Source organism: Gouania willdenowi, chromosome 16, assembly GCF_900634775.1.
Source record: "Gouania willdenowi chromosome 16, fGouWil2.1, whole genome shotgun sequence".
In the NCBI taxonomy this organism is placed as follows: domain Eukaryota; kingdom Metazoa; phylum Chordata; class Actinopteri; order Blenniiformes; family Gobiesocidae; genus Gouania; species Gouania willdenowi.
In genome coordinates this window covers 7,566,770-7,705,809 of record NC_041059.1, presented here as the reverse complement: position 1 = coordinate 7,705,809, position 139,040 = coordinate 7,566,770, and the positions used below count along the sequence as shown (strand labels likewise).

Sequence of the window (139,040 nt, the reverse complement as noted above, 5' to 3'; positions counted from 1 at the left end):
GTACTTGTAAAGGTGAAATTTATATTTTTGATATCGCAATATATCACGAAGTACATCGTATTGTTTAGTATCGGGATATATTGTATCGTGACATGGAAATCGTGTATTGTATCATCAAATTCATGGCAATGCACACCCCTAAGCATTCCCTATATCTACATTTAGCATTCAGGAAAAAAATGCAAATAAATGGTGTTTAAGTTTTATTCTATAATGGAGGTTTTTGAGGAACATTTTTAATTGGTTTAAGATTTAAGGATTTTTTTTGCGTGTAGCAGAGTGAATTACTTCTATAAAACTAAAGCTTAATGCTTCATTCACAGATATTCACTACCAAGTATGTTCAAGGAAACAAAGTTATTTATGAGTAACATAAGTCAAGACATTTTTTTGTCAACACATTTTCTCAATGTATAGAGTCTTTGTTGCTCATCCAGAGCTTTGTAGAGAGGCGGGTCACACCAACCGAAAACATGATGGGTTCCACTGTGACTCATCGCTGTCTCACTCACTGATACTAATGATGAACAAACACCTGTCATATGCCACACATTAGCAGCAACATCCATTAGGTCTTTAGTTTATAGATTGAGGGACTTTCTACAATGACTAACTCTGTGACTCACACTAATCACAGTGGTTCAGGACCCAAAAATGGGTCACAGACTCAACCTTTGGTAAAATAAAACTTAAAGCTAGTGAGTAATTATGTGATTATTCAGTTTGTTATTTTTCTTTAATCACAGTAGTTCTCAACCTTGGGGTCAGGACCCCATTTGGGGTCGTGAGACACTGGCAGGGGGTTGCTAGAGTCCCTCAAGGATCTAAGAATATTTTTTGTACAATTTGAGCCCGTTTTTGCTTATTTTTACCCTTTTTCTGCCACTCCACCAAACTTGCCATATTTTAGCCCATTTTCATCACTTTTTCTTGCCATGTTTTTTCTCCTTTTAATGTATTTTTGCCACGTTACTCCCATTACTACAACTTATCCATCTTATTTCAATGCCTTTTCTGCACAGTTTTTTCACTTTCAGGCCACTTGAACCCTTTCCACCACTTTTCCCACCCAATGTCGCATATTTTGACCCATTATTATCACTTTTAACCTCTTTTCAACATATTTCATGCTTGTTCTTTTGCCAATTTAACCACATTCACGATTTGTCATGCCCATTATTTGCCAGTTTAAACTAATTGGTCCAATATTGACACTTTGAAGTTTTTTTTACCGCTTTTTCTGTCCATTTTTGGCCACTCTAATTTGCATCTTTTAACTAATTTCTGTGGTTTTTAAAATCCAATTTCATCACCTTTTCCACAATTTTTTTTGTCACTTTTAAAACATTTTATTTCTGATTAAAACAAGGATTTAGATCTTTAAGATGAATATACCATGGCACAAATAATAATTAACTTCCTGGATAACAGTGGATATTATTCAGATAAATAAATAAATGTGGTTATTACAGATTCATGGAACAACGGACCATCATTTTGCTGACTTTATGGATGGGCCCAAAAAAACTCTCCCCTTTAGTCCCCCTGATAGATGGCCTGTCCATACATGGCTCTTCTACAATGTCTGTGTTCAACCACCTTCAGGTACAGTGGGGGTCCCCGCTCTCTGGGACCTTTATTTTGGGGGTCGTGGGCTGAAAATGTTGAGAACCACTGTTCATCAGCTGTTCATAAGCGTAGCAGTGTTACATTTAGGTTGAACAATGTTTATGGTTTGCAGCTCAAAAAGTTGGATTTTTTGTTGTTTTTTTTAATGTGTTTATTTACATCTGATATATGTAAATAATTTGCTATTTTTCTTTCCCAGACTCTGCCATGGGCATCTCAGTCCAGTGTCCGACCAAGAAGTACGTTGTCATCCTATTTCAGCCGTTCACCCTCACCTGCAACTACCAGACGACTGCCACTCAGCCTCCCGTGGTCACATGGAAATACAAATCCTACTGCCGGGACCCGATCCAGGCTGCGATGAATCCCAGCAGCGCGGAGAACATTCTGGCTCAAAATAACCCCAACTATGACCCCAACATAGAGTGTGCCGACAGCCAGAGGACGGTGCGCATCGTCGCCTCCAAGCAGGGCAACGCTGTCACACTGGGCTCAGAGTACCAGGGCCGCAAGATCACCATCTTAAACAGTGAGTCTATGAAATCCCTAACAGAGCAGCATCACAGACTTAGTAAAAACTCTTGATTTGATTGAGTAAAATTGACATAACAGAAAGTTATTTGCAAACATCAAACCTATTCTGCTAATATCAGCATAAAGGGCCCATGTTAAACTAAATCAACTTTTCTGTGCTTTAAACATCATAAAGTGCTATTAGGGATTCATACACATACTCAGTGTTTTTTTCCATTGATTCCCTCAGTCGTTAGTTAGAGGGTGATTTGCTCCTTTCTTACTGCAGAAAGTGACTTTTCAGAGGCTAAAACTCTGGAAAACAGGTGAGTTTGAGAAAATAAACCTCAAATACTATGTTTTTGGGGTTCTTGGAACAAATGGAGATGGGTGAAAAATAGCATGAAATGGGACCTTTAAATGCCAGCTTAAAGCTAATATTCGGAGGATGAAGAGAGAGAGTGAGAAAATTCAAAGCTTATTGACTGGGCGATCGTGGCGCAATTTTCTATTTTCTGGTATATACCCATTTTTTTAATCAGCTTTCCTTAGTTTGACGATAATACTGACCATGACATACTTCTGAAATGTTCTAAAATCATGCCAAAAATGCACAATTGGGATTAACTCAATTAAATCTTCTAAATAATTGTATGTTTCTCTTTAAATATGGCATGATTGAGCAGATAAGTTTTCTAATAGGATTTCATAGTGTGAGATTTTGTTATATTTGACAAATTCGTGTGTTTAGCTCTTCCAAACACTTGCCACACGGTAAACAACCAGATGGTGGAGAAATTATGGTGAAAATGCAAGATATTCTTCCAAAGCACGTAACTGAGGATTTAGGTTTATCATGTAGGTATTTTTATTTTAGGACTTGACTTCTGTGATTTTCATCTCTTTTCCATAAATGCATCCCTGTGAATAATTGGCTTGTTTGACAGTTGGGAAGGTGTTGCATGTGTATGTGTTTAAAATTAGGATAATGTTCTCATCTCAGTTACACACTTTAGCACTGTGGTTCCCAACCTTTTTTGAATTGTGACCCTATTTTTATATCACAAATTTATGGCAACCCCAAATAATTTTTACTTTTAGATCATGTTTTTTATACTATGCAACAAATACAAAGTAGCCAGGATTAGTGCACCAAGTGACAAATGCACCAGCTCGGATATTTTTATGCTGTATTTTTTTGCTTTTTCTCCTTTTGTTTATAATGCATTTTATTACTAGACTACTAACTAGATTTATATTTGAGAAATTGAAAGTATAGAATGCCGTTGTTTGAGATTGTGTTTTAATTTAAAAAAGAATAATAATAAAAATAATATATATATTTACTCAGTAATTATTGTTTAACACATTCCGTGTGCCGCCATTTAAATTTCAGGTGACCCCACATGAGGTCACGAGTCCAAGGTTGAAAAGCAATGCTTTATCATGATGCATGTACAGTTGTCCCTCACTATAACGCGGTTCACCTTTCACGTCAGTTTTTTTACAGAGTATGAACGTGCATTGTGTTCTGCGTCCTGATTGGCTAAGGGAGAACCTGCGCATTGTGTTCTGCTTGTGGCTGCTGCGTTCGCACTGGATGCATCACGAAATGTTCGTATGTCCAGATAACATACAAAGTCAATAAATACACACATCCCAGATGTGAAATCTTTCCTGTGCGGCGGTACGGTCCGCAAGTCAAGAGCGTTGGCCGTGCGAGCGTGCTCTCTATTTTTCATCATATTCTCACATTCGCAGGAGTTGAAAATATTGAACTCCTGCGACTGTTTTGCATGACGAAAGCCAATCGGAGTCTTTTTTGACAATGACGTCAGGCCATCAACACGGACACCGGCCTGTTCACCCATTCAACCATGGCGTAGGAGCTGTGTATGACCACCTGGAGCTGTATGACACAGCCTTTAAAACCGGGACTGGACTAGGAAGGATTTGGCGTGGAGGAGATTCAGTGAGGAGATGCTGGTAGCAGGTAAAAGTTCTCTCTGTAGCACTGAGCTAGAATAGCATTAGCCGCTAATCACACCAGCTTTTTTCACTGGTGGTTTATGTTTATGAGAAAAGAAAAAGGAGTGCAGCTCCTCACTTCAGCAAGCAGTGAAACTTACTGAGTTGGATGTGTCGCTGGTGGTCGGTGCTTCGCTTATGTTTGCAAGTTTTCTCCCCGACAAAACCCATAATGTCGATGTCTGTCTGAGAAAAGTGTATAAAGTGTGTGGGGAGGGGTTTTACAGCCTTAAAACATGTATAATAATTGTAAAAAAATAAAGCTGACTACTTCGCAGATTTCGCCTATTGCGGGTTATTTTTGGAACTTAACCCCCTCAGTAAATGAGGAACTACTGTACATTTATTTCAGTGGCTTCTGTTGTTCTTTCATTTAAAAAAGGAAGTATTCTATTTCCTCTTTGTGGCTTTTAAATGCCACAGTGTACATTTATTGTAAATTTTAAAGAAAATTAACACACATCTAGTTAGGTTGTCACAGTTTCTCCTGCCTTTAACATTCAGATGATCTTTTTACGAATAAAATAGAAATGTCCTTGGAGATATCAGGAGGCATCACAGTTGCAACAAACACACAAATGGTCAGACGGACTCAGAGATATACAGTTAGAAAAGCTGCGGTGTAGAGCTGTTTGTGTTAGAGCCATCTGCATTATTATGTTTTGACTGCTTTGTGTTTATTGAATTGTGTACGTGTGACATTTCATAGTGCCCCTCATGGTCGGGATACGCTGTAGTTGCGCTGTGTATCACCACACACACACGTGCACTGTGTGGGTCAATAGAAAGTGCTTGCTTGTATATTTCTGTTAGAAAACCATTGCTACGTTGATCTGGGCAGCCTTATTGTTGTATTTCAGTATTAATAGATAAATATTTTGTGTTGTTTATGCACAGATGCAGACCTGAACATTGCACAGACTGCATGGGGAGACAGTGGAGTCTACGTCTGTTCTGTCATTTCTTCTCAAGATCTCACGGGGAACGGTGAAGACTACACAGAGGTGATTGTGCTCGGTAAGACCCAAAAACTTTTACCTCTTTTTAAATAAATGCAAGTTTTGTGAAATGCTTCCTTCTTTCTTTCTTTCTTTCATTTCCCTCCCAATACGTTCACATGATAACACATGAAACCTTCTCACTCAGTTGAAAATTATCTGACTAATGCAAATTACGACAGGTTTATAATAAAATAATAATACTTACGCTGAATGAAGGCAGATTATGAGCTTTGCGTCATTAGTTATAGGCGATAAAGGTAGCTACCACTTTAAAGTAATTGTGGCTTTATCTTTCTTTCACAGAGAGAAAGTCAAATGCTACTGACCTCCTGCCTGGCATTGATTTACTGGTTATGGAAGGTAGTACAAGCCCTTTGATAAAAGCTCAGCCGCAGCCAGTAGAAAAGGGGGAACAGGTTTAAAAAGGCACAATTAGCATAAAATAAAGAAATTAATAAATAAAGGCAAGCCCGTTAATATTCCAAACCCTATGTAACAATTGTACAATATTAATTAAAACATATAAATTGGTGTCTGAGAAAATAAAAATAATGGCGAAATGTATGATGCAAACTTTAGCCTCCTTATTTTTGTGCATTTAAATATAACTAATTATTATAGAAATGTCCTGGCATAGTTAAATGAATCCTGTTTGTACTGTAATGAATGGAATTTGTTTGAACCCTAATGGGACTACCTAGTAAAAAAAGAAAAAAAAAAGCAACAACTTCTAAAATGTAATTTTAGTATAAAGTTTAACAATAATTGTCTAACTACTATTGTAATTTTTTTCTCGATTGTTTACTAATCCATAACATGCAAGTCAAATGATATGGGACGTTGTGTTTTGTAGTGGTTAAATTACACAATATGTTTTGATGTCTACTTTTGAATTTTTTTGATTAAAGTTCTTTAAAAACTGTGATTGGCAGTGATTCAATTTTTTTATTACAAATTAACAAGAGGCCATTGCTATTAGGCTGTACCCAATACGCAGTGTAAAAAAAATTTAACAGAATTTTAGATGCAACAACCTATAAACCTCTATTCATATTTTCCCGCCTGCATTTTACATTTTTCCACCTCCTTTTACTTGCTATCCATTACTGTAACTTCAGATTTGTGCAAAATAAATTAATGTTATTCTGAACAGTATCTGCACAAATTCAATGTTTTGCTAATTTTACACCATTGTAAGCTGATTGTTTTGAACACTCAGTTTTTTTGTCTAAGCAGCTTGAACTGAGCATCAGAATGAATTTGTGCCAAGGTAAACTGAACAGACCGGTTTGATGCAGTCTTTAGAAAACCACACAAACTAGTAGCTAACATGCACTGTCAGTGTAAGGACTGAACAACAAACATGAAATTTGAGCATTACCGGTATGTCGTTGGCTTAACTTTGTGAACAAAAATAAAGAAAAAAAAGCTTTGTTTTTCTTTATCATTTTCTTTGTAGTGTAACTTCTATATTTTTACAGTTGTAAATGTTGTTAATGGTTAAAGACTGAGGTTAATTTTGGTTTGTGTCACTTGTTTGAACAGAGACAGGTTGCCTAAGTTCTTCTTCTGTTTGAATTTAAATATTCTGTTGTCTCGTGCTGCCTCACATAGACTGGCTCCTAGTTGTGGTGGTGGTTTTGGGATTCCTCCTGCTGTTGATGCTGATTGGGATCTGCTGGTGCCAGTGCTGTCCACACACCTGCTGCTGCTACATCAGCTGCCCCTGCTGCCCAGACCGCTGCTGCTGTCCACGAGCGTGTACGTACACAATAAGAACTGTTTACATTTTCTTTTCCCCAAAGGGAAAAAATGTAAAACTGATGTTTTAAAGAAAAGCAATGGAATTTTAAGTGTATACAAAAGTTTATTATTAGAATTACACAAAGCATGAGTTACCAATGCTGTCAGTGTAATGTATTGTTTTAAAATTTAACAAACTTCAAGAATTCGAGGATACTCAAAGCACGTACAGAGACCATATTAATTCGCATCAGTCACTCTCATCAGTCATACATGTGGTGGTAAGCTACAATGTAGCTACAGCTGCCCTGGGGCATACTGACAGAAGCGTGGCTGCCATTTCACACCTATGGCCCCTCTGACCACCACCAATATTCATGCACAATTCATATGAGGCAATGTGGGTAAAGTGACTTGCCCAAGGACACAGCGACAATGGATGGAGCAGGATTCAACCCCCAACTTTTTGGTTATTGGACGACCCACTGAGCCTCTGTCGTCCATTAATATGTCATGGTTTCATTTATTCAGACAACTTTTTTCCAGGATTTTAGGGAATTTTCAGCAAATTTAACATTTTATTCAAAAAGAACACAACTTCCTGGAATTATGATGTGGAAGTCAAGAAAACTTCAAAGGGATCAGCAGACACCTCTGAAGAAGACTGGCAGTTGACAGCTGAAAGATGAAAATTCAAATTAAATCAAATTACATTTCCTAAAAAAAGTTGTCTGAATAAATGAAACCATAACATATTATCTTAGAATTTACATTTTCTTTTATCAAAGTTTAATGCCATTTAATTTATATAGCTGCTAATTAGCTGTCGTTTATTCCAGTGTACGAGGCCGGAAAAGCAGTGAAGAAAGGCGTGGCCAATCAATATGCTGCCAATCTGTATGCACGGAGCATGTACCCTGAGACAGTGTACGGTGGCTCGGCTCATCCTAATATACCGATGCTCCCCCTGCCCAACGGTGGAGGACCCCCGCCTCATCCTAACAATGGATACGGCCGAGACTATGACGCCGCCAGCTCAGGTTAGCAGTAATTAAACTCTTTGTGTGTAAGTAAATATATTTTAAAATGATTTTTATATTCATTGGTTTGACTTGTCGTGTGTGCAGTGGGTCAGGGCTCCCACGTACCTTTGCTGAAAGATCAAGATGGTGGAGACCCATGTAAGTATATGAATATCCTACTAATCGTAACACAGTAAGGTTGAAACCTGCATTTAGAAATTAAAAAAGACACTCTCCCTTAATGATTTAGTTAATTTTCTGTGTTTTTGTTTGCGTCCGTAGCTCGCAGTGGGTATAGGATCCAGGTGGATGCTAATGGAAATGCCACACGTGCAATTTACTACATGGAGAGAGAGCTGGCAAACATGGATCCATCCAGACCTGCAAACTACCAACGCTGTGAGTAATGGACCACTGACATCAGTGCCTCAAACTCATTTTATACTAAAATGCTCATCTGCCACATGTCGACTCTAAATGAGTTGGTGGTTTCTGTGTGAAAACAGTAAAAATATTTTTACTAAAATACCTTAAAAAATATTATTTTTAGTGATGTGCTTTTTGCTTGGGTTAAAAGTATGTTTATAAAGTTTGTGATTACCGAAATTTAAATGTACATAGACAAATTCATAAATAATCTTATTGTAATGAAATGTGATTTTCTGATCTGAAGGGCACATTATCAACATTCATGTCAGCTTTAGAATAATGAGCCATCTCAGCATAATGCAGGAAAGAATACATGGTTTGTGTGGTTTTTGGAGTCATTGTGTGCATTTTTTTAGTGTCCTTTTGGCTTTTTTTTTTAGTAGTTTTTGTTGTCCTTTTGTGTATATTTCTGTCATTTTGTTTGTTTTTGTTGTCATTTTGTGTGTTTTTGTGATCCTTTTGTGTATTTTATAGTCATTCTGATTATGATGAGGCTTTTTCCTAAATGGCTCCCAATGCTAAGTATCTCAAGCACATCTTGATCTTTATGTATTAGAAATGAACGTTATTTAATTCTTAATTTGTGGTATATATGGGCCCATTGTAGACACTAACGGGTGAACAGAGGTCAGGATAGACGCACTTCGTGATGCACAGGCAGCAAACATTTTAATCCTACCATCTGTAGTTCCTGAATCTCTTCTGTCCTGTGTTTCCTCCTCTAGTGGATGCTATGAGTGAGGTCAGTTCTCTCCATGACGGCTTAGACCCAAGAGGCCGTGGCGGCGGTCGCTCCCAGCCGCCTCCGCTGCCAACACTTTATGACCGGGACGAAGCAATGAGCACCATCAGCAGTGTTTCCCAGCAAGGCCGCCACCATGACGACTACCCACGGCGAGGTGGGGGTTACGTGGATAATCGTAACCGAGCTCGCTCCATGGATAACCTGGATGACATTGGACGTCGACACCAAAGGGACGATTACCGCCGCCCAGACGGTCCCAGAGGGAGGAGAGGGTGAGTCTCCCCCCAACATTACAACACATAAGTAATGTTTGGTTTCACTACTGATTACATTACATGTTTTCAATAGTTTTGGGTCTAGGGATGTAAGGATTTATCCTAAATCTTCTAAAAATCGATGCAAATAAAGGGGATTAAAATCAATACAGCATGAAATTCAAGCTCCAAGGTAAGCTGCGTTTAGAGTAAAAGAATAAACAACCTCACCTTTTTTTTCAATGCTTATAATTTTTTTTTCATTGTTCTTTTAATGTTTTTAAATATGTATATATAGAACATTATTTTTTGAGCTAATATATTTTCTTCTTATAACCTTCTTACAAACCGTTTGAACTCATAAACCAAAATATACTTTATATTTGTATTGCTATTGTATATATACTATACTTTATGTTAGTGTTTAACTTTGCATGCTGATAAATGAAGAAATGTGTAGTATATTTTGGTTTATGAGTTCAAACGGTTTCTAAGAAGCTTATAAGAAGAAAATATAATAGTTTAAAAAAATTCTTGACAATTTAAGTAAAATAAAAATAGTATTTATTTTAACTAATTCCCAAAATATGATCTCTATGTAATTAAAGTGAAAGGAGTAAAGTGCATTACATTCCAATCTCTGGTTTAAATTTTCACTTATTTTTTTAATCAGAATTCAAATCAAACCATAGACCCAATAACGGTAATCAAATCATTGATTGAGTGTATCCTTGCAACTCTATTTGGGCCTTATTTTAACACACAAAGATCAAAAATTGCTTATTCCTCCTCATTGTTAATCACATTTTGCAATTTGGCGGTTACAGATGTTTGTTATTTACAATTAAAATGGGATTTAATCTGTCAACGTGAATGGGCATCTTTACTGTAGCTCGTCTTTGCCATATTTATCTTTTCTTAATTAATTATCCTCACATTTATGATCATCTGATGTGAAATCGTACTGTGTGGTGTCTCTGAAGCTCTGACGACGGCTGGAGCAGCAGCGCTCGCAGTGGGTACAGCCGAGACGTTGATGAGCCCAGGCGACGCGATTACTCCCCCGACGATCGCCGCAGAGAAGACCACGGCGGCCTCCAAGGGCGCCGCAGTCGCAGCCGTGACGACCTGATGGACATGGAGAGGGATCGGCGATATGGGGGCGGAGCAAGAGGAGGCCGAGACGATTACGACGACGGTTTCCTACGTGAAGCCCTGGAGAAGAAGAAGATGGGCGAGGCCCAAAGGGCACGCAGCAGAGAGCGACTGGACAGCGAGAGTGACCGCTCAGATCGTGGGAGGGGGCCACGCGGGCCACCGCCCCTTCCTATGAGTCCACCGTCTGGATATCCTGGTCGCCGTGACGATTTCCCACCCCCTCTGCCACCCCCGTACAGTGAAGATGAAAGTGTGTCGTCATCTAAGAAAAGCAACCTTCGCAAGGTGAGTCGTTAATTTCTGTTTTTACTCAAATTTCCTGAAATGGATCCTCCACTGTTTTTACAAATGTGTCCTAAAACCTTTGAAATGTCATTATTAGAAGATCTATGGCTCACAAAACATATTTTCACCGTATTAATTTTATTACCTTTACAGTTTTAGAATTGTAGTGAAACATTCAGCCTGATTTTTAGATCATTTAGCAGCTTTTAGATCATTTAACAGCTTTTTTGGTCAAAATGACAGCTTTGTGCTGCGTTTGGTTGTAAATGTCAAAGATATCGATATAAACATAAGAAACAAGAGGTTCACATCTATATATTTAACATTTACTGATTATCTAGAACAGGGGTGTCAAACTAATTTTAGTTCAGGCACCAAATACAGAGCAGTTAGATCTCAAGTGTGCCACAGATTGTATAAGGGAAAACAAGTAATGTGCTCAAGTTTGCACTTCTACATATACATAAAATAGAAAATATGTAAGAAACCGACCATATCCAAGCAAAAAGTGATATATACAAACAGGATCTTTATTTAAAATTCCTCGATTTTGTGACCAATTTCTGTTTAATTAAGAGAAATGTGTCATAGTTTGAAAAAAATTTAAGGATTTTCTAAGAATAAAATGTTAACATTCAAAATTACTACAATCATGTCATATAAGGACCGGAAAAACTGTGAGAATCTGTAAATATTGTTCGGGTTCTCCTCGGGTTCTTTCTCCTACGGGCCGAATATGATACACCAAAGGGCCGGATTTGGCCCCTGGGCCTTGAGTTTGATTTAGAGCAACTGAAAAAGCTACTAATTGATGTAAAAATCTGCTGAATGACATAAAAAAAATTGCTAAAAAATTTAAAAAGCTGCTTAAATGATCTTAAAAGCAGATGTAAACAGCTGCTAAAAAACATTAACAGCTACTAAATGATGTTCCAGATGGAGGAACACAGGTTCTAAAACTGTAAAGTAGTCCCGTTTTTAAAAGGTAATAAAATGTGGTGCATAATAATATAAAAGTTTTTGGCCACATTTATGAAAACAGTGGAGGATCCATTTAAATACCATCAAAGCATTTTAGCGCTGAACCTGCAACCTTTTCTTGGTCTCACAGAATGGAGCGGTGAGTCGGGAAAGCCTGGTGGTCTAAAACCCCCGAGATCTGAACAGTTAAGTCCAGTTAGCCCAGTCCAGTACACTGTGGTTCTGTATATATTGGTCTCCAAGCAGATTCACTCTGCTTTTTTATCAATAGTTTAACCATTGTTTAAGGAGTTTAAGTTGTGATGAATTGTTTTGTTTTTGTGTTTTTCTATGAGGGATCAAATATTTGTAAATAGAAATTGTGGCTGCCACAAGTGCCTTAAACTGTACAGAATTCAGTTGTCGACTCCTTAACTAACATGTGTGCATGTTTCTAAGGTTTTAGTTGCTTTATTGTTTAGATTTGTTGGGATATCTGAGAGTTTTCAAACAATTTGTAAATTTTTAAAAGAAACTTTTAGCATCGCTTTTACCTTTTAGTCACATTGATGCTCTTATTGTTTCATATACGAGAACAAAGTGATATTGACCAGATTATCTTCCTGACTTTACAATCTTTTATTCTGTTTTACTATTTTAGCTTTCACAATGTTGTCCTTCTGACCAGTAACACCTGCTGAAAAATCTTCCTGTTTGTACTGTGACAAACATCATTTTACATTAAAATTCTTTTTTTGCAAAACAGTGTCTTTGTGTTGTGATGTTTAGCCACTAGATGGTGCCATCCTGTCAGTCTGGGTCAGTTATATCTGATGTATACAGTAGCTATTATTCATTGGGTCTTATACTACTTATAACACAGGAAACAGACATCATCGTCAAACCTCCACATTCTATCCCCTCAATTATGTTTTAATTCAATTTAACAAATTCTTTTCTTTTTTATTGCAACAAAACATAAAAATATCAACAGTGGACAGATGTATTAACAGAGATTAATACATTTCAGAGGCATGCCAGGGAAAACCCTCAAGGGGTTTGAAAAAGACGGCTCCCAATATAACATTTAAACTTTAAAGAGAAATAAAATCAAGACAAAATAAAGGAACATTAAGACGGCTCGTTTCTGAAATGGTCCAAAAAAAAAAAAAAAAAAGAACAGAACAAAAAGCAACCATTGGTTGGTTGTTTATTAAGGAGTGGGTTTTTAAATGAGCACAGATTAGAAAAAAAATATATATTTATTTATTATTATTATTCTAAAATATTTTCAGCAATATTTTAGTTATTCCAAGGATGGATTATATTTTGACAAATAGTAATATGTTTAAATCAGGGTGTTCTAAGCCATCACCTTAAGAAAAATTAAAAAGTCCAGACCTTATTTTGGTTAAATCTGAATTGTTCCTGTGTATCATTGGTAGAAACTACAGAATAAACTGTCATAATCCATACATAACTTTAAAAAATGATAATTCTCCATCATCTGACTGTGTTTTATAATGTTCTCTGCATTCACTCAATCTAGTGAATACTTTTACAAAAGTATGTTTGGTATCTTTGTTAATACTCCTTAGAACAAAACTCATGACCAGTTGTAACCAGAAATACATTTTTTTCCGCCTTATCTTACAGTAGGAAAATGAACACGCATTTAAAAAAAATCAATATAATTTATCTAGTCATGATCAAATCAATTCAGTTGTAATAGACCAGTGGTTCCCAATCTTTCCACAGTCTTGTACCCCTTTCAGACATTTAACCTGATTCCATGTACCCCCTAATGCAGCACACTTCATTTAAAAAAACCTAATAATTTAATGCAGGGTTTTTCAACCTTGGTGTCGTGACCTCATGTTGGGTCGCCTGGAATTCAAATGGGGTCCTGAAATGTCTAGTAAACAACTGTATTCTACAGTTCAAATAAAGTGCAGTATAAAAATATCTGAGCCGTATTTTTTGTGCACTAATTCTGGCAACAACAAATGTGATCAAAAGCTCATTCTAAGAAAGAAAAAAGTCTGTGTGATTTTAAAATGGGGTCACGACCTAAAAAAGTTGGGAACCAATGATGTAATATCATACAATGTAGCCCTGCTCAGAATTTTACCTATCCTGTTGAGGAACAATGTATAATAATAATAAAAATAATAAGCTGTGTAACCATGGTAATTTGTGGCAATGCATGGAGGCTCCTGACTTCTGGTCAATTTATATTCTAGTTTCCAAATTTTATTTTATTTTTTTATTAATGTAAGGCAAGGCAAATTTATTTGTATAGCGCATTTAATACACAAGGCAACTCAAATGTGCTTTAAATGATTTAAAAAGTGCAACGGAAAACATTCAACAGCTTAAAATCAATAAGAACATTAAAGTCTGCAACAAAACATTTAAAATCATCAGTAAAAAACATTTAAAGTCATCAACCACAACATGACCAAAATGTTTATAATGTACCCCCATGACAATTTATTACCCCTGAGGGTACCCGTACCCCACTTTGAGAACCTAGGTAGTCGAGTACCATGTTTACTTATAATGAAGAAAAAAGTCCATTATGCAGACCTTCTGTCTGCTTATTTGAATGTTGGCTTATTTACATTTGTCAGATCATTGATTTAATCCTCTTTCTGTTCCGTTGGCCTAATTCATTCTTTCTACTTTACACATATCCTGTCCTTAACCACTGATTTTATGACTGAATTGCAATCATTTTGTAGCGTTTGTACACAAACGCTACAAAATCCAGTTAAATAAATAAAACTGAACTTCCCAAGAAAGCTGGATCTCTCCCCAATCACAGGTTTTTGTGCCAAACAGCCAATCTGCTGACACAGAGAGAGCCGTGCAGAGCGGAGAGGAGAGGAAAGGAGGAGGGAGATCTGTGGGCAAACGTTGAAAGAAAAGACGACTGAGCTCCTCACTGGTTTCTGATCAGCTGATGAGGTAGGAGCTTTGATACTTCATTATCTGACAACAACAGTTTCATTTCATCTCCAACCAAACTGCTAGTTTTTTCTTCTCTACATCTGGTTTTCTGTGATTTTCTTTTTTTGGTATTGACATCAAAATATCTTGGCTAATCTGTTTTGTAATATGGAGAAAAATTATCCATGATTCCTACTTTGAATATCCTTTTGCTTATGCTTGGTTATGTAGAAACATGGTGTATTACTGTCTTTGTCATGTGTTGTGTGATAAATATGTTGCATTCATGACGTTGCGTATTAACAGCAGTGCAGTGAATCCGATGACTCGTGAAAGTTGGCACTGGCTCCAGCTCGTCCTGAGTTGTGCACAGAGGGATTTAGTAGAGAAAATGAATGGTCTGATACACAATAATAAAAATAATAATTAAAATAAAGGAATCACTGAGACAATGTATCAAACAACCTACAACTTTTAATTCATCCAGGAATTTGGAGAACTTTGCCATTATTTGATGTTTTCAGCTTCACATATGAGGACTGATAATGTTGATAATAAGTACTGAGATGATCATTCGTCCCATTCTTTTCATTCACCAGTTCATTGCAGATTTATTCCATTGGTGAGTTCAAAGATTTACCTCTTTACACCTGTGTTTTTGGATTAGATACAGGAAGTGGAAAACTGACTTTTATGTTCAGGGAGAAAATGACGACTAGCACAGAATGACCAGAGCTCCAACCCACAATGGGTAGATGACGTGTCAAACTCGTGGCCCGGGGGCCAAATACGGCCTTTTGGAGCATCCAGTTGGGCCCGTGGGAGAAAGTAGAAATGACAGAGAAACCATGAATCATTGTGTAAATGAAACTCACAGTTTTCCCAGTTCTTATATTGCATGATTGCAGTCATTTTAAACAGTTAAAAAACTTAAAATCCTTACATTTTTCTCAAATTATTCCATAATATTTCCCTAAATTAAATAGAATTTGGCCAAAAAAATCTTGAAAATTTAAAGTGAAGACCGTGTTCGGACTGAAATCTATCAGTTATTGTTGGTTTCTTACATTTAGAGCCGAGATTCGCTTTTTAGCTGATATCGGGCCGATATCAATATCAGATCGGGACACCGCTAACAATAATGTTGAAATGACTTGTTTTCCCACATAAACTCTGTGGCCTGCTTGAGATCAAAGCAGACGTATTTGGCCCCTGAACTAAAATCAAACCCACAATGGTTAAACAGTGAGGCTGCCATGCTTTCTTTCCTCTGCCTTTGTGCAGCAGATGTATTTGCTAAAGTAAAGTTTACTGCATGATTGTCATTTTAATGGACCACGCACTTCAGTTTAAAAAAATTACTTGTGAAAAAATAATAAACAATAAATAATTATAGGACACAGAGGCAAACTACATTGGCCTCATGTAAAGGATTTTCAATATCTGAGTGGTGAAATAACCCAAAGTTGAGGTCCAAAATAAAAAAAATGAAGAAGTCGCATAAAGAAAAATTGTTTTATATCCCAAGAAAGAGTATCCTTTATACTATAAATTAAAACAGATTGATTTATTACATTATTATATTTTTTTGGGGATTTCATGTGACTGTCACCCAAGAACCAATGCATATACTGTATGTTACTAATCATTAGTGATGTGAACAGTCTTTGTTCATAGCTCAAAGCTGATCAAATTACAGGGAGCTGAGACATATGTATAGTTGTTTACTGAAGGCCCAAATATGTTCCAGACCCAAACCAAGACAAACTGTTTTCCAATTTTGAGGGGCTGGCATGTCCACCAGATAAGATGTATAGCAGATCATTTAGTATATTCTGAGAGAGTAGGTGGAGCTGTATTAGTACACCAAATGTCAGATTCCTATGTTATGTCATTTTTGAGATTTTAGAAGCTGAAAATGGAAGAAAAATAAGGACGGAATAAGGACTCACTAAATTGTCCATAACTCAAAAAGTATTCATCCAATCACACTAAGCATGTACAGTGTGTCCGACTGAATTATTAAGGAACAATCGGTAAAAATGTCAGAATTTTTTCAGACCGAAGTGTGTGGTATGTCGTGAAAATGACATGGAATGACCTATTTAGCATCTCCTATGTATTTCATTAGAAATTGGAACGAGAAGAAACAATTGCATCAATATTGCAGTTATATCAGTGACAGTACAAGAGAAAAGAAAAGTGTAATTTTCTCTTTTAAATCTTGGCCGACTCGTAATACTCGTGTGCAGTGAAGTGAACTGAGGAACAATTGATCCATTCTGAGTCAGTGTGTCTCCCCTTCACCCATCTCTGTCCAGTACGATCCCTGAAGCTCTAAGCTCCGCCCCCACACCCTCCATCAACACGGCCTCCTCTGTAGCACCACTAGAACGTGGGAGCATGTTGCAGGGGATCCTGTGGGTGTTCGTGTACAGTAAATACATGTAATGTGTCCACAGTGAGCAGCAGCAAGAAGGACATTTTCCATTGGTGTCATTTTTGCATTATTTATGTCCAGTGGGAAGAAATTGATCAACCCTGAGGAAATCTAGATTAAGTTGGCTTGTTTAGCAGGAATCTGGAGGAAGTGTCAAACCATGACACAGCAGATAAATCTGCCCACCCTGGCCCATCCTGGCTGCTCAGTTTAATTGTGAGATAATAAAATCAAATGCACATTTCTGTGTCATATCCTGTTATTTCAAAGTGTGCAGGCGGCTTTTAGTTTTCATAGGTGAATCGTTTCTTATTCATGCTGGTTTTGACCTTCAATTCATCATTTTAAAGCAAAAGACTCTTTTAGATGTTAGTTCTAAAGCAGTCTTTCAAATCCTGCTCTATTTTATATCAGCTATAAACAGATGAGCTAAACTACAGTTTAGTTCCTGCAGCATGTACTAGTCTAATTAGAAAATAAAAACATCATCAGGAGAATCCATTTTAAGGGATGTCCCAGTGCAACTTTTTCCACTTCTGATACGATACCAATATTACAGCCTCAAGTAGTGGCCGATCAAATGTGATATCAGCTTTTATATTGTAGCGTGGATTGTTAGAAAAGGCTCGATCAAGTGATATTTCAGAGAACACAAGAGAGAACCAGTTGGTAGGAGAAAAAATGGAACCATTTGTTTTTAACCAATGGGTTACATACATTTTAACCGTAAACATAAGAATATTCTACAATCAAAAATTAGAAGACCATTAAAATTAACCTCAATAAAAACAACTAAAAACGTAATTTTGAAACAGATTTTAGACGCAGACCAATTTTTTTTTTTTTTTTGGCTGATATTGGACTGATATCATTATCAGATCAGGAAACCTATATCCATTATACTGCTAGTGGCACAGTCCAACGGTCAATTGAGAGACTATAAATGTGTTTACACCATCACACCTACAGTTGCTCATATCATCCGTGATCAGTCGTTTGAACATAGCCACGCTTTTTACTTGCTTCATTACTTCTTCAATCTCCACTCAGATTGCGCGATTAAGTTGCTGGAATTGCGTGAGTCGCATTTCTTGAAGGGAGGTTGCTTACGTTGATTTTGAATGTAATCTAGTCGCCACAGTTGCTTTAGTCGCCTCCCTTCAAGCGACGCGACTCGTGCGATTCCAGCGACTCAATCTCTGGAAGTCGCTCAAAGTTGAACATTTTGAACTTTTCAAGCGACTTCGAGCGATGCTGTGTTGTGACATCCAATCAGCAATGAGTTTCTCCCATCACTGGGGCAGATGAAGCGAGCATAAAGCGCGACTATGTTCAAGCGACTCATCACGGGTGATTTAAGCCAGTGGTTCTCAACTGGTCTCACCTTGGGACCCAAATTTTATCATGGTCATTAAATTGTGACCCAGTTTTTTTTAGAATTCAACCAACCAAATTAATTCTTTCTAAGATAGCTGTTGAAAACACATGTATATAATGTACATTAATATATATATATATATATATATTTTCCTGTTTAACATACATTTCACAGCATGCCTGTCAAAAGAAAAGTTTATTTCAAAATAAAAGTCCAACATGAGCGATACTCAGTATTCATTTATTTTTGACCAGCTGTCCGCGACCCACCCAGTACAGGTCCCGACCCACCAGTTGAGAATCACTGATTTAAGCAACTATAGTCGCAGAAGTTGCGCTTGGTGTACTACAGTATATGCTTACAACACCCATTGTTTTTATTGCTATTCCAATTAATAGAAGATTGCTTTAAAAAAAAAAAAACACCATACAAGTGCTTTTCTGAACAAAATCAGTCCTTGGATAATCCACTGGTATAGAACAAATGGGGAGAAGCAGCCATTGTTGCTGTAGAAACGTTAACGTGATGTGAGTAAACAAACAGGGTTTTGTAGCATTTCAGAACTAAGAATTATGACTAATAACTTTAATTAATTGGTGATAATGATTATCAGTTTGAGTCACATAGGGGTAATGCTTGTGTGGACAGTGTTCATCATATTCTAGTGATTCTGAGGAGGAAAATGCCACCAGACATGTGCGTGAGCCTGATCTCACTGCTGGCAAAGCGATGTCCAAGCATCACTAAGGGTGCTGGTGGAGCCCGTGAGGGAGGCAGTATGGCACTGATGGATCCGTTACTACCTGTGGCTACTTGACAAGCACGATGAAACTCCAGCATCACACATGATCGTTGATAATCTGAGATGCTGAGAACACATAATCTCCTGCCTCTGCTCGATAAAGGCCTAATAAAACATTCCTAAGGCAACAAAGCGCCACGAACGAGAAGCTACGGGTGGAAAACGAGGCAGAGACAAATGAGCGAGGTCTGAGAAAAAGGGGATTGTTGTGATTAAAAGACAATTATGCGTGCACACATCGACTTCCCATGCAGTGTTGTGCGGTGTCAGGCTCGAGCTGAGCTGAGCTGTTCTGTCCCAGAACGCCATGGGAGACAATGGCTTCTGTGTCAGGAGGAGGCAGCTTTGTTAGCACATCTCAGAGTTTTATGCCACGCTCATAAAACCCCACCGAGGGCTGAGAATGGATTGGGTTGTGATGCGTTAGGGTAGGTTTGGACGTTAGCTGGGATTAGCTTTAGCTTTAAGTTAGAAAACTAACTTCAGCTCTTTATGATGGAACATCTCATCTGATGGGACACATTTTAAAGGTGGAACCTATGGAGAGAGGCAGAGGGCGTGAAAATGAGCTTTTACAAACGATGCATCGAAAACAGAGTTTTTGTCACAGTGGGGGCCACAAAAATGGGATTGTCTGACCAGAGCAGGGGTGGGAACCAGTCACTGCTTCTCAAGTCATGTGACTAAAGTCCAGAGTCAATGAAATCAAGTCCAAGTCAAGACAAAAGTCCTCAACTTTAATTTACAAGTCTTAACAAGTCATGAGTACATAATGTAGCACAGCTAGTGCCATTTTGAAGATCAAGTTTATTCAACTGATATAAACGATGAATTACTTGAACAGAGTACCGTAGATACTGTATATTTGTCAAATAATAGTGATATAATCTGACATAATGCTTTTACAAACAAATCCAATCAGCATCTTTTTAGATTCATACAAACAAACAATAATTATACTGGGAAGTAGAACGAGGCATGGTCTTTCCAAACCAATTATTAATCACGTGTCATCTTTAAATCCAAAGGTTTTCACTCTTGGAATCATTTCAAATTTATTTCTATAGCACATTTCATACATAAGGGAATTCAATGTGCTTTATATGATTAAAAAGTGCAAAAGAAAACAATGAACAGTTAAAAATCAATAAGAACATTGAAATCAGCAGTAAAAACTAGGGATGTGAATCTTAGAGTCACGATTCAATTCAAAATTGATTCTCGATTCAAAAATTGCTACAATGCATAGTGTGTTAAAGCAAAATATGGCATCAAAACAATACAGTTTGTATAAGATCATTTTAAATAAACTGATTCCAATGATGTAATCACACAAAGGCAAACTTAAGACAAAAGGTGACATTTATTGATGCTGAACAAATAAAAACTTGCTTACTGTACAAGAAATAACTTGCATAAATGCTTTTGTCCTGTACTTTGTCTGTTTTTTGTTGTTGTTTTTGTGTTTCTACTTGTATTGTTTGACTTGTAATTAAAAAAAATAATAAAACAAATAAAAATTCAAAAAAATTATACATTTTAGACATTTATGAATCGATTCAGAATTGTGGATGATTGGAATCGCGATTCTTTTGTGAATTGATTTTTTTTACCCCCACCCCTCGTAAAAACATGTCAAATATACAATATTATTCCAAGTCTCGTCCAAGTCATGTACCTCGTGTCCACACCTCTGGATCAGGGGCCACATTTATCAACTTTCATGTCAGCATTTTAAACAATGACCAATCTGAGCATTACGACAGGAAATAACAAAGGGTTATTGTTGTTTATTGGACTTGTTTTGTGTATTTCCATAGTCATTTTGTGTATTTTGCTGACACTTTGGTTTTGTGTATTTTTGTTATCTTTTTGTGTGCTTTTATGTCATTTTGAATATTTTTCGGAGTCATTTTGTGTATTGGCGCACACTGGCTTAATGGTTTGTACGTCAACACTGAGCATAAAGGTCCTGGGTTCAAACCCGGGGGGGGGGCGGACACGTGGTTTCTTTCTGTGTGGACTTTGCATGTTCTCCCTGTGCTTACGTGGGTTTCCTCAGGGTAGTCCGGCTTCCTCCCACAATTCAAAAACACATGACTGTTAGGTTGACTGGAGTCTCTAAATTGACCATAGGAGTGAATGTCAGTGGTTGTGTGTCTGTGTGTTGCCCTGCAATGGACTGGTGCCCTGTTCAGGGTGTACCCCCGCCTAGCTCCCAATGAGAGCTGGTGACAGGTACCAGCAGACCCTGAAAAACAGGAACAAACAGGTCATAAAATGAATGATGGAATTTGTGTATTTGTTATGTAATCATCTATTTTCTTAAGTAATTATTTTGTCAATCATTTTGTATATTTTCTGTTATTTCTATATATTTTATGAATAATTTTGTATATTCTTGTCATTTTGTGTACGTTTATGTTTGACCCCGCACAAAATTAGATGTCTGAGCAAAAGCATGCAGGACAGGGGCCCTCCAGGACCAGAGTGTGATCCTTGTCCACCTCTCCTCCTCCCTCATCGCCCCCTCCCTACGTCACTTCCTGCCCTCATTAAAAAAGTGATGAAATTCTGTCCCGTTCTACTGAGTGTAAATTATTCGCTGGACAGTCAGGCATCTGAATTTAAAAAAGCCACACTGGTACTTGTCGAGTCGAGGGGAAACAGTGAGGCCCTTTGTGGCCCCCTGTGCGTTTATGAATGGTTTGCCCTCGGGGGCAAAGCTCCAGAACAATGCTGCTACACTGAAGCACTCATTTTCATATGGGAGGAGGTTTATTGGCCACTGTTGGGGCTTGGTACAGAAAGTGGTGAGAGATCTTTCTGCTGTGAGCGTCACATCGAAGGCTTTCTGCTGCTGTCAGGACACGAGCTGCTCACAGGTCGACACATGGTCAGCACAGGTGAGACGCTGCACCTCTGCCTCCATTTCTACACTTTTAAACTATTGACAATGACACTTTTCAGCTATAGCTAGGGTTAGGTAAATGTCATGGCCTCACAGCTCAGTGTTCAAGTGTGTCTAAAACAGAGATGGCCAACTTTTATTAGTCTGATCAGAGGGCCACATTATCAACTTTCATGTCATTATTTAGAATAATGACCAATCTGAGCATAAATACAGGACCAAACAAAGGGTCTGTGTGTATTTCTGTTGATTTGTGTGTTTTTCTGTCCTTTTGTATAGTTGTTTTGTGTATTTTTCTGTAATTCTGTATGTTTTTTGGAGTCGCTTTGATTATTTTTGATGTCATTATGTACATTTTGTGATCATTTAGTGTATTTTTGTTAAGCTTTTGAATGTTTTTCTGTAATTTTGGCGTCTTTCTGTGTATTTTCGTCGTCAATTTGTATATTTTCCTGAAACATTTTTACTCTTTTTGTGTATTTTTGTTACGCTTTTGTGTGTTTTTCTGTCATTTTGAATATTTTTTTGGAGTCCTTTAGTGTATTTTTTAATATAACTGTATGTTTTTTTTAAAGTAAGTTTTGTGTACTTTGGTTATGATTTTGTGCTTTAGGAAATCATTTTGTGTATTTTTGTCGTTGTTTTGTGTATTTCAGTCATTTTGTTCATTTTATAGATTAATTTGACAAAGTTTTCTAAAACCATGTGGAGGTGCTGCCTGGCTTCTAGATCTCTTTCTCTCATCACATTTAAAACATGTTGAAGCAGGAAACATTTAAACACATACAGTACAGACTGTGTAACTATTACATTATAGTTTGTTTATAATGTCTTCTGCTCAATAATGAATAAACATCTCTAAAAAATAAATACTAAGAGAGTAACTAATGATAGCTAAAAGCTCCTTCCAGCATCCAAAAAGCAGCGGCTCGTGTCCCTTAATTCTACCTGGAGGAGGGCCTGGTTACCATGGTGATCCCTGTCGTGGACTGAACCATTTCCTCTGAACTGAAGGGGGCGCTGTGCCCCGTACAGTTCGCGCAAGATTAATTTTGTCCTTTTTTTTTTCAATAATATGTTAAGCTTTGATTTATTTAAACAACTTTTTTCCAAGAAATTTACTTTGTTTTCCTGACATTTTTCGACTGTCAACTGCCAGTCTTCCTCAGAGGCATCTGCTGATCACTTTGATGTTTCCAGCAAGTTCTTTTTGAATAGTATGTTATGGTTTATTTTATTCAGACAACTATTTTTCAGTTGACAGTTGAAGCATGTCATATATTTCCTGAAAAACAGTTACACTTAATAAATTATCTTTCAAATTTTAAACACTTGTATCTTTACCGTTGCTTACATTACGTTCTGTTACAACTGCTTTGAACCACGGCATTAAAACTCTTTTTGGGATAAAAACAAACACACTCACAAGTAAACATTAGATAAACACAGAGTTGTATATAATCACAAATTATGTAAAGTTTGGCCTGTTTAAGTGTATGGTAGCATACTAATATAACTTTTTACTCAAATACGTATTAAATTAAATTAATTAGTGTCATGCACGGTTAATCCACAGCATGGAGGGAATAAAAAAGAGCACGATATATATATATATATATATATATATATATATATATATATAAAATATGGTCTACAAACTGAAAAATTAAAAGACCCACACCTATTGATACAATGGTTTTTACTTTATTGATGCTCAGTTGAGATTATAGACTCATGAACTCAAGCTTTTCTTACTTTACTTTGTTGAAGAGCAATTTATTCAGTGGGAAAAGTTCTCCTGCTCACACAGTGACTTGCAGAAACTAACAATCATCAAAAATATACATTAAATGATCCATTATGTTCTGTAAAACCAGGAACCGCCTCTAAAAGTCTCAACCATGAAGTACCTTGCCTTCTTTTTTGGAAGGTTTGATTTCTTTCAGGAAGTTGTACAGTATGTTTTAGTTGTTTTTTTTACTTGTTGCATTTATTTAAACAGTAGCTGTTAGACTTTATCTTTAGTTTTATTAATACAATAGGCGCTGATCATGCTTCATGTTTGGTACTTGGCAGTAACTTGACTTCCTGTATATGTAGTAAAGCCTGATATTTATTTATTATATTTATTTGATACTATTACACTTAAGACCGTTAACGATGAGGGACCGAAGCTCATTTCAGACTCTTTTTTTTAAAATTCTGTCAGCATTCTCTGCAATGATTTGGACAGACGGTGTGACTTGATGCTGGCATATCTCTGTGTTTATGTTTGTGTGTCTGTGAGTGCGTGCGTGGTGCTTTGGGCTCAGCTCGCCATGTGAGGGAGGGGATGGGGATAGGATAGGATGGGGGTGGGGGGGAGTCATGTTTTAAGACCATCTGCTCCTCTGAGTATTTCAGAGGGAGCCTTCGCTAGTGGTGGATCAACGATGCACGTCACGGGCAAACAGCAAAGCCCAAGCTGTGAGCAGGCCTGTTCCGGACAAAATTCCTCCAGTTTCTGCCCCTGCACAATGGGCAGTGTTCTGTGTACAAGGTTCCCATTATTTCCCCCTCTCTGCACAAGGGCCATGGTGATGCTCATGCATGTGTGTGTGTTTGTGTGTGTGTGTGCATACAGTGATAACAGTAAAAATGTTCTTTTTGGCACAGTAAATGCTGTTTGATTCATGTAAAATGATGGAAAAGTCTTTATTAAGCCATGACTGACAGATGACAGAAATTCCACCCAGGAATTTTGTGTTCAGACCAGCCCACTAAATGTAGAAACTGTTATTAAGTCAGTGATGCTCAACTCTTGGCACTTTGTCTTAATTCTAAAAATTATTCCCCCGGAAAACCTTATAGGGGAAATTTTTTAATTTTTAATTTTAATTTTAATTTTTTTAAATTTTTTTCCATTTTGTAACTTCCTTTGTTCAATTGTTGACACTTTTTTCAGACTTTAGCTACCTTTTGCCAGTAAATATCCTTTTTTTTTATCCCTTTTTGCAAGTTCTTTTTGACACTTTTATGTAATTTTTGTTGTTTATTTATTTGTTTCATTTCTTTCCTACATTTTGCCTCTTTCTGTTCCACATTTTTGCCCTTTTTCATTTTTGTTAGACACATTTTGCTCATTTAAGCTACCCTTTGCCATTACTACCACCTGGTTCCTCTTACTTTGCTCATTTTTTGGCCACTCTTGACTGCTTTCGGCCCATTTTAGTCACTTTTCACTCACTGGCTTGTCAAAAAAAAAAAAAAAAACACGCAGCAGACCGGACTGGGCCACTTTGGGGTCGACAGCCCACCAGGATGATGCCCGGTATGCCAGATGGCCAGTCCACTCTTGATGGAGGTTAGGTTACTTAAACACAGGCTTGACTCAGCTGATACTTGCTTCAAAACTGCATAATGACTGCTAGCAATGAGCTAAAACCCACCTGTTAAGTGCCTTAAATGTGACATCACAGCTGTTTACCCACCTCAATGTACTTTTTTCCCGCCCACAAATTGGAAAACTGCCCAATCTGGCAACACAGCTTCAACACTCAGACAAAAATGGCGTGTTGATTTAAAAATATCTCTAATCAACCTGACATTCTTGTTTGTAGTTGAGGTATCTTGGATTGGTTGGATTCCCAGTAGGGGAGGGACGATACACTGAGTTCATGATACGATACGATAAGATGATAATGGGTTCGCGATAATGATATGATTCCCTCTTGGGACATTTTAAAATCCAGATTTTTTTGTTGCATGTTACCCCACTTTTAATAATTTATTTTCAATGATTTCCAAGGTGTGGGCTGCAGCTCCCTGAAGGACATTAGTGGCTTTGCAAAAAATAAAAGAAAATATTCAGTAATTAGTTTTTTTATTGAGTTTTGAGTTGCGATGTATTAAAAAGACAGACATAAATGGTTTTTATCACACTGTGATAAGCTTCTGTGACATGTTAAATCTAGTTCACATATCTTAAGTCGGTCTGTTTTTGGGTCGGTCCCTGACATAGATGTTGGTAATTTAGTTACTGAGTAACGTGTTTCCCTATCATGACCACTTTTTTCAGGAAGGACTAAGTAATCTAACGCGTTATTTTTTCCAAAACAGTAATCAGATTACGGTTACTGATCAAATCACTGTAAGTTACTATTTATGTCATTTTCCTTACATATGCGACAGCTCACGAATTACAAACTCAGACAAGATATGTCAGGTAAAAAAAAATTGTCTATTTCATATTTCATATTTTTTAAAGTATTAATGTTAAATTAAGTCAAGAGACTGTATTTATTTATTTTTTTTATAAAAACATACAATTATTCAAGTTGGTAAGGAGATACATCGTTGACTAATGTTAAAAATACACTTCCATTAAAGAGAGTTTTGGCAAAACCAGTTGAGGGATGTTGTGGTCACTGCAGCTGCTGAATGTAACTAATAAATTAACTTATGATCTAACTTAGTTGTTTTTTAGAATTTAGCAGTTTCATTTTAAAGAAGTAATCAGTTATTATTAGTACGATTATTTTTGCACGGTAACTGTGGCAACACTGGCACTTCATGAACTTGATGTTTTTGAAGGTTTTTTTCCCTTCTTTCAGTTAAAAATTGGTAAACAACATATTTTCTTGTTAATTTTCTTTTTCTTAAATGTCCAGTATTATGCTATTTTTCACCAATCTCCATTTGTTCTAAGAACCCCAACAACATAATATTTGAGGTTTATTTTCCCAAACTCACCTGTTTTCCTGAGTTTTAGCCTCTGAAAAGGAACTTTCTGAGCAGTTCTAAAAACGGGTTGGGGCCTACTTATGCATATTCATGAGTGGGCGTGTCTATAGATGCTGACTCCACACAACAGCTGATCGCTAGCTATTTTTTTTTGCTATCCACACACTCTTGTTATTGTTTTCAGCCAAAAAACTGCACATTATAGTAAAACACATGGCTATTTACACGGATATTTTGATTGTGAGTCAGAAAAACACTGTTTCAGGGTGTGTATGCGGCAGCAGCAGCGGAGTCAATCAGCTGTTTCAGCTACGTGGCTTTCTTGTCATCCTCTCCACTACTTATTACAGGAATAGTCCATTCAAGGTGATAGTCCACTGTTTTGTCCAACCGCTGCTTCACATTGTGTCACAAACACGTCAGATCACCTCAAAGGCGAAACAAGTCGGCATAACAGGTACTAAAAATGGAATGGCTCCCTGGGCTCTACACCGTGGCTGCCCACTGCTCCTCAGGGAGGGGTGAAATGCCGAGAACACATTTTGTGTATGTAACTTTACATATATGACAGTATAGTATAATATGTATTCTATATTAAACCGGTGTTTTGTTTACCTGTGAGGTAGTTTGAGAGGTAGGAGCTCACATTCTCATAAGGTAGGAGGAGCCAAGATTGTCAGGAGGAGGAGTTTCCGCTACGTGACGTCAAGCAGCGAGAAAAATCAAACTCCAGCGTTTAAAGCTGACTTTTTACAAAATGTGGAATAACAAGGGAGGGAGGAAACAGAACTTTTTCCGCTTTGACCCTCTGAATGAGGCTAAAGGAATGTACTGTATATCACTGTAGCAAAACCATTGTAGAGTGATTTTTTCATAATTCTGCCCCCTTAAAGAGAGTGTTGGTAAAACTGGTTGAGGGATGTTGTTGGCAGCTGCTGAATGTAACTAAAGTAACTTGTGATCTAACGTAGTTATTTTTTAGAATTTATGTAGAAGTTTCTTTTGAAAGAAGTAATCAATAATTATTAGATTACTTTTGCAAGGTAACTGTAGCAACACTGGTCCTTAATGAACTTGATGTTTTTGAAGGTTTTTTTTAAAATTTTTTTTACCTTCCCTCAGTTAGAACATTGGTAAACAATATATTTATACGTTAATTTTCTTTGTTTTTCTGCTTGATACAAACATGTTTGATTTGGAGTTAAAATGCCACACAAACACTGTTTTCTGCCTCGTAGAGTGTGAGCTCATTGGGTTTCTTTTAACAGCCTGATCATGAATCCAGTCTAAAGTCTAAAGACAATGACTTCAGTCTCAGGAGGACAATGAGTTTTGCTCAGCTTACAGCAGCTCACAGAGGACGCTGACGAAGGTTGCATAGTTGCACACCCCACACTGAGGGGTGTGTTAGCATGCCTTATGTCCTGTGTGTGTGTGTGTGTGTGTGTTGTGTGTGGCTCCTGAGCTTCTACTGCTCCCTGGCCAGGGGCCAAATGACTCGTAGATGCAGTGACTCACATTGACACCAGGAGTTTAAAACAATGCTCTGCCATTTAAGAGACAACGTTTGCTTCTGTTGGAGATCTGAGTAAACTTTGAGTGAATCCACGCTCAGGCTTCACGCCCACAAACATTCCTCAACAGGGAGAATATCAGATCATCACACTGTTTGAAAGGCTCGAGGTTCATGCCCTGAGGACATGATTATCATCATCTCTTCAATTCTAATGTATTCTTACACGGACACAGACTGAAAACGCTTTTTAAGTGTTTGTAATTGTTGTAGTTAAATATGTTTTCAGACCAACAAGAGCCGCTCAGAGCCAAACATCTTTGGCAGTTATCTGGATGAGTGATCTAGATCAGTGTTTCTCAAATGGGGCTACACGTTGGCATTACAGGGGGTACTTGAGAAAGGGAGAGTGGAAAATTAACAGTATTTGTATTTTTAGCAGGATGACATCAAAACGAACAGATTGTGACAGATTTGAACCAATGATTGACCAAACGCCAAGGCGTCTCTAATTCGGGTACGTGTACCCCTAGGGGTACGCAATGGCACTATAGAGGGTACTTGAAAGGGAGGGAGAGTGGAAAATGATCAAATAAAGTATTAGTCTTGGTCCCACACCAGGTGTGATATGACCAGAAATTATAAAAACTATAGAACTAAATCTATTCAGGAGGCACACCTTGTGTGGGACCAAGACTGACACTTTATTTGATCATTTTCCTCTCTCTCTCTCTCTCTCTCTCTCTCTCTCTCTCTCAAGTACCCTTTATAATGCGTACCACGTAACACATACCCCTATTTGAGAAGCCTTGGTGTTTGGTCTATCTTTGGTTCAAATCTATCACAATCTGTTAGTATTGATGTAATCCTGCTAAAAATACTTTATTTGCTCCGTGTTGGTAGTTTTGATATACAGTTTGTCAAATCTTGAACCCAGTCTTTTCACGAGTTCTTCTCTCCTCCTACTCTCCATATGTAGCACAGCCTCACTCAAAGTGACACTGAGTCATCCCCCACGTCTTCAGCTGTTCCCCTATGTGTGCACCAGAACGATCAAGAAGTTCAGCTAATGTCAACTGGGTGGTAACTTTGGACTTTGAAGTTCACTTAGTGCAGGGGAAGGAATGCAGTGTAGGCCAGGGAGCCGCCGGACAAATGCCTGCACACATCCAGTCTGTTCAGAATCTGCCCACGAAATCATGTAAACCAGAACATTCAGAATGCTTTCTTTCTTTCTTTCTTTCTTTCTTTCTTTCTTTCTTTCTTTCTTTCTTTCTTTCTCCTTGTCTCATCTCATCTGATCTTCCCCTTCCCACAGCAGAGTCCAGGATTCAGAGAAGGACGAGACAAGCAAAGCCGGCAAGAAGAGACGGAGTGGTCCGAGGCAGCAGGAGCCTGGTGCTGAGGCTGGAATGAGGCAAGTGTTTGCTGGCTGTGTAAAGTGTGTGTGCACGTACGCCGTGCACTCTCTGCCAACTGTTTGTCTGACCCATCAATGAGGCTGTTGTTGTTGTTGTTGCTGGGGTGTGTGGTGTGTCTACTCCTCTATTCTCTACATTTATTACATCTATTACTGATGCTGTTGCTTCACACACACACACACACACACACACACACACACACACACACACACACACACACACACACACACACACACACACACACACACACACACACACGTTCTACGTTTTTAGGCCAGGCTACCGTACTCAAAACACCACTCACTTTGTTCTTGCTCTTCTTGTTGTTATGTACGCTAGTTAAAATTGCTATTCCTCTGTTATTCGTGAACAGATTGGGCTGAAATTTGGTAGCTCTAATCTATGGATGTGTACGCATCGATGCTCGTAGCTTGATTTTTAATTTGGGGCCCAGAGGCGCCCAAAGGGTCCCCAAAAGGAAAAAAAAAGAAAGTAAAATTCTCATTTGTTTGCGAGTCAGATATTACGACGGTTGTACCCTGTACATGTCACAGGGGCGCCAGGGGGCCTGTGGGGGCCCCATTTTTCAAATGACTACTCCTCTGTTAGTTCTCGTTAAATCGAAATGCAGTTTGGTATGAATACTCGACCCCATTTCCGGTAATTTCCAAATTTATGGAAACATAGTCGTGTGATTTATTGTTTCAAAGGTAATTCAACATAGATTACGATTATGCCTCGCACAATTCGATTCAGAGCCTATTTGGCGCGGAGACGTTCCTCGGGCCCGGCCGTAGTTCATCCAAACTTTATATCCATGATTGCCTGATCCTGGTTTGCAAAATCAAACACATGCACCAAAAAAACTCCACTGCTTTCCACCAGCACGGCTAATATTGGTCATGGATTCTCGGGGGATGTTGACACGCGTTAATCACAAAAACTCAGAAGCACAATCCACTCTGATGATTTACCATCTGCACTCACTGGCTGCTGCAGAATGAAGCTGATATTCACATTCACTGCTCTAACGTCTGTATTCATATTCACCCATTTTATGTCCCAGTCACAGCCAGTATTTTAAAACCCATTTGAACAACTGCGTCATTAATGAAAAAATAAAGTAGCATGTTATGATTTGTTTCAGACGTGGACAAATCTGTTGGTACCATTTCATCAAGGAAAAAACTCCCAAAAAACTCTCTGATAGAAGTGATAATTAACAAATAGTAATTTATGGAACACCGTCTCATGAAAATCAGATTACCATTACAGACTGGTTCAACAACTGCTAACTCTTATATAAATACATGAATTTAGATGTAATAGTCCAATTCAAAACTGACAAAACTGAGCATATCCTGAACTACCGGCTGCTCAACTTTAAATTAAAAACCTATTCCGGTATATATGGATTACTTTATCCCAAAGCATATTTTTATTGCACAATGATAAAACTCTGTGGATGATTGTCAATAGAATTATTTCCAAAAACAGTGTAATACCAGTAGTCTGACTTTATGGGGAATTGAGATGCTGTATTATTATTATTTTTTTTTCTAGGGTCAGGAAATTACGGAAAAAAGTGAAAAATTCAAAAAAGAAAATGTATTTCTGCACCAGTGTTAGTTTTGTCGACGATAAATTAACCAAAAATGTTATGTTAACAACCCATTATTCCAAGAGTAATTTGTGACGAGAATTGTTAATTTAAGAAATACTGAAAACAAAATTAAAACTGACAAAAAAGATGGTTGAAATTTGGATTTCAACCATCCTCCATGCCTGGATTGTTTTTCTTTTTAACCAAATAAAATAAGTTAAAAGAAAATGAACTCAAATTGAAAATCTCAGAATTTGAGTTTTTTTCTTGCAACTTGTAATGTTCAAATATACATTAAAAAAAAAAAAAGAAATTGTTAAGTTTGTCCATAGTTAAAGTCATGCTTATTTTTTGGACTGACTTTTTTTGTTTTGTTTTTACTTTCTGAAAAATATCGTGAGCCCTGTATCGTCTATCATATTGTGTCATTGTAAACTCAGAGTATAGCCCCAGCACTACTAAACACATAAGGTAGCTTACAATAGATTTTTAACTACCATGACAAACATCATTTTGCAAAATCTATTACAATATAACAAAACTTTCAAATTACTCAAAAAGACTAAAATGAGACTAAAATATTTTCACATTCTAAATTTGAACTAAAACAGAACAAAACCAAAAGTTTAAAATGTGACTTTAACTAAATCCAGTCTTTCGTGAGTGACTAAGACAAAATGAAATGAAAGATTTTTGTTTAAATTAAGATGCACGCAGACTACAGTGTGTACCACAGCACACTGAGTGGCCTATCACAGCGCTGTGTGATGTGTGATGTCACTGCAACACAAAGCTGACGTCATGAGAGTGTTTACTGCATAGATGTCATATAATAAAGGCTTTATTATATGATACCTATGGTTTACTGTATGTGCCTGTTTTACAGAGAACAAGGTGAACAAATGGTCTGGGTGTGAGTGAACACCATCTATTGGAGCTGCTGATAAACTATCCTGTGGATCCTTTGTTTCCCAACAGCTCCAAGGTAAAGAAAAATACCGCTAATGAGTAGTAATACAACTCTAATTCAGAATATAATAATAATAATAATAATTATTATATATATATATATATATATATATATATATATATATATAAATATATAGTTTTAGCAGTGAAAAGCAAGTCTGAATAGATGACTCTTAGCAACCATATGCTCCAAATTAATGAATTATTTAAAGTCAATTCAATGTGTTATATCAGAGGCTCAAATTGTTTTTTATTTATTTTAGATTTTAATTTTTTTCTACTTTTTAAAATAAATGAAACTGTAAAATAAACCAAAGGGTTGAAATTAGTTCCCATAGTTATTTTGTTGGATATAGCACTATACATGTAAAAAACCCAAAAAACAATAATTGTATAATGATAATAAACATACAGTCCTTAACAAATGTTTTCAAATGAATACTTTAGCTGCCCTAAATAAATGGATTTGGTAAAAAACATAATAATAATAATAATAATAATAATAATAATAATAATAATAATAATAATAATAATAATAATAATAATAATAACACACTTTAGTATAAAAACAACTGTAAAAACGGCTTGAACTTGTTTTTTTCTTTCTTTTTGATGACAGGCTTTTTAGAAAATCACATCACACAGAGTACTGAAATATATTTATATAGTAATTTTTTTTTTTTTGGTGTGTCCATCTGTATTTGTCAGTCTGTGCTGTTTGTCACTCTTTGCTTTGAGATGTAACTGACAGGTTCTTGTCTCTCGTCCAGAGGTCTATGGTTGAGCGCTGAACAGAAACCATGTGGTGTTTGGAGCTGCTTTTACCTCTGCTGTTAATCATCCACGGTACTAAAGTCACTGTTCCACATTTATATTTAGTGGTAGACACAGACTGCTGAGATGAAAAGCTCTTATATTCTTATCATTTCTTGTATATTTTTCTACTATTGGGGTCTGAATGGGTGATTTATTTGCTGCTAAAAAGTACTTTTTACTTTAAAAAAAAAAAAAATCATTTTTTTATTATTATTATTAAGTGCAACACTGACTTTTATCCTTATCTTCAGATACAGTTGCTTTTGATGTTCACCCACAAAAATATCCAGAACTGATACATAAATAACGCCACTTAAAGACTGAAACATTTAGATGAAAATGTGATTAGAAAAATAATTTAGTGTGACAAATATGGAAAAATGAAGTCATCTGCCATTAGCTTGAATAAGGTGTCATCAAGGCTGTCATTAAGTGTTGTTCGCTAAATTATGACACCTTTGGAGCTATGTTGGCATTTTTTGGGTTAGGTTGATGGATCTAGTGGTGTTAGGTTAAGGTAACGAAGGGTTAAGGTTAGGGTAACAAAGGGATAAGGGTAACAAAGGATTTGGGTTAGGGTAACAAAGGGTTAGGGTAACAAAGGGTTAGGGTAACAAAGGGTTAGGGTAACAAAGGGTTAGGGTAACAAAGGGTTAAGGGTAACGAAGGGTTAAGGTTAGGGTAACAAAAGGATAAGGGTAACGAAGGATTAGGGTTAGGGTAACAAAGGGTTTGGGTAACAAAGGGTTAAGGGTAACGAAGGGTTAAGGTTAGGGTAACAAAATGATAAGGGTAACGAAGGATTAGGGTAACAAAGGGTTAAGGTTAGGGTAACAAAAGGATAAGGGTAACAAAGGATTAGGGTAACAAAGGGTTAAGGTTAGGGTCACAAAGGGTTAGGGTAACAAAGGGTTAGGGTGAGGGTGATAAATAATAATAATGACAGTGTAATGTCAGCCTTTATGTATAAAACTTCATGTAAAGTGTTACCAAGTATAGACTAGAAAACCATTTTGCCTAACAATGAAACTCCTTTAAAAGTCTCTCTCTCCTTTCCCAGATGCCCGATGTCAATGGAATGTTTGGGTACCTCGGGATATCTCAGGCATGACTAACTCCTGTGTGGTTATCCCATGCACGTTCATGTATCCGTCTGCCGTCAAGCCATACCGTGGGATTCATGGTATCTGGTACTATGGCCAGCCCTATCCTCAACTCTTCCCTCCCGTAGTCTTCAAATCCCGAACGGACGTGGTGCACGAGAGCTACAAGGGCCGCACTAAGCTGCTGGGGGACCTGTATCAGAGGAACTGTACTCTGCAAATCAGCAACGTGGGTGCAGAGCACTCAGGGAGATACTACTTTCGCGCAGACCTCGGGGGAGCCAACATGTATACGTTCCCGGACTTTGCCGAGCTCAAAGTTCTTGGTAAGTGACTGTTCGCACAGACAGAATGCTTGATTTTTAGCTAATGTTAGAGCACGTGTGTCAAACTCAAGGCCCATGGCCAAATCCGGCCCTTTAGAACAGTGTTTCTCAAATGGGGGTCCGTGTAACCCTAGGTGTATGCGATGGGACTACACGGGGTACTTGAGAGAGGAAAATTAACAAATGAAAGCATTAAAAATATGGAGTTTTATAATGTTTATTTTTAGTTCAAAATGATAACCATGCTAGATATTACCAGCAACTCACAAAACAACAACAGAAACACGCAAAAAAAGAGAAAAATATACTGAACAATGAAAAGAACAGGCAAACAACAACAGAATATACAAAATGACACAGAAAACAGACGAACTGAGAGAAAAATACTTACTATTACCAGCAACACACAAAACAACAACAAAGACACACTAAACAAGAAAAAAATACACAAGATCACTACAAAACGACATAAGAAACAACCAAAAAACACACACACACAGAGAATAATTTAAATAATACCTACAACATACAAAAACAACAACAAAAACACACATAATAAGAGAAAAATATACTGAATGATAAAAAGAACAGGCAAAAAACAACAAAACACACAAAATGATCTTGATTAGAACATGAACTGAAAATACAAGGGTCAGTCTTGGTTCCACATGAGGAGGAAGATGTTGAATTTGCTCTTTTTCCCACCTGAAATCTGTGGCCTACTTAAGCTCAAACTGCTCCATATTTGGCCCCTGAACTAAAATGAGTTTGAGACCCCTGTGATAGAGTAAATGATCTTTATCCGCTTTTCATTCACAGATCAACCAAACATTGACGTCCCAGAGGAGATTGTCAGTGACGAAAGCCTGGAACTAACGTGCTACGCTCCGGACAACTGCCCCGACATGACCCCGGAGATCCAGTGGATGTACACGGACTACCTGCCCGACCCCGAGTTCAGCACGGACTATCTAGAAGAGAGCAACACTGCGGTTCTTTCCAACACCCTCACCTTCACACCACGACCCATGCACAACGGGCAGCTGCTCGGCTGTAGGGTCTACTACCCCAACACCACGCTGGTCTACGAGAGGCTCATCTCTCTAGATATCAAATGTGAGCATTGAGAAGAATTCCAATCAAGATAACAAAGGCACAAATCTAACACTGTGGAATAATTACCTGTATTTGGATTTGAATGTAATGTTAATTTTAAAGACCAGATAAAAATGTGTTATGGAGCATTCACACAGAACACGACTGAAGAGATCAATGTAAATGACGCAACGTCAAGCGACCTCCCTTCAAGTGACACGACTTGCACGATTACTGCAACTTCAAGCGATAACTCCCCCAGCCGTCACTGTCTGTAGAGCCGAGGCCGCCGCCCCTCCCTCCTGCTATAGTGAGACGCCTGCAACGGGAAGGCTGTACACTTCCTCAATTTACCGGGGCAAAATTAAAGCAGTTAACTCCTTGAATAAGCCTACATTCTGAGTGACTTCATCCTAGTAAGTCCGAAAGTTGATGATTTAAACTGTAAAAGTGGCGCTGTCTATGATGAGTGCTCGAAACATATAGCCGGAGAACAAGTAATCAGCCCTCTCAATGAAGCAGCCTTGTCAGCGCTGCTGCCAGCTCCGCAGACACACACTATTCCTTGGTCATCACATCATTGGAGCGATGAAGTGATGGAGCGACCAAAAACCGAGACAATGTTTAAGCAACTCATCAAGGGTGAATTAAATGACTGTACTCGCGCTCGGTGTGAACGCACCTTGAGTTTGTATCTTTTGAGGAAAAGAATGGGCCGATGACCATGCGTCTTGGTTAGAGATGTGCAACGTCACTGGCCCATTGGTTGATATTGGTATGTTCTTCTTCTTTCTTGGTTATTGGTGTGTTGCAACCAACATAAATAGATGCATATCGGCAGCTACTGTACTGGAGTTTGTAAACACCTTTATATACTCCTACATTCAACATCTCTAACGTTTTTACCACCAATATTTAAACCCAATATGTGTGGTTGTTTAAGACAACATATTAGATATGAATATGACACGTTTTCCATGACAAACGTTGACCCGGTCCCAATGGGGGGAGGGCAGGTGAATTTTATCACCCTAGTTTGGCTCGCTTTGCGTTCCAAGCACAACTTCTGATCTGCTCCAAACAGCCTCTGCTGCAGTTGCATGAGCTAACCACTTGAGACTGTCACGAGAGTAGAGACTTCTCTAGGCAGAAAAACAGAAACCCAAAGAAGAGGCTCTCATTTATGGGTCAAAGCAAGCATTTAAGAGTGCACAGGAACTTCTGCCTTCTCCATTTGTTCTTTCACAACATTCAGCAATGGAGCAGCAACAAGTTGTCATGCTTTTGGCAGTTTTAAAGCCCTGTTTTGCGCCGTTACTGGCTCTACTGACTACCCACAATACCGTCATCGTCGATGTTTCCTGTGTTTGATCCGTTCCTAGAGCAGTTGTGTTCATGGCATTCCTAAATGCTCTAGGCTTTGATTGGAAATGCTCTGAGACATTGGCTCTAGAATTCTCCTGTTTGATCAGCTCTAGGCTTTGTGTGCGTGTTCACACCGCCCAAATGAGGCGGACCATTCGAGCAAACTAATCCTAGAGTGTTTTAACCACTCTAGGATAGGTCGGTGTGAATCTACCCTCTGTGTTAAGCGGAATTTAGTGTCAGACAATTTTGATTATCTGCAAAAACCCTAATATCGAACATCTCTAGTCTTGTTGTTTTTGCTCTAATTCTTTGAACCTTTTGTGGACTATAAGCTTGAATTTTAACAGAAGAAAAGCAGAAAGCATGAAAATTTTAATACATTGGTTAAAGTTGTAAATGGATTGGAACATTCCACTTATGATTAAAAGGTTTGTCAGATTTAGTGCTCATGTAGGCTTTCAGGTTATTTTCAAAAGCAGATGACATCATCAGGTCATATCTTCATGAGGATTCAGGCTTTAAAATGCAGAGCATCAGTGTAATGTTGTCCATCTCTGGATCTGATTTGATGTGTGTTTGCGTTCACAGATGCTCCTCGCTCAGTGTGGGTGAACGTGTCCTCTGAGGTGATGGAGGGCAGCTCTGTGACGCTGCACTGTGAGGTGGACAGCAACCCTCCCTCCAGGATCTCCTGGATGTTCGGGGACGAGGAGCTGCTGTGGGAAACGGCGGCCAATGTTACACTTTCCCTGGAGGATGTAACACCAGCAAATGAAGGGGTTTACACCTGTGTGGGGGACAATGGATACGGCATCATGAACACGTCCCTGTACCTGGCAGTTAAGTGTAAGTGTGACATGATGTTTTCCTTCATTATTATAGTGGCATTTAGGAAATTAGGAGAGATCTATCAATTCAATATTTAGCTTGAAAACACTTGAAATGTTGTTTTTTTTTTTTGCTTTCTTCCATAACAAATTTGAAAACGAGCATTTACGTTTGCCCATATTTATAACTTAAATCTGTTATGCATTAGACTGTTATAGACAAATACAACACATTAAAACCAGATGTACAAATGCAGTGACATTCAGCAATAAAATAAATTATGAATAAAAGACAACGTTGCTCTGTCAAACAATGCTCAGTTTGTATTTTTCTTTAAAATTGAATGATTAAGTGAATTATTTAGAAAAAGCAAGAAAAAAACATAATTTTTGCTGTAGCTATTGTGACTTTGCTTTATATTTTATTATATATAGAGATAGATTTATATACAGTAATTGATAATGTTATTACTAAATATTATTACTAATAATATTCATATTAATAGTAGTAGTAGTAGTAGTAGTAGTAAGAAAGAGAAAGATAGTGGGCAATCAAACAAAAAAACAGTCAACTACACATGTACCGTACCAGTTTGAATAAGAAAAACAACATTTACCTTGGATTCTTCCAAACACTGATTTCATGAACTTTTCTGACCCCTGGTTGCAGACCCACCACGTGAGCCGCTGGTAAACGACTCAATGACGGTATTGGAGGGAACCTCACTGGCCCTACACTGCATCACCCAGGCCAGCCCGGCGGCCACCCTCACCTGGCTGAAGGATGGAGAGCTGGTGGGAACCATCACTGCCGATGAGCTCTCAGTGCTGGAGATTATGGAAATTACTCCCCAAGGAGACGGCCTGTACCGCTGTCTGGCTGAGAATGAGCACGGACGGGCCAGCAGCTCTCTGAACATCACTGTTGAGTGTGAGCACTTCAAAATCCTTCTTTTAGTTCAGAATTATTTGCACCATAGTGTGTAGTCATCTTAAAGAAGTAAATTTTTGTTTTAATCAGAAATAAAATGGGTTAAAAGTGACCAAAAATGGTGGAAAAGGTGGTGAAATGGGATTTTAAAAACCACAGAAAATGATTTAAAGTTGCAAATTAGAGTGGCCAAAAACAGACAGAAAAAGGGTTCAAAGTGTCAATATTTGAACAATCAGTAGGAACGGGAATTTGTTTAAACTGGCAAATAATGGGCATGGCAAATAGTGAATGTGGTTAAATTGGCAAAAATAAACATGATATATGGTGAAAAGAGGTTAAAAGTGACAAAATAGGTCAACATATGCAACTTTAGGTGGGAAAAGTGGTGGAAAGGGTGCCAAAAATGTTTTGAAAGTGGAAAAAATGTGCAGAAAAGACATTGAATTTTGATGGCGAAGTGGCAGGAATGAGTAATGTAGCAAAATGCATTTAAAGGAGCAAAAATATGGCAGGAAAAAGTGATGAAAATAGGTTAAAATATGGCAAGTTTGGTGTAGTTACAGAAAAAAAATGTAAAAATAAGTAACAATGTGCTCAAATTGTTCAGAAAAAACAGCTCAAAAACAAGTGTCAATACATTATTGACAATACATGTTTTAAGTCTGTCCATGAAAAAAAAAGCCTTTCAGCAAACAAGTCAGAATCAAGTCAATGAACAAGAACCAAGAGTGTCACAGTGTTGCCTCTCTCCGTAGATGCTCCGGTCCTTCTGGAAGAGTCCAAGTGCACAGTAGTGAGGGAGGGCGTCCAGTGTGTCTGCATCGCCACAGGAAACCCTGAACCCACCATTGAGTTCTTCCTTCCTGCCTTAAACATCACCATCAACGAAACCGACGGCCGCTACAACTTCTACACGCACACAGACGGACACACGTCCACTGGAATGATCAAGCTGCGGCCCAAAGGGGACCGGCTCGACAATGGTGGCCCTGCCGTCAACGTCCACTGCAGCATCTCCAACATGTATGGAAGAGAGAGTATTCTGCTGGAGCTTCAACAGGAGAGTGGGTGCAAAACTATACACTACTAATAACGACCTCCTTCAGTTCCAAACTATTATATGTTTTCCGATGTATCAGAGTGTTACAGGGAAGTGGGTTGGAAATAAGGTCATCTAGGCCAGATTGAGATGGTTTGGACACAAAGGAACACAAACGATTATAAATTGTAGGACTAGCTTTGGGGTTAGGGTTAGTTCTGCTCCATGTATAGCTAAACACGTATACCTCGATGTGTTACAATGGAATTTTCAGTCTTTTGTCAAAAACATAACCATACAATTTCTCTACGGTTGTCTGCTCAAAAGATCTTTGTTGTACAACTTATCTTAAAGGTCCAGTAATATGCTATTTTTCACCCATCTCCAATTGTCCTAAGAACCCCAGCTACATAGTATTTGAGGTTAATTTTCACAAATTCAGCTCTTTTCCAGAGTTTTTGCCCTCTGAAAAGTAACTTTCATACCGCTGCTAAAAACAGGCTGTTTTGGGGCCTTCATGCACATGCATTAGTAGGTGTAAACACGTGTATCACAGCAGCAGCAGCAGTAAATCATTACCAGTCTTCCTTCTCCTCCACGCCTCTTCTAACCACAGGAATAGTACATTTAAGAAGATAGTCCAGTGTTTTGTCCAACCGTTGCATCGCATTGGGTCACAAACACATCCGATCATCCCATAAAGGCGATACGAGGCGATATAACGGCTACTAAAAGTGAAACTGATTTTACGGAACGTAAAAAAATTAACTGTGATAGCAACTTGCCCTCACCATGTGTGTTTTACCTCTTAGGTAGTTTGAGAGGGAGGAGCTCACGTTCTTATGTAGGGTAGGAGGAGCCAGGTTTGTCAGGAGTTTCCACCTTATGAGTCATAAAGTGAGACAAATCCAACTCGCCCGTTAAGAGCTGACTTTCTACAAAATGTGGAATAACAAGAGAATGAGACTAAAGGAATGTATATCACTATAGTAAATATTTTGATAATATTGCCCCTTTAAATACTGGCCATTTTACAAACTTGTTCAATGTTAAGTTAAAAGTGTAACTGAGTTGCTAACGTGCAATGCTTTGGTGCAGATTGAACAAATGCCAGTTTTTCTGTAATATGGTGCTATTTCCTGCCTAGTGTCATGGCCGTCAATTTCTGTTGATTACAACCTGGGAACAACCCAGCAGATAGCAAAGACAGTGGTCTATAGATTCCAATTTGAACGTTTGAGTACAAAATGTTCACTTCCTTACCATTACAATGAGTACATTTACCCTGTAAAAGATGTGCAATTGCAATTTCTTCTTTGTCCTTTCATGATTACAGATTTCAATATCCTTATACTCTATTTTTTCAGGTTGTGAAAGAATATATTTGTGATGTTCACATCAAAAGAAATATCTTTCCACATCGGGACATTCCATTATGAAATAGATTGTACTTTTGTACCAATCGAGGTAAAATTGTTGTGCAGACCAGTCACGTATCTCATTGTTCTGTGTTTACAGAAAAGTATTTGATGGCGGTTATAGTTGGCACCATTGGAGGAGTGGCAGTCATAGCGTTCATCATTGCAGCTGTGAGATATGTCGGTCAGAACAACAAGAAGTGAGTATGAAGGGCAAACTAATGACGAGGCCAAAGTTGTCATTTCCCTGCTAAGTGTTTCTGATTTCCAAGGAAACATGTAAGCCTAGCCATCCATTCTAAAACACACTGATGGATATTATTGTATTGGAGTGAATGTGGCAATAGAATGGCAATCTTTAACGCCAACTGTGAGAAATGTACTGAAACTGTACTTAAAGATCCACATTGGTGCCTTGTGAAGGGGGTTACCTTAAACTAACCTTAAACTTTGCGGGTTCATTTCCCTGTTCTGACTCTGCTTCTGTATCCTTCACCTGCTATGCTAAATACAATCTAAGTAGCCCTCTTCACAAAGGTGCCTTGAGGCATACGTGGACTTCTCATAAAATCTAAATCATTCCCCAGCAGATCGCCCTAAAGCAGCAACTAAACCCATGAAAATAACCACATCCCTCACAGCCACAGTTGGTCTCCATTATAACCTGACGGAGCTTGTTGTTTTAAAATGGATGCCAGGCTTGGCGTGTCGCTCTGCGTTTGTGGCAATCAAGACCGAGTCTGATCATGTGACTCCGTCCCCCAGAGAGAATGGCAGCTCTAGGCAGGACGTGGTCCTGGACAACCCAGCGTTGTACTACAGCGCAGTCAAGAAGGACAAACAAAATCTGAGGAAGAAAGTGGTGAGACACGTTAATGACTATGATTGTAATGGAGGATGGGTTGGGTAACCATTCTCATCCTTTTTTTAGGGTTAAGAGTTTGTGGTAAGGATATGACGTGAATGATTCAAATCCCATTTTAACCACTGAGAGTCATATGGCCCAGTAGCAGACCAGTAGCTCCAACCATGACACTGTTTTTCTCTTGCTTTCATCGCTTCTCTGCGTTTTTCTGTGTGTTTTTTCTCTCCCCTAACTCCTGCACAGCTTAAGACAGAGCTGTTGGGCTCAAAGTTTAACTCCATTCTAGAGGAGACAACGGTAAGGTTCCCCCCCAAATAAAATCCCGCATTTAAAGCACAAGCCACAGCGACAGATGCATCTCCTCGCCTGCTAGCTTCTGTGTTCTGTACTTGGTCATTTGTTGCCCAGAGTGCTCCCTGCATGGCTGCGTCATCGCTAACCCAAACTGCCAAGCTAACAATAAACATCCCAGCAGGGCCGGCTTTAGGTCTTTTGGTGCCCTAGGCAACAGTGAACTTTAGATCAAGACCTTTAGGTCAAGACAAAACAATGCAATTCTGCAACACAGCAAACCTTTGAAAAATGAAATAACCTACTTTAAAAGTTAAAATAATACACTATAATACAATATAACATGTTCAGGTATAGTCCAAATGTCCTTTTTTAAATTATTATCATCATTTTTTTTTTTTGTCATTGTGGTAGATACACTGCTGTTGTGGTCATGTTCGAAATCAAATCAAATCAATCAAAACAACAACAACAATGGTGCGAAATCTAAAAGCAATGCAAAACAGTGCAAATCAAAAGTTAAAATAAAATATAAAAGTTTCAGTGCAAGAAAATTTGTACTTTCCTGTTTTGTTTTATCAAAAAAACACAATGTGCACACAACACATCAGAATTATACAGAATAGAACAAGAATTACTACATATGCAATGAGGGAGGTAAAATAAATCAAAGAATAATCAATAAAATAGCATTGATATGGGCAGATATTGCTTGTAAGCAGAAAATAAAGAGCAGGCTATCTTAAACTATCACTAACATCTCCAATGTTGTGTAAAACTTCACACTTCTGGACTTAATATTTATATTTAATTAAAATAATACATGTACAGTGCTTGTAAAGGGTGTGTTTCTTGCTATTGTACTTTTAAAAATTATTATTATTGTTCTTTTTTTTTGAGCGGGGGGTGGCGCAATTTGGCGCCCTAGTTGACCGCCTGGGTTGCCTAGCGGCAAGGCCGGCCCTGCATCCCAGTCTCCTTAATAGTACGTGGACCAGTAACTACTAACTTCATGGATTGATAGTCTGTCTCAGTCCTCGGCTGCTGGAGGTGTCGTTGGATACCTCTACGTTATTATCAGTAATGATGCTCATCCTTGTTTGTGTTTGCAGGGAGAAGAAGGGGATTACCAACCTGTGGTCTCTATGGCAGGATTGGAGAGGCGCGAGTTGAATTACGCCGCTCTGGAGTTCATTGGTGCCAGGCCCAGGGAAGGGACTCTGGGGAGGGGGGATGATGGGGGTAACTACACGGAAATCAAATCTAAATGAATCGCGATCCTTCCCTGATTCCTCGGCAGTGCGAGATGCAGTGGCTGGCCCATTAAACAGACTTCCTCTTCATCATAAACTGTGTAATATTTTTCTTCATTTACCCTTGACAATAATGACTTTTTAATGTTTCTTATTTATTTCACACCCTTTCACTTTGTTTTTTAGATTAGAACTGAAAGCAAACATAAAAGACAATTTCAAACATGTCAGGTCAATATGGGACGTAGTTATAGCAACCTTTGGAGTTATTTATTAAGCAACATTTACAGCTTCTATTTTTTATCATTTACAAATGTCTTTTTATTTGAACTTCATCTTTCATGTAACAGTCACTGTATCTGCTGCAGGTCGAAGCATCAGGGCAAGGAGAACCCAGGCTCATGTTCATATATTTTTATGTGTTTATCAAATGAAATCGAAACATTTCCTCTCTTTGTTTTTGTCAAAACAATACCAGATAAATCTGTGTATTCTGTCCAGGGTTGGGGTCAATTACATTTTTCAGTTACAATTACATTTTCAATTACCCATGTTCAATTACAACTCACTTACGATTATTAGAGTGACCAGCATATTTTTCAATTACAATTAATTTATAATAATTTTTTATCCTCAGAAAGTAAATTACAATTATGTTCTCAATTACAAAAGTTCAATTACAATTAATCAAAATTACTGAGCCTGAAATAAATAACCTAATAAAAAAATAACCTTCCTCTTGTGTTAGCTTTCTGTTAGCATCTCTTATGATAACGGGTCGTAAATCAGCTGTAAAATACACAAAACAATATTATCTATCATCTAATTTCTTTCCTATCTATTGGTTACCTTGTTAAGCTTACTAATCAATAGGTTTTAATATTTTTGGTATGGGCGTCTGAGCCTTTTTTGTGTCAGTATACCCCTAGATTTTTTAATTATTTTTCAAATGGCCAAATGTGGGAAAGCTTGGTATGAAACATATTTTAATAATTGTTCACTACATATGTGTAGAGCTGTACATAAACAATGTACATAAACATGGTTCCCCAGTTTTGCGTTAAATTATAATTAACAATTAGAAAGTCAATTATCTGAACTTAATTACAATTTGATTACAATTTCGACAGCAACCGATTAAAAAAATTACAAATAAAATCACGCCATAATTGTAATTAATTATCAATTACGCGATTACAATTATAATTGACCCCAACCCTGATTCTGTCTCAACTTTTCTGTATTTTATTGTGTTCTCCTTACTCAGTAATTGTTCATGATAAAAATGAAAACACTGTTGTCAGTTTTAAGAAGATTTGAGGAAGTTTTGCTAATTTCCTGAGTGAGGAGAATGTGAGGCAACACTTTAGCCAGCACTGAACGTGAAGGTCTCATACTTTCCTGAGTTGTCCAATTCATTTGATCAAGAAACAACCTTTTTTTTTTGCTCGTAGATGGCCAAAAGTCTCTTTGGACAATGTGTGCGTGTGCTTGTATGTATTTAAACTGGGCAGAGAGGTCCTCACACTGCTGTTTTTGGACATTTTGGGATCACCTCACCTGATAGGTCAATGCTTTATTATGTCATAGTGTTTTCACAGATATCTGAAAGAGACACCCATGGTTTGCCAACTGGATTTGCTATTCAGCGGCACCTGATGATGTTATATTAAACTGCACTAACGGTCTAACTTGATAATGAGGATATCAGTGGTATATTAATACAATGTATATTAGTAAAGGGATGGATGCTGGGATTGATGGTTCGTGTTCTGCATGAATCTTTTGGTCAGTTTTCAAAGTTGAATTTCTGAGGCATGATTTGTTTCAGCCACTCTGATTGAACAGCGTCTTAATATGAGGTAATACAGTGTGATCAATGTCTGTAACTAGGAAAAGACGTACGGTAGTAGTCAAAGGTTACATCAGGTTGTTATTCCCAAATACTGAGGATTAACTTAAATAACATATTCCACATGTGTGTTATGTATACAGTATTTTTCAGTAGTTGTTTGGCACAAGGGTCATTCCAACAAATTTTCAGCTGAGGCATATGCAAAGTTACTTACTGAAGGCCCAAACATGTTCCAACCCAAAACCCCAACATACTCTTTTCCAATTTTAAGGGGCTGGCATGTCCAGATAGGATGTAAAGCAGATAATTCTGTATATTCTGAGAGAGTAGGTAAAGTTTTACTACTATACCAAATTTCAGTTTCCTATGTGATTGAGTTCCTGACATATTGGAAGCTGAAAATGGAAGAAAAATAAGGATGAGCAAAAATCGACACAAATCCCCCCCTCACTAAATCGACCATATCTCAAAAAGTTTTCATCCGATCAGACTAAAAATGTACAGTGTGCCTATTGAATAATCACGGTAAAAATTTCAGAATTTCTTCATTTGTGAAATGCCATGGAATGACCCACAGTTTTAATAAAAGTAAATCAATTTAAATTGTCTTTTACATCATGCACTATATTGCCAAAAGTATCTTCTGCCTTCACTTTGCATAGGTTGAGCAACCACTGAAATGCTCCATGATTGTTGGGTTGTGAGGCTAAATGCTTTCAATGGGAGGTTCTGGTGTAAACAGTTGCTTTTTATTAAATGTAAAAAAGTTATTTGGACGTGGATTTGTCAAAGCCTGGTTGCACGAACCAAGTTTTAGGAAGTTAGGAAGGTCTAAGGGTTCTGTGGAGGAAAACCAAACTCAAAATCTCAGCCTTGGTTTCTTTAAACTCCAACAGGTGGCACACTTTAATACCCCACTGCGTACAGTAATTTTTGTACCTCACAAGCCATGGATGTAGAGTATCTGCTTGGTTATGGAAGCCCGTTCCATGAATGACTTTTTCTGAAGATAATCTGACTCTGGGTACATATCTGTAGATGTATTATTTAAAGGTACTTTTGGTAGTATACTGCTTGCGAAATTCCATTTGCTTATTGGAGCCTATACATAATGCATTGTTTGATTACAATTTCTATGGCATACAATAATTTAGGTATTTTTGGGGGGGATTTCTTAAGGTTATAATACTTATTTATGATGCACAATATCTTCTGTCCCTGAACTGAATTCGGCTACAGTGGTTGAACGAATTGATGAGAAAATATTTTCAAAAACCCCACAATTTTTTGAAATTTTTCAAAAATTTTTATGTCCCTCAAACAGTTCTGAGTTTTGACTGTAATTTAATGAATCTACACTTTTTATTAAGACATTGCTCTGTTCAATCATTGTTAAAGAAGGATTTAACATTTACTTTACCAGCTTTCATCGATCACCTGTCTACACAAAACGCCACGTTATTGAACGCCTCATAGTTTTATGAGTATGTTTTTCCTAAAAAGAAATATGTATGTCTCACTCAACCTTATGTCACAGAGTGGTTTAATTGAAATCTGTAAGCCAATAATTGGTGTTATTTTTTTATTTTTTAATTTATGGGTGTCAAAGCAATTTACATAAAGTTTTTTTTAAAACTGAAAATTCACACTGTTTTTGCATTGATAATGTTTGCTTGCGGTTTTTATTTCAAATGAGCCTTTGAGCAACATCATCTGTCAACTGCTCCATGCAATTGTGAATAAAGTTTTAAGAAAAACATGAAAAGGACTTTTTTTTCTTATTTACTTTTAATATAAACCAAAAGATGTGTATGTGTATCTCTTTTGTATGTGCATGATTCTCTTTTTCTTTAGGCTTTGTTTTTCAAGTGACTTTGACAAGATCACATTTACTCTAAAGAAGTAAAAATATAACTAATTGTTGGACAATATTGATGTGGGATTGATTTTTACATCTCTGTGTGGGGTTAGTACATTGGCTGTGTTTAAAATGGCATACTGGCGTACTATTCATACTACGTCTGACATCAGAATTAGTATGAAGTGTGTTTACATTAAATAGTATGGAAAGGTTGAGTACTCGAGAAACACCCGCATGTATACTATATTGGGACATTTGCACGGTGGGCACACTAGTCATACTCGACCGGCCAGCGAAATGTAAAATCATTTTGGGACCGGCTTCAAGCTAAAAGTCAAACATCCCACTTTCAAAACAAAAGCATCTCTTCTTGGCTTCCATTCGTTTTTAGAACTTTTGTAAATAGGGCTCTTATTTTGAAGTTAATGGGAAGTTTTGTCAGTAGAACAATGGCGAGTCGACAGGAAATGTGTTTCCTTGAGTTTTGTAAATCAAATGTCCACATGTTGATATTCTACTTGGAGAATCAACAGAGATATTTAACCTCAGTGTGCTTTGGGTTTTTGTCGTTGTAGGTTGGAAATGCATCTTGGGAAACTTGGAAGTATACTTCAGTGGGAACAGTCTTCCTAACCATACTTATAGTATATAGTAGACAATACATACTCTTTGAGTTTGTAGTGCATAGTATGGATTATGACATTTCAAACACAGCCATTGTTTCCCTCTGAGACGGCCCAGCACATAGTGGCAGGATGTCAGATGCAGGCAGGCTCTGCCTATGGAAAGTCATAACTAAGTACTAAAGAGCTCTATGTGTAATTATTAAAGAACAGGCTATGTGGGGCAGGCAGCACACATACTTACTCTTCTGCTAATGCTAAAGCTAATAGAGCCTTGAATCCTCCTCGTGGCAGCTTAGTGAACAACAGGAGTGTCTCTAAAGGGCAATGGATATATGTTAAAGCTGTCATTCTTTTTACAGCATATTAAACTTATAAATTCATTTCAATTGAGATTAAAATGTGACGATTAAGATCAATGAGATTATCAAAACACTAGCTGAAAATTGGGACCTCAATAAAATATTAAGTAACTATAATGGACTGTTTTTTAAAATAACTGCAATAAATGTAGCAATACTGTATATAAGCAACGACATTTAGATCATGTTTGATATACTCGTACTTTGCCTCTGAACAAAATGAGTTCATCTAATCTTGTACTTTGAGGAACATGATCTCTATTTCAACCATGATATGCTTTTTTTTCCTTCTTCTTTTTTTTTTTTTAAAGTGTAGTGTCCGATATTATGCAATATAATTTGTACAAACAAGTACTCAGTCAATTCCATTACTTGTGTTCAAATGAAGAAAGAACAGAGTGTAATTTCTTCAACTTTGTTTTTTTTTTTAATTGAAATGCACAAAAATTTGCTTATTAGTTCAAACTAGGTAAAGTCTTTGTTATGCATTGCAAAAAGAAAAAAATGATACTCATGAGGGTATGTTTTTGTTGAAATATAATAAAATGGTGTCACTGAAGAAATTACACAAATCACCCATAACATTATGACCACCACTGATGGACATAAGGGATACAATGGACAGCATGTGAATCGAGATGTGGTGAAAGTAGAAATGTTAAGTTTTTTTTAACTTTTGGTTGAGACTAAATCCCACATTTACAAAAGTTTGTTTTGCAGAACACTGAATAAGATATTTAATAGTTTTTCTTTCTCCTATAAGTATTGATTGTATAAACTGACACTAAAAGTCTAATGTGTGTATGCATGCGCTGTTTTATCAGTGGATCATAACTGGCTACATGTTGAGAAACTTCCTTTTTTATTCTTAGCCAGCGAGTGAATAGAGGAAGTTTGACTTCAGAGCAGAACGTCAGGAGGAAACAGAGACAAGTAGACAAAGATTAAACCAACCAACCTGTGCATCAGGAGTCATCTGTGTATTCACTATGTCAAAGATATTTGCTCTCATATGGATCCATCTGCTTTGCTTTTTGGGATGCAGCACAGGTATGCACATTATTATCTGGATTTATAAGGTTTTGTAACAATTTCATTCTTACCAGTAGAATTACTCGAGATATACCACTGCTGTGCTTCAGAATTCTACATTCAATATACTGTACAGTATTCATGTCAGTAATGTTGCAAACTCAATCATTCCGAATTGTAAATCCGATAAAAGCTGTCAGTTTAAAAAAAATAATAATTTTGGATGTAAAGCGGTATATATAGTAAGGCATAAAAATGGAAAAAAATGTGATTATTTATTTATTTTTTTTAGAAAAGGCTATTGCTAGCCTTTAAAAACTTGCGCAAATATGATGTGCACACTTGAAATGGGATGAAAATGCAGTAAAGCATGAAAAATGAGAAAAAATGAAAAAAAACAAAAAAACACCCAAAATCAGAGGTAAGGCTATAGTAAGACAAAAATGAAAAAAAAATTGGATTGTTTTTTTCTGAGATAAGGCTATCATAACACCCTAAAACTAGTGTAGATATGATGTGCACACCTAAAATGGGATGAAAATGAAGTAAAGCATAAAAAATGAAAAAAAATAAATAAAAAGTTAGAAAAAAACAAACACCCAAAATCAGAGGTAAGGCTATAGTAAGGCATAAAAATGAAAAAAATGAAAAAAATGAAAAAAACAAAAAAACATTTTGAGATAATGCATTCATAACAGCCTAAAACTAGTTCAAATATGATGAGCACACTTAAACTGCGATGAAAATGCACTAAGCCATGAAAAATGAGAAAAAAGCACAAAATGAGAAATGTGGAAAAAAATGACAAACCCAAAATCAGAGGTAAGGCTATAGTAAGGCATAAAATTTAATTTTTTTTAAAAACATTTTTTTCTGAGATAAGGCTATCATAACACCCTAAAACTAGTGTAAATATGATGCGCACGCTTAAAATGGGATGAAAATGCAGTAAAAAATGAAAAATGAGAAAAATAAATAAAAAGTTAGAAAAAAAAAAAACAAACACCCAAAATCAGAGGTAAGATTATAGTAAGGCATGAGATTTTATTTTTTTTTTATTTTATTTTTTTCTGAGATAAGGCTATCATAACACCCTAAAACTAGTGTAAATATGATGAGCACACTTAAAATGGGATGAAAATGAAGTAAAGCATGAAAAATGAGAAAAAATAAATAAAAAGTTAGAAAAAAAAACAAACACGCAAAATCAGAGGTAAGGCTATAGTAAGGCATAAAAATAAAAATTTAAATTAAAATTTGAGATAATGCTTTCATAACGCCCTAAAACTAGTTCAAATATGATGAGCACACTTGAACTGGGATGAAAATGCACTAAACCATAAAAAATGAGAAAAAAGCGCAAAATGAGAAATGTGGGAAAAAAAATGGCAAACCCAAAATCAGAAGTAAGACTATAGTAAGACATAAAAATTTTTTTTTTTTATTTTTTATTTTTTCTGAGATAAGGCTATCATAACACCCTAAAACTAGTGTAAATATGATGCGCACACTTAAAATGGGATGAAAATGCAGTAAAGTATGAAAAATGAAAAAAAAATAAAAACAAACACCCAAAATCAGAGGTAAGGCTATAGTAAGGCATAAAAATGAAGAAAAAAAAAAAAAAAAAAATTTGAGATAATGCTTTCATAACACCCTAAAACAAGTTCAAATATGATGAGCACACTTGAACTGGGATGAAAATGCACTAAACCATGAAAAATGAGAAAAAAAGGGCAAAATGAGAAATGTGGGAAAAAAAATGACAAACCCAAAATCAGAAGTAAGACTATAGTAAGGCATAAAATTATTTTTATTTTTTTTATTTTTTTATTTTTCTGAGATAAGGCTATCATAACACCCTAAAACTAGTGTAAATATGATGAGCACACTTAAAATGGGATGAAAATGAAGTAAAGCATGAAAAATGAGAAAAAATAAATAAAAAGTTAGAAAAAAAAAAACAAACACCCAAAATCAGAGGTAAGGCTATAGTAAGGCATAAAAATGAAAAAAAAAAACAAAAAAAAAAAAGAAAATAAAAAAAAATACAAATTTTTTGAGATAATGCTTTCATAACGCCCTAAAACTAGTTCAAATATGATGAGCACACTTGAACTGGGATGAAAATGCACTAAGCCATGAAAAATGAGAAAAAAGCACAAAATGAGAAATGTGGAAAAAAAAATGACAAACCCAAAATCAGAAGTAAGACTATAGTAAGGCATAAAAATAATTTTTTTTTTATTATTTTTTTTTTCTGAGATAAGGCTATCATAAAACCATAAAACTAGTGTAAATATGATGCGCACACTTAAAATGGGATGAAAATGCAGTAAAGAATGAAAAATGAAAAAAATAAATAAAAACTTAGAAAAAAAAAAACAAACACCCAAAATCAGAAGTAAGACTATTGTGAGGCATACATTTTTTTTTTTTTTTTTCTGAAATAAGGCTATCATAACACCCTAAAACTAGTGTAAATATGATGAGCACACTTAAAATAGGATGAAAATGCAGTAAAGCATAAAAAATTTGAAAAAATAAATAAAAAGTTAGAAAAAAACAAACACCCAAAATCAGAGGTAAGATTATAGTAAGGCATAAAATTTTATTTTTTTTTATTTTTATTTTTTCTGAGATAAGGCTATCATAACACCCTAAAACTAGTGTAAATATGATGAGCACACTTAAAATGGGATGAAAATGAAGTAAAGCATGAAAAATGAGAAAAAATAAATAAAAAGTTAGAAAAAAAACAAACACCCAAAATCAGAGGTAAGGCTATAGTAAGGCATAAAAATGAAAAAAAATAAATAAAAAAATAAAAAATTGAGATAATGCTTTCATAACGCCCTAAAACTAGTTCAAATATGATGAGCACACTTGAACTGGGATGAAAATGCACTAAGCCATGAAAAATTAGAAAAAAGCGCAAAATGAGAAATGTGGAAAAAAAATGACAAACCCAAAATCAGAAGTAAGACTATAGTAAGGCATAAAAATAAAAAAAATTTTATTTTATTTTTTTTCTGAGATAAGGCTATCATAACACCCTAAAACTAGTGTAAATATGATGCGCACACTTAAAATGGGATGAAAATGCAGTAAAGAATGAAAAATGAGAAAAATAAATGAAAAGTTAGAAAAAAAAAACAAACACCCAAAATCAGAGGTAAAGCTATAGTAAGGCATAAAATTTTTATTTTTTTTTATTTTTTTTATTTTTCTGAGATAAGGCTATCATAACACCCTAAAACTAGTGTAAATATGATGAGCACACTTAAAATGGGATGAAAATGCAGTAAAGCATAAAAAATGAGAAAAAATAAATAAAAAGTTAGAAAAAAACAAACACCCAAAATCAGAGGTAAGGCTATAGTAAGGCATAAAAATGAAAAAAACAAAAAAACATTTTGAGATAATGCATTCATAACAGCCTAAAACTAGTTCAAATATGATGAGCACACTTAAACTGCGATGAAAATGCACTAAGCCATGAAAAATGAGAAAAAAGCACAAAATGAGAAATGTGGAAAAAAATGACAAACCCAAAATCAGAGGTAAGGCTATAGTAAGACATAAAATTAAATTTTTTTTTATTTTATTTTTTTTCTGAGATACGGCTATCATAACACCCTAAAACTAGTGTAAATATGATGTGCACGCTTAAAATGGGATGAAAATGCTGTAAAGAATGAAAAATGAAAAAAATAAATAAAAAGTTAGAAAAAAAAAACAAACACCCAAAATCAGAGGTAAGACTATAGTAAGGCATAAATTTTTTTATTTTTTTTTAATTTTTTTATTTTTCTGAGATAAGGCTATCATAACACCCTAAAACTAGTGTAAATATGATGAGCACACTTAAAATGGGATGAAAATGAAGTAAAGCATGAAAAATGAGAAAAAATAAATAAAAAGTTAGAAAAAAAAAAACAAACACCCAAAATCAGAGGTAAGGCTATAGTAAGGCATAAAAATGAAAAACAAAAAACAAAAAACAAAAAAAAAAAAAAAAAAAAAAAAAAAATTTTTGAGATAATGCTTTCATAACGCCCTAAAACTAGTTCAAATATGATGAGCACACTTGAACTGGGATGAAAATGCACTAAGCCATGAAAAATGAGAAAAAAGCGCAAAATGAGAAATGTGGAAAAAAAATGACAAACCCAAAATCAGAAGTAAGACTATAGTAAGGCATAAAAATAATTTTTTTATTATTATTTTTTTTTTCTGAGATAAGGCTATCATAACACCATAAAACTAGTGTAAATATGATGCCCACACTTAAAATGGGATGAAAATGCAGTAAAGAATGAAAAATGAAAAAAATAAATAAAAAGTTAGAAAAAAACAAACACCCAAAATCAGAGGTAAGGCATAAAATTTAATTTTTTTAAAAAACATTTTTTTCTGAGACACGGCTATCATAACACCCTAAAACTAGTGTAAATATGATGAGCACACTTAAAATTAGGATGAAAATGCAGTAAAGCATAAAAAATTTGAAAAAATAAATAAAAAGTTAGAAAAAAACAAACACCCAAAATCAGAGGTAAGGCATAAAATTTAATTTTTTTAAAAAACATTTTTTTCTGAGACACGGCTATCATAACACCCTAAAACTAGTGTAAATATGATGAGCACAATTAAAATGGGATGAAAATGCAGTAAAACATGAAAAATGAGAAAAATAAATAAAAAGTTAGAAAAAAAAAACAAACACCCAAAATTAGAGGTAAGACTATAGTAAGGAATAAAATTTTATTTTTATTTTTTTTCTGAGATAAGGCTATCATAACACCCTAAAACTAGTGTAAATATGATGCATACACTTAAAATGGGATGAAAATGCAGTAAAGCATGAAAAATGAGAAAAAAAAAATAAAAAGTTAGAAAAAAAAAACAAACACCCAAAATCAGAGGTAAGGCTATAGTAAGGCATCAAAATGGAAAAAAAAAAAAAAAACATTTTGAGATAATCTTTCATCACGCCCTAAAACTAGTTCAAATATGATGAGCACACTTGACCTGGGATGAAAATGCACTAAGCCATGAAAAATGAGAAAAAAGCGCAAACTGAGAAATGTGGAAAAAAAATGACAAACCCAAAATCAGAGGTAAGACTATAGTAAGACATAAAAATAATTTTTTTTTTTAATTTTTTTTTTTTCTGAGATAAGGCTATCATAACACCCTAAAACTAGTGTAAATATGATGAGCACACTTAAAATGGGATGAAAATGCAGTAAGCATAAAAAATGAGAAAAAAATAAATAAAAAGTTAGAAAAAAAAACAAACACCCAAAATCAGAGGTAAGGCATATGAAAGTAAAAAAAAAAAAAAAAATGTTTTTTTTTTTTTTTTCTGAGATAAGGCTATCATAACACCCTAAAACTAGTGTAAATATGATGAGCACAATTAAAATGGGACGAAAATGCAGTAAAGCATGAAAAATTAGGAAAAAAAAGTTAAAATTTAAAAAAAAAACAAAAAAAAACACCCAAAATCAGAGGTAAGGCTATAGTAAGGCATAAAAATGAAAATATATATATATATATTTTTTAGACAATGCTTTCATAACGCCCTAAAGCTTGTTCAAAAATGATGAGCACACTTAAACTGGGATGAAAATGCACTATAAGGCATGAAAAATGAGAAAAAAGCGCAAAATGAGAAATGTGGAAAAAAAAGACAAACACCCAAAATCAGAGGTAAGACTATAGTAAGGCATAAAATTGATTTTTTTTTTTTTTTTTTTCATAACACACATCATAACACCATAAAACTAGTGTAAATATGATGAGCACACTTAAACTTGGGTGAAAAGCGGTAAACGAAAAATAACAAAAAAGTGACAAACACCCAAAATCAAAGGTGAAAATGCAGTAAGGCATGAAAAATGAGAAATAAGTGGCAGATGAGAAAAAGTGACAAACACTAATAATCAGAGGTAAGGTTACAGTAAGGGATACACATTGGAAAAAGTTGGATTCTTTTTTTTTTCTTTGGAGATGCCAGGGATTGAACTATGAATCTCACATATGAACAGCGTACACAATACCACTGAGCTACTTATCCAGGGTTGCTAAGAAAACTAGTGCAAATATAATGACAACACTTAAACTGGAATTAAAATGCATCAAAGCAAAAAAAAAATTAGAAAAAAGCAGAAAGTGTAAATTGAGAAAACATTTTCATACACCCAAAATCAGAGGTAAGGCATCAAAATGAAAAAAATAAATAAATAAAAAAAAAAAAAAAACAATCTGAGATAAGGCTATCATACCACCCTAAAACTAGTGCAAATATGATGGGCACTTAACCTGGGTTTAAAATGACCTAAAGCATGAAAAAAAAAATGTGGAAAAACACAAAAAACTATAGTAAGGCAAAAAAGGGGACATTTTGGAATAGCATATTTCTGAAATAAGACCTTAAAACTAGTTCAAATATGAGGATCAGCTTTAAACTGGGATGAAAAACCAATAAGGCATGAAAAATGAGAAAAAAAAGTGGAAAACAAATTTTTTTTTAAAAAAAAGTGACAAACCAAATTTCAGAGGTAAGGTTATATATAGTAAAAATTCAGGGATTTTCTTTTTCTAAAACTAGTGTAAATATGATGAGCACAATTAAACTGGTGTGAAAATGTTACAATTCTATGGCTTACACTTAATCAATAAAATATGTTTCATATCAACTTCTCCCACTACCTGTCAGTTCTCTTGAGGACCATCTTTAATATAAAATAACAATAAGAATATTTTCATGGATAAGGAAGCCTAACAAGGATTCGTTATCATACCAGATGCTAACAGTAAGCTAACACAAGAGGAAGGGTACGTTTATTAGGTTATTTATTTCAAGCTCTTTATTTGTGATTAATTCAATTTTAACTTAAGTAATTGAGAACATAATTGTTATTGACTTTCACTGGAAAAATATAATAATTTTAATTAGAAAAAAATTCCAGTCACTGTAATCATAATTGAGTTGTAATGGAACATGGATCATTGAAGATGTAATTGTAATTGATTGTTGGTCTGACTTGCTGATACACATGCTCTCTCTTTTCTTCGGCCTCCTCAGGATTTTCAGGAGTAGAAAGTTGTGTCAACGACTTTTGTGTCACTCTCAGTGAACATGAACTAAGAGCAGAAGCTGGACTCTGTGTAGTGATCCCCTGCACCTACAGTGTTCCCAGCACGTTCACACCACAGCAAATTGTTTGGTACAAGTGCAGTTCACAGGAATTTTGTAACTCTGACATTATATTTCACTCACTTAAGCAAAAGAATAAACCTAAGCAAGCATTCATTGGAAGAGTGTCACTTTTAGAGCCTGACATGCAGAAGATGAACTGCAGCATCATGATCAATGATCTCACTGTGTCAGACACTGGATCGTATCAGGTCAAAGTGATCGGCCGAATGTCAGGACGAACTGAAAGGTTTCATTTCCGACCAAAAACAACTGTGAAAGTTACAGGTACAGTACACTAAAATATGTCTATTCTTCATCCATGACAGTCAAATATCTACCCTTACTAACAGAAAATCTTTCCAAGGGCTCCAGCAAACGCCCACACTGCTGATTCCAACACTGACGGAGGGAGAACAATCAACGCTCACATGTGTCAGTCCTGGCCTCTGCTCTGGATCTGATCCTGAAATCACTTGGATCTGGAGCGGACTGGGAGAAATAAACTCAGACAACCCAGGAAACAATATGGAAGTAACTACTTTCAAACAGAACTCAACTCTGACCTTTAATTCTTCAGCGGAGCACCACGGGGTCAACGTCACCTGCAGGGTCAAGTTCACAGGAAATATAATCACGGAGAAGTCCTCCACTGTCAGTGTGATGTGTGAGTGGAATTTATGATGCTTTAATATTTGAAATCTGGTGTGGTATTTCAGAAAATTTGGTAACACTTTACTGGAAGCTTTGTTCATAAGGCTGACAATACGCTGGCATTATGTCATTAGCATAAATAAGGTGTAATAAGGGCTGTTGTTAAGTGTTGTTCTCTAAATGATGACACCTTTGGAGCTATGTTGGCATTTTTTGGGTTAAGTGGAGGGATAGAGTGGGGTTAAAGTAGAGATAGGCAAGTTTTATCACAGCGAGGCCACAAAAATGTGACTGTCAGATCCGAGGGCCACGTTATCAAGCATTTAGAATAATTACCAATCTGATCATTAATACATTAATACAAGAACAACAAAGGGTTCGTGCACGTGTTTTTGTTGCTGCTTTGTATATTTTGTTGCTATTTTTGTAATCATGTGTTCTTGGAGTCATTTTGCGTATTTCTGTTGTGGTTTTGCATGTTTTTGGAGTCTTTTTGTGATGTATTTCTTTCTGTTATTTGTTTTCTGTATTTGTTGTTTTGTGTGTTTCGACAGTCAAGTTGTGTATTTTTGTTGTCATTTTGGCATGAAAATTGAGAAAAATGTTCAAAATCAAAATCAGAGGTAAGGCTATAGTAAGGCTTGAAAATGGTGAGCACTCTTAAACTGGGGCGAAAATGCAGTAAAGCATGAAAAATTAGAAAGATATTAAAAATGAAAACATTTTGGATTTTTTTTTTGTGAGATAAGGCTATCATAAGACCCTAAAACTAGTGCAAATAACATGTGCACACTTAAAATGGGGTGAAAATGCAGTAAGGCATAAAAAATTAGAAAAAAGTGGCAAATGAGAAAAAAGTGACAAACACCCAAAATCAGAGGTAAGGCTTTAGTAGAACATAACATTTTTTTAAATTTTAGGAATTTTTTCTTGAGATAAGGCTATTGCTAGTTTCTAAATACCGGGCCGCACATTTCTGGTACAGTTGTTCTCGTAATGAACTCACAGAAAGCACCGTCACATCTTCAATATTTTTATTGAACTCTTTAAATTCTATAAACAACACCATTTGGCTTTTTGTCAAAGTAATAAAAAAAAAAGCAGCTTCAAGTTTAATTGAATAATAATCACAGCACCTGCTGGTTAAAAAGTGCAAGAAATAAATAAACTGAAAAACATCACCAATTCCTGGTTTCATTAAATTAAGTGACGGCACCTTCTGGATTTTTGTGCAAGACATTAAAAAAAAACACAACTAGCTTCAGTTTTTTTTTTTTTTCTTTTCTTAAAAAAAAAAGGCACAGTCACAGAATCACACACCTGCTAGCATTCTGTGCAAGAAATGAAAAAAAAAAACAACTGAAAAACATGACCAGCTTCCGATTTAAATAACAGTATCAGCACTTGCTGCTTTTTTGTACAAGTAATAAAACTTACAACCTTACTTCAAGTTTAATTAAATATTAATCACAATTAACCCTAACCCTAACCCTAACACCCCAACCTAACCCGGCTCCCAAAACAAATCGCCAAAAAATGCATTTCAAGAAGCTGGAAGGAATATAAAGCCCAACATAAAACCCAAAATAACACAAGTACACAAATTACAAAAATACACTAAATTACTCCACTAAATGACACCAACCACTCAATCAGAATCAGAATCAGAATTCCTTTATTTATCCCAGGGGGAAATTGCTTTTGTTCCAGCTGCTCAAGAAAATATCACAAATAAAAGAATAAAAGTTAAACAAAGATGAAAAAAATAATAAACGTTAACAAAGTGACAAAAACACAAAAAAAAAAAAACATTACTGAATAGCTCCAAAGGCACATAAACTGTCACCAAAATTGCATAAAATGACAGGAAAATAACAAAAAAAATTTAAAACGTGATCATGAAAGCGCACAGATCGACAACAGAAATGCAGAGAATGACAGAAAAATATGCATAATTACAACAAGAACTAAAAAAAAAACCACACAGAATGTCTAAAAACTAACAAAATAACAAAACCAGAGACAAAGACAGTATTAATGCTCACATTGGTCATTATTCTAAATGCTGACATAAATATTGATAATGTGGCCCTTGCTGTGATTGAGTAGCACATCTCTGTCTTACACCATGGAAGATTCCATTACATTTTGGAGGAGATCCAAATTAATACCAAATAGTTCTAGGTCAGCTTCAAAAATCCAAAAATCCATTTTTCTCATCATATGCAAAATTTCAAAAATAACTGAGAGTCAAATGAAATTATTTCCTCAGTTCCCTATGTTTATTTTCATTGTGATTGGATTCATGTTGCGCGTTTCATAGAGATTTTTTTGCTTTTTTAAAAAAAATGAAGGTGGGGTGCATGCATTTTTACCAAGTGTATCATTATTAATGGTGATGGAAATTTCTTAAAAGTGTGAATGATCCTGTTCAATGATCAGGATCACTGATCCAGAAAACTGACAATATCTGGACAAGTCTTTATTATTGTCATGTTCTGTTGGTTAGGTTTAGTTATTCTGTGTCTTTGTTTATTTTGAGTCTAGTCTTGTGTTAACTCTTGTCTGTGTTTCAGGGATTCCTGCTTGTGGCTCCACCCCCCCAGTGATGTCTGTGTGCTTGGTTGGTGATTGATTAGGTCCCTCATGTTTTCACCCAGGTGTGGTCCATTCCTAATCAGGCCCTCCACTATTTAACTGTGTGCTTGGTCACAGTGTGGTTGCTGGTTTGTTGTGTGATGTTGTCAGGTTCGTTGTCTCCCTTCGTGTGCAGTTGTGTCTGGTCTTGCTCCCTGTTGCTGCTCCCTCCTGTTTTGGATTTAAGTTTGTTTGAGGAATAAACATGGAATGGTTCCAAGAACGTTATGTTTCTATCCTGCCTCCATCTCTCCTTGCATTTGGGTCCACAACCACACCGGACCGTGACAATTATTAAATAAAAAAAAAAAACTAAAAACTAAAAACTTTTAAATTAAAAAAAGTCACTTCAATCAAAAATAAATATTTTCAATTAAAGAATTTTTTTTAAAATAAATGCCATTATATGGGTCTTAAATATTTTTTTTGCATTTGAACACATTTTTTTCTTTGACTGAAGTAAACTTTTTTTTGATAGAAAAGTGTTTTTTTTTTTGTTTTTTTATTGAATAATGAAGACACAAATCTACCTCCAAAGAAAAGAGGAGGTTTTGTTCTTAACAGAAGTTTGCACGCTCTCTGAGTCCTCTTGTTTTTAAAGCATTTGGTCGACTAACATGAATCTTCAAAAGTGTCTAAATATTCTTTCTATTATAATAGTTTTATGGAGTTTTGTCTGATGAGAAAAACACTTCACCCTATTAGCTTTGGGTGACTGTCAGATGAACACAATATCATATAAAATCAGACTAATTCTGTCATGGTGCATGCTGTTTTTTTTTTTTTTTGTTCTATTACCCAACTTCCTTTAATCTCATCTGACATTACTGGCTGTCAAAACGAAACAGGAAGTAACTAATAGTGTAGATGCTGATAGGAATAGTAGTCAGGTTGTTGTATGTGGGTTCTTAGGGCAGAATGAGCCTCGTTTTATCTCGTAAACTTTGTAAATATATCTGAACTTGCTTGAAGTGTCTTTTGTATAAGTTTGACCTCCTTGCAGTTGAACTAACGCTAACATCTCTTTATGCTGCTCAGATCACAGACACCCTTGGGTGGTTGGGAATCCCACTGTAATGAAAGGAGATGATGTTAATCTCACATGTGGGGCTGAGAGCTTCCCACCATCTTCTATCATTTGGACTAAAGGTGGCTCCAACTTAACCCTGCAGAGTGGACAAGGTTCACAATCACTGGTGATCCCTAACGTGACGGTAGAAGATTCAGGACTTTATTTCTGCACAGTGAAGTATCTGAACCACACCATGGAGCTCTGTGCTGAAGTGGTCGTGACCTGTAAGTGAGCAGCTCCAAACGCTCAATAACACAAAGACTTTCCTGTATTTGTATCAGGGTTGGGGTCGATTATAATTGCAATTGCATAATTAATTCTTAATTACAATTGTCACATAATTATAATTGTAATAGTAATTGAAAAAACACATTGTAATCGTAATTGAATAGTAATTAATGCTAATGTTTGGTAATGCTAATACTAGGCTGATGCTAATGCTAGCTAGTTTAATGCTATTGCAAGGCTAATGCTAACACTAAGCTAATGCTAATGCTATGCTATGCTATGCCCTGCCCTGCCCTGCCCTGCCCTGCTATGCTATGCTATGCTATGCTATGCTATGCTATGCTATGCTATGCTATGCTATGCTAATTCTATGCTAAGCTGTAGCTGAGGGTGGTTGAACACAGACATGAACATTGAAGAACAGTCATGTAATTTAAAAAGTAGGAACAATTAGTTTAAACTGGCAAATAATGGATAAGATAAATTGTAAATGTAGTTAAATTGACAAAAAAAAAGCATGAAATATGGTGAAAAGATGTTAAAAGTGACATTAATGGGTCAATGTATGCAACTCTAAGTGGAAAAGTGGTGGAAAAGGGTTTATAAATGCTGAAAAATATCTTGAAAGTGGAAACAATGTGCAGAAAAGGCAATGAAATTTGATGGAGAAATGGCAGAAATGGAAGCAATCTAACAAAACGCATTAAAAGGAGATAAAATATGACAAGAAAAAGTGATGAAAATAGGTTGAAAAATGGCAAGTTTGGTGTCATTGCAGAAAAAAGTAAAAATAAGCAAAATTGGGCTCAAATTGTTAAAAAAAAAAAAATATATATATATATATATATATATATATATATATTCTTAGTTTCTTGAAGTAATCTGGCAACCCTCCCAGTGTCTTATAACCCCAATAACCCTGACCCCAAGGTTGAGGACCCCTGCTTTAGGGGTGTCAAACTCATTTTAGTTCAGGGACCAAATACGAACCAGTTTGTTCTCAACTGGGCCGCAGATTATAGGTGGGGGAACAAATAGAACAATTTTAACACAATTTTGCCTTAGTTTTCAATATTAGTTTAAATTATTTCAAAAATTCATGATTTTGTTTCCAGTGTTTTGTGTAATTTAGAGGAATTTTGTGGAAATTGCAAGATTTGTGGAAAAATTGATTGCATTCATGTGATATAAACAAAGGGAAAATTAAAGCCCTGAAAAATATTGTGATGTTTCATTAAATTGGTTAATTTGAAATATCTACAATTGGATTATTTGGTAATTTGCACAACAATTCATGTTTTCTCTGTCCTTTTTACTTTCTCCTGCGGGCCGAATTTGATGCTCTAAAGGGCCAGATTTGGCCCCCGGGCCTTGAGTTTGACACATGAGCTTTCAGAGAGTTCACCTTGATTGTAATGCTCACACATTACTGACAGAATCCAAACTATTTCACACATATTTTAAACAAACTGTAACATTTTAAGGCCACAAAAGCGCAACAAACAACAACAAATGTGACAAATTCAAATTAAGATCCTTGTGAATTAAAATCTACTTTTCTTGTGTTTCTCCATCAAACTGCAGCTCATTCACTTCTGCAGTTGGTTTCAAGACCTGAAGTCATCATTGCTTTTCGGATCGGGGTTCTTTTGTCTGCCGTTGTTTTTGTTTTGGCAATAATCGGCTACAGGTAAATTCTCTTTTGTTCAATCAAATGAGACCAGCGGTCATCGGTTTGCATTAGTCTTTAATACATGTCAAATAAAATGTTTTGCTACAGACGAAAGAAGAAGACCTCAAAGAATTCTGATTGGACGGTGGAGCTGAGCAGTCATGACAACCCACAGGTGAATGGAAGGGTTCTATTGTTCTCAAGGTTAAAACGAAGATGCTAAAATACATTAAATTGTATTTCTTTACTGTTTTTACATTTTAATTACCTCATTTCTGAGACATTTTTAAAATGTAACTTATTTGACATTAAAGTATTAACAATATGTTATTGGTTCACATTGGTTATCTATCAGAAGTCATCCCAACTAAAAAGAAATGGCTTAACACTGACAACTGGGTCAGATTTTGGGCGGCCCCCAAATTAAACACACAAAATGAGTCCAAAAACATATTAAACAACAACAAAAATACATTTTAATAAAAAGACCAACAAACAAAATTACCGAAAAATACACTAAAGGACTCATAATAGACAAAACAACACCAAAACTCCAAAGAAACACACAAAATGACTCCAAACCACACAAAATGAGAGAAAAATATACAAAACGACAACAAAAAACACAAAAATGACCGGAAACTACAGCAACAACAACAATGTATTAATGCTCAGATTGGTCATTATTCTAAATGATATGAAAGTTGCGATCGCATCACATAATCACATTTTTTGACCCCACTGTGATAAAAGTTGCTCATCTTTGGCTTAATAGAATAAAATAAATGTATTTAACTAATATTATTTTTTATTATTTACTGTATGCTTTTTTTCATCTGTCAGGGGGATGAATTGTCTCAACAAGATGTATTGTTAATAGTTTTTAGCAGAAGACACCAATATTTCTATCCAGGAAACACCTGAAAAATAAAAAAAATGATACAAAAAGTGTTGATTGTATTAAACATGGGACATTTTAATAATTCTAGTTTACCATATGATACCCCCCCCCCCCCCACACTCTAACATTTGGGTGGGTTGTGTCCCTTATGCCTTGTCATGTGTACACATGTTTTTCCTTTACTGTGTAGATCTTAGGACAACATGATGAAGATGAAGCCGTGGAAGCTGCAGGATCTCAGGACTCAAAGGATGTGAACCACGCCACCCTGGATTTTTCCAAGATAAAGAAAAGGAGTCCACAGGAGGCGGCAAGATACCACGAAGCACCAAGACGGAGTACGCCGAAATCAAAAAAAGAAGTGACAGGTGTGAGGGAAGAGGAGAGTGGAGATGAAGAGGAAATGTTGGAGGAGAATGAAGAAGAGAAGATGATGGAGAAAGAAACAGAAAATGGTGCTCCGAGTGAGGAGGTGGAGGCCACGTACTGCAATGTGAAGGAGGTCATCGGTGAGATTTAGGGACTGTTGATTGATGCAGTGATAAGAACTGAGGCCAGGCTTTGCTTTTAATGCTGAGTCATCATGACCTTCAACCTTTATTCTTTAGCTGTGTGAACACATTCACTACTCTCAAAATAGAATCCTGTTTATTTATCTTATAAAGACATTATTTAAAGACCAAATGGCTGCATTTCAGTGTTTGCGTTGATCTACTGTAAATAATCCAAATACTGCAGACATTTTCCAACATTCCAAACTAAAAGTTGGACAATATATTGTGCGACAAGGGGGTTCAGATTTATTTTTTAAATCCACACAATCGACTGCACATTGTTATGTATTCCCATTGATCTTGTTGGGTTCTTTCTTCTTTTTTACTATGGATTTTATATTTTGCTCAGCGCTTTGAGATGACATTGTTGTATTTTGCGCTATATATATAAAGTTGAATTGAACTGAATTGAATTGAAAATGTCTTGCCCGTAGCAAGTATGTAAATACAGTATGTTCAGAGTTAAAGTCAAATAAGAGCATGGTTATTTTTCCAACACTGATTTTTTCCAACTTTTTTTTACTTTCCAAATAAACTGTATAGTATCGTTATCCAGAGCTTATTATTGTCTAGGTATTGTATCGTAACTGAATATTCAAAACTAATGTTCTCTTTTCATAATTTTTCAAAATAAAAAAATAATTACACTTTGTTCTTCTTCATAATTCCAGCAAGTTTATTCTGTCTTCTTGTTTTTAAATGATAAGTTACGGTTTTAATTATTCAGAATTTAATTTAATTTAATTATTCTTTCTTAGGAAAGATCTCGTAAGGATACATCAAAGCAATCAGCAGGCAAAACATGTCATGAGGAGATCAAAGTAAATTTCCTGAAAAAAGTTGTCTGCATAAATGAAACTTTAGCGTATTTGTTCTATCTTGTGTAATATTTTGTGTAATTTAGATTAATTTTTTTCTTTTCTTTTTTTTTATCATGTCTGGACAAGTATAAATTCCTGCGTTATAACTCAATCTTCATGACCATGACGCAGAAACCTCACGAAAACAGTGTGAAGGTTTTCAAAGGAGCTCAGAGACAGTTGATGTATTTTGTTCTGCTGACTTCAGAGGAAGACAAAGCAAAAAGCCTGGAAGAAAAGAGGAAATCCTGTTTGGAGGTGTTGGCAGAACACGGTGTGACGAAGCCTAAAGTTTACCTGGTTACACCCTCCACCTTGGAGATGTTAGATTTCCCCGACTTATTGGAGGACATGAGTAAAGAAGTTCCAGAGATCTCAGTTGTAATCACCCAGAAAAAAGATGCATTCAAAGCCCTTGTGTGGGCAGCTGCGTCGCTCTCTGGAGGAATGTCAACTATACCTGTTCCTTTTGTGGCGTCCATGGTGGACTCAAGCATCGCTGTCAGAATTCTGACCAAAGCGCAGCTTTCTCTGTGCCTGGACGACGAATCCGTGGAGCGACTCGCTCAGCAGAGGGGCCTAGAACCATCGCGGCTCAAAGGCCTGCGCATGTGTTCACTGTCGGTGGAGCGACAATGCCCTAATTTTAAACAACTGTATCACAATCAAACATGAATATTAGCATCCATGCAAAATGATACAAGTAAAAAAAATAGCATTATTAAATAAGGTTGAAAAAAAGTAGCCCTCTTCACAAAGGTGCCTTGAGGCATACGTGGACTTCTCATAAAATCTAAATCATTCCCCAGCAGATCGCCCTAAAGCAGCAACTAAACCCATGAAAATAACCACATCCCTCACAGCCACAGTTGGTCTCCATTATAACCTGACGGAGCTTGTTGTTTTAAAAAGGATGCCAGGCTTGGCGTGTCGCTCTGCGTTTGTGGCAATCAAGACCGAGTCTGATCATGTGACTCCGTCCCCCAGAGAGAATGGCAGCTCTAGGCAGGACGTGGTCCTGGACAACCCAGTGTTGTACTACAGCGCAGTCAAGAAGGACAAACAAAATCTGAGGAAGAAAGTGGTGAGACACGTTAATGACTATGATTGTAATGGAGGATGGGTTGGGTAACCATTCTCTTCCTTTTTTTAGGGTTAAAAGTTTGTGGTAAGGATATGACGTGAATGATTCAAATCCCATTTTAACCACTGAGAGTCATATGGCCCAGTAGCAGACCAGTAGCTCCAACCATGACACTGTTTTTCTCTTGCTTTCATCGCTTCTCTGCGTTTTTCTGTGTGTTTTTTCTCTCCCCTAACTCCTGCACAGCTTAAGACAGAGCTGTTGGGCTCAAAGTTTAACTCCATTCTAGAGGAGACAACGGTAAGGTTCCCCCCCAAATAAAATCCCGCATTTAAAGCACAAGCCACAGCGACAGATGCATCTCCTCGCCTGCTAGCTTCTGTGTTCTGTACTTGGTCATTTGTTTCCCAGAGTGCTCCCTGCATGGCTGCGTCATCGCTAACCCAAACTGCCAAGCTAACAATAAACATCCCAGCAGGGCCGGCTTTAGGTCTTTTGGTGCCCTAGGCAACAGTGGACTTTAGATCAAGACCTTTAGGTCAAGACAAAACAATGCAATTCTGCAACACAACAAACCTTTGAAAAATGAAATAACCTACTTTAAAAGTTAAAATAATACACTATAATACAATATAACATGTTCAGGTATAGTCCAAATGTCCTTTTTTAAATTATTATCATCATTTTTTTTTTTTGTCATTGTGGTAGATACACTGCTGTTGTGGTCATGTTCGAAATCAAATCAAATCAATCAAAACAACAACAACAATGGTGCGAAATCTAAAAGCAATGCAAAACAGTACAAATCAAAAGTTAAAATAAAATATAAAAGTTTCAGTGCAAGAAACTTTGTACTTTCCTGTTTGTTTTACCAAAAAAACACAATGTGCACACAACACATCAGAATTATACAGAATAGAACAAGAATTACTACATATGCAATGAGGGAGGTAAAATAAATCAAATAATAATCAATAAAATAGCATTAATTTGGGCAGATATTGCTTGTAAGCAGAAAATAAAGAGCAGGCTATCTTAAACTATCACTAACATCTCCAATGTTGTGTAAAACTTCACACTTCTGGACTTAATATTTATATTTAATTAAAATAATACATGTACAGTGCTTGTAAAGGGTGTGTTTCTTGCTATTGTACTTTTAAAAATTATTATTATTGTTCTTTTTTTTTGAGCGGGGGGTGGCGCAATTTGGCGCCCTAGTTGACCGCCTGGGTTGCCTAGCGGCAAGGCCGGCCCTGCATCCCAGTCTCCTTAATAGTACGTGGACCAGTAACTACTAACTTCATGGATTGATAGTCTGTCTCAGTCCTCGGCTGCTGGAGGTGTCGTTGGATACCTCTACGTTATTATCAGTAATGATGCTCATCCTTGTTTGTGTTTGCAGGGAGAAGAAGGGGATTACCAACCTGTGGTCTCTATGGCAGGATTGGAGAGGCGCGAGTTGAATTACGCCGCTCTGGAGTTCATTGGTGCCAGGCCCAGGGAAGGGACTCTGGGGAGGGGGGATGATGGGGGTAACTACACAGAAATCAAATCTAAATGAATCGCGATCCTTCCCTGATTCCTCGGCAGTGCGAGATGCAGTGGCTGGCCCATTAAACCGACTTCCTCTTCATCATAAACTGTGTAATATTTTTCTTCATTTACCCTTGACAATAATGACTTTTTAATGTCCCTTATTTATTTCACACCCTTTCACTTTGTTTTTTAGATTAGAACTGAAAGCAAACATAAAAGACAATTTCAAACATGTCAGGTCAATATGGGACGTAGTTATAGCAACCTTTGGAGTTATTTATTAAGCAACATTTACAGCTTCTATTTTTTATCATTTACAAATGTCTTTTTATTTGAACTTCATCTTTCATGTAACAGTCACTGTATCTGCTGCAGGTCGAAGCATCAGGGCAAGGAGAACCCAGGCTCATGTTCATATATTTTTATGTGTTTATCAAATGAAATCGAAACATTTCCTCTCTTTGTTTTTGTCAAAACAATACCAGATAAATCTGTGCATTCTGTCCAGGGTTGGGGTCAATTACATTTTTCAGTTACAATTACATTTTCAATTACCCATGTTCAATTACAACTCACTTACGATTATTAGAGTGACCAGCATATTTTTCAATTACAATTAATTTATAATAATTTTTTATCCTCAGAAAGTAAATTACAATTATGTTCTCAATTACAAAAGTTCAATTACAATTAATCAAAATTACTGAGCCTGAAATAAATAACCTAATAAAAAAATAACCTTCCTCTTGTGTTAGCTTTCTGTTAGCATCTCTTATGATAACGGGTCGTAAATCAGCTGTAAAATACACAAAACAATATTATCTATCATCTAATTTCTTTCCTATCTATTGGTTACCTTGTTAAGCTTACTAATCAATAGGTTTTATTATTTTTGGTGTGGGTATACCCCTAGATTTTTTAATTATTTTTCAAATGGCCAAATGTGGGAAAGCTTGGTATGAAACATATTTTAATAATTGTTCACTACATATGTGTAGAGCTGTACATAAACAATGTACATAAACATGGTTCCCCAGTTTTGCGTTAAATTATAATTAACAATTAGAAAGTCAATTATCTGAACTTAATTACAATTTGATTACAATTTCGACAGCAACCGATTAAAAAAATTACAAATAAAATTACGCCATAATTGTAATTAATTATCAATTACGCGATTACAATTATAATTGACCCCAACCCTGATTCTGTCTCAACTTTTCTGTATTTTATTGTGTTCTCCTTACTCAGTAATTGTTCATGATAAAAATGAAAACACTGTTGTCAGTTTTAAGAAGATTTGAGGAAGTTTTGCTAATTTCCTGAGTGAGGAGAACGTGAGGCAACACTTTAGCCAGCACTGAACGTGAAGGTCTCATACTTTCCTGAGTTGTCCAATTCATTTGATCAAGAAACAAGCTTTTTTTTTTGCTCGTAGATGGCCAAAAGTCTCTTTGGACAATGTGTGTGTGTGCTTGTATGTATTTAAACTGGGCAGAGAGGTCCTCACACTGCTGTTTTTGGACATTTTGGGATCACCTCACCTGATAGGTCAATGCTTTATTATGTCATAGTGTTTTCACAGATATCTGAAAGAGACACCCATGGTTTGCCAACTGGATTTGCTATTCAGCGGCACCTGATGATGTTATATTAAACTGCACTAACGGTCTAACTTGATAATGAGGATATCAGTGGTATATTAATACAATGTATATTAGTAAAGGGATGGATGCTGGGATTGATGGTTCGTGTTCTGCATGAATCTTTTGGTCAGTTTTCAAAGTTGAATTTCTGAGGCATGATTTGTTTCAGCCACTCTGATTGAACAGTGTCTTAATATGAGGTAATACAGTGTGATCAATGTCTGTAACTAGGAAAAGACGTACGGTAGTAGTCAAAGGTTACATCAGGTTGTTATTCCCGAATACTGAGGATTAACTTAAATAACATATTCCACATGTGTGTTATGTATACAGTATTTTTCAGTACTTGTTTGGCACAGGGGGCATTCCAACAAATTTTCAGCTGAGGCATATGCAAAGTTACTTACTGAAGGCCCAAACATGTTCCAACCCAAAACTCCAACATACTCTTTTCCAATTTTAAGGGGCTGGCATGTCCAGATAGGATGTAAAGCAGATAATTCTGTATATTCTGAGAGAGTAGGTAAAGTTTTACTACTATACCAAATTTCAGTTTCCTATGTGATTGAGTTCCTGACATATTGGAAGCTGAATATGGAAGAAAAATAAGCATGAGCAAAAATCGACACAAATCCCCCCCTCACTAAATCGACCATATCTCAAAAAGTTTTCATCCGATCAGACTAAAAATGTAGTGTGACTATTGAATAATCACGGTAAAAATTTCAGAATTTCTTCATTTGTGAAATGCCATGGAATGACCCACAGTTTTAATAAAAGTAAATCAATTTAAATTGTCTTTTACATCATGCACTATATTGCCAAAAGTATCTTCTGCCTTCACTTTGCATAGGTTGAGCAACCACTGAAATGCTCCATGATTGTTGGGTTGTGAGGCTAAATGCTGCCAATGGGAGGTTCTGGTGTAAACAGTTGCTTTTTATTAAATGTAAAAAAGTTATTTGGACGTGGATTTGTCAAAGCCTGGTTGCACGAACCAAGTTTTAGGAAGTTAGGAAGGTCTAAGGGTTCTGTGGAGGAAAACCAAACTCAAAATCTCAGCCTTGGTTTCTTTAAACTCCAACAGGTGGCACACTTTAATACCCCACTGCGTACAGTATTTTTTGTACCTCACAAGCCATGGATGTAGAGTATCTGCTTGGTTATGGAAGCCCGTTCCATGAATGACTTTTTCTGAAGATAATCTGACTCTGGGTACATATCTGTAGATGTATTATTTAAAGGTACTTTTGGTTGTATACTGCATGCGAAATTCCATTTGCTTATTAGAGCCTATACATAATGCATTGTTTGATTAAAATTTCTATGGCATACAATAATTTAGGTATTTTTGGGGGGGATTTCTTAAGGTTATAATACTTATTTATGATGCACAATATCTTCTGTAACTGAACTGAATTTGGCTACAGTGGTTGAACGAATTGATGAGAAAATATTTTCAAAAACCCCACAATTTTCTGAAATTTTTCAAAAACTTTTATGTCCCTCAAACAGTTCTGAGTTCTGACTGTAATTTAATGAATCTACACTTTTTATTAAGACATTGCTCTGTTCAATCATTGTTAAAGAAGGATTTAACATTTACTTTACCAGCTTTCATCGATCACACAAAACGCCACGTTATTGAACGCCTCATAGTTTTATGAGTATGTTTTTCCTAAAAAGAAATATGTATGTCTCACTCAACCTTATGTCACAGAGTGGTTTAATTGAAATCTGTAAGCCAATAATTGGTGTTATTTTTTTATTTTTTAATTTATGGGTGTCAAAGCAATTTACATAAAGTTTTTTTTAAACTGAAAATTCACACTGTTTTTAGTTCTTTTGCATTGATAATGTTTGCTTGCGGTTTTTATTTCAAATGAGCCTTTGAGCAACATCATCTGTCAACTGCTCCATGCAATTGTGAATAAAGTTTTAAGAAAAACATGAAAAGGACTTTTTTTTCTTATTTACTTTTAATATAAACCAAAGATGTGTATGTGTATCTCTTTTGTATGTGCATGATTCTCTTTTTCTTTAGGCTTTGTTTTTCAAGTGACTTTGACAAGATCACATTTACTCTAAAGAAGTAAAAATATAACTAATTGTTGGACAATATTGATGTGGGATTGATTTTTACATCTCTGTGTGGGGTTAGTACATTGGCTGTGTTTAAAATGGCATACTGGCGTACTATTCATACTACGTCTGACATCAGAATTAGTATGAAGTGTGTTTACATAAAATAGTATGGAAAGGTTGAGTACTCGAGAAACACCCGGATGTATACTATATTGGGACATTTGCACGGTGGGCACACTAGTCATACTCGACCGGCCAGCGAAATGTAAAATCATTTTGGGACCGGCTTCAAGCTAAAAGTCAAACATCCCACTTTCAAAACAAAAGCATCTCTTCTTGGCATCCATTAGTTTTTAGAACTTTTGTAAATAGGGCTCTTATTTTGAAGTTAATGGGAAGTTTTGTCAGTAGAACAATGGCGAGTCGACAGGAAATGTGTTTCCTTGAGTTTTGTGGATCAAATGTCCACATGTTGATATTCTACTTGGAGAATCAACAGAGATATTTAACCTCAGTGTGCTTTGGGTTTTTGTCGTTGTAGGTTTGAAATGCATCTTGGGAAACTTGGAAGTATACTTCAGTGGGAACAGTCTTCCTAACCATACTTATAGTATATAGTAGACAATACATACTCTTTGAGTTTGTAGTGCATAGTATGGATTATGACATTTCAAACACAGCCATTGTTTCCCTCTGAGACGGCCCAGCACATAGTGGCAGGATGTCAGATGCAGGCAGGCTCCGCCTATGGAAAGGCATAACTAAGTACTAAAGAGCTCTATGTGTAATTATTAAAGAACAGGCTATGTGGGGCAGGCAGCACACATACTTACTCTTCTGCTAATGCTAAAGCTAATGGAGCCTTGAATCCTCCTCGTGGCAGCTTAGTGAACAACAGGAGTGTCTCTAAAGGGCAATGGATATATGTTAAAGCTGTCATTCTTTTTACAGCATATTAAACTTATAAATTCATTTCAATTGAGATTAAAATGTGACGATTAAGATCAATGAGATTATCAAAACACTAGCTGAAAATTGGGACCTCAATAAAATATTAAGTAACTATAATGAACTGTTTTTTAAAATAACTGCAATAAATGTAGCAATATATAAGCAACGACATTTAGATCATGTTTGATATACTTGTACTTTGCCTCTGAACAAAATGAGTTCATCTAATCTTGTACTTTGAGGAACATGATCTCTATTTCAACCATGATAGGCTTTTTTTTCTTCTTCTTCTTTTTTTTTTTAAAGTGTAGTGTCCGATATTATGCAATATAATTTGTACAAACAAGTACTCAGTCAATTCCATTACTTGTGTTCAAATGAAGAAAGAACAGAGTGTAATTTCTTCAACTTTGTTTTTTTTTAATTGAAATGGACAAAAACTTGCTTATTAGTTCAAACTCTGTAATGTCTTTGTTATGCATTGCAAAAGGAAAAAAATGATACTCATGAGGGTATTTTTTTGTTGAAATATAATAAAATGGTGTCACTGAAGAAATTACACAAATCACCCATAACATTATGACCACCACTGATGGACATAACGGATACAATGGACAGCATGTGAAGCGAGATGTGGTGAAAGTAGAAATGTTAAGTTTTTTATTACTTTTGGTTGAGACTAAATCCCACATTTACAAAAGTTTGTTTTGCAGAACACTGAATAAGATATTTATTAGTTTTTCTTTCTCCTATAAGTATTGATTGTATAAACTGACACTAAAAGTCTAATGTGTGTATGCATGCGCTGTTTTATCAGTGGATCATAACAGGCTACATGTTGAGAAACTTCCTTTTTTATTCTTAGCCAGCGAGTGAATAGAGGAAGTTTGACTTCAGAGCAGAACGTCAGGAGGAAACAGAGACAAGTAGACAAAGATTAAACCAACCAACCTGTGCATCAGGAGTCGACTGTGTATTCACTATGTCAAAGATATTTGCTCTCATATGGATCCATCTGCTTTGCTTTTTGGGATGCAGCACAGGTATGCACATTATTATCTGGATTTATAAGGTTTTGTAACAATTTCATTCTTACCAGTAGAATTACTCGAGATATACCACTGCTGTGCTTCAGAATTCTACATTCAATATACTGTACAGTATTCATGTCAGTAATGTTGCAAACTCAATCATTCCGAATTGTAAATCCGATAAAAAGCTGTCAGTTTAAAAAAAATAATAATTTTGGATGTAAGCGGTATATATAGTAAGGCATAAAAATGGAAAAAAATGTGATTATTTATTTATTTTTTTTAGAAAAGGCTATTGCTAGCCTTTAAAAACTTGCGCAAACATGATGTGCACACTTGAAATGGGATGAAAATGCAGTAAAGCATGAAAAATGAGAAAAAATGAAAAAAAAAAAAAAAACACCCAAAATCAGAGGTAAGGCTATAGTAAGACAAAAATGAAAAAAAAATTGGATTGTTTTTTTCTGAGATAAGGCTATCATAACACCCTAAAACTAGTGTAGATATGATGTGCACACCTAAAATGGGATGAAAATGAAGTAAAGCATAAAAAATGAAAAAAAATAAATAAAAAGTTAGAAAAAAACAAACACCCAAAATCAGAGGTAAGGCTATAGTAAGGCATAAAAATGAAAAAAATGAAAAAAACAAAAAAACATTTTGAGATAATGCATTCATAACAGCCTAAAACTAGTTCAAATATGATGAGCACACTTAAACTGCGATGAAAATGCACTAAGCCATGAAAAATGAGAAAAAAGCACAAAATGAGAAATGTGGAAAAAAATGACAAACCCAAAATCAGAGGTAAGGCTATAGTAAGGCATAAAATTTAATTTTTTTTAAAAACATTTTTTTCTGATATAAGGCTATCATAAACACCCTAAAACTAGTGTAATATGATGCGCAAACAGCTTAAAATGGGATGAAAATGCAGTAAAGAATGAAAAATGAGAAAAATAAATAAAAAGTTAGGAAAAAAAAAAAACAAACACCCAAATCAGAGGTAAGATTATAGTAAGGCAATGAGATTTTATTTTTTTTTATTTATTTTTTTCTGAGATAAGGCTATCATAACACCCTAAAACTAGTGTAAATATGATGAGCACACTTAAAATGGGATGAAAATGAAGAAAAGCATAAAAAATGAGAAAAAATAAATAAAAAGTTAGAAAAAAAAAACAAACGCAAAATCAGAGGTAAGGCTATAGTAAGGGCATAAAATAAAAATTTAAATTAAAATTTGAGATAATGCTTTCAATAACGCCCTAAAACTAGTTCAAATATGATGAGCACACTTGAACTGGGATGAAAATGCACTAAACCATAAAAAATGAGAAAAAAGGCGCAAAATGAGAAATGTGGGAAAAAAAAATGACAAACCCAAAAATCAGAAGTAAGACTATAGTAAGACATCAAATTTTTTTTTTTTATTTTTTTTTTTTCTGAGATAAGGCTATCATAACACCCTAAAACTAGTGTAAATATGATGCGCACACTTAAAAATGGGATGAAAATGCAGTAAAGTAATGAAAAATGAAAAAAAATAAAAAAAGTAAGAAAAAAAAAAAACAAACACCCAAAATCAGAGGTAAGGCTATAGTAAGGCATAAAAATGAAGAAAAAAAAAAAAAAAAATTTGAGATAATGCTTTCATAACACCCTAAAACCAGTTCAAATATGATGAGCACACTTGAACTGGGATGAAAATGGCACTAACCATGAAAAATGAGAAAAAAAGGGCAAAATGAGAAATGTGGGGAAAAAAAATGACAAAACCCAAATCAGAAGTAAGACTATAGTAGGCATAAAAATTATTTTATTTTTTTATTTTTTATTTTTCTGAGATAAGGCTATCATAACACCTAGAAACTAGTGTAAATATGATGAGCCACACTTAAAATGGGATGAAAATGAAGTAAAGCATGAAAAATGAGAAAAAATAAATAAAAGTTTAGAAAAAAAAAAACAAACACCCAAATCAGAGGTAAGGCTATAGTAGGCATAAGAAATGGAAAAAAAACAAAAAAAAACAAAAAAAAAAAAAAGAAAATAAAAAAAAATAAAAAATTTTGAGATAATGCTTTCATAACGCCCTAAAACTAGTTCAAAATATGATGAGCACACTTGAACTGGATGAAAATGCACTAAGCCATGAAAAATGAGAAAAAAAGCACAAAATGAGAAATGTGGAAAAAAATTACAACCCAAAAATCAGAAGTAAGACTTAGTAAGGCATAAAAATAATTTTTTTTTTATTATTTTTTTTTGCTGAGATAAGGCTATCATAAAACCATAAAACTAGTGTAAATATGATCGCACCTTAAATGGGATGAAAATGCAGTAAAGAATGAAAAATGAAAAAAATAAATAAAACTTAGAAAAAAAAAAAAACAACACCCAAATCAGAAGTAAGACTATTGTGAGGCATACATTTTTTTTTTTTTTTTCTGAAATAAGGCTATCATAACACCCTAAAACTAGTGTAAATATGATGAGCAAACTTAAAATAGGATGAAAATGCAGTAAAGCATAAAAATTTGAAAAAATAAATAAAAAGTTAGAAAAAAACAAACACCCAAAATCAGAGGTAAGGCATAAAATTTAATTTTTTTAAAAACATTTTTTTCTGAGATACGGCTATCATAACACCCTAAAACTAGTGTAAATATGATGCGCACACTTAAAGTGGGATGAAAATGCAGTAAAGAATGAAAAATGAGAAAAATAAATAAAAAGTTAGAAAAAACAAAAAACACCCAAAATCAGAGGTAAGATTATAGTAAGGCATAAAATTTTATTTTTTTTTATTTTTATTTTTTTTGAGATAAAGCTATCACAACACCCTAGAAACTAGTGTAAATATGATGAGCACAATTAACCTGAGATGAAAATTCAGTAAAGCATGAAAAATGAGAAAAATAAATAAAAGTTAGAAAAAAACAAACACCAAAAATCAGAGGTAAGGCTATAGTAAGGCATAAAAATGAAAAAAAAAAAATAAAAAAAATAAAAAAATTGAGATAATGCTTTCATAACGCCCTAAACTAGTTCAAATATGATGAGCACACTTGAACTGGGATGAAAATGCACTAAGCCATGAAAAATTAGAAAAAAGCGCAAAATGAGAAATGTGGAAAAAAATGACAAACCCAAAATCAGAGGTAAGGTTATAGTAAGGCATTAAAATGAAAAAAATTTTAATTTTTTTTTTTCTGAGATAAGGCTATCAAAAAACACTAAAAACTAGTGCAAATATAATGCACATACTTAAAATGGGATGAAAATGTAGTTAGGCATGAAAAATGAGAAAAATAAATAAAAAGTTAGAAAAAAAACAAACACCCAAAATCAGAGGTAAGGCTATAGTAAGGCATAAAATTTTTATTTTTTTTTATTTTTTTATTTTTCTGAGATAAGGCTATCATAACACCCTAAAACTAGTGTAAATATGATGAGCACACTTAAAATGGGATGAAAATGCAGTAAAGCATAAAAAATGAGAAAAAATAAATAAAAAGTTAGAAAAAACAAACACCCAAAATCAGAGGTAAGGCTATAGTAAGGCATAAAAATGAAAAAAACAAAAAACATTTTGAGATAATGCATTCATAACAGCCTAAAACTAGTTCAAATATGATGAGCACACTTAAACTGCGATGAAAATGCACTAAGCCATGAAAAATGAGAAAAAAGCACAAAATGAGAAATGTGGAAAAAAATGACAAACCCAAAATCAGAGGTAAGGCTATAGTAAGACATAAAATTAAAAATTTTTTATTTTATTTTTTTCTGAGATACGGCTATCATAACACCCTAAAACTAGTGTAAATATGATGTGCACGCTTAAAATGGGATGAAAATGCTGTAAAGAATGAAAAATGAAAAAAATAAATAAAAAGTTAGAAAAAAAAAAAAACACACCCAAAATCAGAGGTAAGACTATAGTAAGGCATAAAATTTTTTATTTTTTTTTAATTTTTTTATTTTTCTGAGATAAGGCTATCATAACACCCTAAACTAGTGTAAATATGATGAGCACACTTAAAATGGGATGAAAATGAAGTAAAGCATGAAAAATGAGAAAAAATAAATAAAAAGTTAGAAAAAAAAAAAACAAACACCTAAAATCAGAGGTAAGGCTATAGTAAGGCATAAAAAATGAAAAATTTTGCAAAAAAACAAAAAAAAAAAAAAAAAAAAAAAAAAAAAAAAAAATTTTGAGATAATGCTTTCATAACGCCCTAAAGCTTGTTCAAAAATGATGAGCACACTTAAACTGGGATGAAAATGCACTATAAGGCATGAAAAATGAGAAAAAAGCGCAAAATGAGAAATGTGGAAAAAAAGACAAACACCCAAAATCAGAGGTAAGACTATAGTAAGGCATAAAATTGATTTTTTTTTTTTTTTTTCATAACACACATCATAACACCATAAAACTAGTGTAAATATGATGAGCACACTTAAACTTGGGTGAAAAGCGGTAAACGAAAAATAACAAAAAAGTGACAAACACCCAAAATCAAAGGTGAAAATGCAGTAAGGCATGAAAAATGAGAAATAAGTGGCAGATGAGAAAAAGTGACAAACACTAATAATCAGAGGTAAGGTTACAGTAAGGGATACACATTGGAAAAAGTTGGATTCTTTTTTTTTTCTTTGGAGATGCCAGGGATTGAACTATGAATCTCACATATGAACAGCGTACACAATACCACTGAGCTACTTATCCAGGGTTGCTAAGAAAACTAGTGCAAATATAATGACAACACTTAAACTGGAATTATAATGCATCAAAGCAAAAAAAATTAGAAAAAAGCAGAAAGTGTAAATTGAGAAAACATTTTCATACACCCAAAATCAGAGGTAAGGCTATAGTAAGGCATCAAAATGAAAAAAAAAAAAAAAAACAATCTGAGATAAGGCTATCATACCACCCTAAAACTAGTGCAAATATGATGGGCACTTAACCTGGGTTTAAAATGACCTAAAGCATGAAAAAAAAAATGTGGAAAAACACAAAAAACTATAGTAAGGCAAAAAAGGGGACATTTTGGAATAGCATATTTCTGAAATAAGACTATTATAAGACCTTAAAACTAGTTCAAATATGAGGATCAGCTTTAAACTGGGATGAAAAACCAATAAGGCATGAAAAATGAGAAAAAAAAGTGGAAAACAAATTTTTTTTAAAAAAAAAGTGACAAACCAAATTTCAGAGGTAAGGTTATATATAGTAAAAATTCAGGGATTTTCTTTTTCTAAAACTAGTGTAAATATGATGAGCACAATTAAACTGGTGTGAAAATGTTACAATTCTATGGCTTACACTTAATCAATAAAATATGTTTCATATCAACTTCTCCCACTACCTGTCAGTTCTCTTGAGGACCATCTTTAATATAAAATAACAATAAGAATATTTTCATGGATAAGGAAGCCTAACAAGGATTCGTTATCATACCAGATGCTAACAGAAAGCTAACACAAGAGGAAGGGTACGTTTATTAGGTTATTTATTTCAAGCTCTTTATTTGTGATTAATTCAATTTTAACTTAAGTAATTGAGAACATAATTGTTATTGACTTTCAGTGGAAAAATATAATAATTTTAATTAGAAAAAAAATCCAGTCACTGTAATCATAATTGAGTTGTAATGGAACATGGATCATTGAAGATGTAATTGTAATTGATTGTTGGTCTGACTTGCTGATACACATGCTCTCTCTTTTCTTCAGCCTCCTCAGGATTTTCAGGAGTAGAAAGTTGTGTCAACGACTTTTGTGTCACTCTCAGTGAACATGAACTAAGAGCAGAAGCTGGACTCTGTGTAGTGATCCCCTGCACCTACAGTGTTCCCAGCACGTTCACACCACAGCATATTGTTTGGTACAAGTGCAATTCATGGACTGAAAGATGTTATGACTCTGACATTATATTTCACTCAAATAAGCAAAACAATAAACCTAAGCAAGCATTCATTGGAAGAGTGTCACTTTTAGAGCCTGACATGCAGAAGATGAACTGCAGCATCATGATCAATGATCTCACTGTGTCAGACACTGGATCGTATCAGGTCAAAGTGATCGGCCGAATGTCAGGAAAACCTGAAAGTTTCATTTCCGACCAAAACAACTGTGAAAGTTACAGGTACAGTACACTAAAATATGTCTATTCTTCATCCATGAAAGTCAAATATCTACCCTTACTAACAGAAAATCTTTACAAGGGCTCCAGCAAACGCCCACACTGCTGATTCCAACACTGACGGAGGGAGAACAATCAACGCTCACATGTGTCAGTCCTGGCCTCTGCTCTGGATCTGATCCCGAAATCACTTGGATCTGGAGCGGACCGGGAGAAATAAACTCCGACAACCCCGGAAACAATATGGAAGTAACTACTTTCAAACAGAACTCAACTCTGACCTTTAATTCTTCAGCGGAGCACCACGGGGTCAACGTCACCTGCAGGGTCAAGTTCACAGGAAATATAATCACGGAGAAGTCCTCCACTGTCAGTGTGATGTGTGAGTGGAATTTATGATGCTTTAATATTTGAAATCTGGTGTGGTATTTCAGAAAATTTACTTTACTTGAAGCTTTGTTCATAAGGCTGACAATACGCTGGCATTATGTCATTAGCATAAATAAGGTGTAATAAGGGCTGTCGTTAAGTGTTGTTCTCTAAATGATGACACCTTTGGAGCTATGTTGGCATTTTTGGGGTTAAGTGGAGGGATAGAGTGGGGTTAGAGTAGAGATAGGCAAGTTTTATCACAGCGAGGCCACAAAAATGTGACTGTCAGATCCGAGGGCCACGTTATCAAGCATTTAGAATAATTACCAATCTGATCATTAATACATTAATACAAGAACAACAAAGGGTTCGTGCATGTGTTTTTGTTGCTGCTTTGTATATTTTGTTGCTATTTTTGTAATCATGTGTTCTTGGAGTCATTTTGTGTATTTCTGTTGTGGTTTTGCATGTTTTGGAGTCTTTTTGTGGTGTATTTCTTTCTGTTATTTGTTTTCTGTATTTGTTGTTTTGTGTGTTTCGACAGTCAAGTTGTGTATTTTTGTTGTCATTTTGGCATGAAAATTGAGGAAAAAAATGTTCACAATCAAAATCATAGGTAAGGCTTGAAAATGGTGAGCACTCTTAAACTGGGGCGAAAATGCAGTAAAGCATGAAAAATTAGAAAGATATTAAAAATGAAAACATTTTGGATTTTTTTTTTTGTGAGATAAGGCTATCATAAGACCCTAAAAACCACTGCAAATAACATGTGCACACTTAAAATGGGGGTGAAAATGCAGTAAAGCATAAAAATTTGAAAAAAAGTGGAAAATGAGAAAAAGTCACAACACCCAAAATCAGAGGTAAGGCTTTAGTAGAACATAACATTTTTTTTAAATTTTAGGAATTTTTTCTTGAGATAAGGCTATTGCTAGTTTCTAAATACCGGGCCGCACATTTCTGGTACAGTTGTTCTCGTAATGAACTCACAGAAAGCACCGTCACATCTTCAATATTTTTATTGAACTCTTTAAATTCTATAAACAACACCATTTGGCTTTTTGTCAAAGTAATAAAAAAAAAAAAAAAAGCAGCTTCAAGTTTAATTGAATAATAATCACAGCACCTGCTGGTTAAAAAGTGCAAGAAATAAATAAACTGAAAAACATCAACCAATTCCTGGTTTCATTAAATTAAGTGACAGCACCTTCTGGCTTTTTGTGCAAGGAATTGAAAAAACAACAATGGTTTAACTTTAAAAAGAAGCATAGTCACAAAAGGCCTACACCTGTTGGCTTTTTGTGCAAGACATTAAAAAAAAACACAACTAGCTTCAGTTTTTTTTTTTTTTGTTCTTTCTTAAAAAAAAAAAAGGCACAGTCACAAAATCACCACCTGCTAGCATTCTGTGCAAGAAATGAAAAAAAAAAAACAACTGAAAAACATGACCAGCTTCCGATTTAAATAACAGTATCAGCACTTGCTGGTTTTTTGTACAAGTAATAAAACTTACAACCTTACTTCAAGTTTAATTAAATATTAATCACAGCACCTGATGGCTTTTTGTGCAAGAATTAGGGCTAGAGGTTAGAGTAATGAGGGGTTAGGGTTAGAGGTTAGGGTAATGAAGGGTTAAGGTTCGTCGTTAAGGTAAGGAGGGGTTATGGTTCGTTGTTAGGGTAACGAGGGTTTAAGGTTCGTTGTTAGGGTAACGAGGGGTTAGGGTTCGTCGTTAGGGTAACGAAGGGTTAGGGTTAGAGGTTAGGGTAACGAACTACACTTAATGACAGCCTTACTGACACCTTATTCATGCTATTGATGGGTGTCATGTCATAATAATGACAGCGTAATGTCAGCCTGTATAAAATGTATAAAACTTCAAGTAAAGTGTTCTTAAATTGTTATTTTCTGTCACAGACATGAAAGAAGTTCAAATAATTGGGGATAAAAGCGTTAAAGAAGGGGACACCCTGAATCTGACCTGCACTGTTGAAAGTTTCCCTCCATCACAAATCACGTGGGTGAAAATGCAAAAAGGAACAAAGACTGACAGACCAGAAGACCGTTTATCTGATCTCCAGAGCAACAATGAAACCACCCTCCAGGAGGAAAATGAAAGTGTCATGTTGTTCATATCTAACACAACAAAGGAACATTCTGACGATATGTCTGCTTTGCTAAACATCGCATAAAAACCATGAAGGCAATGTTGACGTGGTAGTGATCTGTAAGTTGGGCAGTTATTTATGTCTCAGCAGCTCCACACTTTCTTTTTCTTTATTCCTATAGTTGTGCATTAGGTTTTGACATTTTTCAAAAATGTTGCCTTTACAGGTGCAACAGGTGCAAAACTCATAAAACCATTTACACAAACTGAGGAAGTTGTTTTGTTGGAAAACAGAGCAAAAGTAACCCTAACCCTAACCCTAACCCTAACACCCCAACCTAACCCGGCTCCCAAAACAAATCCCCAAAAAATGCATTTCAAGAAGCTGGAAGGAATATAAAGCCCAACATAAAACCCAAAATAACACAAGTACACAAATTACAAAAATACACTAAATTACTCCACTAAATGACACCAACCACTCAATCAGAATCAGAATCAGAATTCCTTTATTTATCCCAGGGGGAAATTGCTTTTGTTCCAGCTGCTTAAGAAAATATCACAAATAAAAGAATAAAAGTTAAACAAAGATGAAAAAAATTAAAAAAAACGTTAACAAAGTGACAAAAACACAAAAAAAAAAAACATTACTGAATAGCTCCAAAGGCACATAAACTGTCACAAAAATTGCACAAAATGACAGGAAAATAACAAAAAAAATTTAAAACGTGATCATGAAAGCGCACAGATCGACAACAGAAATGCAGAGAATGACAGAAAAATAAGCATAATTATAACAAGAACTAAAAAAAAAACCACACAGAATGTCTAAAAACAGTATTAATGCTCACATTGGTCATTATTCTAAATGCTGACATAAATATTGATAATGTGGCCCTTGCTGTGATTGAGTAGCACATCTCTGTCTTACACCATGGAAGATTCCATTACATTTTGGAGGAGATCGTAATTAATACCAAATAGTTCTAGGTCAGCTTCAAAAATCCAAAAATCCATTTTTCTCATCATATGCAAAATTTCAAAAATAACTGAGAGTCAAATGAAATTATTTCCTCAGTTCCCTATGTTTATTTTCATTGTGATTGGATTCATGTTGCGCGTTTCATAGAGATTTTTTTGCTTTTTTAAAAAAAATGAAAGTGGGGTGCATGCATTTTTACCAAGTGTATCATTATTAATGGTGATGGAAATTTGTTAAAAGTGTGAATGATCCTGGTTCAATGATCAGGATCATTGATCCAGAAAACTGACAATATCTGGACAAGTCTTTATTATTAAATCAAAAAAAACTAAAAACTTTTAAATTAAAAAAAAGTCACTTCAATCAAAAATAACTATTTTCAATTAAAGAATTTTTTTTAAATAAATGCCATTATATGGGTCTTAAATATTTTTTTTGCATTTGAACACTTTTTTTTCTTTGACTGAAGTAAACTTTTTTTGATAGAAAAGTGTTTTTTTTTTATTTATTTATTTATTTTTTATTGAATAATGAAGACACAAATCTACCTCCAAAGAAAAGAGGAGGTTTTGTTCTTAACAGAAGTTTGCGCGCTCTCTGAGTCCTCTTGTTTTTAAAGCATTTAGTTGACTAACATGAATCTTCAAAAGTGTTTAAATTTTCTTTCTATTATAATAGTTTTTTGGAGTTTTGTCTGATGAGAAAAACACTTCACCCTATTAGCTTTGGGTGACTGTCAGATGAACACAATATCATATAAAATCAGACTAATTCTGTCATGGTGCATGCTGTTTTTTTTTTTTTGTTCTATTACCCAACTTCCTTTAATCTCATCTGACATTACAGGCTGTCAAAACGAAACAGGAAGTAACTAATAGTGTAGATGCTGATAGGAATAGTAGTCAGGTTGTTGTATGTGGGTTCTTAGGGCAGAATGAGCCTTGTTTTATCTCGTAAACTTTGTAAATATATCTGAACTTGCTTGAAGTGTCTTTTGTATAAGTTTGACCTCCTTGCAGTTGAACTAACGCTAACATCTCTTTATGCTGCTCAGATCACAGACACCCTTGGGTGGTTGGGAATCCCACTGTAATGAAAGGAGATGATGTTAATCTCACATGTGGGGCTGAGAGCTTCCCACCATCTTCTATCATTTGGACTAAAGGTGGCTCCAACTTAACCCTGCAGAGTGGACAAGGTTCACAATCACTGGTGATCCCTAACGTGACGGTAGAAGATTCAGGACTTTATTTCTGCACAGTGAAGTATCTGAACCACACCATGGAGCTCTGTGCTGAAGTGGTCGTGACCTGTAAGTGAGCAGCTCCAAATGCTCAATAACACAAAGACTTTCCTGTATTTGTATCAGGGTTGGGGTCGATTATAATTGCAATTGCATAATTAAATCTTAATTACAATTGTCACATAATTATAATTGTAATAGTAATTGAAAAAACACATTGTAATCGTAATTGAATAGTAATTGAGTTCAGATAATTGAGTTTGAAAATGGAATTGGCATGGAAATTCTCTAGAATTCCTATAGAAACAATGTTACAGTTTAATGTTTAGCTAATGCTAGGTTAATGCTAATGTTTGGTAATGCTAATACTAGGCTGATACTAATGCTAGCTAGTTTAATGCTATTGCAAGGCTAATGCTAACACTATGCTAATGCTAATGCCATGCCCTGCCCTGCCCTGCCCTGCTATGCTATGCTATGCTATGCTATGCTATGCTATGCTATGCTAATTCTAATGCTAATGCTAATGTTAATGCTAATGTTAATGCTAATACCAATATTAATGCTATCTAATGCTAATTTATTCGAATTTATGCTAATGCTAGTTCATGCTAATGATAAATATTGTTAATGCTAAGCAAATGTATTGTGATGCAGGCCAGCACCTGCATTCTCACCTGCATTTTCTTCAGGAAATGTAAATATTCTAGTTAAAATATGTTTCATATCAACTTTTTCCACTAGCTGTCAGTTCTCTTCAGAATCAGGATCATTAAAAAATAAATATAGGGGTATACTGACAGAAAAACGGCACAGACGCCCCATCAAAAATATTAATACCAACATTTTCATTGATTATGAAGGTAACAAAGAGAGATAAAACACATTAAATGATAGATAATATTTTTTAGCGTATTTTACGGCTGATTTAAGAGCCGTTATCATGATGCTAACAGAAAGCTAACACCAGAAGAAGGATAGGTTTTATGGGATTATTTAATAAAGGCTCAGTATATGTGATTAATTTAAATCGAGCTTTAGTAATTGAGAACGTATTTGTAATTCACTTTCAGGTGGAAAATAATAATTGTCATTTTAATTGTGACTGAAAAAAATGCATGTCACTGTAATTTGAATTAATTAAACATGGATAATTGAAGACGTAATTGATCCCAACCCTGATTTGCATTTTTTTTTTAACATGTGCAGGGCTTTCAGAGATTCAAAATGACTCCAAATGTGAGCTCAATGCAGCAGGGCTGTTGACCTGTGTTTGCATCTCTGAGGGGTTTCCGTTACCCACCATCACATGGCCTCTACTGAGGGGCCACGAAGAGCACTCAGTGATCACCACTGTGTCTAACTACACAGTCAGCAGCACTGTCACCCTGGCTTTGAAACATCACAACAAAACAAGTGTTGAATGCATCAGCAGCAACGACAACGTGGAAGCACGAGGAAACCTCAGCATCCAAACGAAGCTGTCTTCAAAAGAGGGTCTGCATGTTTGAATGGAAAACGACTCTTTTTAAAGTCAACGTGATACTTTAGAGCAGTGGTTCTCAGCCCACGACCACCAAAATAAAGGTGTCAGAAACCGGGGACCCCCACTGTAGCTGAGGGTGGTTGAACTTGAACATTGAAGAACAGTCATGTAATTTAAAAATTAGGAACAATTAGTTTAAACTGGCAAATAATGGATAAGATAAATTGTAAATGTAGTTAAATTGACAAAAAAAAAGCATGAAATATGGTGAAAAGATGTTAAAAGTGACATTAATGGGTCAATGTATGCAACTCTAAGTGGAAAAGTGGTGGAAAAGGGTTCATAAATGCTGAAAAAAATCTTGAAAGTGGAAAAAATGTGCAGAAAAGGCAATGAAATTTGATGGAGAAATGGCAGAAATGGAAGTAATCTAACAAAACGCATTAAAAGGAGATAAAATATGACAAGAAAAAGTGATGAAAATAGGTTGAAAAATGGCAAGTTTGGTGTCATTGCAGAAAAAAGTAAAAATAAGCAAAATTGGGCTCAAATTGTAAAATATATATATGTATATATATATATATATATATATTCTTAGTTTCTTGAAGTAATCTGGCAACCCTCCCAGTGTCTTATAACCGCAAATTGGGTCCTGACCCCAAGGTTGAGGACCCCTGCTTTAGGGGTGTCAAACTCATTTTAGTTCAGGGACCAAATACGAACCAGTTTGTTCTCAACTGGGCCGCAGATTATAGGTGGAGGAACAAATAGAACAATTTTAACACAATTTTGCCTTAGTTTTCAATATTAGTTTAAATTATTTCAAAAATTCATGATTTTGTTTCCAGTGTTTTGTGTAATTTAGAGGAATTTTGTGGAAATTGCAAGATTTGTGGAAAAATTGATTGCATTCATGTGATATAAACAAAGGGAAAATTAAAGCCCTGAAAAATATTGTGATGTTTCATTAAATTGGTTAATTTGAAATATCTACAATTGGATTATTTGGTAATTTGCACAACAATTCATGTTTTCTCTGTCCTTTTTACTTTCTCCTGCGGGCCGAATTTGATGCTCTAAAGGGCCAGATTTGGCCCCCGGGCCTTGAGTTTGACACATGAGCTTTCAGAGAGTTCACCTTGATTGTAATGCTCACACATTACTGACAGAATCCAAACTATTTCACACATATTTTAAACAAACTGTAATATTTTAAGGCCACAAAAGCGCAACAAACAACAACAAATGTGACAAATTCAAATTAAGATCCTTGTGAATTAAAATCTACTTTTCTTGTGTTTCTGCATCAAACTGCAGATCATTCACTTCTGCAGTTGGTTTCAAGACCTGAAGTCATCATTGCTTTTCTGATCGGGGTTCCTTTGTCTGTCCTTGTTTTTGTTTTGGCAATAATCGGCTACAGGTAAATTCTCTTTTGTTCAATCAAATGAGTCTAGCGGTCATCGGTTTGCATTAGTCTTTAATACATGTCAAATAAAATGTTTTGCTACAGACGAAAGAAGAAGACCTCAAAGAATTCCGATTGGACGGTGGAGCTGAGCAGTCATGACAACCCACAGGTGAATGGAAGGGTTCTATTGTTCTCAAGGTTAAAACGAAGATGCTAAAATACATTAAATTGTATTTCTTTACTTTTTTACATTTTAATTACCTCATTTCTGAGACATTTTAAAAAAAAAGTAACTTATTTGACATTAAAGTATTAACAATATGTTATTGGTTCACATTGGTTATCAATCAGAAGTCATCCCAACTAAAAAGAAATGGCTTAATACTGACAACTGGGTCAGATTTTGGGCGGCCCCCAAATTAAACACACAAAATGAGTCCAAAAACATATTAAACAACAACAAAAATACATTTTAATAAAAAGACCAACAAACAAAATTACCGAAAAATACACCAAAGGACTCATAATAGACAAAACAACACCAAAACTCCAAAGAAACACACAGAATGACTCCAAACCACACAAAATGAGAGAAAAATATACAAAACGACAACAACAACAAAAAACACAAAAATGACCAGAAACTACAGCAACAACAACAATGTATTAATGCTCAGATTGGTCATTATTCTAAATGATATGAAAGTTGCGATCGCATCACATAATCACATTTTTTGACCCCACTGTGATAAAAGTTGCTCATCTTTGGCTTAATAGAATAAAATAAATGTATTTAATGGAAGGAATGACTTTCAAATTAAGACTGCAGACAGGAGTATGTGACAGAAAATGGAAAACACTAATCTGAAAATATATTATACTTACTGTCATAATCAATGATTCTTATTATGTTTTTACCATCTTGTTGTTTCATTTTTCTATTTCTACCTCCTTGGAATAACCAATCTATCCATATGTAATAAAAAAATAAATAAATACTAATATTATTTTTTATTATTTACTGTATGGTTTTTTTCATCTGTCAGGGGGATGAATTGTCTCAACAAGATGTATTGTTAATAGTTTTTAGCAGAAGACACCAATATTTCTATCCAGGAAACACCTGAAAAATAAAAAAATGATACAAAAAGTGTTGATTGTATTAAACATGGGACATTTTAATAATTCTAGTTTACCATATGATACCCCCCCCCCCTCTACTCTAACATTTGGGTGGGTTGTGTCCCTTATGCCTTGTCATGTGTACACATGTTTTTCCTTTACTGTGTAGATCTTAGGACAACATGATGAAGATGAAGCCGTGGAAGCTGCAGGATCTCAGGACTCAAAGGATGTGAACTACGCCACCCTGGATTTTTCCAAGATAAAGAAAAGGAGTCCACAGGAGGCGGCAAGATACCACGAGAGCACCAAGACGGAGTACGCCGAAATCAAAAAAGAAGTGACAGGTGTGAGGGAAGAGGAGAGTGGAGATGAAGAGGAAATGTTGGAGGAGAATGAAGAAGAGAAGATGATGGAGATAAGGATGGAGAAAGAAACAGAAAATGGTGCTCCGAGTGAGGAGGTGGAGGCCACGTACTGCAATGTGAAGGAGGTCATCGGTGAGATTTAGGGACTGTTGATTGATGCAGTGATAAGAACTGAGGCCAGGCTTCGCTTTGAATGCTGAGTCATCATGACCTTCAACCTTTATTCTTTAGCTGTGTGAACACATTCACTACTCTCAAAATAGAATCCTGTTTATTTATCTTATAAAGACATTATTTAAAGACCAAATGGCTGCATTTCAGTGTTTGCGTTGATCTACTGTAAATAATCCAAATAATGCAGACATTTTCCAACATTCCAAACTAAAGGTTGGACAATATATTGTGCGACAAGAAGGTTCAGATTTATTTTTTAAATCCACACAATCGACTGCACATTGTTATGTATTCCCATTGATCTTGTTGGGTTCTTTCTTCTTTTTTACTATGGATTTTATATTTTGCTCAGCGCTTTGAGATGACATTGTTGTATTTTGCGCTATATATATAAAGTTGAATTGAACTGAATTGAATTGAAAATGTCTTGCCCGTAGCAAGTATGTAAATACAGTATGTTCAGAGTTAAAGTCAAATAAGAGCATGGTTATTTTTCCAACACTGATTTTTTACAACTTTTTTTTACTTTCCAAATAAACTGTATAGTATCGTTATCCAGAGCTTATTATTGTCTAGGTATCGTATCGTAACTGAATATTCAAAACTAATGTTCTCTTTTCATAATTTTTCAAAATAAAAAAATAATTACACTTTGTTCTTCTTCATAATTCCAGCAAGTTTATTCTGTCTTCTTGTTTTTAAATGATAAGTTACGGTTTTAATTATTCAGAAAAAAAAAAAGTTTTCTTTCTTATGAAAGATCTCGTAAGGATACATCAAAGCAATCAGCAGGCAAAACATGTCATGAGGAGATCAAAGTACATTTCCTGAAGAAAGTTGTCTGCATAAATGAAACTTTAACGTATTTGTTCTATCTTGTGTAATATTTTGTGTAATTTTTTATCATGTCTGCATATTTGTCAAGTGTGAGTGCGATCTTTTTGAAAGTGTCTATTAGTACAATTTTTAGGGTCAGGGTTAGGTTTAGAGTAAGGTTTAGTCTTAGTCACGTGACCTAAACGGGCCAAATATGGGCGCTGCATACGGATAGAATGTCGGTATATTGATACGGCAACCATACGGATAGCCACTGCCAATCTTTTTTGTGACATCTACGCATGATTTGTTCTTGCAAAAAAAAAAACATGTCTGGAGGCACTGGTATGAAGCACCTTTTAAAAATAAACCTTTTTTATTTGTGTTTTTGTGTTTGTTTGTATGGTTTATATGGACCCTGAGTTTAAATTAAAGGTATCTATCTATCTTTATTCTTTCTAATTTAGATTTTAAAAAGCATGAGACTTTTATTTGTTCAACTTTCTTTTTTTAACAATGTTTGACAGATTTTCCAATTTGTTACACTCTTTATTTTATTTGTAAAAGCTGTTTTTTTTGACAACGAGGTGCAGACAGTCAGATTCAGTCTTACGCTCTTGACAGATGATAAATATTCGCAAAAAAAAAGCAGAAACACCTTCCGTTGTAACCTTCAAAAGTCTAAAACAAAGACTTCATATCTCTACGAGTCCTAGCTGTGTTTTCAACATGTGTTTATGATGTTGCAGGATGAGGCGTGAAAGCTGTTCTGTATGCATGTGTGTGCTTAGAGGTTTGGTTAAGGCTGAGGTAATATAGGATTAAATCCTTCCAAGAAGCTGCAGAAAGACTTTAAATAGATCAATGTGAGACGGTCCGCGGTGAGGAGCAGAAGAACAGACGTTTACACAGAAATCACTGAAAGCTGAGAGCTACTCCTGCTCCACACCTGCAGGTGAGTGTGTGTGTGGGTGAAGTATTAGAATTAAATACATAGACCATGTCGAGATGTGTGCCAACCACAATGTGTGTAACATATACAATACCTGCAAAAATGATTAGTAACATAATTGATAATAATTGAAATTTGCATCAACGTGTTGTTTAATGTTGTAATTTCTTGATAAAATCCAGCCGGCGGCTGCATTCGGCTTCATTTTTGCTGTAGTACCATACATGAACTGCTGGGTGCAGGTGTAGCTTCACCATTACAATTGCGAAGAAGAACTTGCGCAACAGAAGAAGAACCAACCTAAAGTCTTAAAAGTTGGGACCATTTCACTGAAAACTTATACTTGTATTTTTTAAAAGAACAACAATAAATTTATATATATTTGGGACAGTGACTGTGGTTTATGGCAGCGATTCTCAACTGGAGGGGTCGGGACACAAAAAGTGGGTTGCGGACCTGTACTGGGTGGGTCGCAGACAGCTGGTCAAAATAAAGAAATACTCAATGTCTCTCATGTTGGACTTGTCTTTTATTTTGAAAGAACATTTTTGACAGGCACGCTGGGAAATGCATGTTGCACAGGAAAATATATACAGTAGATTTATGTTCTAAAAATGATTATATACTGTTTTCAATGGCTATTTTGAAAACTAAATTTGGTTGGTTGAATGAAAAAAAAAAATGTGGGTCGTGATTTAATGACAGTGGCACAATGTGGTTCCCACAATGAGACCAGTTAAGAATCCCTGTTTTATGGCACTTAAAATATTTGTATAATATGTACATTCATTAGGAATTATGTATTTTTCTAATTAATTTGGGAAAACTGTAACAAAATTTTTTCACAAGTCTTTTCTGTTTTTCCTCTCAGTCCTCTGCGATGGCGGAAGTGCTTCAAAGCCTCAGTCTTCTTGAAACCCTTAAAGAGTCGATGGAGAGCAACAGATTATCAGAAGTAAAGGAAGCAGTGGAGGACCTGCTGATCAGCAGGATCAATATAGCCGTGGTGGGGGAGCGTGGGGAGGGAAAAGCTTCCCTGATCAACTCCCTCCGTGGCCTTGCACCTGGTGATGAAGGTGCAGCTCCTTTTCCAGCTCCCGTTGGCCCAGAGGAAATGATAGGCTACCCCAATCCTAAACACCCTGATTTCCGGCTGTGGGACCTTCCACCAGTTCCAACAACGTCTACTTTTGAACCAGAAGCTTACACGGACAAGTATAAATTCCTGCGTTATAACTCAATCTTCATGACCATGACGCAGAAACCTCACAAAAACAGTGTGAAGGTTTTCAAAGGAGCTCAGAGACAGTTGATGTATTTTGTTCTGCTGACTTCAGAGGAAGACAAAGCAAAAAGCCTGGAAGAAAAGAGGAAATCCTGTTTGGAGGTGTTGGCAGAACACGGTGTGACGAAGCCTAAAGTTTACCTGGTTACACCCTCCACTTGGAGACGTTAGATTTCCCCGACTTATTGGAGGACATGAGTAAAGAACTTCCAGAGATCCGAGCCCAGGCTCTTCTCCTGGCTCTGCCGACATTGACCTCAGCTGTAATCACCCCAGAAAAAACGATGCATTCAAAGCCCTTGTGTGGGCAGCTGCGTCGCTCTCTGGAGGAATGTCAACTATACCTGTTCCTTTTGTGGCGTCCATGGTGGACTCAAGCATCGCTGTCAGAATTCTGACCAAAGCGCAGCTTTCTCTGTGCCTGGACGACGAATCCGTGGAGCGACTTGCTCAGCAGAGGGGCCTAGAACCATCGCGGCTCAAAGGCCTGCGCATGTGTTCACTGTCGGTGGAGGTAACCAAAGGTGAGGTGAAGAGCAGACTGGCAGCAGCAGAGAAGGACTTGTCCACCGTGTCGTCAAATCTGCTGCAGATGGCGATGCCGAGGCATGCTCGCTGCGCTAGCCGCTCATTCGCTGCTATGCTACAGGCGCTAAACGCCGGCCATCCGATGAAATGGCTGCAGATGCTGAAAAGATAGTGGCTACAGCTTCAGCAAAAGGGAAATGAAGATGAATCCAACTCTTGCAATCGTTTATATCTCTGAAAAAGAGGAACTAATCGTTTACCTAAAACAATGAATGGAAAGTTTTTAGTGCCTATTCAAACTTGCTTCTCTCCAGCTTGGAAATTTTTGGGAATATTCAAAAATATAAAGTTTCCTGTAATTAAAATTTTTTTGTAATCAACATGAAATTAGAACAAATTTTTAAATAACTTAGCGAGCGACAATGCCCTAATTTTAAACAACTGTATCATAATCAAACATGAATATTAGCATCCATGCAAAATGATACAAGTAAAAAAAAATAGCATTATTAAATAAGGTTGAAAAATATGGGTTGGAAAAATTTCCATTGGAATTAACAAGAAAAAACAGGAAATTTACAAAAATTGAAAGGTGCCGCCTTAACAGGAATGTTAAATAAAGTTGGGAAAATATATTCTAAGCATCATCTAGAATATCAGCAACAGTTGTTGAAATTGACTCCCAATTTCTGGTTAAATCCCACAAAATAATTCAGAGGAAAAGTTTATAAATTTTGAATATTCCCAAACATCCCCAGTTTTTGAAATTTTCAAAGTTTACCAAAAATGTTCTGCCCCTTTGCAACCAAACTTGTTGATGCATAATGTTCTGTCAAAACTGCCTGTGAGCTGCCTTTCACCCTCCTGCTAAGGCAGGGGAGGGGCCTTGTGGAAGCCCCTCCCACATGTGAGTGTGCACACCTGATTCTTTTAAGCACAAACCAGCCACTGTGGGAGCATGGAGGCAATGGCAATGCATGCCTCAGAGAAGAAGTTCTGTTTCCTCAGCTGGGACTAAACTTTGTGCAAAACTCTTATTATGAATGGATGGGCAGCTGGTAAGCACCTACATAACCACAAGCATAAAAAACTTCTGTTAGGTGGACAATTCATTTAAAATGGACAGGAAACGGCTTGACATTGTTTGGATTGAAAAATTAAGTTGAATGCATTTTTTTCTTCTTAATTTATTTATAAAGTTTAGCAATTTATTTACTGTTTACTGGCAAATGCAAGGATTATTATTGAGTTTGATGCTTGTTTAATTTAATGGTTATCATGTTTATTTTCCAGTGCATGTTAACTGCAGAGATAAAAGTACTAAGTTAACTTACTACTAAACATCTGATTTTGTTAAAGAATTTAGTTAAAAAGGGTGAAAAGCTAAATTTGATTTCAACCAACAAATGGGTTGTCTAATGGTTTTGTACTGTTTATTTTCTTTTTGAGGTTTTTCACCTGAACTGATGTTCCGACCCACAAAATTACGAAATAAAAAGAAAAAGTAAAAGGAATTGAAGGTCTGTTCATTGAGTGAAGTCCAGGAATCCCCATCCAATAAGAGCAGTTCCTCAAGTCAGGAACAGCACAAAAACTGAGATTGACTTGACAGTGAAAAACCAGTAAATACTGGATAAGAACCAGAATAAGTTGTGGTGAATCTGCAAAGTCCAGAGGGGAAGAAAACTTCAAGTACTGGCCTGAGAAGCAGTGAGACCTAAAATGGCAGCCCTCTATAAATTTGCAGCAACTAAAAGCCAGCCGAACATCTGCAAAACGTCAATTCTCTCCCGATTGGCAAATAATATGACCAGAATGCACACTTTGATGTCCGAGGAGAGCTCAAAGACAGTTTCACAAAACTCACACTAGAGACAAACAAAGTCATTGAAGCTAATGGATATGTCGAAGCCCAGTACATGGCAGAAATGAATCTGAGCGGAACGAAGAAGCGCTAGATGAGGCGCAAAAAGCCGACTTAGAGAAAACTGCAACTGAGTGTGAAAAGAAACTAAAAGAGCTGAAAGACTTAATTCAGAGTACATTGTGGCCAACTATGGAGAAGATGAGCTGACGCTGGCAGTTGCAGACAGCAGAGACCGAGGCAGAACTTGTGATGACCATTGAACCCAGTGAAGACAAAGAAGCCTTTGATTTCATGGTTGAGCATCTCAAGAGCATGTGGAGACTGCAAAGAAGTCACAAATAAAGTGGAAATGCTGGGCGCCCCCTGCAGAGCATAGAGGAGTTTCATGGTCGAATCAGAGAACTTGAGGTTATCCTCCCCAAGCTCACATCAAGGAAGGCAGACTTCATTCGAGCAAAGGCAGAAAAGAGTCATCAAGATTGATGGATGCATCTTTGGTCAACTACTCAACCCCAATCATCAGACTAAAACCAGCATCCTGCCCAAATTTACTGAGTTTAGACGTGAGTTCCTATCGCTGGAGGAGGGACTGGGAGTCACTCCAGAGCTCAAGGTGAACCATCGGTGTCAAGAGAAATAAAGAAATTCCAGCTCATCGACAGCATTGATGAAAAAGTTATAAAAGAATCTTCGCCTCTCAGTCACAACACCGCAGATGACATATTTTGTGTCATGGAAAACCGTTTTGGTAATAAACAAAGTATTGCTATTGAGATTGTGGAAGAAATCCAAAGTACCCCCTGTTATTAGATCTCATCAACCAAAGAAAATAATTGAGCTCATACAGACAGTTGAGAAGCCCTCTCAGACCTGAGAGTGACCTTGATGAAGTTGGTGCAATAAAAATCCACTTGTCATCAGGTCTATTGAAAGTAAGCTCCCTGATGTGCTAAAGAAGGAGTGGCTTCTTCATGCAGCAGAAAAGGCAATGCCCTAGACTCAAGCACGAAGGTTTGACTATCTCCTCACTTTCCTTAAGAGCCAGGAAGTCCTTTATGACAGCTGGATCAGTTAAGTGACGAGCTACAACCCAAGTCTAGGCCCGAACAAAGACAAGCCCGAACCAGGGCCTCAAACCAAGCCAGCAGCCAATCATTGGATGTGTGGTCTGTGGAGAAGGAGGGCATAGAAGAAAGCTCTACTTCTGTCTGCAGAAAATATTCCGCATGCTAAATAGCTGTCTGAAAAAGAAGGATGCAGTGAGAAAGCTCGGAGGATGCAAAAGATGCCTTGAAGTTCATTCAGATTGTGATGGCTGTTCCAAGACTGAGTTCAATCTGCAAAGTCCAAGCTGCAAGGGAAGTTCTGGGCATCAACATCTATCTATGTCCAATCGGGAGAAGCTAAACATGGAACAGTGGGAGGAGGCAACAACCGGAAGAGTTATACAGAAGCTCAAGAAGAATTTGTTCAAAAACTTCCTCCTGAAACTTGCCCACAGTGTCGACACGTCTTTTCTAACACTGCATCAAGAAATGTACAGATCTCCAGTCGACGAAATCTCCTGAAGAATACGGTATAGCAGAATGGCCAGTAATCATGATGCTGCTTGAGGTCACTGCAAATGCAGGTCAAAAGGTTGGAACCCTAATTGACCTTGCGTCAGACACCAACTACATCACACACAAAGCGGCAAAAGCGCTTAAAGTTGAGAAGCGAAGCCATTACTCTTGTTGTCCATGGAGTTGGAGGTATGGAGGGTCACAGTAAAAACAATGCGATACCTCCTAAAGATCGTGTCCGTAATGACAAATCGACCTATAACTCCCACCAGCTAGTCTGCTATGGACTTGATGATATCGCAGACATCCACCATCCGGTCACAGCAAGCAACTCCAGAAGTTTTTCCCAGATATCCCCTCTTTGAATTACAAAGACCAAAAGAAGTAGACCTTCTAATTAGTCACAAGGAAGGTAGGACTGGCTCCTCAGAGGGTGAGCATGGTGGGAGACCTTGTGCTATGGACGGCCCACTTGGGAAAACAGTTGCTGGCAGCCATCCTGAGCGTTCTGAACAACCACCATTTCAGCTCATGCATCGCAACCCACTTTGCAAGATGCAATGAGGACAGCAGCTGTAAACTACAAAGAAACTTACCCACTCCTCACCTACTATCAAGCACTCATACGCTACAACCACTGCTCAGACTTTCCTTAACTGGTGGAAAGTGGGATAGTATCGGCGCTGCCTGCAATCCAAAATGTGGCGGTTGTCGGTGTGGAAACTGCCAACCTGGTGGTAAGGACATGACCCTAGCAGAAGGAGCGGGAATTGGAGGTCGTAAAGAGTGGTTTGACCTATATCAGTGCTGATGAACACAGTGAAAATCCCCATTGGCATGCAAGCTATCCATGGCTCGATGATCCATCCACTCTGCCAAACAATAGAAGAGGAGTGGAGGCAACCTTCCTCAGAACAGAAAGAAAGCTTGCCAAAGAACCACTGTGGAAGGCAGCTTATACTGTTCAAATACATGAAATGGTTGACCGTCGTGCAGCAAAGAAACTGTCCAGAGAAGAGCTACTTACTTGGACTGGACCTCTTTGGTACATAAGCCACCTCATCGCTCCCCAACCCACACTCTGTTACAACTCCGGTCAGACTTGTCTGGAATAGCAGTCAGAAATACCAAGGTCAGAGTCTTAATGATCATCTGCTAAAAGGTCCAGATGTCCTGAACCTAATCAGAGTAGTCCTCCTAAAGTTTCGCCAAGGCTCCTACGCTGCCCTAGGAGACATCAGTAAAATGTACAACTCTGTATGGCTTGAGGAGAAAGAAGTCCATTTGCACAGATTCCTATGGCGTGACTCGAAGGATGAAGAGTTGGAGGAGTTTGCTATCACCAGAGTCAACATCGGAGATAAGCCAGCAGGTGTATAGCCCAACTCGCCATGAGAGAAACTGCAAACCTACCTCAGTTCAGCCACCTGCTAGATGAGAGGAAAGTATTACAAGAACACAGCTATGTGGATGACATTTTGACGTCCCACAATGATCTGGAGAAGCTCAAGACCATCACACAAAATGTGGAGCTGATTCTGAAAGCTGGTGGGTTCACCCTAAAACCCTGGGTCTTCTCAGCCAAAGTAAAGGGGAAAGTAGAAAAGTTTGCCAAAAATAGTTGTCCTGCCAAATCAGCTGAAGGACGAGGATAATAAAGCACTTGGTCTGGGCTACACAGTGGGTGAAGACAAGCTACATGTCATGGTGAAAATCAACTTCTCAAAGCGGAAGAAGAAAATGAGACTTGGGCAAGACCTTTTGCTGAAGGAAGTAAGAGATCAGACACCAGACCCACTGAACAGGCGGGAACTGCTCAGCCAAGTTGCTGGACTTTATGATCCAATTGGCTTGATGACACCTGCAAAGCAAAAGGGAGCAATTTTGGTCAGAAGGGCTTTTCAGGAGGCAAAGCCAAAGAACTGCTTTGCCAAAGACACTTGGGACCCTCCCCCTGTCAGACGAGCTCCGCAGATGCGCTATCAATTTGTTTGAAGAATATGTCCAATTAGGACAAATCAAGTTCACCAGAGCCCTGACACCACTTGGGGCCATAACTGAGCCGCTTGCGGTAACCTTCTCGGACGGCAGTGAGTCTTCCTATGGTGCTGTCTTATTATCTTCGATGGGGTTGCAATGGAAGCATCACAGTTAGACTCGTGGAGTCAAAAGCAAATTGACGCCTCTCAACCAGAAGGGAGACACTGTCAGATGCAGAATTGTGTGGGTGCTGTCTTCGCCAGCCGCCTGAAAAAGTACTTCGAACAACACTCGCAGATCAAAGTCAAACAGTGGTACCATTTTGTGGACAGCCAGACAGTCCTTTGTGCTATTCAACGCGAAAGTTATGGTTTTCAAACATTCTTTGCAAACGGATCGGAGAGATCCAGAGTAGCACAAAAGTACAGGACTGGTGGTGGATCCCTGGACAAGCCAACATAGCTGACATCATCACTCGAGGGGCAGAGCCAAAAGAGTTGGCCGAGGATTCAGAGTGGCAGAAAGGGCCAAAGTTTCCTGAGTCTCCCTGAAAATGAGTGGCCAATTATGTCGGCAAAAGATGTGTCTGTAGCTGCCAGAGAAGGGTGTTAATCAGATACAGAAAAAATCATTTGTGGCAGTACTGACCAGAGCTCAAGCAAAGGCAATCCCACCAGAGAAAAGTCACCGGCCACCTGCTGGGGTAGCGGTGCAGAACTTACTGAATGAAAGACGATTCAGTGTCCTGTCACGTCTTCTAAAGACTGTTGCCTTGGTCTGGAGAGCAGCCAAAAAGTTTGCAGGCTCCAGCCAAATCCTAAAAACACCAAAGTGGGAGGCCATCCCGGAGGATGGAGTTATCACTGCCACAGAAAGGCAAGATGCGTTAAGAGACATTTTCCTTGCAACACAGCATGGGGTGATCTTCCCTGCCACCACAACTGACCGCTTGGTAGTTTACAGAGAGCCAGAAACTGGGTTGCTAACCTGCGGTGGAAGAATTCAAGCCTTTAAAGAAGATGGTGTCACAGTCCCACTCTTACCACCGGATGCATGGATCTCAACATTACTGGCACGGGAGGCTCATAGCAAAGGTCACGAGGGTATAGCTGCAACTCTACTGCAGATGAGGAAGACAGCCTGGATCGTTCAAGGGCGGAGAGTAGCCAAAAAAGTTGTTGAAGGCTGTGTATCTTGCAGAAAGTATAAAGTAAAAAGATGTCAACAAGTATGGGTCACTTACACATGAAAGATCCAGTCCCACCGCTCCCTTCGAGTTCACTGCAGTTGATCTCTTTGGACCTTACTTGGTCAAAGACGATGTCAGGAAACGAGTTACACTGAAAGTATGGGGTGTTGTTTTCAGCTGTATGGCCAGCAGAGCTATCCACACAGACCTGGTGAGCAATATGTCAACAGGGAGTTTCCTGATGGCATACCAGAGGTTTACCGCAATTAGAGGGCACCCAAGAAAGATCTGGTCTGATGCTGGGACAAATTTCGTCGGTGCAAAGCCTATTCTAAATGAACTTTACCAGTTTCTAAACCAAGAAAAAGCTGCTCTCGAAGAGACAGCTGCGAAAAATAGCACCATCTGGGAGTGGCAGATCCAGCCGGCAGATTCTCCGCACCGCAATGGGGCAGCTGAAGCGGCTGTCCGTGTTGTCAAAAAGGCACTCCAAAGCTTAGACAAAGAGAATGGACTCACTTTCAGTGAATTTCAAACTGCCTTACAGCTTGCCGCCAACCTCGCCAATGAGCGTCCAATTGATGCCAGGGTGCAGAGCCGTGAAGATGTAGTACAATACGTGACTCCTAACATGCTACTCTTGGGTCGTGCCTCCCCAGGAGGCAATATCCAAACCTTTGATTTTACAAATTATTCTTACAAAAGATTAAGAGAGATGCAGTGCCAAGTCAACAAGTTCTGGAGGTCATGGAGTCAGCTGGCGGGCCCTAATCTGTTTGTGAGAAGCAAGTGGCATACCTTGCACAGGAACATTGCTGTTGGTGATATTGTGTGGATCTGTGATCAGAATGCCATGAGGGGGCAATTCAAACTTGGACGGGTGGAGAAAGTCAACCCTGATCAAAAAGGCATCGTCCGAGATGTACATGTGAAGGTGGTTCAAAGCTCCTGCGTCCCGACAACCCGACCTTCCATGGCCCGCAAACCAGTGGTCCAAAGCGGACCGAGCATCCAATCTACAATTCTACATAGAGATGTCCGGCGGCTGGTGGTTCTTCTACCAATCGAGGAACAAGATGAAGACAACGGGGAGCATCACAAAGGACTTTAATGGGCAGGTTGCAGTTGTCGATTCGTGCGGTCTTCCCAGCAGTTCCTGCATGAAGACCGAGTGGGAGGTGTTCTGTCAAACTGCCTGTGAGCTGCCTTTCACCCTCCTGCTAAGCAGGGGAGGGGCCTTGTGGAAGCCCCTCCCACATGTGAGTGTGCACACCTGATTCTTTTTAAGCACAAACCAGCCACTGTGGGAGCATGGAGGCAATGGCAATGCATGCCTCAGAGAAGAAAGTTCTGTTTCCTCAGCTGGGACTAAACTTTGTGCAAAAACTCTTATTATGAATGGATGGGCAGCTGGTAAGCACCTACATAACCACAAGCATAAAAAACTTCTGTTAGGTGGACAATTCATTTAAAATGGACAGGAAACGGATTGACATTGTTTGGATTGAAAAATTAAGTTGAATGCATTTTTTTCTTCTTAATTTATTTATAAAGTTTAGCAATTTATTTACTGTTTACTGGCAAATGCAAGGATTATTATTGAGTTTGATGCTTGTTTAATTTAATGGGTTATCATGTTTATTTCCAGTGCCATGTTAACTGCAGAGATAAAAGTACTAAGTTAACTTACTACTAACAATCTGATTTTGTTAAAGAATTTAGTTAAAAAGGGTGAAAAGCTAAATTTGATTTCAACCAACAAATGGTTGTCTAATTGGTTTTGTACTGTTTATTTTCTTTTTGAGGTTTTTCACCTGAACTGATGTTCCGACCCACAAAAATTACGAAATAAAAAGAAAAAGGAAAAGTAATTGAAGGTCTGGTTCATTGAGTGAAGTCCAGGAATCCCCATCCAATAAAGAGCAGTTCCCTCAAGTCAGGAACAGCACAAAAACTGAGATTGACTTGACACATAAGTTATTCATTACATAAAGTGTCCATTGTTTTCTCTCAATGTCATTTTTTTATTAGTATTTTAACAACTACCTTGTTGCTACTTCTTTGAATAAAAACACAGAAATCCGACACTTTCAAAGGTAAAAATTTAATGCAGCATTCATAATATGTCAATAAATGTTTAAATAATAAATTTTCCTGAAAATGTACAACTTGACAGGATGGCAACATGGAAGCAATAACACAATGCCCCAATAAAAGCACACAGTGGCCACAATGTTAACCTTACTTGTTATTTAGTAGTTCAGCTAAACGTTAAGAAACGTCTTTGCTGAGCTGCCACACTGAGTTGATCATAGTGCTGGTTTGTTGCTTCCATCTCCTGTTATAGTGGTGATAATTCCTGTGATGTTTGACGAAGACCAGCAGGGGGCGGCGCCACACTGACAGAGGGAAAAACCTCATGGTAAAGTCAGATTCCATATCAGTAACAGCTTCGTCTTGTTGAGTCCTTATGTGAACTCGTGTTTCCCACTACAGATGGAGCTCACACACTCTTCTGACACTAAAACAGGAGAAATCCACACTTTTCTTCATGCTGTGTCACATGTGGAGGAGGAGGTCAGTAGCGGCTGTGCTCGTCTGTAGCCGTGACGATAACATCCATCCAGATCCTCATTGACACTGGATTCGAAGCAACGAGGAAGAAAAGTCGATCGTACGTCTTCACACAGAACGTCAGGCTGGGCCGAGGAGACTGGAAGGAAAAAGAATTAAAAAAAAAAGGAATTCATGATTTCTAAATGCATAAAAGACTTGTTGACACGGGTCAGAAACATAACTAAACTCTATGAAAGTGCAGTGACATGACAAAATATATAAATAACATGAAAAAAGTAGAGAGATTACAGCATTACAGGCACGGCGCCAGGATTTTTCCTCTCCCGGTGCTAAGGGGGTGCAGGATTGATATGTGGGGTGCTGATAATTAAAAAAAAAAAAAATATATATATATATATATATATATATATATATATATATATATATATATATATATATATGTATCACTTTAATGAGGAGATTCTCATTTTTTCTTCAATAAACGAAGTTGTGCAACACAGAATGTTAGGTATAAATGTAGTTTTAACTGAATTTGGTCAAAGAATATTTAACAAATTAGTTAAGCATAATACAAGTGACCACAAGGCAATGGCAACAAAAATAAATAAATAATGAGCAAAAGTGACCTATTCAATACCTGACAGCCACTGCCAATAACCAGACAGTAAATTTAAAATGCAAAACGTCAGGGAAGAACTAACTCACCCTAGTTGTTTTATTGGAGAACCATGTGTTTGTTGTTGTTTCTGCGTGTTTGGACAGGCAGGCAAGATTGCTGAGTCGAGGGCTTACCTTTCGGTTTCTCAGGTATGTTTTAATGCGCCGCATGCAGGAAAAACTGCGCTCACATGAAGCGAAGGTGACTGGTAGCGTGACAGAAATGGGTAAAAGGCTCCCTGGGAGACGGACTCTTGGTCTTCATTTTCATTTTTTTAACTCAATAAATTGATAATAAAAATATTTCAAAATATTAAATAAAATGCTCAAGAAGCTTAACTGGGGCTAAACAAATTCCTGACGGGGCTATAGCGCCCCCTAGCCCCGGTGTAGCACTGCCCCTGCAGCATTAGTCCTTTCTCATGATAGATGTTTATGCATTTTTTCAGGTACCGGATGAACTTTTTAGCTTGATGCTAAAGAATGCAAACATCAAAGTGAAGTTTCCTTTGTTGAATCAGTTGTTATGGTAAAAGTCTTTTTATAAACCTTCGTCAGGTTCATAAAAAGACTTGCTCGAAATTTTGTTTTGATCTCCACTGTAAGACTCTTGCATTGCATTGTGGGACGTGGAGTCATTTGGGGCATAATGCCTTCAAGAAACTAAGAATATTTTTTGAACAGTTTGAGCCTATTTTTGCTTATTTTTACCCTTTCCTGCAACTACACCAAACTTGCCATATTTGAACCTATTTTGATCACCTTTTCATGCCATATTTTTGCACCTTTTAATGCATTTTCTCTATATTACTCCAATTTCTAACACGTCTCCATCTAATTTCAATGACTTTTCTGCACTTTTTTTTCCACTTTCAAGACATTTCCGGCACTTCTAAACTCTTTCCACCACTTTTCCCACCCGATGTCGCATGTGTTGACCCATTGTTGTCACTTTTAACCTTTTTTCACCATATTTCATTCTTATTTTTTGCCAATTTAACCACATTCACGATTTGTCATGCCCATTGTTAGCCAGTTTAAACAAACTTTTCTTACTTTTTAAATTAGATTACCCCAATCCACCTCTGTTTTTCAATGTTCATGTCTGTGTTCAACCACCTTCAGGTACAGTGGGGGTCCCCGCTCTGTGACACCTTTATTTTGGGGGTCGCAGGCTGAAAAGGTTGAGAACCACTGCCATAGACAGATGCATTTGAAGTGTTTTTACTTCATTCTTACAGTAATTTATTCTGTTTTTCACCAGACAAGACGAACAGTAATTAGCTTGACATCATTTTTTTTCTAGTTTGGAATTTTCCGCGTGCGCCCCGAAATAAGCATTCACCATTGTTTTGCTGCAAATTTCAGTCCTTGAAAACACCATAAATGTGTTTGGAAGTCATTTTGAAAAATGCAAAAACTCACAGTAAGAATGAAGGAAAAACACTTCCATGCATCTTTTCCATGGGACTCCACGTCCCACAATGCAACGTGAGAAACTTTTCCGACAATATCGATGTGCGGTAGAGATAAAAACAAACTTTCGAGCGTTCATTTCAACCATTCACATATTATTTTCAAGCAAATGATCTCTGATTTATTGATCCATGAGGCAGCCTACATTGTCTTTTATCTTATAAAAAATGATCATTTCCAGCAGCTTTAAAGCTTTGTTGGTAAAGTTTGGTGATTGAGGATTGGCTAACGATCAAAAGGACACACGTCAGCCTCAGTACTCACAGAGTTGGCTGTTCTCAGATGGTCGTAGTAAACTTCTTCTATAGCCTGAAAGTAAATCACTCCCTTCAGCTTCCTTTCATCACAGTCTGTAGCAGGAATGAAGAAAAACAACAGAAACAATGTCATTAGCAGGCATAAAACAGAGAAATGATGGAGGATTCGTATTTTAGGGGTGTAAAATTATCACGTTAAATGCGATTAATTAATTACACTCATATTTAGTATATTTGGAGATTGATAAAAGAACACAGCAACATTCCCCCTGGTGGACGAAAATGAATACAAGTCTGTTAAAAATAATAAATTACATCATAAAGTCTCTTATTTGTTATAAATATAAATATAGTCTTTTGATCAGCTACAATAATGTGATGAATTTAAGTGAAAACACCCCAATTAAAGGGCTTTTCTCAGCAATTTTTGTTGAGATTAAAAAAGAAATGAATAAATTACAAATCATAATTAATTAATCTCTCAATTTTTTTTTTCCTTCTTATTTAGCATTATTTCCTTTATGATGAGAGTCACAGGTACCAGTCTAACCTGTGTAGTAGGCCAGTCGTCTGTGCTCCGTGTCGAACACAAACCACCGCTTCTTCCAGGTCTTCACTTTCCCCCCTCGCTTGGTGAGGAACCCGGCGCAGCGTCGCGGATTCATACGCAGGTCTGTGCAGCCGGCCACGCCGTGACCCAGAGACTCCACGTGAGCTCGGAGGTCAAAGTTGGGCGAGAGGAAGAGCGGCAGGCTGCGCTGCTGAGAGGAAAGAGAGAGAGAGGGCGTTGAGGTCGTGGAGCCTAGAAAGGAAGTCTTCTCCCACTCAGGGGTGTTTTAAGCTGTTTACGTCACAAACAGGAGCCCTTTGTGGTCAGATGATAAAAATATATCACTTTGCATCATGAAAAAGAAAAAGAGCTCATTGTAACGAGAGAGTTGGAGGAAAAACTGCAGCACACATTTTATTCAGTAATGTTCATAGATTCTATGGATTTGTTTGTCCCACTAATCACTAAACATTTAAGCTAACAGCTGCAACATTAGCTTCACCAGAGCTTCCTCATTATGACAGGATGAAAAACACATAAGGTCTCTATTAAAAAAAGTGGTTATATAATCCCAATGAAATAAGATCAATACAAATTAACACACTGGTGTAACGTATATTTACTGACCACGTATTTGAACGATGTGCAACTTCTATTAAAGCGAGGGCCACAAATGTGATTGTCTGATCCAAGGGCCACATTATCAACATTCATGTCAGCATTTAAAATAATGAGCAATATGAGCATTAAGGGTTTGTACGTTTTTGGACTCATTTTAGTCGGTTTTTTTTGGTCCTTTTGTGTATTTTACTGTAACTTTATGTGGTTTAGAATAATCACCAATTCGATCATTAACACAGGTAAGAACAAAGGGTTGGTGAATTTTTGTTGACCTTTTGTGTATTTTTCCATCTTATTGTGTGTTTTTGGGGCCATTTTATGTATTTGTTGTTGTTTTGTGTGTTTCCGAGGACATTTTGCATGTTTTTAAAGTCATTTGTGTTTTTGGAGTCAGTCATTATATGTATATTTGTTGTTGTTTAGTGTATTACGTGTAATTTTATACATTTTTGTTGTCCTTTTGTGTATTTTTCTGTCATTTCGTGTGTTTATTTTGGGCCGCATGTGGCCCCAGGAGACCTGTTCCCCATGTCTGACTATGATCTACTGTATGTTAGCAAAAGGACAATTTCTGACTAAATCTGATTCTAAAATAGTTTTAAGAGGTCCCAGACAGAGTGCAGCTTTGTGGTTTTCTTCTTTGTTCTTTTTTGGGGCCAAAAGCATCCCTGGCATCAACTAATGATGCCAGACTGCATTGTGGGTAACGCAGGATTGATGATGTGGTTCAAACCGTTCTTAGATCAGCACAAAAAAAGCTTTATCCCTCGGTTTGATTGGCTCATAGATTACCTGTGGGGGGTTAGGGGAGGAGCTGACGGTCGTCTCTGCTGTGTTTGGTTCTGTTTCTGCTCTTTCAGGACTCTCAGACTCCAGCGGTTCATCTGTGGACGACTTTTGCACCTTTCGTCTTTCCTCATCCAACATAAATCGGTTTCGCTCCTCCTACACACAAGCATGGACACAAACAATCATTTGTGTGTGTGTGTGTGTGTTGAAAGCCATGTCTGATGCAGTGTGGAGCTGATAGAAGGCTTTACCACTGCAGGTCACTCACCCGCTCTCTCAGCAGCTTCTCCCTCTCAGCCTTGGCATCCCTCAGCTTCTTCTCAATTTCCACCAGGTCCAAAAGACACGGACTATGAGAGACGGACAGAAAAAGTGGTAAAAAGGGTTCAAAGTGTCAATATTGGCTTAAAAGTGGCAGAAAAAAGTAGGAACAAATAGTTTAAACTGACAAATAATGGGCATGACAAAATGTGAATGTGGTTAAATTGGCAAAAATAAGCATGAAATGTGACAACAATGGGTCAACATATGTGACGTTAGTGGAAAAGTGGTGGAAATGGTTTATAAGTGCAATATGTCTTGAAAGTGAAAAAAATGTGCAGAAAAGGCATTGAAATTTGATGAAGAAGTGACAGTAATGGGAGTAGCGTAGCAAAAATATGGCAAGAAAAATATGGCAGGTTTGGTGTAGTTGCAGAAAAAGGATAAAAATAGGCAAAAATGGGCTCAAATTGTTCAAAAAATGTCTTTAGTTTCTTGAAGGGCCCCCTCTCAGCGCCTCGCGACCCCAAATGGGGCTCTGACCCCAAGGTTGAGAAGCCCTGGTGTAGGGTATTGACACTCTTCACTATTATCTCCTAACAAAATGATTGCCCTAAAATGGATCAGTTCAAGCAGCACTAGATTACCTATGTGTTTAGTGATGTTCAGAGCTGTTTAACCACAAAACTGACATTTCTAAATGAACTTTGAATCATCTCAAGCATTGCATTGTGGGATTTGCAGTCTCATAGAAGAATGTACTGATGGTGTCGAAGTAGAAAAAGTTTCTTTAAGCAGTGTTTTATCTTCATTCTTTCCATGATTTATTGTCATATTTAGGTGTATTTGTGTGTTTCTGTGGGAAGCCAAAATATCAACAGTCGCCATTGTTTTTTCAACAACTTTTATACTGTGAAAAACACCAGAAATGTCTCTTTTACAGTGTTTTTTTTAGGTTCAGTTTAAAAATGTTTTCATCATTTGTTTTAGCACAAAACAGGTTTAAATGCATAAAAAGGTACCAAATATGTAGTAATTCAGTATACATGTGCTCATTTTGATTAGCATGTAATTTTAAAAATGTTACTTACAAAATTACTTCTGTAATTTATCATGTGGTGCCACTGTCTAGCCATTAAAATGATTTTAAATCTATTCAAATGTATTTTCTGTCCTAATTTACTTATATTACAGTCCTATCTAAGATTACAAAGTATTTCTATATTTACTTCCATCATAATATTCATGCAAACATTGCCCAGTGATGCCCATTTTATGAAATAGCAAGCGGAAATCCTTCATTGACCCATTTATATATTTCTAAATTAATTTAGATATTCCGGGCAACATAAAAACACTTTAAGTTATTTTAGTGAGAGTCACATTGACAGGTTATATGTCCACAGCATCATTCTTTGTTTTTAATTATGAAAATCCTCTATTCACTGTGATGCAGTGTCTATAAGACAAAGCATGGACAATAAAAGTCCAGCTGTCACCTTTACGTCACTAACGTTCACGTTAAAAAGTTAAACTAGCAAATTAAAAGCCATAATCTTATGCACAAGAACAGAGAGGAAACCAACCTGGCAGCTCGAGAGCTGGTTGTGCTGTTATTGGGAGGGAGGAACCCCCCGTGTCCATTGGTGGTCACTGGTTTGTGTCCCACTGTGTGTCCATTGCTGAGCCTGTGGGAGGACAGACGAGAGGAGAGGGCCTCGGGGGATTGGCTGTCTGGAACCATCCTGACCAACACTGAGACAGACGACAGAGCAGAGAATGTAAAATACATTCACAAGTGCAGTTAACTTAATATTGGCACCATTCAGACATTTTTTATCAATTGTTCTGTGATTATTCAATAGTCACACTGTACATTTTTAGTTTGATCAGATTTAGTGAGGTGGGTATGTGTAGATTTTCGCATGTCCTTATTTTTCTGCCATTTTTAGCTTCCAATATCACAGGAATTAACCCACATAGGAAACTGAAATTTGGTAACGTAGTACAGCTCCACCTAGAAATGGAACAAAAAAAAAAAACCACCAGACAAGACTTGACATGACATGACAGACAGGTGCTTAGGTGGAAAAACTGATTTTTGGGTAGTTTACGAGGCTTCTCCAGGTCACGTAGGGCAAATCCTGCTTTGTGCCAAAAAAATTACAACCCCACCTTCCATTGGACAGAAAGGGAGGGAACAGCAGGACTGAACGAGGACAGAAGCGGAACCACAGCGTGCATATTGTTCCCATCCCAAACCTTTGAACCACAGACACAAAGGGAAACAGGGAACGACGGTTGATGAACGCTCACCCTGAGCAGAGACGGGACGCTCGTTGGACCTGTTATTGCGATGCGAGCTGCGTCTTCTGTGCAAACTGCTGGTTTCTTTGACGGTTTCCTGGAAGAAAAAACCCAATGATGACAGTGTGGAGTCAGGCTAATGCAGTGATTTTCAACTGTGGGGTCACCTGAAATGTCTAGTAATTGATGAAATGAATTACTAAATAAAAATATATATTTAATTGTACATTTTTTGAGTGGGTATGTGTCGATTTTTGTGCGTCCTTATTTTTCTTCCATTTTCAGCTTCCAATATCTCAGGAACTACACCACATAGCAAACTGAAATAGAATATACTAATACAGCTCCACTTACTGTCTCAGAATATCCATATCTGGATATCTGGGTTTCGGCCTTAATTATTATTCTTTTTAAAATTAAAACAAAACAACACACAATGTTAAATAACTATTATTCTTTGACTTTCTAAAATATAAGCAGAGTTTAAATAAAATGTTGTATATGAAGAAAAAAGAGAAAAAAAAAAAAGAGTAAAAAAGAAGAAAAAAAGTGAAACAAATTCATAAATAAAATACAGTATGAAAATTAGGGATGTCCCGATACAACTTTTTCATTTCTGATACGATACCAATATTGAGCAGATACAATATCAGCATGAATCATAAATTCTTTTATGACTTTTTTTATTTATTTTTTAATAAAAAAAAAAAAAAAAAAAAGACTTATTTTATAGTGTGGAATGTTAGAAAAGGTTTGATCATGTGATGTCACTCAAACAGAGAACAATAGTCAGCAACAGTAGGGATGAGAAAAACTGACCCATTTATTGTAAACCAATTGGTTACATACATTTGAACCTTCAACATAATATATACAGTATTCTACAATTGAATAAAATACAAAAATAAAAAAATAAAAAAATGAATCCGATATTCGATATTCGTTTTCAGGCTGATATCGATATCGGATCGGGACACCCCTAATGAAAATATCTGAGCTAACACGTCCTGTCATATTGTGTTACTCTGTATTATACACAGTATAACAAATTAATTCTAGAAAGAAAAAAAAAGTATTTGGGGTCGCTCGAAGTTTGTGATATAAAAATGGGGTCACGATCCCAAAAAGGTTGGGAACCACTGGTCTAATGTGTGCGACAGCAGACATAACCCACAAACTAGACGTGTGCAACCGCTTTAATTTCTCCTAAAACAACTGATGTCAACATGTTGTAGCTTTTAGTATCTGAAAAGTCAACACACCAGTATACGTTATTAAAACTAATGAATATGGTTTATGAATTCATCAAAGATGAGGTTAGATGTGAAAATGTGAAGTAGCCATGGCTCACCTGAGCAGCTTGGTGAACACTCAGAGGAGAAAGCGACATCATGCAGGGAGCTGAGCCGGTGATGTTTGACCAATCAGTGAACGGCTTCTTCTCTTTGAGAACCTGTCCAACCAGATTAGGGTTTTGCATTCAGTGCCAATCCTCCAATAAATATAGGAGTGAACTAAAGCAGGCGTTTCAACAACTGCTTAGTTTCAGCGGGACTTTAGCCTCTGTTTGACATATCACGACCGTCTGTAAATGAAAATCACTTTTCCTCTGAGAGCCACAGTAATTAGTGAAGAAGTTATCACTGAATCACTATCTGTGACTTCCTCCTCCTGGAAGCCTGGACTCATAAAGACTTGAGCAATTCAGTCACTGAAGTCCATTTTTTTCAACCCTCGTGTGTCTCATTCACGTCTCAGTATTTACATTATTTTCAAACTAAGGAAATCACATTATGTCTAATTTGTTCTACTATCACCATCCACATTAATTCACAGAAAGGCTGAGCAAGCGTTCTCCATTGAACTTCCCGTCTGTCTGAGCTACCCATGTTATATGTTACAGTCACACTCTCACACACACACACACTGTCTTCTCTCTTCCTCTCACACACACACACACACACACACACACACACACACACACACACACACACACACACACACACACACACACACACACACACACACACACACACACACACACACACACACACACACACACACACACACACACACACACACACACACCACCACCACCACCACCACCAGGATACCCTTTGATCTCCCAATAACTGCCTTACTGTATAAAGAAAGCTTGAACTAATAATTTTAAATATAATTTTAAACGCTGCCCGAGGCCACACAGATCAAAAGAAGTTAAATATCTTACCAATGGTTACAAAATGATGTCAAACTTCTCCCAGGCTAGTTTCTCTTTCTCTCACCATTTCCACACACACTCGCATGCGCACACATTGACAAGTGTAGCGTCCTCGCTCACATTGCTCACTCCTCCCTCCCTCCCCCCCTTTTTTTTTACTCCACCTTCAGCTGAGCTCTGGGACTCACGGTTATTCCCTCCTCGTCACATCCTATTGGCCTTTTTTATATTTCACGCCACGACTCATTCTCTGACAAGCAAACAATTAATTATTGTAATTCATAAAATTTTGCAGAATTTTTAACGTTCAAAATTATAAAAAAATATATATATATTTTTCAAACATTTTCATGACCACATACTAGCAAACTTATATGGAATAATGTGATTTTCTATAAAAATGATAATTATGGATTTTTATCAGGGGCGGAGCAGCATAACCACTCAGGAATCTATTGTTATCCTGCATGTTCTTTGTTTTTCTTCTTCTTTTTCCAAGGAAATTATATTTCCTATGTGCAAACAATCACCAAATTATGCACAAAGTTCCAGTCCCATGCCAGATCGCCTCAGCTGCAAAAACAAGCCACTAGTCCTGAAGGTGGCGCTACAGAAAGCCTCTAAAAATCAAAAACCACCTGACTGTGCTACAGATTTCCAACTTCCTTACAGATTTTAGACATTTCAAAAAAATTGAGCCCATACTGCATCAAAATGTGATATAAAGTAATGCAAACATACTTGAAAATGTTTGCTATATACATTTCCAATGTTCATTAAAAACAAAACAAAAACACAACATTTTGGAGTCATGGTAGATGATGTTTGGAAAATATAAGAATTTTATCTCAAAAACTACACTTTTTACAGCATTATTAGTGCTGTCTCATTTTTGCACATTTATTAGTTATTAGGATTTTCAATATCGGTTGGTGCCGTTAAAATAACACAAAGTTGGGGTTCAAAATAAAAATGAAGAAGTCACATAAAGAAAAACTGTTTTACATCCCAAGAAAGAGTAACCTTTATACTATAAATTAAAACAGATATCAGATTATTTTTCTCTTATATTCCCACATGCAGTTATGGGCCAATGAAAATAGTAAAAAATAAGTTTTTTTATTTTTTATTTCCATGAACTAGGGCTGAACGATTTTGGAAAATAATCTAATAGCGATTTTTTTTCCTCAATATTGCGATTTAAAATGCAATTTTTTTTGAAGGGCCTCTTGTCATGTATTTTTCAATGAACACAAGCAATAAATCAATCTGTTTCATAATAAACAATTTCAGATTTATTTAAACTTTAAATAAAGATAAAATATACATTTTAAAGCACAGATTACAACAATAAAGCAAACAAATATGTGGCTTTACCTCGTCAACATATCTAACTAACTTCACGTTTCATGAAACATGTTAACATGTGGACTGCACTTCTTAAACACTCTCTGAATGTAACAGGAAAATACAAAACAGCGATAATATCGCAAATGCAATGAATCGTTCAGCACTACCATGAACCAATGTATTTATCTGACTAATCATTAGTGATGTGAACAGTCTATGTTCATAGCTCAAAGCTGATCAAATTACATGTAGCTGAGACATATGCAAAGTTGTTTACTGAAGGCCCAAACATGTTGGAGCCTGAAACCCTGAGAAACTTTTTCTCAATATGAGGGGCTGGCATGTCCACCAGATAGAATGTATAGCAGATCTCTGTATATTCTGAGATTGTAGGCGGAGCTGTATTAGTATACCATATTTCAGTTTCCTATGTGTTGGAAGCTACTGACATGGAATGACTCAATGGGTAATTCTAGAAAAATAAAAAAAGAATGATTGACATCAGACTTTTATCTTGAATATGACAAGCTGTTATGTGCAGGTTATTGTTTGGATACTATTAATGACATGAGGTTGTGGAGCTCAACCCCCGACTTAAAGACAACAATTGTCAAACTTCTAATGTTAAACTGATCTATAGACTTTTGTTCTTTCTTTGTGTTTTCACTGCTGCTGCAGTCCAATATGGCTAAACACAAATAAATCAATACAAACACAAAGTCTAAAGACGTATTGTTCCTTCATACCTTTTCAGTGTGGATGAGGTCTCTCCTCTCCTTCCTTAAGGAGTTCAGTTCTCTCTCCTTGTCTTTCTCCATCTCCTTCACCTGCCTCTCCAAATGCTGAACTCGCTCCTGAAAATGTAGAGAACGGCCATGAGTGCGTGTGTGACACCTAAATTATCAGGTGAAAAAGCTCCAGTGGAACAAGGTGTGTGTTTAGCTGAAACACAATGCAAATCAAACATTCATTTTGCAAGTAAATGAGGAGCATGTGGCAGCAGAGCAGGGTGGGGTGGGGCTGGACGTCCAACCAAAGGATGGAATAGTGAAGGCATTGATGACACATGAACATGCAGCTGCAGCCAGGAGGACACATTGCAACATCTTTCTCACACAATGCACAGCTTTGCTCTCGCTCTCCCACATTCATGAGCCAGTTATGAAAAACAACAAAAATTTCACAACGTGGAACCAGGAAAACAACACTGTGGACACAAGTGAATAAATACTACTACAAGCTAACGGTAACCGCCCAACAAGCTAACTAACTATGGTAAATAAATAACTAAGGTTCTAACTAAGGAGTCACCACTAGAACACAAACAACTAAAGAAGCTAACCATCTAAATATCAGCTAACACCTATAAAATACCTATAAAATATCTAAGGAACAATCTATGCTAGGCTAACTGACAATTATCTCAATCCAACCTATTTGCTACAGATTGCAGGAAGGCAGGCATTGTTTTTTTGTAAAGGAGGCGGGGCCAACAGTGGTGGTTGGTGATGCAAAAAGACAAATGTCACAAACCACCATTCTCAGCCAATAGCAAAATGTGATTGCAATAGCCTGGTTTCAACCCATAGAGGGCAGTCACTGACATTTTTACAACAAAATGGAGGAGCTGTGCAAACATGTACTATTGGACAAAATGTGTCAAATTGAAATACTTTGACTAAAATGTCAAGAGCTAGACAAGAAGAATTGATCAACAACACAATTTAATACCCAAATACATTTGTTTTCAGCAGAAGAAAGTGGTTTTGGGGTTTAGTTACTCTTTAGGTTTAGGATAACAGCTGTTTTTTTGGTTTTAATAAAGTTACTGTGGAACAGAAAGGACCTAAACACAAGATCAAACTGGGCTGTAAATGACCCCTGATTGGAAGTGAGTTTGACACCTCTGCTTTAGGCCAATGGTTGCTCTGTTATTCAAGCCATACATGTCAAATCAAATGAGTCTGAAGAGAACGGGAATGTGGACTGCAATGTCCAAAAGACATGTAATCTGTGTTGATGATATGCTTTGATACTCAATATCAAAAATACGATCTTGCTGTGACAACTTGTGGAACAAACCATTACAATCAGAGACATAATAAACTGTTCTGCAAAGTAAAAAAAAACAAAAACAAGAATATCAACCTTTTAAAGAGTAGAATAAATTCATATGAGAATAACCGGAGTAGCTGCATTGAGTAGCTTTGATTGCTCCTGTTGTTTCACCTCTGCTCTTTCTTTGCACATGACGTCATTCAGATGCAATGAAAGTGAATCCACGTGAGGATAAACACTGACACACAGATAAGCAGCAGAGTACTGGGACACGTCCAGTAGCAGCAGCTGGAGCTTCTCTCAGAATCTGCTCTCGTTTACCTGAGCTGTGTTGACCACATGTTGCTGACAGCAGATCTCCTTCTCCAGCTCTTCTTCACTCGTTATTTTCTCCATCACGTCCAGCTTTTCATTCTCTTCGTCCAGCCCGCTCTCTCGCTCCAGGACACGAAACTCCCAGTCCTCGAATGCCCGAACTGCTGCTTCCATCATTTCTTTCTCCTGTAATAAAGACTTGTGTTAATAATATATAAAATAACTAGTTGAACTACCCCCTCAGTCCATGTACCCTTCGTTCTTTGGTTATTCCGTTTTAACAGTGTGGTGATTTTGTTTTACTGATTTAAAACCAAAATAGAAATACAGAAAAACCAAAAACTGTTTTTTTTTTTTTTTTTAAACTTGTTCAGTTCTCGCTGTAATTTCCTCGTCACACAAACAGAAGTCCACTGCACCTCCTTGCTCAGGTCCTGGATCAGTTCTTCACATACAATAAGACTGTTAAGGATTTATTTCAGCAGTTTTCTGGTCCTGCTCATGTTTTCATTCAGTCTGTGAATGTTTTAGCTCGTAGAAAACTGCTCATGTTACGATCATAATAGTGTCCAAATAAACTGGTGACTGGCTAATAACTGTGAGGCTGGTGTGAGGAACAATAGATGTTAGAACTTCTACCATTTGACACTTTTGCAAAAACAATTACAGCTTTTTTGACGGCAGTAAAATGTTTATTATAAATACCGCTAACGACAGCCGTCAACACACACGGAAGTTGATCTCAAGAAACGAGGAGCACGAGTAGAGTCATCACACCACCTCTGGTTCCTCATATCATGAGAATATTTTAAGTAACATCCATTTTTTGGTTTTGATTTATGAATGTATTAATAACGTTTCAATTCACCAGTAATGTGACTTATGCGTTGCTTCTTTTTATGTCCGGACTGGGAGTAAAAGTACGCCCAGTCACCAGTTTAACTGGATACTATTTGGACCATAACACTGTTCGGTAAAGTTGGCAGATATTCACAAATTCAGACTTCCAGCATCAATGACTCTTTAACAAAACATCATCAACACACAAATGACACCTCTACCATCAGTGTGAGATGGACAACATGATACAAGATCAAGTAAAAGCATGTCTGTCGGTCGTTTGTGTGATGAGATTAAAACATGAAGCTCTCGTCCTCGTTTCCCCATAAATATCCAAATAGTATCACACAAACAGAACCAGATTTAATTTGAAAACAGAAAAACGCTGCTTATTTGGTTTTTCCGTTTTCCTGTTTCTGGTTTTAAATTAATAAAACAAAAAAAAAAAAACAATCATTTTTTTCTATTTGATCTTTAAACAAAATAAACAAAGAACAAAAGGTACACGGATTTCCCTCATTATGTCGTAAACTCCACTCCGATGCTCACGTGTACATTTTGGACTTTTGTGTGAAACAATAGTCAGCAGGTTCCTTTTTCATTTAATCGTTATCAGCATAAATTACAGTTTGTTCAAGCAGCTGAAAGAAATACAGCTCTTTTTTTTTGTAAAAGTCAGCAGAATAAAGGAGAGAAAATAATCAGGTTTACACACTTTAAGCCAAAAATATACAATAGATTCTTTGTTATCTTTGCACATTAGTATGAAAAACCTGAAGATGCAAAAATTACAATAAGCTCAATAGAGTATAAAGTCCAAAACATTGTAGGAGACACTCTATGTCGGCATTGGGCAACTGGCGACCAAGGGTTCCTAAGTTTAATTTTGTAGGTTCCCAAATGAAGTGTCAGAAATATATAAAATGACAGAAAAACACACAAAAAATAGAAAAAACACACAAAAAATGCCAAAAACACACCTTATGACAACTAAAACGCACAAAATGAAGGATAAATATACAAAAATATCAATTGCAAAACACAAAAGATGATAAAAATCGAAAAAAAATATACAAAATGACAGCACAACATGCATAATGAGTCCAAAAAAACACATGACATGGGAAAAAAATCTCAAAATGAATTCAAAGAAACACAAAACAACAACCGCACACAAAATGAGAGAAAAATAGTCAAAAAAAAAAAATTAAAAATGATGACAAAAGGCACAAAATCACTTGCAAAATACAAAAGGTGACAACAACAATAAGCAAAATGAGCGAGAAATACACAAAACGACAACACAACATGCTTAATGACTCCAAAAACATACAAAATCACAAAAAAAAACACAAACAACAACCAGTGCACCCAAAATGACGGAGAAATAAACAAAATGAGAACAAAAGGCTCAGAAATCCTTTGTTCTTTCCTGTGTTACTGCTCAGATAGACGTTTGTGTGGCTTCCGGTGTGCTAAGTTTCCCATTTCTGCTCTATGGTATGAGGAAGAGCATGGTTTTAATTTTATTTTTATCATAAATCATAAACTGCCTTTTTGTGTCAATCGGTGTGCAAAAATAAATAACACTATGCTTTGTGACACATAAATGCTGCATGTTACAACATAAATGAAGTAGCTGCGTCTTTGCAGCAGAAACAAACCAGTTTTTAAGGCTTGTTTATAAAGCATGGTAATGATCCTTAACCCTGTTCCGTCACATTCAAAGGAAATTAGGATGTGCGTTTGTGTGTCTGCGGGTGTGTGCGTGCGCGTGCGTGCGTGCGTGTGCAAACTACTGAGACTGTTCTGAGACACATCAGGTTAAACAAGTATTGAACACTGGAGCATTGTGAAAAACATGCACAAGGTTCAGGTGCAACATGTTTCAAAGCAGCTCAGTGTCTCTCAGAACGCAGCAGCCATTACCAGGGTCGGGGTCAATTATATTTGTAATCATGGAATTGATAATAAATTACAATTATGACGTAATTATAATTGTAGTTGGAATTTGAAAGAATGTGTTGCTGTTGTAATTGTAATCTAATTTTAACTGAGTTCAGATGATCAACTTTGTAATTGTAATTGGTATGAACATTCTATAAAAACTGTCATTTACAAATTAATTAAAAACGTGTGGAACCATGTTACAGTTCTATGGCTTACACATACGTAATTAACAATGATTAAAATATGTTTCATATTAACTTTTCCCACTACCTGTCAGTTCTCTTGACGATCATTTTACTACTTTGAGAAAAAAACATATAAATCTAGGGGCAAATCGACAGAAAAAAGGCTCAGACAACCACACCAAAAATAATTATATCAATATTTTTCATGATTAGGAAACCTAACAAGGTAACCAAGAGATGAAAAACAAATCAGATAATAGATCATATTTTTTTTAGTGTATTTTACAGCTGATTTAAGACATTATCTTAAAATATGATAAAGACTAAGGTTAGTTTTATAGGGTTATTTATTAAAGGCTCAGTAATTGTCATTAGGCATAATTGAACTTTAGCAATTGAGAATGTAGTTGTAATTGACTTTCAGGGGAAAAATGATCATTTAATCTGAATTGACCCTAACCCTGACTGATACCTTCACAATCAGAACAGATTGGTGAAAAAGGACAATTCTTAAAGATGTTGTATTTTTTTTTAAATGTTAGAAATATGCTTTTGTTGTGGTTTTTTTTAAATGTTTTTATGAATAGCAGTATTGTTCTGACCCGCTGCAGCTGCACAGTGAGCTGCTCTCTCTGACTCTCTGGGTAACTGGGGATCAGCCTCTCCTTCTCCTCACAGCTCTTCTTTAGCTCCTCCATTCTTTGTCGCTCTGCCTCCAGATTCTCTCGCTCCTGAAATGTAATTAAAAAAAAAGGGAAGTCAGGAAATTTGTGAAATATCTAAGAACATAACTTTAAAATTATAACAATAGAAGGAAAACAATGATTACAGTGATCACATCCAGAAACCATTGCACTTAATTTGGCACATTTATTATTTGGGAGCGCGTGCATCATTACCGGTCAGTGTTGTTTGGGTGCAGACGTAGGTCAACTTCTAACTTTCTAAGCTACCTTAAAGCAGAACTAAGTAACTTGTGCTTAGCGCTCCCCCTAAAGGTCCTTTTGGTTGTGTCCCTGTCGTTAACACTCCGCACCCCCCGCCACCTGCCCCACCCCACAACTACATGTGCACCTTTGCTCTCTTAAGACGGTGCCAATCGATCACTGAAGAAATCCTAATACAACAGTGACACTATTGGCGCGTTCACACCAAGCGTGCCAAAAGCAGCAGGTTTACATTCACAATATATGGTGGACACGCTTCTAGGGGGCGTCAGAAGTCCTGCTGAGCGTCGAGCGCCTCCTGTACGGCACGCATTGAAGCTTTTCGCCCTATCTGATCTATGGACACCGATCAGATAGTGGAGCCCAGAGTTCACAGTAAACATGGTGATGCTGCTTTTAGTTGTTATGCTGCAAAGAAGTGGAACAAACTGCCAGCGGAGCTGAAGTCAGCATCCAATGTGAACATTTTTAAATCAAAGTTAAAGGCACTTTTTTTCTCTACTGCATATGATTGAGAGATTTTTTGTCATGTTGTTGATGTAATGATGATTTTACTGATGATTTTAATTGATTTTACTGATTTTACTGATGATTTTAAATGTTCTTATTGATTTTAAACAATTGAATGTTTTATCATGTAAAGCACATTGAGTTGCCTTGAGTATGAAATGCGCTATATAAATAAATTTGCCTTGCCTTGCCTTGCCTTGCCCGGCGGACTCTTTTGACGTAAGTCCGGCGCCTCCAACGCTGCCGATGCTGGAGTTGGGATTTTTGAACTTTTGGGGCATATCACGGCGCGTCGACACAGACAGACAACCACTCACTCACTCATTCACTCCTATGGGCAATTTAGAGACTCCAATCAACCTTACAGTCACGTTTTTGGATTGTGGGAGGAAACCCACGCAGCACGGGGAGAACATGCAAACTCCACACAGAAAGGACACAAGTCCACCCCAGGGTGGAGGCAGGAAAGCCGCAAGCGCGGTTTTCTGGCCAGAGACATCAAGGGGAGATAAAAGACCCCCCAATCATCCCATAAACACTTGTATAACCCTCACATGGACTATGAGAAGGATTTATTAGGGTGAAAAAGTTACTTAGTTCTGCTTTAAAATGGACAAAAGCAAACATTTTACCGTTTTTCTGTCTGTGTGTTTGACTCTGGCCTTCTGCTGCAGCCCCTGGAGCCTCTGCGTGTGTCTGCGCAGCTGCGTCTGCTCTGTCTGCAGCTCTCCCTGCAGCAGGGCGATCTCAAGCTGCAGCTGTAACAGGGACACAAGGCACGAGTAGAAGGAGTCAGACATTGTGATGATACAGATCGCTATTCTGTTCCTTTAACGGGACTGTCGATTTCACTTTAATAGCCAAAAACAGACCCTTTCCAAAAAAATTTGAATATCATGGAAAAGTTGTTTAATTTCCATAAATCCATTCAAAAAGTTAAACTTTCATAGGTAACAGGAATTTAAAAAATTAGAATACTGTGAAGAAATCACCATTTACTTTTTAGTTTTTGCAGAAAAAAAGAGGAGAAGAAGGACTGGACTGCTGGCCAGTGGTCCATGGTCCTTTTTTCTGATGAAAGTAAAGTGTGCCTTTCATTTGGGAATCAAGGTCCAAGGGTTTGGAGGAAGACGGGTGAGGAACAGAACTCAAGCTGCTTGAGGTCCAGTGTGAAATATCCACAGTCAGTCATGATTTGGGGTGCAATGTCCTGTTCTGTTCCTCACCCTCTTTTTTTTCTGCAAAAACTAAAAAGTAAATGGTGATTTCTTCACGGTATTCCCAATTTTTTTGAATTCCTGTTTTCGTGGGTTTTATGAGCTGGAAGCCCAAATTATGTAAAAATAAACAAATGAATACTTGAAATGGTTTAAATTGTGGGCCCTAAATCTATAAGCTATGAAAATTTCACTAACTTTTCCATGATATTCTAATTTTTTGGAAAGGGTCTGTATAATTAGTAGGATTTTGCACATTCCAGAGTTAAAAACAGCTAAAAGTAAATAAATTGGCTAAAGGTTAATTCATCTCCAACAACAAAAACCTGAATCACGCTGAGGCTAAATATCAGTTAATTCTCCCCCTTTGAAAGTTCTGACAGCATTTTAAATGAGAAAGTGACCAAGTAGAATATCAACATGTGGTCATTTAACCCATAAAACTCATGGAAACACATTTAATTCTGACATTTTGGATATTTTCAAAGACAGGCCATTGTGCTACTGACAAAACTTCCAGTTAACTTCAAAACAAGAGCATTATTTACAAAAGCGTTAGAAAACTAAGGGAAGACAAAAAAGATGATTTATTTTGAAAAGGGGACTTTTAGCTTGAAGGTGGTCCCAGGACGATTTTACGTTCCGCTCGCAATGCATCATGGGTAGGTTGAGTATGACGAGTGTGAGTAGTGCGCCTACTCAATCTTTTTATACTCTCTAATGTGAATGCACTACATACTCATTTTGACGTCAGACTTAGTATGAGTTGTACGTTAATATGCGATTTTGAACACAGCCACTGACTTGCTTCACCTTTGCTAATTCACTCCACTGCTTTTTGCTTCTAATACCATATTCTCACTGTACGGTGTGAGTTATAATCCATTTAAAACCAGCAGATCTCGTCTCTGACGGGGTTTTCCTGTCAGTTTGGAATGTTTCCAAAAGCACATTATGAACCCAACGTGAGACAAATAAATGTGTTAGAATTATCAGCTGTTGTATCGCTACATTAAAGCAGTCTTAGAGCATACAGGACTTTTTCCAGGTTAATCAAATTTCCAACCGCAGTTTAAAATCCAAACCAATACCAATGTAAAAAAAGTAATATTATGAGACAAGACTTTCTCTGTAATGTATGAAAGTGAAATTAAAAGTCAAATATTACAGTGTGAAACTTCCTGTTTACATTTACTGTAAATGAAATTATATGAATTTTCAAAAAGAAAAATAAGGAGGAAAGGTTTAAAAATAAAAATAAAAGTAAAAACAAATTAAAATTAAGTTGCTCGTGTGTTTCTAACATTTATGGTAATTTTTCTTCATGTGTGTAGCACCTTTATCCATCCTTGAGTTGCTATATTGTTTTTGTTCAGACTTCATATTAAACATGTTTTGAATTCTCACCTCGATCTTTAGTTCCTCCCTCTGTTGGTCGATCTCTGTGAGTCGCTGATGGAGCATTGATGGTAACGCTGGGATCCTTGATGAACCAAACTCAATCTTTTTCATGCAGGACTGATAATAAAGTGGTATTAGAACACAACATGTGAAAAAAAGGAAAATAGAAACAAAAAAAGACAGAAGATGCCCAAACAAGACACTCACCTTAATCTCTCTTACCTTCTCACTCTCCGTGCTGCTGCACTCCGCGTCTGACTCCGCCCCTGAGGAGGCGGGGCTCTGACCCTCATCCCGTCTGCTGATCCTTGGTGGCTTTAGCCCATTCTGCCACTGACTCCGGCTGTTCTCCATGTTATGTTGGGGCATTTCTACATGCTAAAAAATAGAGAGAGTGAGAGTGAGAGAGAGAAAGAGAGAGAGAGAGAGAGAGAGAGAGAGAGAGAGAGAGAGAGAGAGAGAGAGAGAGAGAGAGAGAGACACCCCCTCTCTCTCTCTCGGTGAGAAGTAGAGCCAGAAAGGCCAACGCTGACTCAAGTGAATGTTGCTGTAATCTAATCTGCTGCACGGTTCAAGTCGTATGAGCAGTCAGGTGACCATTCATGGAAGGGAGAAATACAGCATGACCACAATCCAGCCCGTGTTAGACAACATGACTCACAACATGAAAGTAAAAGTGAAAAATATCCTGTAGATTATGGGGCACCCATTATAAAGTTGTGCATGCTAAAATAAACATCAACTTTTAGCAACAAACCACATTTAAAAAACGTGTGAATTTTTTTTAATGTTATGTTACTTTGACCAGATTTACAGCAATATTTGGGAAATTTGTGATATAATATATACTTTTCTCATAAATATATAATGTTAAATCTAAACGTAAAATGGCAAATCTAAATCTAAATGTTAAATCTAAATGTTAAATTTAAATGTTAAGTCTAAATGTTAAATCTACATTTTAAATGTTAAATCTAAATGTTAAATGTTAAATCTAAATGTCACGGGTGAAACTAAATATTTAGCTACTATGCAAATTAATCTGGAAGTATCAAAATAAAAGCTCATTCTGGTGAATTTGCATATTAGCTAAATATTTAGTTTCACCCATGACATTTAGATTAAACATTACATTTTTACGAAGAAAAAAAATACCACACATTTCACAAGTATTGCTGTAAATCTGGTCAAAAGTAACAAAACGTTAAAAAGATATTAACAAATTTAAAACAGGGGTTCTCAACTGGTTTCACTCGGGGACCCACATTTTCGTCATTAAATCGTGACCCACTTTTATAATTTTTAGAATTCAACCAACCAAATTTTGTTTTTCAAAAAAAAGCCATTGAAAATACATATATACAATCTTTTTTAAACATAAATCTATATATTTTCCAGTGCAACATGCATTTCAGAAAAGTTTCTTTCAAAATAAAAGACAAGTCCAACATGAGAGACATTAAGTATTTATTTATTTTCTGCGACCCACCAGTTGAGAATCTCTGATTTCAAGTATGTAAGGCATCAATACTTTCCAAGCAATAACTGACATAATCAGTCTCTGCAGGATCTTTTCTTCAAATTTTAATTGATTTTGTGAGGAATTCTTATTTTAATTCAGGAAAATTCTGTATTAAAAATGTAAGGAAAATTGCAGAATTTTTCAACAAATTGAGAAATAAAATAAAGTCAGGTGATAAAAACTGTGAGCCCTGCAAATACTGTGGAGTTTCATTGAATTTAGAGGGAATTAACTCTACAACTGAATTAGTTGGTCATTTACACAAGAACTCGTGTTTTTATCTATCATTTTAATTTCTTTTTAGGGCCAAATTGGTGTGCTCTAAAGCAGGGGTGTTAAATTCAATTCAGTTCAGGGGCCAAATATGAACCAGTTTGATCACTTTTAATTTTAACATTGCTGTGATCTAGTTTTTAATATTAGTCCATGATTTTGTAACCAATTTTCTGTGTAATCTTGTGGAATGATTTGTGAGGAAAAAATAAATAAAAATTAAGATTTCTTTTCATAATTTGTGATTAAAAATGTAATGTAAACATGGCAAGTCTTCGAGCCCCTAAAAATGTTGTGGAGTTTCATTGAATTTGTAAATTTGAGATATCTACAATTGAAATATTTGGTAGTTTACACAAAAATTCATTCTCTAAACCTGGTTCCACTGGAGATTTCTTCCTATAGTTTTTTTCTTCCCTGCCGCTAAATGCTTGTTCATGTGGATCTTGTTGGGTTCATTCTTTCTTACTATGGACTTTAGATTTTCTTCAGCGCTTTGAGATGACTTTGTTGTATTTTGCGCTATATAAAAAGAAGTTGAATTGATTTGATGCTCTAAAGGGCCGGATTTGGCCCCGGGACCTTGAGTTTGACACATGTGCTGTAGATGGATTGTGGATTTGTTTGTTGTGGTTCTTCTAACCAAAGGAAGATCAAACACTTTTTGGACGCGACTCAATCTATTCTGTTGCTCTTTGAGTTCCATCAGGTTTTTAATGAAAGAAAGATAGACTTTGAAGTTGTGTCTTGTAGTCTCAGCTTTCTGTTGTGTTCTCTGTGTGGTTTCACCTTCACAAATAATATCCTAACACACTGCTGGATATCAAACACTGACCTAAAGGCCAATTATCTGCTGTTTCACCCTCTGCTGTGGTATGTGTGCACAGACACAACACACTACAGTCGGTGGGAAAATGTGTCTTTTGTCGTCCCTTTCCCACCGTGTATCACTCCATCCCTGCCTTATTAGGAGAAAAGGGGAATTTTAGGCTGAGCGGAGGAACAGAGATAAATGTAGAGCTGAGATATGAGCGATAGATTCACTTTGAACACACAGTGGCGTATCCTGAGGCAGATAAAACATACTTTACAGTCCATAGGGGCTCCGATCACAAAAAATGGAAAGGAAAAAAAAAAATTATTAAATTGTTAATTTAAAATCAGTCTCCAGCATGCATGTTTTAGGAGAATATCACACATCTACAAACTTTTTTTTCACTGGAAAACGTGTCTAGAAAGTGTCACAAATGGACAACTATGTCCAATTACGCCCGTAATCGTGTTCAAAATCTGGCGCTACGTGTAAAGTAGTGATCATGTTCTCCTGTGATTGAAAACATGTGATGATCAAGAACTTTAGATTATTATGAATGCATTCAAATATGAAAAAGAACTGCAGGATTAGTTGATGGTGTATTAGCTGAACATGACACGTGGAAGCATTGCACCTCCAAGCACGGCGTTTGTGAAATGAGTTTGGATTAGCATTGTGGCTAACGCTACCCTTGCAACTTAATCTCATTTAATTTTAGTGTAAAAATCCAGTTTACATAAATTATGTGAAGTACATAAATTTAAATTAATAACACTAGTTAACTATTAACCATTTTCAGCAAGTTTGGCACAATTTCGGGAAGTTTATTAGTTTGTAAAGTCATCAAAATAGGTAAAGACGATGAAACCAAACACAGACGTGATGCGGAAATGGGTAAACACTGAAATGGAATTTGGACAATGGGAAGCCCTATCCATCTTGTAAAATGTGTTAGAATATTATATCCATAATAGGGATGTAACGATTAATCGTAAGGCAGTTAAAAATCGATTCATAGGTATCACGGTTCACATCGATGCTCTGAAAATTGTATCGCAGTACTTTTTTATATATATTTATCCTTCTCTTGTCCAGAAGTGTAGGCAGCGGGCGGAATCTGCCGCCTTCTACTCTTAAACATGTTCATAAATGATTCCTTACCCCTTTAGCACCGAAAGAATATCTGTAATATTACGTGAATATCTGTAAAAGTCACATTTTTCTATTAGCTCTGTCTGCGAGTATAGCATCTCTTCTTCACTGCAAGAATATCTACATGCCAACCGACCACTGTGTTACCAGCGCCCTCTGCTGGTCCAAACAAATATCTGACGTAAATACAGTGCAATGACTGTTTTTTTTTTAAAAATCCAATTGCTAAGGCACAAAATACATTTTCAGATGCACTTTTAAAAAGAAAAAGAACTATTATGCAGTTTTGCATTGTTTACTATAGAACCAGAATTCAAATTAATAGGCTTCTTCTTCATTTGTATTATTCCTTTATTTATTTCATTCAAGATTTATTTTTATTTAAATTGCATTGTTTTGAATAGTTTATCGATGGATTCTTTTGACAATGAAAAATAAAAATAAAATAAAACAGTATTTTCTAGTTTTTTCCTGAAAAAAATAAAGAAATATTTTTCAGTCATCATTTGTCTACAGTTCCATTTTGTAAAATAAATCGTGAGAGAATCGTATCGTGAACCCAGTATCGTGAATCGAATCGTATCAGGAGTGAATTGTTACATCCCTAATCCATAATGACATCAATGCTTCATTACATTAGATCTTCCTTTATTTTATTTTTATTTTTTACTTTTTATTTTTTTCTGAAAAGAATAAAAATCTTCCTTTATTTTAATTTCTCATTTTTTCTTTTCTTTTTTTCTGAAAATATATACATACAGGTTTTTCTTAGATTAGATCTTCCTTTAATCTGGATGAAGTGAAATAAATAAATGAGCTGTAGCTCCACAACGAAAGACATTTCCTCCAAACTGACAGCAGTACAACACTGACGGTGCAAACTAAAGTCCAATCAGATACACAATCATTGGCAGAGAACAAGCATGACTCAGCTTTCACAGATTAAAGTCCATCCATTTAAATCAGCACAGTGCTTTAAACCAATGACACATAGAATTCCTCCAGTATCAGCATACGAGAGGTTAAAGTTCAGGAAACAACACTTAATGTTGTGCTGAAAATAATTGGACATGATTGCAGGGAGGGGAAACGTCTCCAGAGAATAAGATAGAGACGAGACGGAAGGCGTGTGTTTCTGTGGGTCATACATCACCTTTCCCTCAACTATGAAACTCAATCCAAATACATATGATTTAACAGCCAACAGCAACAACAGCATGGAGCACACAGTCAGACCAGTGTGACAATGATGCATCATGTTTAATGTTCACCAGCACAACCAGTTTGGAGATTATCTGACATAAACAAAGTTTTATCTCTCCTCTTTTCAACATGTGTGACTCAACTGAAGCAGAAGGAATCCTTATTCATATAAAACCTACATCAGGCCAATACTTACATACATACAGTGAGGAATAGTGGTGTTAAAAAAAAATTATTTGGGGATAAATCGAGATATTACGTCACGCGATTCTCAGATTGATTTTTTTTTCATTTAAAAAATGTCATCAATATTTATTTTTTTTTACCTTTATTTAACCAGGAAAGTCTTTTCCACTGCAGGAGACGTTGTAACGGCACAAAGAAGTGCTCTGAAACCTGGGCATGTTGACCAGCTTGTGTTTTTTCAATAAAATCTAAAAAGAAATTACTAACTTTATTATTATTATTTATTATTTATTTGTTGTTCTAGGCATATACCACAATTAAGTTGCACTGAAGTGAAAGTTGGTTTAAAAACCACAGGCAGATTGTTACTTTTTTATTTTAAGTTGTTGGCACATGTCATGTTAAAGCCAATGTTTTGAGTGCAAAATATGCCAATAAAATATATTTCATACATAATGCTCTCATGATTGTGTACAACACATTTACAGATTAGTCGTTTCTTAAGTCATATATAAAAAGGAAAAAAAAAAATCACCATAATCGCCTTATACTTTAATATCGAGATATATCGTATTGTATCGTGGCCTATGTATCGGGATACGCATCGTATCATCAGATGCCAGGCAATACACACCCCTAGTGAGGAAACATGGGTGAGATTATAAAATAACAGTATGTTTTTATTCCAGAAAAGTGTATTTTGTCTTCTTTTTTGAAGTTATAACATATAGTTTCATTTATTCAGACACATTTTTTTCAGGAAATTTTATTTACTGTCGTCTCCAGAGATAATAAGGCGACTGGGGACATGAAAGCAATCAGTAGATGCCGCTGAGGAAGACTGACAGTTGCCAGTCGAAACATGTCAGGAGATTCAAGTCAATTTCAAAGTCAATTTCCTGAATAAAGTGATTTCAAAAGTATGTTTTATTTAAGTTATATGTTCAGAAAGTGTTTGGTGTTTCATTTTCCATCCAAAACCATGATGACTACATTATAGGCCGTTACACACATACTATGAAACTCCCATTATTAATAATACATTTTAATGTTTAAAGTGAGCTGATATTTAGATTTAAGCATCAGTTTAATTGATTTATTTGAATACTGTGTACTTACCTTTCTGTTACTATAATAATAATCATATTTGTTAAATGTAAAACCACTTAATGTGATTTTATTTATGTGAAACAAACAGGAATTATACAAAAACACCAACTAACCTGGTAACAGGGAGCTTGTTATGTAGGTATGTAAATAAATGAATGAATATTCAATGTTTATTTGTGAAAATAACCTGCTGTAAGGCATTTCATTTACAGTAATTATCCATTTCCAGGACTTTTATTGTGTAATGTTTATAGAAAAACAAAAGTGATGTGTGTTTAAGGAAATATCGACACTCTTGAACAGACATAGACAACTGGCGGGCCGGGGGGCCACATGCGGCCCTTGATCTAAGTTTTTGTGGCCCCCAAAGTAAACAAACAAAAACACATAATATGATCAAAAAATACAAGAGAGGGTAACAAAAATACACAAAACAACAGCAAACGCACAGAAAATGACTCCAAAAAGCATACAAACTTACAGAAATTGCACAAAGGGACAACAAAAATACACAAAAATAACAGAAAAACATACAAAATGACAACAAAAATACACAAAAATAACAGAAAAACATACAAAATGACAACAAAAATACACAAAAATAACAGAAAAACATACAAAATGACAACAAAAATACACAAAAACAACAGAAAAACATACAAAATGACAACAAAAACCCACAAAGCAACAATATATATGCAAAAACCATTTGTTCTTTCCTGCATTAATGCTCAGATTGGTCATTATTCTAAACGCTGACATGAAAATTAATATTATGACCCTCCGATCATCAGACAATTATATTTTTGCTTTAGAATAATGGTTAAAAAAAATAGACATGTTTAAAGCACTGAAACCTCTTCCTTAATATGTTTTTCATAAAACTACCGTACGTATTTTAACGACCTTTTTTTCCCTAATAGATCATTCTTCCACCGTGGACCACCTACCAGGAGCAACGAGAGGAGCTCAAGAAAGTAATGGAGAAAGTGGAACTCCTGGCAGAAGTAAGTGAGGAGTGAGAGGTGGAAGAACAACAACAAGTGGAGAAGCTGCGTGAGATGAAGGACAAGCTCCAAGAACTGCTCTCTCAGAAGAAGAGGAAGAAAAGCTTGTCAAAAAAGCTGAAAGAGAAGTTTCGTGCAAAGATGGGGAAGAAATTCAAAGAACCTGCATCATAAAAGGTTGGACCTGTGGAAACAGAAGAGGAAGTGGAGCCTGAGCAGGGGGCGGGGCTTAAAGAGTAACTAAATAAATACTAACTAAACCCCAAAACCACCTTTTCTACTAAATAAAACCACCAGGTATTGATGGAAAGACAATGAAACCAATGAATGAAAAAAAACTTTCTGGTAACAATGTTTATACACTGTCTTGTTGGTGTATATGTACTTGTCTAATAAACTTCAACCTACACCATCTTCCCAGTTCTGTTCAAGTTTCTGTTCTAAAAGACACACACACACACACACACACACACACACACACACACGTTAACTAGAAGTGCAACACAACACGTGGACCCACAGAACAACGCTAAGTGAAACAGTTAAAAGATGCTTTGAAAGTTTAAAACCTGCCGTTGGGATTGAAAAAATAAATAAAAAAAGACCAAGTTTTTCCTGCAGTTTGTGAGAATATATACTGCAGGACTGAACGGCAGTTTTAAAAACTAATGGAAACAAAAAGATATGCTTTTATTTTGAAAAGAAGGATGTTTGACTTTTACTTTGAAACCGGTCCCAGGACAGTTACTGTGTTGCAGTCATAAAGTTCCAAATCTTAAAGCAACGGCAGCGTAATAAATCAACAACAAAAATAGTTTGTATTGATATTCAAAGGTAGCGCTTTGAGATTTTTAAAAAATGGAGACGAATCTTAGAACAAAATGAACTTACGGACTCTGATGTGGCTGATATTATTAGGCTAAGAACTGCTGGTTCCTGATCAGGTGACTGTGAAAGCACCACCATGACCCTGTCTGTCCCAGACCACTCACTGGAAAGTGACTAATGGGAAAAGGGAGGTCACCACTGTGTACTCAAAACTGTACAGTCAACATAGTGACAACGGCCGTGTTCCCCTGGCCTCGCTAGGACAAAGAGCTGTGAGCGTGTGTGTGTGTGTTAACGCTGATTACAGCCTGTCAACAAGCATTCACTGCACCACCACTAAAGCTGAAGCATGTCACACACACTTTATAATATAATAACCCAGTGTTTTTCAACCTTTTTTTGAGTCACGTTAAATCTTTTCACTGAAAAATAACAACTGAAAATATTTTTAAAAAAGAAATTTTGTTGCCTATATTAACAATATACAGTCATTCTAATCACAGTGTCTTGAATAGGAACTGCACATCCTTGACATTGCCCCTATGAAATGTCATACGTGTAATTAGTGCTGCATTAATAGTCTAGGAGGAGTTCCAGAAAGAAAAATAATAACTCATATATGAGAACAATGTATTTGGCAATTGCCAAACACAAATATTTGATCATCTTTCATATTTTTGCAAACTTAATATGAATGGAAGGGATGAAAGTAAGTTTAAAAAACATTAAATATGATTAGAACTGCATATTGTTTTGTTTTGACAATTTTTTTTAATATTATATAATGTAATATTATTTTTATGTAATGTATAATATATGAATATTATTATTATTATTATTATTTTTATGTTTGTGCGTTTTGGGAAGGGGTGGGGCTCACAGCAGCACAATGGCTTATTTGCAAACAACAAATAATTAGTTTTCAAAAAATTGAAGCTTTTTAGAATAATTAGGTGAAATTTAACAATTTCTCACGGCACACCTGACGATCACCTGATGCACATGTCAAATCACACACTTCACCCAAATCAATAACATCTGACATGATAAAAAAAAAAATATGATAATATAAAACAAACACATTTTAAAATGTACAAATGCAGCAAAACGCACCTTTTTCATCAAGAAGAAATAATCCCATCTCAGCCACAGAAACTCCTGCAGTTTGTAACCTAACTAAGAATAAGTGCCTAAGGGGTTTTAACCTGTTTTAATGGTAAAGGAGCTGCTCCAGTTACGGTCAAATGGTTGAAAATATATGAAAACTGCTTCACCTCCAACTGCAAACGGATTAAAGAGGCCATAGTCTGTAACTGGCTACGAGCCACTGTGTTAACTTTCATCTGCAAATAGCATCTTATTCACAACCCAAAGCAGCGTTTAAACCTCGTGAGACACATGTTCTGAGCCTGGAGTGCAATAGGACACACAGTCTGAGATTCAAAAGCACAAGAGAAAGTAACAGAGGAAAACTTTATGCACATAAGAACTGCAGAGTTAGTTTGAATAAAATTAGTAAAAACACAAAAAAAGCAACGTATTGCACTGATGCTTGGTTATAAATAATTATGGGTGAGGTCACTCAAGCTACCAGGAACCTATTGTTAATCTGCAGGTTCTTCGCCTTCTTCTTACGAAATCCTACTTTCCATGTGAAAATAATCACCAAATTCTGCACAAAGTTCTAGTCCCATCCCATGCCTGTTTACCTCAGCTGCAAAAACAGGCCCACAAACCTAAGGGTGGCGCTAAAGTGAGCCTCTAAAGTTCAACATTTTGAAAATTCACAACAAATTAACCCTTTGTGCAACAGATTTGAAATGCACACCAAAATGTAGCCCTAATACTGGAGAAACTTTGGTACATTTAAACCGATTGCAAATAATAAAGTCCATTGATCTGTTTTTTGCAGAATCTGTAAAAGTTATTAAATTATCTCCTTCCACGATTGTAGTTTGAATTACACTAAACTCACTGCAGCACATCTTCAGACTGTCCAACATAACTGATCTGCGTAAATGTTTTTGATTTATCAAAAATTAAGCCGACAGTGCATCAAAATGTGACTGTAAATGCTTTAACGTAAGCAAATACTTTTATATTGTTGATGAACAAATTTCCAATGTTCACTAAAAAGAAAGAGAAAACTTCAGAGTCCTGGTAGTTAATTTTTGGAAAATATCAGAATTGAATCTCAAAAAAAATTAGATTTTTTTTTTTAAGGCATTTGAAATTTTGCAAACAACTGGAGTCCATTCAAAATATGGCTTTTTTTTTAAACTTTAAATTTTCACTTATGGGGCCAAGAAATCATTGGTAAAAATAAATGACCAACATCTTCATGGTGTCTCGATGCAATATGTTGCCGGATTTTTGTCGTAATAACTCAATTTCTGACAGATGTTTGAATTCTGCTTTCAAATGCTAACAGCTGCTGTCTTGTATTGTTTTGCCTAAAATTGTCATCGCTGGGCAGCAGCTATATTAATAACTATTACTTAGGGCTGGGCAAAAAAAAACAAACAATTTAATAGATTTTATTTTATTTATTTATTTATTTTTTTTTCTGACTTTTTCGCGTGCAGTCCTTGTGGGTTACCGTAGGCTATATGTGTGCCACATATAACAATAATTTTTTATTCGCACTATGCTGAGATGCTAAGGGAAGAGGTTAATTATTATTTTATTTGTAATGTTATATGTTATAAAATATGTAGTTATTTGGTTTCTTAATCAGAAAATTTAAGGTACTGTGAAGTTGTTGTTGCTTAAACCTGGGTTAAAGCTTGAAATTGTTGAATGACCTCATTTACTTTTTATTTGCATTGAAAAAAAAAAAAATCACAATTTGAATCGAAACTCAATTTTTTTCTTTAAAAAAATCGGAGAGTTTTTTTTAGGCAGAATCGCTCAGCTCTACTATCACGACTGCTATGATGAATACGCTGATAGCGGTATCATGTATCAGACGTACAGTAAGGAAACATGTTTCCCTGTACAATGAAATACTTACTTTGCTGCCCACACTGGATGCCACAAAGATTAAAAAACAAACTAATTTTAAGAACAACAAAACAAAGAAAAGTATAATAACAATAATAATTATAACAATTTAAAAGTAATGAAGGTAGAAAAGATAGAAAAATTAAATATATAAAGTGTATCATGTAGTGAGAGCATGAATGGAGCTGAAGGTAAGTCATGTTCAGTTCACTAATGACGTAATTCTAACCTCAACCAATTACATTTCATTTATCAATGAGTAGCATACCTGCATACAGCTTTTTTTTAATGTATTTTGACATTATTTGTTGTGTTTTCAGAGTCATGTTGTGTGTTTACTTTGGGGACCGAACAAAATTAGAGTTCCCCACGTCTAAATGTATGTCACGCATTACACATGAAGGTGGTGTAAAGCAAAAATAAAAACAATGAAGCAATACTTGTTCACACACAGACACCCTTCCTCATTCCATAATGAATGATGTCTATTTACACCTTTGCACGTCTGTGCAAAGATATGTTGTCATACATAACGCCGCTACTTGTAAACATCCTGTTTACAAGTAAATAAAACAACACAATGTACATTATGATATTAATAACTTGTGACACATATAAGGACATACTTTTGTGTAGAAACCCACATACATTAGCAAATAGTATGTAGAAAGATTTCTTTTAACGTTTTGATTAATTTAGTTCATTATTTTGATAAATAACTGAAATGTAGCATTTGTCGCTAAATAAATGAAATGTATACAACATGCTAAGGTTTCATTTATTCAGACAACTGTTTTTCAGGAAATGTACTTTGATCTCCTCCTGACATGTTTTGACTGTCAACTGCCAGTCTTCCTCAGAGGTGTCTGCTGATCGCTTTGATGTTTCCTTGTCTTCTTTTTGAATAATATGTGATGGTTTCATTGATTCAGACAACTGTTCTTCACAACATTTACTTTGAACTCCTGACGTTTCAAATGTCAGTCTCCTCTGAAGAAGACTGGCAGTTGACAGTCGAAACATGTCAGGAGATCAAAGCAAATTTTCTGAAAATCTATTATCTGAATAAATGGAACCTTGACATATTATTCAAAATGAAGACAAAAAGAACTTGCTGGAATTAAATGAAATTTAATTGAATTATACCGACAAGCTCTTGGAATGGCAAAACCTCAATTATAAAAACTGGGAATCACACCGCAAAACTCAAGAATATCTGAGAATTCAAATTACTTGTTAAGCCACAAATTATTCAACCACAGAAGAATCAAAAAATCTTAAAAACGATAAAAAAAAACCGTGAATGAGTGCTTGGCAGTGTATTCACTTCTGGCTTTGATCCGAGGCCACACATTCCTTTGACCTGAGCCAGTAGAACTGTGGGAAACACTTAGTAAGAAGCAGTGATCATCATCTAATGACAGCCTACAGGACTCAGACACACAATTGTCCAACAAGGATCAAAACAAAGTCCAAGGTGGAGTTTCCCCAGACAGAAAATCCTCAGTCTTTCCTCACAGGCAGAGCAGGGGACACTCCCACCTGCTCTGTTTACCATGGAGATCAGATCAGACACGGGCAACTGGCGGCCCCGGGGGACCACATGTGGCCCTTGGTTTAATTTTGTGCAGGCCCAAAAGTAAACGCAAAAAATGACTCAAGAAATACACAAAATGACAGCAAAAATACACAAAAATTACCTCAAAAACTGAAAAATGACAACAACAAAAAACACCACAGCAACAAAACTAGACAAAATGTGTCCAATTAATCCAAAAACACATAAAATGACAGGAAAAAACACAAAAATAATTCCAATACCCCAAAGTAAGAAAAAAATACACAAAAAATGACTAAAAAAAAGCACCAAATTACAGAAAAAATATACAAATACACAAAACAACACCAAAAACAAAAATGTAGAAATGACAAAAATATACAAAAATGACTTAAACACACAACAGCAAATAAAAACTAGCAAAATACTCAAAAGAATTCATAAAATAACAGAAGAATACATAAAAGGACAACAAATGACTCCAAAAATGCTACAAAAAAAAAAAAACTGACACACACAATGAGAGAAAAATGTCTACACAACTACACAAAATGACAGGACAATACACAAAATAAGACCAAAAATGACTCCAAGGATGCCAAAAATATACAAGAATGTTGACTCAAACACAAAACAGCAAATAAAAACTCACAAAATACTTTAAAAATGCATAACATTTTTTGCAAGAATACACAAAATGACTCCAAAAAAGACATCAAAAAGACAAAAACATACATAATAGGACAACAAATGGCTCCAGAAATACGAAACAACATCTAAGACACACACAAGGAGAGAATTGCAAACCAAAAAAAATTACAATAAAAATACACAACAAAAAACTCTTGAAATTTCTGCAAACCATTTGTTATTTCTTGTGTTAATGCTCAGATGAGTCATCATTCTAAATGATGACATGAATGTGTATAAAGTCTTTGTGGCCCCTGCACTGAGACTAAAGTGGCCCATCTCTGCTGTAGATAATGACGTAATAATAAAGAGACTAAAAACACTACCAGGTCATATTTAGTTTGTCTAACTCTGGCTTCAACAGTTCAGATAAATACAGTATTAACATGCTTATGTTTATTATTATTACTGTGAGCCTTCAGGCAAAAATAAATAAATAAATAAAACACTTGTTTTAATTATCTAAGGTTTGGAGCAGGAGGTGTGAGATTCAACCTCACCAAGCCACAACAAATTCCTCATGGCTTTGTCAGCATCACATTGTTATTTTGCTGTGCAGTCTCTGCCCTGCAGCAGAGAAACGATGAATACTAGATCCTTTCCATTGTTTACATCCACAAACACACAGAATGATGTCTGTCCAATGAAAACAGGTGTTTCAAACAGCTCTTACCTGTAACACTGCTCCTCAGTCATCAGATAACTACAGGAGGGTCGGCGTGTAAAACACAAAACAGTGGGAAATGACCGCGTTAACGTCTGTAGGTGTGCGTCAGGGCGCGCACCGTGCGTAAAAGTCCCCCACAGTCGAGTCCTCTCCACTGGTTGCTTTTTACTGGACTTCCTTTACCGGTGAGTCACTCACACCAGTTTGACTGAATCCCTGCCAGTACAGCGAGCTGACAGCCCGCTGTGAGCTGCTGATAGTCGGTGTCAACAGGTGAGAGCGCAGCGTGGAGGAGGGGGGCGGGACCTTCCGCGTAGAGCGGTACCAGCAGCCAATCAGGAGCCGACGCTCCGCCGCTGCTTTTTCTCTCCTGAGAATTCACACGTTTTCTTTCTCTTAAAGGCGAAACCAAAGCAAAGTGTCAGACATGGAGAAAAGTCACACAATGACCAGCTTTGATCATGTTGCTGCTTCATAAAAGGTTCTCAACCCGTGGGTCAGGAACAAAAGCTGTTTCACACACTTTTTAGTGTGTGTGTATGTGTGTGTGTGTGTGTGTGTGTGTGTGTGTGTGTGTGTGTGTGTGTGTGTGTGTGTGTGTGTGTGTGTGTGTGTGTGTGTGTGTGTTTTGTTTTTTCTTTGTTCATCCTCTATACCAGGTGTTCTCAACCTTAGGGCCAGGACCCCATTTAGGGTCGCGAGACACTGGAAGGGGGTAGCCAGATACATTCAAGAAACTAAGAATATATTTTTTGGACTAATTTGTTTTATTATTTTTACCGTTTTTCTGCAACTACACCAAACTTGCCATATTTTAACCATGTTTTCTCTCTTTTTCTTGCCATGTTTTTGCTCCTTTTAATGCATTTTTGCTACTTTACTCCAATTTCTCCCACTTCTTCATCAAATTCCAATGCCTTTTTCTGCACATTTTTCCCCCCACTTTCTAGACATGTTCAGCACTTATAAACCCTTTGCACCACTTTTTTCCACCTAATGTCACATATATTGACTCATTATTGTGATTTTTAACCTCTTTTCACCATATTTCATTCTTATTTTTGCCAATTTAACCACATTCACGATTTGTCATGCCCATTATTTGCCAGTTTAAACTAATTGTCCCTATAAATGACATTATCCCAACCCCTCCTCCCCTCATTTCTGCCACTTTTAAGCCAATATTGACACTTTGAACGCTTTTTACCACTTTTTCTGTCCATTTTTTGCCACTCTAATTTGCAACTTTTACCCACATTTATACAAATTTTGGATAATAGAAACTTGATTACAGTCCGTCAGACAGTTTTAGTTTGTATTTGGTTGATTTTTGTTATTTGGGTTCAACATCGACACCACACTTGATAGAGCTTGTGCTTTTATTTTGAAGGAAACGCATGAATAGTAACAATTTTCTAGCAAACTTTGTCAGGGTTTACCTACACAAACAAGTTCATCTGAAAGATAAAAGTCAAAAAACATGTCATTTGTAAAACTTTTTTTTTTCTTTTCTTTTCTGCGGCCCGGGAACAAATGGTCCACAGACTGGTAACGGTCCACAGTCCGGGGGTTGGGGACCATTGACTGAGCCTATTTAAAGGGTTTTGAAAACACTCCCTCGTGGTCATTTTGGCCTTTGTGCAGATTTCAGTGGAGATTAAAATACCTTGAGGTATTAGTCACTGTAAATGTGAAATAACAACAGGATCAAACTCTAATGTATTGTTCTGTTTTGGGTTTTTTTCCCCAAGTGAAACAGTTTTTAATATGGAGATAGAATTCCACTTTACAGGAAAATATCTCAGAGCTGTAAGAGAGACTTTTCCTCTCCAACTGAGAAACGGACACTTGACTGTGAGTGAGAGAACATTATCGGGCTGATGGGCCCCTTTGGAGCGGCTCCTGAATGAGCTGATAGTGTAATAGATTCTCTCCAGTGACATGTGGTCAGTGTGTGAATGAGCAGCAGGTTGGTGTGTGGTGGCACCATGAAAATAGGGCGAGGGAGAGAAAAGGAGAGACTTCTTTTCTTTAAAAAAAAAGGCTGCATGGCAGATGGGTGACACAAAGTGGGTGAAAGGACATGTGCTTCATTGCTTTCCCAAAGCAAATCAGGGCATTTGATTAAGAAAAGAAACTAAATATCAATTCACACACACCTGCTCTTAAACAACAATGGCATTATTTTGCATACATTTCTTTCATTTTGTATCTGCTTTTTGTTTTGTATGTTATTTGGAGTCATTTTGTGCATTTTTGTTGTCATCATGTGTGTTTTCTGTGTATTTGTGTGTCTTATGTTTTCATATCGTGTATTTTTGCAGTTGTTCTGTGTATTTTTCGGTCATTTTGTGTGTGATTGTTGTGGTTTTGTATATTTTTTAAAGTCATTTTGTCTATTTTCGTGGTCCCGCTGTATTTTTGGAGTATTTTTGTGTCTTATGTTGATATTATAGGGTTTTTTTTGTAGTTGTTTTGTGTATTTTTTGCTGTCATAATGTGTGTTTTTGGAGTAATTTTGTATCTTATGTTGATATTTTGGGGGGTTTTTTTACAGTTGTTTTGTGTATTTTTCTGTCATTTTGTGTGTGCTTGTTTCCGTTTTGTATGTTTTTTAAAGTCATTTTGTGTATTTTTTCGGTCCCTCTGTGTTTCTGGAGTAATTTTGTGTCTTTTGTTGATATTTTGTTTTTGTTTTTTGCAATTGCTTTGTGTATTTTTCTATCATTTTGTTTTATTTTGCTGTCATGTGTCTTTGGAAAAATTTTGTGTCTTATGTTGACATTTTCGTTGTTTTTCTTTTTTTTTTTTTACAGATGTTTTGTGTATTTTTCTGTCATTTTGTGTGTGCTTGTTGTTTTCTTTGTTTTTTGGAGTCATTGTGTGTATTTTTGTTGTCTCCTTGTGTGTTTCGTGAATGATTTTATCCATTATTGAGTCTTTTCTGTTGGTGTTTTTAATCATTTTGTGCATTTTTGTTGTTACAATGTGTGTTTTCTGTGTAATTGTGTGTCTTATGTTGTCATTTGTGTATTTTTGCAGTTGTTTTATGTATTTTTGTCGTCCCCCTGTGTTGGAGTAATTTTGTCTTATGTTGACATTTTGTTTTTCGCAGTTGCTTTGTGTATTTTTCTATCATTTTGTTTATTTTTGCTGTCATGTGTGTCTTTGGAATAATTATGTGTCTTATGTTGACATTTTGGGTGTTTTTTTTTTTTTACAGTTGTTTTGTGTATTTTTCAATAATTGTGTTTATTTTTCACTGTTGTGTGTTTT

At 36.3% G+C, this 139,040-nt stretch overlaps 7 protein-coding genes across 17 annotated transcripts in view; 6 read left to right on the top strand and 1 right to left on the bottom strand.

Annotated features, from left to right (window-relative positions):
• lsr (lipolysis stimulated lipoprotein receptor) overlaps positions 1-12,530 on the top strand; it is a 13,995-nt gene extending 1,465 nt beyond the window's left edge. The window contains exons 2-11 of one of the 2 annotated variants that reach the window (XM_028471568.1): positions 1,829-2,158; positions 5,068-5,187; positions 5,475-5,531; positions 6,786-6,932; positions 7,754-7,954; positions 8,042-8,095; positions 8,219-8,335; positions 9,091-9,382; positions 10,348-10,807; positions 11,919-12,530. In XM_028471568.1, the coding sequence (XP_028327369.1) occupies positions 1,829-2,158; positions 5,068-5,187; positions 5,475-5,531; positions 6,786-6,932; positions 7,754-7,954; positions 8,042-8,095; positions 8,219-8,335; positions 9,091-9,382; positions 10,348-10,807; positions 11,919-11,954 (1,814 nt within the window). In that variant the 3' untranslated portion in view covers positions 11,955-12,530. The remainder of the gene's footprint in view (positions 1-1,828; positions 2,159-5,067; positions 5,188-5,474; positions 5,532-6,785; positions 6,933-7,753; positions 7,955-8,041; positions 8,096-8,218; positions 8,336-9,090; positions 9,383-10,347; positions 10,808-11,918) is intronic. The other variant, XM_028471570.1, reaches the window with a different exon arrangement.
• Positions 12,531-32,393: 19,863 nt separating this feature from the next.
• Positions 32,394-66,212, top strand: mag (myelin associated glycoprotein). 7 transcript variants are annotated; one of them, XM_028470080.1, is made up of 11 exons: positions 32,394-32,494; positions 33,249-33,324; positions 34,355-34,723; positions 35,543-35,839; positions 37,775-38,032; positions 38,684-38,944; positions 39,703-40,011; positions 41,505-41,604; positions 42,170-42,266; positions 42,513-42,566; positions 43,673-44,514. In XM_028470080.1, the coding sequence occupies exons 2-11, from the start codon at positions 33,279-33,281 to the stop codon at positions 43,829-43,831; spliced, it is 1,950 nt and encodes a 649-aa protein (XP_028325881.1). In that variant the 5' UTR covers positions 32,394-32,494; positions 33,249-33,278; the 3' UTR covers positions 43,832-44,514. The 7 variants fall into 7 exon arrangements, 6 of the variants coding, with proteins under 6 accessions (XP_028325881.1, XP_028325885.1, XP_028325886.1 ...); XM_028470084.1 differs by lacking the exon at positions 42,513-42,566 and adding an exon at positions 42,336-42,350 and having other exon boundaries at positions 43,673-43,793; XM_028470085.1 differs by lacking the exon at positions 43,673-44,514 and adding an exon at positions 42,336-42,350 and having other exon boundaries at positions 42,513-42,545.
• On the top strand, positions 49,433-57,437 carry LOC114477824 (sialic acid-binding Ig-like lectin 14). Its single transcript, XM_028470447.1, has 3 exons — positions 49,433-49,564; positions 56,643-57,041; positions 57,121-57,437. Exons 1-3 carry the CDS (start codon positions 49,504-49,506, stop codon positions 57,435-57,437), a joined length of 777 nt encoding a protein of 258 aa, XP_028326248.1. The 5' UTR covers positions 49,433-49,503.
• LOC114477642 (uncharacterized) lies at positions 60,862-64,948 on the top strand. Its single transcript, XM_028470087.1, has 4 exons — positions 60,862-61,340; positions 62,929-63,034; positions 63,125-63,191; positions 64,108-64,948. The coding sequence occupies exons 1-4, from the start codon at positions 61,121-61,123 to the stop codon at positions 64,435-64,437; spliced, it is 723 nt and encodes a 240-aa protein (XP_028325888.1). The 5' UTR covers positions 60,862-61,120; the 3' UTR covers positions 64,438-64,948.
• Positions 66,213-73,551: 7,339 nt separating the features above from the next.
• On the top strand, positions 73,552-89,315 carry LOC114477823 (hemicentin-1-like). The gene is made up of 9 exons (XM_028470446.1): positions 73,552-73,679; positions 79,410-79,821; positions 79,887-80,200; positions 82,108-82,376; positions 84,321-84,591; positions 85,732-86,019; positions 87,326-87,431; positions 87,522-87,588; positions 88,711-89,315. The coding sequence occupies exons 1-9, from the start codon at positions 73,619-73,621 to the stop codon at positions 89,050-89,052; spliced, it is 2,130 nt and encodes a 709-aa protein (XP_028326247.1). The 5' UTR covers positions 73,552-73,618; the 3' UTR covers positions 89,053-89,315.
• Positions 89,316-91,728: 2,413 nt separating this feature from the next.
• LOC114477822 (interferon-inducible GTPase 5-like) lies at positions 91,729-92,865 on the top strand. Its single transcript, XM_028470445.1, is given in 4 exon segments — positions 91,729-92,293; positions 92,296-92,408; positions 92,411-92,800; positions 92,803-92,865. Coding segments are annotated over 4 exon segments (1,128 nt in total). The 5' UTR covers positions 91,729-91,731.
• An 8,482-nt stretch (positions 92,866-101,347) lies between these two features.
• phldb3 (pleckstrin homology-like domain, family B, member 3) lies at positions 101,348-136,037 on the bottom strand. Of its 4 annotated transcripts, none has more exons than XM_028469861.1 (15): positions 135,771-136,037; positions 121,959-122,129; positions 121,758-121,868; positions 119,766-119,891; positions 118,279-118,407; positions 114,708-114,887; positions 113,075-113,182; positions 110,109-110,210; positions 108,767-108,854; positions 108,037-108,205; positions 106,458-106,539; positions 106,193-106,345; positions 104,780-104,990; positions 104,237-104,322; positions 101,348-101,975 (listed from the first exon to the last, which is right to left on the bottom strand). In XM_028469861.1, the coding sequence occupies exons 2-15, from the start codon at positions 122,118-122,120 to the stop codon at positions 101,841-101,843; spliced, it is 1,842 nt and encodes a 613-aa protein (XP_028325662.1). In that variant the 5' UTR covers positions 122,121-122,129; positions 135,771-136,037; the 3' UTR covers positions 101,348-101,840. The 4 variants fall into 4 exon arrangements, with proteins under 4 accessions (XP_028325662.1, XP_028325663.1, XP_028325665.1 ...); XM_028469862.1 differs by having other exon boundaries at positions 104,780-104,987; XM_028469864.1 differs by having other exon boundaries at positions 121,974-122,129.
• Between the last annotated feature and the right edge of the window lie 3,003 nt (positions 136,038-139,040).

What these genes read in the sequence shown, in the direction of transcription:
- LOC114477823 (XM_028470446.1), top strand. Translation starts at nt 73,619, where the DNA reads ATGTCAAAGATATTTGCTCTCATATGGATCCATCTGCTTTGCTTTTTG. An exon ending in AACAACTGTGAAAGTTACAG is followed by an intron (nt 79,822 to 79,886) that starts GTACAGTACACT and finishes CCTTACTAACAG; the next exon opens with AAAATCTTTACAAGGGCTCC. An exon ending in GCAGTCATGACAACCCACAG is followed by an intron (nt 87,589 to 88,710) that starts GTGAATGGAAGG and finishes TTTACTGTGTAG; the next exon opens with ATCTTAGGACAACATGATGA.
- mag (XM_028470080.1), top strand. Translation starts at nt 33,279, where the DNA reads ATGTGGTGTTTGGAGCTGCTTTTACCTCTGCTGTTAATCATCCACG. An exon ending in CCTGTACCTGGCAGTTAAGT is followed by an intron (nt 38,033 to 38,683) that starts GTAAGTGTGACA and finishes CCCTGGTTGCAG; the next exon opens with ACCCACCACGTGAGCCGCTG. An exon ending in TCTGAACATCACTGTTGAGT is followed by an intron (nt 38,945 to 39,702) that starts GTGAGCACTTCA and finishes CTCTCTCCGTAG; the next exon opens with ATGCTCCGGTCCTTCTGGAA.
- phldb3 (XM_028469861.1), bottom strand. Translation starts at nt 122,120, where the DNA reads ATGCCCCAACATAACATGGAGAACAGCCGGAGTCAGTGGCAGAATGGG. An exon ending in AACACACAGACAGAAAAACG is followed by an intron (nt 118,408 to 119,765) that starts GTAAAATGTTTG and finishes ATTACATTTCAG; the next exon opens with GAGCGAGAGAATCTGGAGGC. An exon ending in GCGTCCCGTCTCTGCTCAGG is followed by an intron (nt 108,206 to 108,766) that starts GTGAGCGTTCAT and finishes CGTCTGTCTCAG; the next exon opens with TGTTGGTCAGGATGGTTCCA.
- LOC114477642 (XM_028470087.1), top strand. Translation starts at nt 61,121, where the DNA reads ATGAAAGGAGATGATGTTAATCTCACATGTGGGGCTGAGAGCTTCCCA. An exon ending in TGCTGAAGTGGTCGTGACCT is followed by an intron (nt 61,341 to 62,928) that starts GTAAGTGAGCAG and finishes ATCAAACTGCAG; the next exon opens with CTCATTCACTTCTGCAGTTG. An exon ending in TTGGCAATAATCGGCTACAG is followed by an intron (nt 63,035 to 63,124) that starts GTAAATTCTCTT and finishes GTTTTGCTACAG; the next exon opens with ACGAAAGAAGAAGACCTCAA.
- LOC114477824 (XM_028470447.1), top strand. Translation starts at nt 49,504, where the DNA reads ATGTCAAAGATATTTGCTCTCATATGGATCCATCTGCTTTGCTTTTTG. An exon ending in CTTTTTGGGATGCAGCACAG is followed by an intron (nt 49,565 to 56,642) that starts GTATGCACATTA and finishes CGGCCTCCTCAG; the next exon opens with GATTTTCAGGAGTAGAAAGT. An exon ending in AACAACTGTGAAAGTTACAG is followed by an intron (nt 57,042 to 57,120) that starts GTACAGTACACT and finishes AATCTTTCCAAG; the next exon opens with GGCTCCAGCAAACGCCCACA.